The sequence below is a fragment of the Mirounga leonina genome, unplaced genomic scaffold, assembly GCF_011800145.1.
Source record: "Mirounga leonina isolate KUSES-001 unplaced genomic scaffold, KU_Mleo_1.0 Mir_173, whole genome shotgun sequence".
Taxonomy (NCBI): domain Eukaryota; kingdom Metazoa; phylum Chordata; class Mammalia; order Carnivora; family Phocidae; genus Mirounga; species Mirounga leonina.
In genome coordinates, this window is record NW_023270447.1 from 63,038,726 (window position 1) to 63,182,904 (window position 144,179).

Consider the following 144,179-nt stretch of genomic DNA (forward strand, 5'->3'; position numbering starts at 1 on the left):
TCCACACAAAAACTTGCACACAAATATTTTCATTTCTCTTGGACATACCTAGGAGTGGAATTGCTGGGTCTTTTAGTAACTCCATTTAACTTTTTGAAGAACTGCTAAACTCTGGCTTAAAGTGGTTGCACCATTTGACTTTTCACCACTAATGTATGAGAGTTCCAACCACTATCACTTGTTAGTCTTTTTATTGCCCAGGCAGTGGATGTAAAGTGGTACCTCACTGTGGTTTTGCTGTGATCCATTTTAATTTTTGTGTATAAAGTGTAGATCAAGGTTCATATTTTTGCACACAGATGTCCAGTTCTAGTACCTTGTGTTGAAGACTGTCCTTTCTCTACTGAATTACTATTGTACCTTTGTCAAAAATCAGTTGATCATATTTGTGTGTCTATTTCTGGATTTTCTATTCTGTTCCATTATTCTACATTATTCTTTTGCCCATATTACACTGTCTCAACTACTGTAGATTTATATGTCTTAAAATCATATACAAGTCCTTCAACTTTGTTCTTTTTCAAAAATCATCTTGCCTAATCTAGTCCCCTTCACCTTCCTATACAGGTTTTTGTTTGGGATTGCATTAAATCTATAGATTAGTTTGGGAAGAACTGACATCTTAATTATATCAAGTCTTCCCATCTGTGAACATGATAGGTCTCATTTTTTTTTTTTTTTACCTCTTTCATTAGCACTCTGTATTTTTTTAGCATGTAGAGCCTATACATATTTTGTTGCATAAGTATTTCTCTTTCTCTTTGGGAGCTTTTACAAATTGTAGTTTAAAACTTTTCAGTTTCTACTTGTTCATTGGTAATGTATAGAAAGACCATGGATTTTGTATATTAATCTTGTATCCTGCAACCTTGTTAAATTGATCAGTTCCAGGAGTTTTTAGGTTCCTTGGACTTTTCTACAGAGACCATCACATCAGCTGTGAATAGTTTTACTTCTTCCTTTTCAACCAGAATGGATTTTATTTTTTGCTCACCTTATTGCATTTGCTAAGGCTTCCAGAGCAATATTCAATAGTAGCAATAGTAGATATTTTTGCCTTAGTTTCCAATCTTAGGAGGAAAGCATTCCATCTTTCACTATTAAGTATGTTAGCTGTAGTATTTTGCAGATGATCTTTACCAGACTGAAGAAGTTCCCTTCTATTCTGCATCTGCTGAATTTTCATTATGAATGTTAAATTTTGTCAAATGCTTTTTCTGCACCTATTGATATAATCATGTTGGGGGTTTTTTTGTTGTTGTTCAGTCTGTTAATGTGGAGAATTACATTGATTTTCAAGTGTGGAACCAGTCTTGTATTCCTGGGATAAATAACATTTGTTTTGTGTTATCTTTTTATATATCAAATTTGATTTGCTAATATTGAGGAATTTTTGCATTTATTTTAATGGGGGATATTGGTCTGCAGTTCTCTTGTATTCTTTGTCTAGTTTTGATATGAAGGTACTCTTAGCTTTATAAAATGAGTAAGAAAGTATTGCCTCTTTATCTTCTGGAAGAGATTTTGAAGAATTGTTAATTATTCCTTGTACATTTGATAGAATTCACTAGTGAAATCATCTGCACCTGGAGTTTTCTTTTTTGGAATCCATGAATTAGATTTAATAGGTATAGTTCACTTTATTTCTCTTGAATGAGTTTTGGTAATTTGTGTCTTTCAAGAAACTGGTCCATTTCATTTAAGTTGCATGTATGTGTAGAGTTGTTCACAGAGTAGTTCCTTATTTTAATGTTTGTAGGGAGAATAGTCTTTGTCAATAATTTGTCTTTTTCTTGGTCAGGCTAGACACTTACCAACTTTTTAAAAAAGAATCAACTTTTGGTTTATTTTCTTTTTTAATTTAAATTCTATTAGCCATCATTAGTTTCAGATGTAAAGTTCACTAATTCATCAATTGCATATATTTTCTTTTTGTTTTCAATTTCATTGATCTCTGCCCTTTATTTCCTTCTGCTTGCTTTTGAGTATATTTTGCTTTTGTTTTTCTCAGTTACTTAAATGAATTACCCCACTTTTAAGACTATAAAACCATAATAACAAATCCTGATTAAAATAAAACAAAAACTCAAACCCATAAAAGCAAAAATTCTGCATTAAAATATTTATTAAAAATAACAAATAGGGAAGCCAATATAATATCAATAAATGCTAAAAGCTGTTGGCTCTCATTGAGCATTTTTAAAAATAGCATGTTCAAATAAAAACTATATTTAGAAAAAACAGAAAACCCTCACTCTGAGCCCTGCCCTCCCAGACAACCATTTCGTTAGTCCCTTGTTTATCCTTCCAGTGTGACATTATGCAAATATAAGCAAATATGGATATATATTTTCATTCTTAATAAAATGTATTATATTTTATACAATATATTTTTATATATTTATATATACACAGGCATATAAACACATTGTTCTCTACCTTGTTTTTGGCTTTTTTTTTTTTAAGGTTTTTATTTATTTGACAGAGAGAAAGACAGCCAGAGAGGGAACACAAGCAGGGGGAGTGGGCAGAGGGAGAAGCAGGCTTCCCACAGGGCAGGGAGCCCAATGCGGGGCTCCATCACAGGACCCTGGCATCATGACTTGAGCAGAAGGCAGACGCTTAATGACTAGGCCACCCAGGTGCCCCTCTCTACCTTGTATTTAATAATACATCTTGGAGATATTTCCATTTCAATAAGAAAATTTTTCTCATTACAGCTGCACACCATTCCACTGTAGATGTACAGTCTATTAAATCAGTCCCCTATTGATGGACATTTGTGTTGTTTTCCATTTTTTCACTACTGGAAACAATGCCAAATATTTAAGGCACAAATGCACATATATCTGTGGGACAGATTCTCAGAAATGGGATATTTGGGTCAAAAAGCAAATGTATCTATAGTTTTGGTAGATACTGTCAAATTCTTCTCCATAGTTTTATTTTGTAATCCCCACAGCAACTTATGAGAATGCCTGCTTCTCAATACCTTATTAAGAATGAATTTTTTAACTTTTCAGTTTTTTGCTGATCTGTTAAGTGAGAAATGGTATCTCAGTAGGGCTTTGATTTGCATTTCTCATATGAGAAAATTTGATACCTCTCCATACATTTAAGGGCCATTTATATTATCTCTGAACAGTCTCTTCACATTTTTGTGTGTGTGTGCTTTGCTTGATTTCTAAGAGCTCTTCATGAATAGGGAGGTGAATCTCTTTATGGGTTGCAAATATTTTTACCAGTTTGTAATCTTTTACCCAGTTTGTACTCTTACTCAGGGAACTGGTGAGGGAGAAAGTCTTCTCTTTCTTAAAGCTCTCCCTCCCTCAGGGGCTCTCTTTCCCACTCAATATTCATTAATTCATTCGATCAATCAAATAGGGGAATTCAACAGAATATGGATGAAGGAAGTGACTAGAAAAAAATAACACCATTTCATGATCTTATATACCTATACCCCACTGAGTTGACACTCCACAATAAACCAGTTACACTTACTTTTGCTTCATAATATTGTGATATTTTACAACAGACATATCATTTTGTAATTAGAAGAACCAATACTTCCTTGGCAGGGACTAGGAAGCACAAAGTAGAAAATAAATAGCATCCATTTACACTATTAATACATTAGTGTATTTTTCCAAGTTTTTCCCTCTATTTGTCTTTACATCTACTATATTGTATACATTTTTTAAGTCATTAAAAATGACCCCAAACATTTTCTTGCTGAAGAATACTGGATTATATAAATATATTATGATTTAGAAAAAAAATCTCTGTAAAGTAATCCTTTCCTTTTTAAAAATAGTAGAAATAGCATGGTAATGTATATCGTTTATATATAATTCAACTGATTATGTCCTTAATATAGATTATTAAATGTGACATTTGAGCCACATGATATGAACATTTTAAAGGACTTTGATATAGATTGCCAAACTGTGTTCTGGAAAGGATGCTGCCAAAGTATTCACAGGAAATTTAATTCACTGAAATATAGAAAATATTAGAAAATAAGAAAAGGCTAAAAATAAGTTCTAAACATGTAACTCAAGAAGCTAGAAAAATGACAAATCTAACAGAAGTACACAAAGAATAAAGAATTAATAGAAAATAGTATGTAGAAGCATAATATGTCCTGATTAGAAAAAAGCCTAAGTAAACCCACACCTAGACACATTTCAGAAAATAGCACCTACTTTTCAGGATTTTGCTAAACCTTTTTTTTTTTTTTTTAAGATTTTATTTATTTATTTGAGACAGAGCGAATGAGAGAGACAGAGAGCACATGAGAGGGGGAGAGGGTCAGAGGGAGAAGCAGACTCCCTGCTGAGCAGGGAGCCCTATGCGGGACTCGATCCTGGGACTCCAGGATCATGACCTGAGCCGAAGGCAGTCGCTTAACCAACTGAGCCCCCCCAGGCGCCCCTTGCTAAACCTTTTTAAAGATAAAGAGGTCTCAAAGGGAGCAATAAATTGGCTAATTACAGACTTTAAAAAGTAGCACCAGAGGCTCAGGACTGCTGAGTAAAAATAAATGTCAATTGAGAATTCTATACCTAGCTAAGCCATAATTCAAGAGTAAGGGAGAAATAAAGAACTTACTACTCACAGACACTCTTGCTGAAAAATTAGAAAAATCTGAGAGATTAATTTATTTATATAAGGAACTCTTTTATAAGGCTTGCTACAAGCCAGGCACTATTTTAACCATTCTACAAATATTAATTCATCCGATCCCTATAACAACCCCATGAAGTAGATACTATTATCATCCCTACTTTACAGATAGAGAAATTGAGGCACAAAGAAATTCAGTAATCTGCTCAAGGTCACAGAGCTAAAGATCAACAACAGAGCCACATATCAAACCCAGGCCATCTGGCTGCAGAGTTGGTGTTTTTGACCACTGCACAAGTTGCCTCTGCTCTGGGAGGCTGAGAAATGGAATTCACAAGGAAGGAGGAAATATAAGAACCAGTGGTAAGAAACTGGCAAATGTGCAGGTTAATCCAAACTTGCATTGTCTACTTACAACAAAATAATAATGACAAATCTGGGGACGTGTTAAAAACATGATGAAATTAAAACTATACACAACCATAACATAACCTGGGAGAAGGAGAAGCACAGTTAGTGTTCTACTCTCTTAAGGACAGGCATGATGCAGACTTTATTAAGTAATGAATGTTAACAAATGTTAAAACAAAAAGATAAAATTTAACTACTGATCTTGTAGAGGAAAATAGAGAATAAAGAAAACCTAATCCAATGGAAGGAATGAAAGAAAAAGAAACAAAACCCCAAAAATCATGATCCAAAAAATTTTTCACAGACTTTGACAAGTTGATTCTACAAGGTCTTTAAATAGGACAATTTCTATAAAAGCTTGAAAATGTGTTATGGGCACAGAGGTATACAAATAATCTTTTGAAAAGATTATCTGATAGAAGATGACAAGCTGAAATTCATTAATTCTAAAACATCAGCATAAAAATATAAAAAATGTAATGTTTGGGGCATAAAGCAAATTGCAAATTATATTATCTATGTAAAAATTTAAGATACCATGGACATACAGGTAATAAAACTCAAAACATACATAGAAATAATACACAGTGACTTAAGCATAATTGATACCTCTGAACAAAGTGACATAGCATGAAGCTTTACTTAAATCTGTTTTTTCCTTGCTAGAAAAAAAAAAAATCTGATGCTAATATGGCAAAAATTTTAACATACTATTATAGTCATTATATTTTCTGAACTTTTCTGTATGCCTGATATATTTTATACTTAAAATATTTTTTAAATCTAAAAAAAAAGGAAAGGAAAAACAAAGAGGAAGAAGGAAAAGAAACTAATATAAAATGTGAGTTTAGAATTTTATTAATACCTTCATTCAATGATATTTGAGTGCCTCTCCTACGCCAATTGCCATTAAAGCCCTCCAGCATATCAACCCTTTCTCCTAACGTGAACCGATGGTCTCTGGACTGCTCAGCTGACAGTCCTCCTAGAGCCCCAAAGCCTTTCTAATTGTAGATATCCTTCCCCTTGAAATGGCTGCTTAGGGGGCACATAGAACATACTGCTCCTAGGTGAAGGATTCAGACAAAGCATCTCTCTTCCTTACCCACATTTAGTGATGAAACTGGGTCCTTGACCTCTTCCTAACCTCCACTGGTCCAGGTCTTCCCTCTTCATTGCCAGGCTCTGTCTCTGATTAATTTATGCCTCCTGAAAAGAATCAGCCTTATTGCTGCCTTCCTATATGATCCTTCCTCCCATTGAGGGATAATGGTCCTGCCATGCCTGACTTGGGCCACCTGGGGAAACTGGGGCATGGAGTTGCCTTCCAAGGCCCCTCACAGCAGCTCTTCCACCTCTGGTCCCAACTGGCCCTAATGCTGATGGGGTCAAGATCTACCCACTACAGACCACTCTTTGCTCAGCTCAGACTTCCAGGGACAGCCCTGTATTTGGGGTCACCATGCTTGCTAGAGACTTTGGAGAAGCCTCTGGGCTTTCCTCCCCCACTATTCCACAACCTCCTTTCTAGGCACTGTTCTCTTCCTTTTCCCTCTAATTATTCCCTTTCAGACTTGTTTTCCTCTCCTCTAACTCCCTTCCATAAACCCTGCTGCAGCCCTTTTCTTTAGCTGTCCCTTCTAGAGACATATACCCTGAAGATGCCTTACCTGGAGATTTCTACAATCCATGCTGCAGGCATCCAGCAGCCTGGAGACATGCTGGACGGGGAGATGCTCAATTAGGGCCAGGAGGCTTTCAGCCTAGAAGGGCCTTTGCCAGGTAAGGGGTGTCTTTCCCAGGAGGAAGACCTTATCTGTCATTGGTGCTGGGTAACTCATTGGTTATATCTAACAGAAGCTTCTTTGAGATGGAATGAACCTTCTGTGGAGACAGTGCAGAGCCTGACACAAAATGTCATTTCACAGGATTTTTTTCCTGAATAATACAACAGATACTTTTGTCAAAACTCCTATGTTAAAACATGTATTTTTACAATTGCGAGGTTAGGGATGAGAATTCTTATGTTGAAGGTATATATTTTTAAATTTACTACACTGATTTAACTTGAATATTTATCTCAAGTCCATTAGTATATTCATCAGGTTAACAGGACTTCTCTCTTACAGGGATTAACTAACGATGAAAACCACGATCTGACCGAAATGTTTACCATGCAGCATTTTTTTTTTCTTAAAGATTTTATTTATTTGAGAGAGAGAGAGCGCACATGAGAGGGGGGAGGGTCAGAGGGAGAAGCAGACTCCCTGCTGAGCAGGGACCCCGATGCAGGACTCGATCCTGGGACTCCAGGATCATGACCTGAGCCGAAGGCAGTCGCTTAACCAACTGAGCCACCCAGGCACCCTACCATGCAGCATTTTTAAAAAAGGTTTCAGTGTGTGGACTTTGAAGTCTTCACCACACATCACACTTACAGGGCTTCTCTCCCATGTGGATTTGCATTCAACAAATACTTCGTGAATGGCTACTTGTACCAGGCAGTGTGCCAGGAGCTGGGGACAAAATGGAGAGCAAAGCATGCATAGCTGGACTCTCATGGAACTCAGAGTTGTCAGAGAAAAAGACTCTGGTAAAAGGAGGAGAGATGCACTCTAGCAGAAGTTGTGACCACATGTGTAGGGTATTTCTCCCACAAGGGATCTGATGAATGTGAAGACTTGAGCTCACTTCTCATGTACACAAGGTTTCTACCCCTGTGAGACCCTGTGGTCTCTCATGAACATGAAGGTTCATGTTGTAACTGAAACCCTTACCACATCTATCATATTTAATGGTTTCTCTGTGTGAATTTTTTGGTAAACTTGGAGATCTATGCTCTGACTGAAGAAGCACTTACCACACACACTTGTAGCATTTATTTCCTGTGTGGACTTTCAGACAAGCATTAAGTCTATGTTTTCAGAGTTTCACATTTAAACAGTTTCTCTTGTGTGGAGTCTCCAATGCACTTGGAGATCTCTGTTCTGACTGAAGCCCTTACCACACTTACCACATTTGTAGAGTTTCTCTCCGGTGTGGACTTTCTTATGGATGCAAAGATTGGAGCTCTAATGGAAGCCCTTGCCACACTCCTCACACTTAAAAGGTTTCTCTCCTGTGTGGACTCTCTGATGAACACGAAGATTTGTGTTATAACTAAAGGCTTTGCCACATGTATCACATATGAAAGGTTTCTCTCCGGTGTGGACTTTCTTATGGATGCGAAAATTGGAGCTCTAATGGAAGCCCTTGCCACACTCCTCACACTTAAAAGGTTTCTCTCCTGTGTGGACTCTCTGATGAACATGAAGGTTTGTGTTATAACTAAAGGCTTTGCCACATGTATCACATATGAAAGGTTTCTCTCCAGTGTGAATTCTCTGATGATAGCGACGATCTGTGCTCCGACTGAAGCTCTTCCCACATGCAGCACAGTTGTAAAGTTTCTTGCCTGTGGGGAAAATGGGATTCTTTGAGAACAAGAAAATGTTTACAACAATGAAAAATATTATCAAATTAAAACTCTCAATCAAGGCTGCAAACAATAGGATATCAGACTAGAGAATGTGGAAAAGTATAGTCAATTATGGGGCACCTGGGTGGCTCAGTCATTAAGCATCTGCCTTCGGCTCAGGTCATGATCCCAGGGTCCTGGGATCGAGCCCCGCATTGGGCTCCCTGCTCCGCGGGAAGCCTGCTTCTCCCTCTCCCACTCCCCCTGCTTGTGTTCCCTCTCTCACTGTGTCTCTCTCTGTCAAATAAATAAATCTTAAAAAACAAAACCTATAGTCAATTAAAAGACCAACTTGAAGAATTCTACCAGGACTTGGAAAGGATTAAAAAAGTGAAATTATGAGAAAAATATTAAGTTGTGAAGGATCTAGAAGATCTTATGTATGTATAAGAAATCCAGAAGGAGCAAACAGAAGAATTAAAGAAAATGTACTTAATCTGAAAGAGAATATGATTCTTTAGATTGAAAGTATCCCCCCAGTACCATGTAGGATTATTGAAGAAAGAAAAAAAAAAAAAGACTAACATACACATATCTGGATGAAATTTCCGAATTTCAAGGATCAAGAAAACAAAAGCATATAAAACATTAAACAAAATAAAACAAGTTACTCCCTTGAAAAGAGAATAAGATTGGCAGAAGATAATGGTACAATGTCTCCAGTGTCCTGAGGGGAAAAGACTATAGTCAAGAATTCTAAACCTCAACTGATGATTCCCTTACATATGCAAAAGGAAGATACTCTCAAAAAAGCAAAGATGACCAAAATCAATCAAAATAAAAACTCATGAAACGGGAAAACATGAAATATAAAAAGTAGAAATGAATAATGAAAACATAAAAGCTTTTCCTCCTTTTCACTCAACAAAATCCATGAAATAATAAAGGAAAACTCTGAGCTGAAGAATTCAGAGATGAACAGGCTCAATGACTGGCAAACCTAATTTCTGGGGGGGAAAAAAAAGCTGCATACCTAGACATATTCTGGTAAAACTTCAAAATTCCAAGGAGAAATGGAAAAAAAAAATTCTAAATGTTTTCGGTGGGGGGGTGCAGAGAAAAAACAGGTTAAATAAGAATAAGAGAAAATTGGGTGCCTGGGTGGCTCAGTTGGTTAAGCGACTGCCTTCGGCTCAGGTCATGATCCTGAAGTCCTGGGATCGAGTCCCACATCGGGCTCCCTGCTCAGCGGGGAGTCTGCTTCTCCCTCTGACCCTCCCCACTCTCATGCTCTATCTCATTCTATCTCTCAAATAAATAAAATCTTAAAAAAAAGAGAAAATTACTAAATGAATCTATCAGATTGGAAGAACCAAAATCAGGAGCTCAAAAACAAAGATACAATGGCTAAAACATTCTCAGGGAAAATGATTTTGAATCTAGAGGTCTCTACTCAGCCACATTAATATTCAAGACTGGGGTGAATATAAATACCTTTACAAACATGCAGAGATTCAAAAAGCTTGTTTGCAAGTGAAAAACAGATTGAAGCAAAAAAAAAAAAAAGACGTGGGATTTAAGAAATTATGGAAAGAAAGGGCTGCCAAAAAATTAAGGTCACTTTAATCTCTGGGAAAATGAAGGTAAAATGTAAAAAATTAACACAATTATATATGGTTTCAACAAAACACAGGACATGGGGAGAGGGTGTGTGAAAGCTAAGTGAAAGTTTGCTAATGGCCTTGTATTCTGGAGAGTGGAAGTTATAAATAACTGTTTAATACTTGCCACCGATAGAAAAATATAACTTTTAAAACGTTACAATCTGGAGGGTAATTAATTGAAGGATAAAAATAATGGAGGGAAAAAGGAAAGAAATAAGAATTCATTTAGAACTCCCAAATAAGGGAAGGCAGTAAAGAATTAGAATGCATAAAATGTCAGGAATCAGACCTAATGTATTATTACAGTAAATGTAAACAGGCTAAATTCCCCTTAGAGTCTTAGAAACTCCAAGATTGGGTTAAAAAAAAAATCCAGCCATATTCAGCTTGCAAGAGAAAAATATATACCAGGCAAATGCTAACTGTAAGAGAACAGATGAACAACATTAATATCTGAAAAAGCAGGATTCAAGGCAAAACACACCAACTAAGGGACTTCCAAGGAAGATGGTGAAATAGGAGGACCTTGAGTTCACCTCATCCATGGACACAACTACATAACACTCGCATCACTGTAAGTAACCCAGAAAACAAGAATGGCAGAACAAACTCCACAATTAAACTTCCAATACCATCAAAAAGGGAAGAATGGAGATACAGTGGGGAGCTAAAAATAACTTGTGGGCCATCAGTGGGAGGGAGGGAGCCACAGGTGCAGAGAGGGGAGAGAAAAAGATTATCACACCAAGGAGCCTACACAGGGTGGATGAATCCCCATAGCATTTGGCTTTGAAAACCAGATAGGTCAAATTTCATAAATTCAGTATTTAAAGCCTGGAACTTCAAAAATCAGCAGGCTTGGCTCTGGGAGAGCCCAGAGGGCAATAGGAAACAGAGTCACTGCAGGAAGCGAGAGCATAGCAAACAGCCCATAGAGATATAGTACAGAAGTAGCAGTTTGAAAAATGCCTAGAGCATATGGGAGGGAGAGCTATTTATTAATCACAGAGTGTGTCCTAGAGGGACACATTTCACTGGGAGATTCCTGCAAGAGCAAAGGAGATGGCAAGCACCATTTCCCTCCCCTGCTCCCCACATAAATATATGGTCACCTGCAGAAACCAGTGTGGTGCAGGCATTCACTACCTAATTTGTTTACACTGTGCCCCACCCCCTCCATCTGAGCCTGCCTCAGTCCCAGCACTGTGGGTCCCCACCCCCAGAAGACCAGTACAAATTTTGCCAAGCCAGTGTCTCCCAACGGTGCTCTTTGTGGGGCTTCAGTCCAGGCAGCTGCAGTAGCTGGTTACCACCTGTGGAGGATGCACATACCTTGTTGAAACTACCTGCCCTTCCCCTGCTTTGTGCAGCAGCCCTAGCTGCCCTGGTCTCAGTGGTGGCTGCATGTCCCCTGCGGAACAGGAACAGCACCACCTTGTTAAAAGTGCATATCCCACCCACCACTTTCAAGAGCAGGAGACAATAGTGGGCTTTCCTAACATGCAGCTTTCTGTCTCTTCAGACACAGAGTTAGACAAAATGAGACAGGAATATGTCACAAGTGAACAGGACAAAACCACAGCAAGAGACTTAAGTGAAATGGATATAAGTAATATGTCTGATAGAGAATTTAAAGTAATGATCATAAAGATACACACTGGACTTGAGAAAAGAGTGGAGGACATCAGTGAGACCCTTAAAAAGAGGTAGAAAACAAAAAGGAATGAAAGACAACACAATAAAATTTAAAAATTTACCAGATGGAATAAATAGCAGGCTACAAGAAGCAGAACAAATTAGTAACTGGAGGGGCACCTGAGTAGCTCAGTCGTTAAGCGTCTGCCTTCAGCTCAGGTCATGATCCCAGGGTCCTGGGATCGAGCCCCACATCAGGCTCTCTGCTCAGCAGGAAGCCTGCTTCTCCCTCTCACACTCTCCCTGCTTGTGTTCCATTTCTTGCCATCTCTCTCTGGCAAATAAAATCTTTAAAAAAAAAAATTAGCAACTGGAGGACAGAGTAATGGAAAGTAATCAAGCTGAGCAGGTGAAAGAAAAAAATTCTGTGAAATGAGAATAGACTTAGGGAACTCAGTGACTCCATCAAGTGCAATAACATTTGCATTATAGGGATCCCAGAAGAGGAAGAGAAAGAAAAGTGGGAATAAAATTTATTTGAAGAATTAGCTGAAAACTTCCCTAATCTGGAGAAAGAAGGATACCCAGGAGGCACAGAGATCCCCAAACAAAATCAGCCCAAGGAGGTCCACACCAAAACACATAGTAATTAAAATGGCAAAAAGTAGTAATAGAGAATTTTAAAAGCAAGAGAAAAGATGATAGTTACATACAAGGGAAACCCCATAAGTCTATCAGTGGATTTTTCAGCAGAAACTTTGCAGGCCAGGAGGAGGAGCAAGATGCTGGAGGAGTAGGAGACCTAAATTTCATCTGGTCCCAGGAATTCAGCTAGATAGGGATCAAACCATTCTGAACACCTACGAACTCAACAGGAGATCAAAGAAAAGAATAGCAGCAACTCTCTGAACAGAAAAGCGACCACTTTCTGGAAGGTAGGATGTGTGGGGAAGTGAATCTGAGGCAATATTCGGGAAGATAGACGGCGGGGGAGGGAGCCTCCGTCAGCCACTACTGGCAGTTAGAATGGCAAATATGGACAGGGCAAGAAACAACAAATGTTGGAGAGGTTGTGGAGAAAGGGGAGCCCTCTTACACTGTTGGTGGGAATGCAAGTTGGTACAGCCACTTTGGAAAACAGTGTGGAGGTGCCTCAAAAAATTAAAAATAGAGCTACCCTGTGACCCAGCAATTGCACTCCTGGGTATTTACCCCAAAGACACCGATGTAGTGAAAAGAAGGACCATATGCACCCCAATGTTCATAGCAGCAATGTGGAAAGAGCCGAGATGCCCTTCAACAGATGAATGGATAAAGAAGATGTGGTCCATATATACAATGGAATATTACTCAGCCATCAGAAAGGATGAATACCCAACTTTTACATCAACATGGATGGGACTGGAGGAGATTATGCTAAGTGAAATAAGTCAAGCAGAGAAAGTCAATTATCATATGGTTTCACTTATTTGTGGAACATAAGGAATAGCATGGAGGACGTTAGGAGAAGGAAGGGAAAAATGAAGGGAGGGAAATCGGAGGGAGAGATGAACCATGAGAGACTATGGACTCTGAGAAACAGGGTTTTAGAGGGGAGGGGGGTGGGGGTATGGGTTAGCCCAGTGATGGGTATTAAGGAGGGCACGTATTGCATGGAACACTGGGTGTTATACGAAAACAATGGATCATGGATCACTACATCAAAAACTAATGATGTATTGTATGGTGACTAACGTAACATAATAAAATTAAAAAAAAAAAGACTGAAGTGGGTCTAAATATTTTGACATGCAAAGATATCTAGCATATATTATTAACTGAAAGGAAGTTGCAGAATTTGTTCTTCAAAACAGATAAATACACAAAATAAATACGTATTAGCTTATATATATGTGCTGCTTATATGTGAATATAAATAGTAAATAGCCTGGAGGTGCCTGGTTGGCTCAGTTGGTTAAGTGTCTGACTCTTGATCTCAGCTCAGGTCTTGATCTCAGGGTCATGAGTTCAAGCCCCATATAGGGCTCCACACTGGGCATGGAGCCTACTTAAGAAAAAAGAAAAGAAGAGAAAAGAAAATAGCCTGAAAGATACTTTTTACTTTATGTGCAATATACTGTTAATATTTTCCTAATTAAAAAGTAATTATAGGAAGGAGGGATAAGGAGTGATGCTTAATGGGTATGAGGTTCTCTTTTAGAGAGATTCAAATATTTTATTTATTTTGGGGTGTTCCCTTTTGCATTGACGCTGAGTTTTTTTTTTTAATTTAAATTCAATTAGCCAACATATAGTACATCATTAGCAAATATTTTAGAACTTGATTGAGGAGGTGGTTAAAAAACACTGATGTACTAAATGCCAATGAACTGTACACTTTAAAAGGTTTAATTATATGTTCTATGAAATTTACCTCAAACTGAAAAATAACAAATATAAATGGGGGAGGGGAAACTCATGTTTTTACTTAGGTAGCAACATTTTTCTTTCTTCAATAGTGATTTGAGAGGAAGGGTCCAAGATGGTAATGTAGAAAGACTCTGAACTCCCCTCCATAGACACAGTGAATGTATGCCTACATACAGAACAATTCCCCCTGAAGGACAACTGAGGATGGACTGAACAGCTTCTGAACAACAAAGGACAGAGGGACCACACAGAGAATGGTAGAGACAGAGACATGGTAACTTCAGGAACCCTACCCCAGATACTGCAAACCACAGTGAAAGTAGGAGGGACAGTACTGAGGGACCAGGAGGAGATTGCTCTCTGGGGCACAGAAAAAAAGCCACAGTTTAAAAGGGCAACTAGAATTTAAAGGAACCAGCCCTTGAGTGTCTGCAGAACACTGGGGAATGTGCAGAACACTCTCTGAGGTCAGAGGGGCAGGTGAGCACCATTGTTTACATTCTTCCTACACCTTGATAGCAGAGAAAGGAGAGGGTCCGGGAACCATAGCCAGCATGACCACACTAGCCTTAGCTACCCTGGGGCATAGGGAAAAAAGTCATGGTTTAAAAGAAAAACTGGAATATAAAGGAAGTGGCCCTAGAGGAGCTTTGGTAACACTCTATAGGGTTGGAGGGGCTGGCAAACACCATTGTTTATGCTTCCCCTCCACCTTGATAGCACAGATAGGAATAGGGTGTTGGGGCCCTGGCCAGCTGGCTGCCTTAGTGAGTCCCAGCTATACCACCAAGGCATCTCCCCTACCCCTGCCAGACTCCAGCTGTCCCACCAAGGCAACCTCAGTGTGGTGCACACTGGGACAACCCTGGACAGCACCCACTATGGCTCCAACCATCTTGCTAAGGCAACATGGGCACAAAGCACTCTAGGACACACAAGGCCCATACCTCCTTCAACTCCAGATGACGCATCAGGGCACCACCTGCATGGAACACAATGGGACTTCCCAGCCCACATGGACTTTAGCCCCAGCTGTCCTGCCGGGCCCCCTCTGCATGGAGCACCTAGAGACCAGAGACCTCTTGACCTGTGCATGCCTCAACTCCAGCCATCTCAGTAGGCAGCCCTGATACATAGTGCTCTGGGAACCCCAATCCATGCCTGCTACATACAGCTCTAGGCAGCCAGGCACATGTAATCTACACAGGGAATGTTCCTACAGAAGGTCATTCCTTCAAGACCAGGAGAGACAGCTGTTCCATCTAATTTGCAGAAACGAACACAGAAAGTCAAACAAAATGAGGACAGGTGGGAACATTCTCCAAATGAAAGTGAAAGACAAACTTAAGAAAAAGAACTAAACAAAATGGAGATAAGCAATCTACCTGATAAAGAGTTCAAAATAATGGTCATAAAGTTGCTTACTGGACTTGGAGAAGCATATGAACTCAGAACTTTAACAAAGAAATAGAAAATATAAAAAAGAACCAATGAGAGTTGAAGAGTACAATAACTAAGTGAAAAATACACTAGAGGGAATCAACAGCAGATTAGAGTTGCAGAAGAATAGATTGGTGATCTGGAAGACGGTACTGGAGAGTACCCATGCTGAACAGCAAAAAAAAAATTTTTTTTATATGAGAAGGCACCTCTGGGTCAACATCAAGCATACTATATATAAAACATGAAGGGGGAAGTAAAAATTTAATGCTTTTAGAATGCTGTTCGAACTTAAGTGACCATTGACTTAATATAGATTGCTATTTACATAGAATGTTATATATGAACCCAATGGTAACCATAAATCAGAAACCTAAAATACATACACTAAAAATAAAGAGAAAAGAATCCAATCATAACACTAAAGAAAGCCATTAAGCCACCAAGGATGAGAGCAAGAGAAGAGGAAAGAAACAGAGAATAACTATAATAACCAGAAAAAAAATTAACAAAATGGAAATAAGTGCATGCTTATCTATAATTACTTTAAATATAAATGGACTAAATGCTCTAATCAAAAGACAGGATGGCTAAATGGATAAAAAACAAGGGCCATGTATATGCTGCCTACAAGAGACTCACTTCAGACCTAAAGACTCACACAGAATGAAAGTGAAAGAATGGAAAATTATATCCTTGCAATAAGAAGGGGGAAAAAGCTGGGGTAACAATACTGATATCAGACAAAATAGACTTTAAATAAATAAAATTTTTAAATAGCTATTTATTTATTTATTAGAGAGAGAGAGTGGAAGGGGAGAAGCAGAGGATGAAGGACAAGCAGACTTCACACTGAGCACAGAGCCCAACATGGAGTTTAATCCCACGACACTGAGCCCATGACTTGAGCAAAAATCAAGAGTTGGATGCTCAACCGACTGAGCCACCCAGATGCCCTAGACAAAACAAACTTTAAAACAAAGGCTAAAGCAAGAGACAAATAGGGCATTACATAATGATAGAGGAAACAATCCAACAAGAGGGTGTAGCAATTGTAAATTGTAAATATCTATGTACCCAACATAGGAGCACCTAAATACATAAAACAAATATTAAGAGACATAAAGGAAGAAACTGATAATAATAGTAGGGGACTTTAACACCCCACTTACATCAATGGATAGATGATCCAGACAGAAAATCAAAAGGAAACAGTGGCTTGAAAGACACATTAGATCAGCTAGACCTAACAGATAGATACAGAATGTTCTATCTAAAAACAACAGCATATACATTCTTTTCAAGTGCACATGGAACATTCTTCAGGATAGATTACATGTTAGGCCACAAAATAAGTCTCACTAAATTTAAAGAAGATTGAAATCATATCAAGCATCTTTTCCAACCAAAACAATATGAAACTAGAAAACTATGAGGAAAAAAACTGGAAAAAACACAAACACATGGAGTAGTAGACAACACACTACTAAACAACCAAGGGGTTAATGAAGAAATCAAAGAGGAAATTTAAAAAAATATCTGGAAACAAATGAAAATGAAAACACAATGGTCCAAAATCTCTGAAACACAGCAAAGGCAGTTCTAAGAGGGAAGATTATAGCAATGCAGGCCTACTGAAAGAAATAAGAAAAACCTCAAGTGAACAATTTAACCTTACACACACCTAAAGGAATTAGAAAAAGAACAAAGCCTAGGGTGCCTGGGTAGCTCAGTCAGTTTAGTATTTGACTCTTGCTTTTAGCTCAGGTCATGATCTCAGGGTCGTGAGATCGAGCCCTGCAACGGGCTCCCCACTCAGCAAGGAGTCTGTTTGGGATTCTCTCTCTCCCTTTGCCCCTTCCCTGCTCGTGTGCTCTCTAAATAAATAAATAAATAAAATCTTTAAAAAGAAAAAGAACAAAGCCAAAAGTTAGTCGAAAGAAGGAAATAATAAAGAGTAGAGATAAATGATACAGATAAAAAAAATAATAGAAAAGGGCGCCTGGGTGGCTCAGTCGGTTAAGCGACTGCCTTCGGCTCAGGTCATGATCCTGGAGTCCCAGGATCGCGTCCTGCATCAGGCTCCCTGCTCAGCAGGGAGTCTGCTTCTCCCTCTGACCCTCCCCCCTTCTCATGTGCTCTCTCTCTCAAATAAATAAATAAAGTCTTAAAAAAAAATAATAGAAAAGATTAATGAAATCAAGAACTGGTTCTTTGAAAAGATAAAATTGAGAAACCTTTAGCCACACTCATTGGGAATAAAAGAGAACTCAAATAAATAAAATCAGAAACAAAAGAGGAAAGGTAACAACTGATATCACAGAAATATGAAGAATTATAAGACATTACTATGAAAAATTATACTCAAACAAATTGCACATCCTAGAAGAAATGGATAAATTCCTAGAAACACAATCATCCAAAACTAAATCTGGAAGAAATAGAAAATCTGAACAGACTGATTACTACCGATTCAATTAACAAAATTGAGCTGGTAAATACCCAACAAACAAAAGTCCAGGACCACATAGCTTCACAGGTGAATTTTCCCAAACATTTAAAGAACATACCTGTTCTTAAACTATTCCGAAAAATAGAAGAGGAAAGAAAGCCTTCAAATTCATTCTATGAGGCCAGCACTACCCTGATACAAAAGCAAACAAGACACTATAAAAAAAACTACAGCCAACATCCCTGATGAAGACAGGTGCAAAAATCCTCAACAAAATATTAGCAAATCAAATTCAACAATACATTAAAAAAATCATTCACCATGATCAAGTGGGATTTATTCCAAGGATGCAGAAGTGGTTCAATATTCTCAAATCAGTCAATGTGATGCATCACATTAAAAACAGGAAGCATTAAAACCACATGATTAGGGGCACCTGGGTGGCTCAGTCATTAAGCATCTGCCTTCAGCTCAGGTCATGATCCCAGGGTCCTGGGATCGAGCCCCGCATCGGGCTTCCTGCTCGGCAGAAGCCTGCTTCTCCCTCTCCCACTCCCCCTGCTTGTGTTCCCTCTCTCGCTGTGTCTCTCTCTGTCAAATAAATAAATAAAATCTTTAAAAAAAACAAAAACCAAAAAACCACATGATTATTTCAATAGATGCAGAAAAGGCATTTGACAAAGTACAACATCCATTCATGATAAAAACTCTAAACAAAGTGGGTTTAAAGGGAAGATACCTCAACATAATAAAGGCCATAAATGACAAACCCACAGTTAACATCATACTCAATGGTGAAAAACTCAAAGCATTTCTTCTAAGATCAGGAATAAGCCAAGGATGTCCACTCCTCCCACTTTTATTCAACATAATAGTGGAAGTGCTACCTGCAGCAATCAGACTAAGAAAAGAAAAGGTATCCAAATTGATGAGGAAGAAGTAAAACTGTCACTATTTACAGATGACATGGTACTATATGTTTAAAATCCAAAACTCCACCAAAACAAAAAACAAAAAACTACTAGAGCTGATAAATGAATTCGGTACAGTTGAAGGTTACAAAATTAATATACAGATATTTGTTGCATTTCCTTTTTTATCTGTTATATTTCTATACACTAATAATGAAGTAGCAGAAAGAAAATTAAGAAAACAATCCCATTTACAGTAGCACTAAAAAGAATACCTAGGAATAAACTTAACCAAAGAGGTGAAAGATCTATACTTTGAAAACTATAGGACATTGATGAAAGAAGTCGAAGATAACACAAACAAATGGAAAGACAGCATGTTCATGGATTGGAAGAATTAATACTGTTAAAATGTCCATCGTACCCAAAGCAACTTACCAATTCAATGAAATCCTTATCAAAATACCAATATTATTTTTCAGAGCAGAACAAATAATTCTAAAATTCATATGGAACCACAAAAGACCCTGAACAGCCAAAGCAATCTTGGGAACAAAGCTAGATTTATCACAATCCCAGGTTTCAAGATATACTACAAAACTATAGTAATCAAAATGGTATGGTACTGGCACAAAAACAGACATGCAGATCAACAGAACAGGATAGAGAGCCCAGAAACAAACCCACGCCTATATGGTCAGTCTATCACAAAGGAGGCAAGAGTATACAATGGGGAAAGGACAATCTTTTCAATAAATGATGCTGGGAAAACTGGACAGCTACATGCAAAAGAATGAAACTGGACCATTTTCTTTTACCATACACAAAGAGAAACTGAAAATGGATTAAAGACCTAAATATGAGACCTGAAACCATAAAAGTCCTAAAAGAAAACACAGGCAGTAATTTCTTGAACCTTGGCCTTAGCAACGTACTTATGGATATGTCTCCTGAGGCAAGGGAAACAAAAGCAAAAATAAACTATTGGGACTATACCAAAATAAAAAGCTTTTACACAGCAAGGAAAACCATCAACAAAACAAAAAGGCAACCTACTGAATGGGAGAAGGTATTTGCAAATGACATATCTGATAAGGGGCTAATATCCAAAATATATAAAGAATTTATAGAACTCAACACCAAAAAAAACAAAAAATCTGATTAAAAAATGGACAGAGGACCTAATTAGACATTGTTCCAAAGAAGACATACAGATGGCCAACAGACACTGAAAAGATGCTCAACATCACTCATCAGGGAAATGCAATTCAAAACCAAAATGAGCTATCACCTCACACCTGTCAGAATGGCTAGTATCAGAGAAGAAATAACAAGTGTTGGCAAGAATGGGGGGGAGGGGCACCTGGGTGGCTCAGTCATTAAGCAGCTGCCTTCGGCTCAGGTCATGGTCCCCAGGTCCTGGGATCAAGCCCCACCTTGGGCTCCCTGCTCCATGGGAAGCCTGCTTCTCCCTCTCCCACTCCCCCTGCTTGTGTTCTCTCTCTCACTATGTCTCTCTCTGTCAAATAAATAAATAAAATCTTAAAAAAAAAAAAAGAATGTGGGGGAAAGGGAACCCTTATGCCCTGTTGGTAGGAATGCAAACTGGTTGCAACCACTGTGGAAAACAGTACAGAGATTCCTCAAAAATTTAAAAACAAAAATATGATCCAGTAATTCCACTACTGGGTATTTAAAAATAAACAAAAATATTATTCAAAAAGATATACACAGCCCTATGTTCATTGCAGCATTATTTACAATAGCCAAGATAATGGAAGCAATCCAAATGTCCACTGATAGACGAATGGATAAGGAAGATGAAGTACACACACACACACACACACACACACACACACACTGGAATATTACTCAGCCATAAAAAATAAGATCTGAAAATCTGCAGTAGCATGGATGGACTTAGAGTATTATACTAAGTGAAATAAGTCAGACAAAGAAAGACAAATACTATATGATTTCACTTACATGTGGAATCTAAAAAAAAAAAAAAATTAAGCAGCAACAACAATAACAGAAAACACTTTCATAAACACAGAACAAACTGGTAGTTGCCAGAGGGAAGGGGGGAGGGGCAAAGTAGGCGAAGGGGATTAAGAGGTCCAAACTTCCTGTTATAAAAAACATAAATCATGGAGATGAATACTAAAGAATAGGGATAGCCAATGATATTGTAATAACATTGCATGGCAACAGATGGTAAGTACATTTATCACGGTGAGTGTTGTGTAATGTATAGAACTGTCAAATCACCATGTTGTACACCTGAAACTAATATAACATTTTATGTCAACTATACTTCAATAATCAAATTTTTAAAAACAGTGATTTGGACACTCTGATATTTGAATCTCAAGCCCTTGCTTAGTTAAATACTTTAAGAGCCCACAGGTTTTAACAACCATGAAACAAAAATCCTCCAAAGAGTAGTTGTCCTTACCCACTAAGACCAGGTTGCCATAGATCTCCAGCATCACCTCTTTGTACAGGGCCCTTTGTACAGGTCTAGTTGCCCCCACTCCTCCTCGGTGAAGTCCATGGCCACATCCTTGAATGTAACAGGTTCCTAAAAGACCAATGAACAGTAGTTCCTCTTAATCATCTACACCAATGTTTGTGGTACAAAGGGTAAACTTGGAAACACTGAAAAAGGTAGAATAGAGGAGACTTCAGAGTTCTGCCCTAAGCTGTAAGAGTAATTAAAGAATTAAAATATTTTAAAAGATACATATTATGCAGAGGTTCACTAACCCTAATAATACAAAGAGCTCTTAAAAGCATATGCAACTAATGAATTGTTGAACACTACATCAAAAGCTAATGATGTATTAGATATTGGCTAATTGAACATAATAAAAAATAAATTAAAAAAAAGCAATTAGAAGATAAAATGCCCCAGTTAAAAGTGGACAAGTGAGGGGTGCCTGGGTGGCTCAGTCGGTTGGGTATCGGAGTCTTGATTTTTGCTCAGGTCATGATCTCAGGGTTGTGGGATCAAGCCCCCTGTCGGGCTCTGCACTCAGTGCTGAGTCTGCTTGAGATTCTCTCTCTCCCTCTGTCCCTTCACCCACTCTCTAAATAAATAAGTAAATAAATAAACAAAATCTTTTAAAAATGGACAAGTGAGGGTGCCTGGGTGGCTCAGTTGTTAAGCGTCTGCCTTTGGCTCAGGTCATGATCCCAGGGTCCTGGGATCGAGTCCCACATCGGGCTCCCTGCTCAGCGGGGAGTCTGCTTCTCCTTCTCCCACTGCCCCTGCTTGTGTTCCCTCTGTCACTGTGTCTATCTTTGTCAAATAAATAAAAAATCTTAAAAAAAAAAATGGACAAGTGAAAAATGATCTAAGTAATTCCTAGAAGAAAAATAAATGCCTCACAAATTATCAAAGAAATGGACATTCAGGTAATAAGATACTATTTTCTTCTATCCATCGTATAAAGATTAAGACTTATAATACCCATTATTAATGAGAGTGTGAGGAAACAGGACCCGCCTATACTGATGGAAAGAGTATAAATTAGTAAAAACTTCTTTGGAGAACAATTTGGCAGTATTTATCAAACATCCTTTGATCTAACACTCCCAATTCTAGAAATTCATCCTCATTAAGATAACTAATGACTTCCTTGCTCATAAATCCAATGGAAAGTTTTCAATCATTTTTATGCTTCACTTCTTGGTATTATTTGGCCCCAATAACCACATGGTTTTCCTCAAAACTCTACTCCTAGAGTCTGGCTATCATAGTAATCCAGTTTTTTCCCTACCTCTCTGATCACTCTCAAGCTCTTTCTCTACCCATCAATGTTGGAGTTCCCTGGGTTGGATCCCAGGCCCTCTTCTCACTCTCTCTATATGATCCCATCTATGCTGACAGCCTCAAATGCCATCCAAATGCTGGAAGCTCTTTTTTTTTTTTTTTTTTAAAGATTTTATTTATTTATTTGTTAGAGAAAGAGACAGTGCACAAGCAGGGGGAGTGGCAGGCAGAGGGAGAAGCAGGCTCCCCGCTGAGCAAGGAGCCTGATGTGGGACTCAATCCCAGGACCCTGGGATTATGACCTGAGCTGAAGGCAGACACTTAACTGACTGAGCCACCCAGGCATCCCCAAATGCTGGCAACTCTTAAAAGCACTTTGGCAGCCAAGACCTCTAGCCAGGCCTAGAGTTCTAGACCCCACTATCTACTTGATGAACATTCAGTATGAAGTAGGTAATTGATAAATATTTACCAAATGAAATAAAAATCTACTTGGATATTTCAAAGCCATCTAAATCAACCTCCTCAATTCTGACTTTATCTCCCTTTCCAAACCTTCTTCTCCCAACGTTCCCTAACTCAAGAAACTACACCTCCAACCTCTTGGATGTTCAAGTCAGCAAAATAGGTATCATCGTTTACTTCCTCTGTGTCATCTCTCACACCCGCTCCATCACTAAATCTTCCTAAAGATCTCTTCTCTCTCTGCTGCCACCACTATTCTGAGCCACCATCCCACCTCTGCCTCCTCATTGGTCTATACCATCTTGCCTTCCTGCAACATAACCTCTACTCTGGCCCCTCTTTTTGTGACCATTCCTTAAATATCTGTGTTCCTCAAGGGTTTTCTCTAGTTACCTTCTTTTTCTTCTCTTGTCACATATCGGCTGGATGATCTCAACCAAGCCCTTGACTTTAATGACCATATACATGGTGACAACTCACCATGTATCTTTAACCTGGATCTGTCTCAGACCTTGATATCTAACTTCCTTCTAGACTTCTTTAATTGGATGTCCCACAGGAACTTCAAAATGTCTTCTAACTCCCCCTCCACAAACACACACGTATACATCTCCATCTCCTGTTACTTATCTCAGTGAAGAGTATCATTATCATCCAGCTGCCCCAAACTTGTGTTTCAGCCTTAACTACTCCCCATTCCTCACTCCCCACAACCGTACACAGACCCATAGTATTATATGTGTTTTAGATACATACTTGGAGATGTCCATTTTCTTTATGTACTTATTTATCTACACAGCCACGTTCCATTTCATTTTAAAGTTATAATTCAGCATTAAGTTCACTGAACTCTGCCTAATTAGGCAGGCTAACAGGTATCTTTATTATTAAACAAATCTAAAGGTTCCTTGATCTGTCATTCTTTTTGGCAACACAGCAACTTTAAACACCCTATGTCTAGGAAATTCTTCACTTTATGCACCTGTGTGTCTTCAAGATAGAAGCCAGAAACTCACTTGCCAGTGTCCCTTGGTTAGCCAACCAGATGCACATGCACAAGTCTTTAATTCAGAAGCTAATGGCTGGAAATGGTAAGGATGACAGCAGAGGCATCCAGTTCCAGAGGCAGTAGAGCAAATGTTCTAGGGGTGGTGTCTGCAGCCCTGCGTCAGCAGTGCAAACGGGGTGTCTGCTCTGCAGCAGTGGTCTCTCCACTGGGATGGTCCAGTTGTGTGATTTGGGCATTGTTCCAAATTGTGTGGCTTCCAGGTTGTCTTTCTGGCCTCTGAGGAGATTCTGTGAGCTACCAAATATCCTTCAATAAGTTTCTTTTAGGTAAAGAGGATTTTGGTTCTTTGAACAACTGTCATTAGAAAATCTATTACTTCTGTAATCATAACAAGTGAAAGACGAAAACCTATATGATCATCTCACAGGATGGCAAAACAACATTTAATAAAATAAACTTCTGTGTCAACTATACTTCAGTTAAAAGAAATAAACAAGAAATGTCTAAATTTAAAACCCATTTAAAGAACAGTGGTCTAGGTACTTGGGATACATCTGAAATAAACAGAGAAAATATAAACCAAAATGAGAATAACAGATGTCAATATGCAATGATTATTTTTAAAAACAATAACTATTTCCTTAGGAGTTCAGAACCCTTCTGATCATATTAACAACCTTCTGACCCCCATGTTCACAAAATGTAAAGTTTTCATTTGATTAGGAAGATATCATTTCTATTTTTAAGCACACTTGTAGATTCTTGAACTATCTTACAGACTAACTACCAAGAGCAAATACAGCTGCATTCATACCCAAATAGAGTGGCTAGGTCTTTTTTTTTCTTTCTTTCTTTTTATTTATTTTATTTTTTATTTTTTAAAGTAGGCTCCTTGCTTAGCATGGAGCCCAACACAGGGTTTGAACTCAGGACTCTGAGATCAAGACCTGAGCTGAGATCGAGAGTTGGACGCTTAACTGACTGAGCCAACCATGTGCCCCAAGAGTGACTAGGTCTTTTTTTTTTTTTTTTAAGATTTTATTTATTTATTTGAGAGAGAGCAAGAGAGCATACGAGAGAGAGAGAGAGAGCATGAGTTGGTGGGGAGGGCATTGGGAGAGGCAGAAGCAGGCTCCCCACTGAGCAGGGAGCCAAATGAGGGACTCCATCTCAGGACCCCAGGATCATGAGCTCAGCCAAAGGCAGATGCTTAACCAACTGAGCCACCCAGGTGCCTCATAAGTGACCAGGTCTTAAAATGCTCTTGGGAAGAACTGGCAGTTTGGGCAATAGGCAAGCACATGTCCTACAAAATGAAAATCATTTTATGGGATTACTGAAAAGCTAGTGCTTTTCTTCTCAATTATTGCACTATAAAACAACTACTATGAATAAAGATGTGATAGATCTTTTAGTGTGGTTATTGGATGCATTATGGTTCTAAGAAGAAAGAATAAGTTGTACTGTGGGGAGACTCTAAGAATGAAATTCGGTGCCTTTTGTAAAGCCTTATAATAATTCACTAATGATATTTCAGTCTTGAAATCAACATCATCAATATTTAGCGTATAATAATTGTAACTCTTATTTTCTAGGACTATATATTATATGTGACTTAAAGACTGAAAATTAATAAAAGGAAACCTCGTTCGGCAGGGAGAGCTCTCACACCCTACCACTGGGTCAACTGCAGACCCAACAAGAAAAGCACCTGTTGTACCTTCCAAGTGGACACTACTTTAGCTACTACTTTATTATCCCAGCAGGAGGAAGAAAGGTTTTCTCCTGCCCTGACAATAGCCCAGCCAATGAGAGACTGTCACAACTCAGCCAATGAATAGGCACTATACTCTGAACTCCCAATTTACTCTGATGGACTTTTTGTTTGTAACAGCCCTCCCAATTTCCCCCACTCCTTTCCTCTATAAGAGAGCATTCCTCTCCTGTGTTCTCCAGACTTGTCTATGGCTTTGCCTTAGTTTGTTGTCCCTACTTGCAGTTCTCTGCTTTTCCTGAATAAACCCATTTTTGATAGTAAAATAAATGGCAGTTTAAATGTTAACACGCTTAAGACATATGTTCTGGATACCTAGCCCCTGTCTTATTCTGTTTCAGAATCCTCACAAACTTATTTCCTATATAAAGCATTTGTTATAATGAAGTGAATTAATGCAAAATTCTAAATCCAGAGATACAAGAACTTCAGAGACAAAGCTGATCAAAATAAATGCCCAATAATTAGACATGTTCATACTGTAGCACTTGTTTTCGTTCTTAATTATGAGAAGCTTTTGGGAACTGGCTGTAAAAATGAAAATATTCAAGTTGGTCTTGAATATAGAAATATTGCTAATATTTTGACCTGGTCTTGAATATTGGGAGATTGACAATATTTGTTAGAGAGTTTGTTTTACAAATTTACAAAAATAAAATTGGATTTGTTCTTAGTCAATAATGAATGATCACATCAGTTACACTTTGTTATTTTCTAAAATTTATTCCTAAATATAATAGAGATGTTATTATAAATGCCTAAAACCACAGTTTTTAATACCCAACCCTATGTTTTATTTCAGCTATTAAAGAAAAAGCAACATCAAGTCTATATATGGCTGTACCACTACAGATCGTGTGGAAAAATCACTGGCAGTGTTAAGATGTCTCATATTTATAATGATCTTACACACAGTGAGTAGTATAGGCCCACATAAATTAGCTGCTGATATAACTATATACTCTAAGCCTCTGATCTATTTGGTCTTATATAAAGAAAGCACAACCTCTGGTTCTTCTTCTTCCTCTTCCTCCTCTTCTTTTTTAAGTAGTCTCCATGCCCAGCATGGAGCGTAATGTGGGGCTTGAACTCATGACACTGAGATCAAGACCTGGCCTGAGATCAATAGTCAGACGCTTAACTGACTGAGCCACCCAGGTGTCCCATGGTTCTTCTTCATATTCCTTGCTTCTAGAATGCCTGTGCAATACAATTGTAGTACCACTTGGCTGGGATTATTTTTCAATGCTATATATTCTTTTTATATATATAAAAAAGCACTGATCTACACAACTAATGAATTATTGAATATTATATCAAAAACTAATGATGTATTATACTTTGGCTAATTGAACTTAAATTTAAAAATTTGAAAAAAAAACCCCACTGATCTAGCCCACTAGTTTGATGGAATGCTAGCCTATATTTCTAGGCTAGACCTTTAAATCATGACCTTCCCCCTGCCCAGAGTATGTGCTAATTAATTACTATTCATCTATGGAAAGAAAACTTGATAATAAAACAACAAACATCTCTAATAACTCCCTCCCACATTTCATTTGCTACTTTTTTCTGATAACAAAAGTGCTATAGAAAATAAGAGAAAACTACAGAAAAAAATACATAATATATAATCACATTGCCCCCCAAATAACTGCTATTTATATTTTGGCATATATATGTAGATTTCTTAAATTGGGAATATTCTTTACAACTTAAAAAATATTTTTCAATTACAGTATCATGAACTTTTCCCTTTATTAGTAAATATTCGTCTACACCTTGTTAATAGCCACAGAATGGTTACCTTATGGTTACATAATTTATTTAACAGTCTCCCTATATTGAACACTTCAATTGCTTCCCAGTTTTTATCACTATACTGACTATTACTATTACTCAATGCAAGTTATATCATTGTATTTAAATTGTATGCACTTATCAACTTTTTTCTTTGGGTAAATTCCTAGAAGTAGAATTACTAGGTCAAAGATATAGGCACTTTAAAGACTTTTTTTAAAAAGACTGTATTTATTTATTTATTTGACAGAGAGAGAGAAAGAGCACACCCATCCATATGCTGCCAACAAGAGACTCATTTTGAACCTAAAGATACATCCAGACTGAAAGTGAAGGGATGGAGATCCATCTTCCATGCCAACGGACCTCAAAAGAAAGCTGGGGTAGGAATTCTTATATCAGACAAATTAGATTTTAAGCTAAAGACTGTAGTTAGAGACACAGAAGGACACTATATCACTCTTAAAGGGTCTATCCAACAAGAAGATCTAACAATTGTAAATATCTATGCCCCCAACATGGGAGCAGCCATCTACATAAGCCAACTGTTAACCAAAATAAAGAGTCATATTGATAACAATACATTAATTGTAGGAGACCTCAATACTCCACTCTCAGCAATAGACAGATCATCTAAGCAGAAAATCAACAAAGAAACAAGAGCTTTGAATAACACACTGGACCAGATGGACCTCATCGATATATACAGAACATTCCACCTTAAAACAACAGAATACTCATTCTTCTCAAGCGCACACGGAACTTTCACCAGAATAGACCACATACTGGGTCACAAATCAGGTCTCAACCGATACCAAAAGATTGAGATTATTCCCTGCATATTTTCAGACCATAATGTTTTAAAACTGGAACTCAATCACAAGAAAAAATTTGGAAGAAATTCCAACACTTGGAAGCTAAAGACCACTCTACTCAAGAATGTGTGTGTCAACCAGGAAATCAAAGAAGAACTTAAACAATTTATGGACACCAATGAGAACAAAAACACATTGGTCCAAAACCTATGGGATACTGCAAAGGCGGTCCTAAGGGGGAAATACATAGCCATCCAAGTCTCGCTCAAAAAAACAGAAAAATCTCGAATTCACCAACTAACTCTACACCTAAAAGAACTAGAGAAAAAGCAACAAACGATGCCTAAGCCATGCATTAGAAGAGAAATAATTAAGATTAGGGCAGAGATCAATGAATTAGAAACCAGAAACACAGTAGATCAGATCAATGAAACTAGAAGCTGGTTCTTTGAAAGAATTAATAAGATCGATAAACCACTGGCCAGACTTATCCAAAAGAAAAGAGAAAGGACCCAAATTAATAAAATTATTAATGAAAGGGGAGAGATCACGACTAATACCAAGGAAATAGAAACAATTATTAGAAATTATTATCAACAACTATATGCCAATAAACTGAGCAATCTGGATGAAGTGGATGCCTTCCTGGAAACCTATAAACTGCCAAGACTGAAGGAAGAAATTGACAACCTGAATAGGCCAATAACCAGTAGCAAGATTGAAGCAGTGATCAAAAACTTCCCAAAAAACAAGAGCCAGGGGCCTGATGGATTCCCTGAGAAATTCTGCCAAACATTCAAAGAAGAAATAATACCTATTCTCCTGAAGCTGTTTCAAAAAACAGAAACAGAAGGAAAGCTTCCAGACTCATTCTATGAGGCAAGCATTACCTTAACCCCCAAACCAGGCAAAGACCCATCAAAAAGGAGAATTTCAGACTTATATCCCTGATGAATATGGACTCCAAAATCCTCAACAGAATCCTAGCTAATAGGATCCAACAATACATTAAAAGGATCATCCACCACGACCAAATGGGATTTATCCCCGGGATGCAAGAGTGCTTCAACACTCGCAAATCAAGCAATGTGATAGGAACACATTAATAAGAGAGAGAAGAACCATATGGTCCTCTCAGTTGATGCAGAAAAAGCATTTGACAAAATACAGCATCCTTTCCTGATTAAAACTCTTCAGAGTATAGGGATAGAGGGAACATTCCTCAAGTTCATAAAATCCATCTATGAAAAACCCACAGCAAATATCATCCTCAATGGGGAAAAGCTGAGAGCCTTTCCCTTAAGATCAGGAACACGTCAAGGATGCCTGCTCTCGCCACTATTGTTCAACATAGTACTAGAAGTCCTAGCAACAGCAATTGCACAACAAAGAGAAATAAAAGGTATTCAAATTGGCAATGAAGAAGTCAAACTCTCTCTCTTCGCAGATGGCATGATACTTTATGTGGAAAATCCAAAAGACTCCACCCCCAAATTACTAGAACTCATACAGCAATTCAGTAATGTGGCAGGATACAAAATCAATGCACAGAAGTCAGTTGCTTTCTTATACACTAACAATGCAACTGTAGAAAGAGAAATTAGAGAAATGATTCCATTTACAATAGCACCAAAAACCATAAGATACCTTGGAATAAACCTAACCAAAGAGGTAAAGGATCTATACTCTAGGAACTACAGAACGCTGAAGAAGAAACTGAAGAAGACACAAAAAGATGGAAAAACATTCCATGCTCATGGATCCCAAGAATAAACATTGTTAAAACGTCTATGCTACCCAGAGCAATCTATACCTTCAATGCCACCCCGATCAAAATTCCAATGACATTTTTCAAAGTGCTGGAACAAACAATCCTAAAATTTGTATGGAATCAGAAAAGACCCCGAATCGCCAAGGAAATGCTGAAAAAGAAAAACAAAGCTGGGGCATCACGTTCCTGATTTCAAGCTATATTACAAAGCAGTGATCACCAAGACAGCATGGTACTGGCACAAAAACAGACATATAGACCAATGGAACAGAATAGAGAGCCCAGATATGGACCCTCAACTCTATGGTCAAGTAATCTTCAACAAAGCAGGAAAAAACATGCAATGGAAAAAAGACAGTCTCTTCAATAAACGGTGCTGGGAAATTGGACAGCCACATGCAAAAGAATGAAACTTGACCATTCTCTAACACCATAAACAAAGATAAACTCAAAATGGATGAAAGACCTCAATGTGAGACAGGAATCCATCAAAATCCTAGAGGAGAACAAAGGCAGTAACCTCTTCAACATCGGCTACAGCAACTTCTTTCAAGATATATCTCCAACGGCTAGTGAAACAAAAGCAAAAATGAACTTTTGGGACTTCATCCAGATAAAAAGCTTCTGCACAGCAAAGGAAACAGTCAACAAAACAAAGAGGCCACCCACAGAATAGGAGAAGATATTTGCAAATGACACTACAGACCAAGCACTGATTTCCAAGATCTATAAAGAACTTCTCAAACTCAACACCCAAAAAACAAATAATCAAGTCAAAAAATGGGCAGAAGACATGAACAGGCACTTCTCAAAAGAAGACATACAAATGGCTAACAGACACATGAAAAATGTTCATCATCATTAGCCATCAGAGAAATTCAAATCAAAACCACATTGAGATACCACCTTACATCAGTTAGAATAGCAAAAATTGACAGGGCAAGAAACAACAAATGTTGGAGAGATTGTGGAGAAAAGGGAACCCTCCTACACTATTGGTGGGAATACAAGTTGGTATAGCCACTTTGGAAAACAGTGTGGAGGTGCCTCAAAAAATTAAAAATAGAGCTACCCTGTGACCCAGCAATTGCACTCCTGGGTATTTACCCCAAAGACACAGATGTAGTGAAAAGAAGGGCCGTATGCACCCCAATGTTCATAGCAGCAATGTCCGCAATAGCCAAACTGTAGAAAGAGCCGAGATGCCCTTCAACAGATGAATGGATAAAGAAGATGTAGTCCATATATACAGTGGAGTATTACTCAGCCATCAGAAAGGATGAATACCCAACTTTTACATCACATGGTTGGGACTGGAGGAGATTATGCTAAGTGAAATGAGTCAAACAGAGAAAGTCAATTATCATATGGTTTCACTTATTTGTGGAACATAAGGAATAGCATGGAGGACATTAGGAGAAGGAAGGGAAAAATGAAGGGGTGGAAATGGGAGGGGGAGAGGAACCATGAAAGACTATGGACTCTGAGAAACAAACTGAGGGTTTTAGAGGGGAGGGGGTTGGGAGGATGGGTTAACCTGGTGATGGGTATTAAGGAGGGCACGTACTGCATGGAGCACTGGGTGTTATACTAAAACAATGAATTGTGGATCACTACATCAAAAACTAATGATGTATTGTATGGTGACTAAGATAACATAATAAAATGAAAATAAATTTTAAAAAACATGCACTTGAGGAAAATGAAAAGTGATCCCAAAAGTCTGAGAAGGAATGGCACGTAAATAAGTGATAAATATGTATGTAAATCCAAACGTTGTCTGTATAAAATAATTCTAATAATATCTAATTTATTAAGTTAAAAGAACAGAATTAAAATGCAGAAAATAATCGCTTATAAGTCAAGTGAAGATGTGATCAGTAGTAAAGAGTTTTAAAGTCTTTGCAATATTCTTTGAGTTGTTTAAACTTGGATTTGCAAATATATCATAAAATTTCAAGGATAATCACCCAAAGAATAGATATAGGTTTTAAATTTAAAACAAATAGAGAGGGGTAAAAAAAAAAAACAAAAAAAAACCCTAGCCACTTAAAAAACAATATACAAAAACCAAAAGGTAAGAAAGGAGGGAAAAAACAGAAAAATGGACAAATAAAATTAAAATGTAAGTATAGGGGCACCTGGGTGGCTCAGTCAGTTAAGTGTCCGACTCTTGATATCAGCTTGGGTCTTGATCTCAAGGTTGTGAGTTCAAGCCCCACATTGGACTCCACACTGGGTGTGGAGCCTACTTAAAAAAAAAAAGGTAAGATAGTATAAACACAGCAAATATACCAATAACTACACTAAAAGCAAATAGACTAAATCTGCCAGTTAAAAGGCACAGATGAGGGGGGAGGAGGGAGAATTCAGCTTTAAATTGTTTTGTTTTGTTTTTTTTCAGCTTTAAATTGTTAACAAGAGATATACCTAAAGCATAAGGCCATGAAAAGGTTGAAATAAAAGTATGGAAAAAGATAATAACCAAAAGAAAGCTGGAATAGCTATAGTAATATCAAACAAAGTAAATTTCTAGATGAAAAGCATCACTAGTGAAATAAAAGGTCAGTGCATAGAGATAAAAAATTCAATTCTCCATGAAGATACAACAACTCTAAACTTGTATATACCTCTTAAAACATCCACGAATTACATCTTTTTAAACAATGAAAGTACTGTAGAGAGAAACTGACATATCTACTACTCAAAGAAATTTCACACATTTTTTTTCCTCAATTATTGATGGGTCAAACAAACAAAAATAAATGGGCACCTATAGATGTTGGCACCTACCATTAGAGAATACATATTGTACTCAAGCACACATGAAACATTGTAAAAATTGATCACCTATTAGGCCATAAAACAATTATCAACAATAAAAAAAGTAAAGACTTGAAAGAGGTATGGAAGTTCATATACTCAAATCTTCTCTTTAAGAAACAAAAGCTCACCTACTTTAGGAAGTCTTCCTCAATCACCCTTCTCTAGCACTGATACCACTGACTTCAATCCTCAGATTGATACTTAAATATGGCTTCTTTCATTTTAATTAATGGATACATGAGTAATCACTATTTTACACATGTATATATTAATCTCCCCCAAAGAAATCACATATTTCGAAGAAGTGTATCTAAGTCAATTTGTCTTACTCTTACAAATAAAAAGAGCTTCACAACTAGTGGATAAATGAAGGAGCAACATGTCAGGTAGAGAACAAACTTAAAGGAGGGCATCAGGCCTGAAGGTAGCATTCTCTTTGGAGTCCCTCATTTCACAGATTAGACCCAGCCCTTTGGATGTGGACAATTTATGCCCAGTCCATGGATAAGAAGACTTGTCCATTGACAACGTGTACAGCAGAGACAAGGGACCTAGAGATGAATCCTGACTTCCCCATTTAATAGCTTGGTGAACTTGACAAGTCTCTAAACCTCACTGAGGCAGTTGCTACATCTGTAAAACGGGAATAATATCCACTTCTCACACCTATTGTGAGAACTAAAAGTCAATGTTGAGTGTATCTAGCATGCAGTAAGTGCTCCATGAATATTTCCTTCTCCTTTCCTAAGGAAGAAAGAGGAACTTATGTTTTTCCTCAAGAGTCTGGACTGAAAAAGGAAAATTGCATCTTACCTGGGAAGTGGTCATCTCTTCTTCCTCCTAGGCAAGGTCAGGGAGTTAAGGAGGCAGAGCTGGAGGAGGAAGGAGCCATGCATGAGACACCAAGCCTTCCTTGCAGCTCCCAGAGAGTGTGGCCATTGTTCTGCCTTGTCTGAACCATTCCCTCAACCCCCCTGCCCTATGTTGCCTTCTTTTCTTCATGCTACAGATTGTTCACCATCTCAGTTAAGTTGTCCTTCCTCTGTTCTGAGTCAAACCTCAACAGTGTCTCCCTGTTCGCTGAAAGTGGTCACGTGACCCAAGCCTTGCTAAGTAACCTCTGCAGCCCCAGCAGCTCCACAATCCCGTCCTCCTCCACACCCCAGCCTTGGCTCAGTTTTGGCAGGCCTCAGGTCACAGGTGTGTCCCCTCAAGGGTGGGTTCCAGCTGCCTGTGTTGCTGCAGCCTTCATTCATTAGAGCATGGCTTGTTCCCACTGGCTCAGGAACAGCATGTCCTTGGCTGGCAACTTTCTCCAGGGCTCCAAATCTCTATCCGGCCCCCTCCCCCCAACAAGTCTTCGAAAACCCAGCCGGGCTCAAAGCTCCGCTAAGCACCTCTCAGGATACATATCTGGAGGAACTCGGGCTAGGGACCTCTGGACAGAAGAACGGCAACGCAGGCGACCAAACACTTGAGGGAGAAACCTGAGGCACCAAAGGTTGGATGCCCCCGGGGTCACACTGCTCTGAGAGGGGAGACACAGGATCGCGGCCCCGACCTGGGAGGCGCTCAGAGCCGGAGCAGCCGGTCACAGGGCTGCGGAGCCAAGCCTGGAGTCGGAAGGAGAAAGGGATCCACGAGCCACTTGGAGGCAGATGCCACTAACCCCCGTCGGAGATGAGCAGAGCACCGTGAGGTGAGTGCTTTAGAGAACCCGAAAGGTTCCCACCCTCTACAGTCAAATCTCGGCATCACACTCTTTTCGAGACCATCGCCCCCGGGGCCCCAGATTTGGGGGTTCAAGTCCCTCCATCGCACCCGCACTCCGGCGTTCTGATCTCCATCGTTCCGCTGACCCCTACTGCCCCTGTAAGCCCCAGTCTCTCCGCGAGTGACTGCTGGCGCTGCGAAGAGCTCGGTGGCCGGGACTAAGCCCGCCGCCCGGCAGCACTGCGCCTGCGCGCGGGGAGCCCGCGGCACCTCCCACAAGACCCCGCGGCGCGCCGCCTCAGTGCCCCCCGGCTGCCGGGTGAGCAACCTGGCCCCGCGACGTGCAGAGATTCCTCTGCCAGCCCTGCCGGTAGGTAGGAAAGTCACTTTTTAATTTCAGTTCCTGGGATCCTCAGTGGGAGGACGTTCTCCCTCCTTCCGATGTGGAAGCTTGCGCCGCACGGCAGAGCTCCGAGCCCGAGCCTCGCACTTGGGAGTCTGGCTTCTTAGGGGTTGGGGCTAAGAGACGGGCAGGGACTGGGTCCTCTTATTTGGCCGGTGGTCCTTTCTGGAATGTCATCGCACTGGCTCCTCTGGGCCGGCAGGCGTTCTCAGATAGGGTCGCCCGGGGCCTGGGTGTGCGGCCCTCCCTCTCGCACAGTTCTCTGATGCGTAGCCCCAGCCCAAGGTGACCCCGCCAAACCCCGGGCCTCTCCCCCGTCCCCAGGCAGGACACTTAATGTGATATCGACTTGGCCGCCCTTCCTCCCTCCTGTTTCTATACAGGTTTCCTACCTCCTCCTTGTAAGCAGCCTCAATCTGCACGAGGGCATCTCTTAGAATCCTCACTTGATTTTTGGAGCAAACCCCGGGGGGCATTCTCCCCCAAGGCTTGATTCATGGCTGCTGGTTTCCATCCCCACCCGCCAACTAATCTTGAAGTTATTTCAGGTGGTGGGGGTTGTCAGAACAGGTCTGGGGAAATGGTGGAGGATGGAGAAGCCTGTTTGGTCACCTTTTAGTAAGTCCTGGAAATGGAGAGGTTGTCTGGCCCCCAGTTATTTATGGCTCTCTTTACATTGTGGGGTGCTTAATGCCTCACCTCTTAATCCTAGTTTCCATCCTGAACTAAAGGACAAATCCCAGTTAACGTCATGTTCTGCACCTGTGACTCTGGTAGTCGGCCCTGTTCACAAATGTTCTGGGTTCCCTCCTCTTTCCAGTACATGGTAGGACTGCAATTTCCCATCCCTTGGAAGTTAGTGATGACAGTGCAAACTGTTTGGCCACAAAATATGAGCAGAAGTACTGTATGCCACTTCCAAAGGGATCTTTTAGGAGCCAATGCACAATTTGTCATGTTTCTTTTCCCTCTGCCCCAGAAATTGTAATGTTCAGTGTGTAGGCAGCCTCTAAAATGGCCCCCAATTATCCCCTGCACACTTCAGGTCTCTGTCACATTTTGGTAATTCTCGAAATTTCAAACTTTCTCATTTTTATATTTGTTATTGTGATCTATGATCAGTGATTACCACTTGCTGAAAGCTCAGATGATGCTTAGCATTTTTTAGCCAGAAAGTATTTTTTCAATTAAGGTATGTACATAGTGTTTTTAAACATAATGGTATTGCACACTTATACAGACCACAGTATATACAGTATATACACACATATACATGTAATATAACACATATACATACAGTATATATAGTATATATATACATATACAGGCTTAAAACATTTTTTTAAGATTTTATTTGTGATCTTTCAGCCTCCATTCTTTTTTATTTGTCAGAGAGAGAGCACAAGCAGGGGGAGTGGCAGGCAGAGGGAGAAGCAGGCTCCCCGCTGAGCAAGGAGCCCAATGCAGGACTCGATCCCAGGACCCTGAGATCATGACCTGAGCCAAAGTCAGACACTTAACCAACTGAGCCACCCAGGCACCCCTGGGCTTATAACTTTTAAATGCACTGGAAAACCAAAAAAATTTGACTTGCTTTATTGCAGCAGTCTGGAACTGAACCTGCAATATCTCCAGGGTACGTGTGTACTTCAGTGACAACCCCTGTGTTAGTTATAGGGGATTAAACAGCTGTAACAAATAGAGTTCCCAATGCATTGGCTCAAGCAAAATAGGAGTTCCCTCCTCTTCCCTATTTCACAGTACAGGGTAGGTGGTCCATGTTGGTGTGCAGCTCTCTCCCATGTGGTCATTCAATGACTTAGTCCGTTAAGGCTGCTATAACAAAATGCCATAGACTGGGTAGCCAACAAAGAACAGAAATTTCTCATAGTTCTGAAGGCTGAAAAGTCTGAGATCAGGGTGCAGCATGGTCAGGAGAGGGACCTCTTCAGGCTGGCAGACTTCTTGTACCATCACATGGCAGAAGGGGCTAGTGAGCTCTGTGGGACCTCTTTTGCAAGGGTACTAATCCCAATCATGAAGTCTGCCCTGATGACCTAATCATCTCCCAAAGGCCTCACCTCCTAATACCATCACCTTGGGCATGAAGTTTTCAACATATGAATTTGAGGAGAACACAAAAGTTCAGACCATAGCAATGATCCAGACTATAGTGGCTCTGCCCTCTTCAACACATTACTTCCAAGGCTGCTCTGGCTGACACAGTCTAGCCACGAGAAGAGCATCTCCACTCCCAACACCCTAGTCCAAAGCACCATCATCTGTTGTCTGGACTCTGGAACAACTGCCTCTTAACTGGTCTCCCTATTTGCCATCCTGCCATCCCTACTATCTATCCCCCACACACAGCCAGGGAGAACTTTTCAAAAGAAAATCAGACTATACAAGTCTTCTGCTCAAAATCTTCACAACCTTCCCATCACATTTAGAATGCAATGTCACATACTCTGGAAACCTATCTAATGCACAAAACTCATCTCCACATCTCTCCTCCAGCCACACTGGAATTCTTGCTGGTTCTCAACAGGCCAGACTCACTCTTGCCTCAGGATCCTTGCAGGATCTTCCCAATGCTCCTTCCTTCACTGCATTCAGGTCTCGGCTTAAAGGTCTCTTCTCAGAGGACTTCCTTTGCTACTCCATCTTAGTTTCCTATCACATTCAATGTCCTCACAGGTTTTAAAGAGTGTTTTACTGGTCAATACCTAAGATGATCATTTATTTGTTTCTTGTTGAGTAAAGTGCTGGTATCTTACATTTTTTGGTCACTGCTGTGTTATCAGTATACAGTTAGAACAGGGGTAGGCAATCTACACCCGAGGAACAAATCTGTTTTTCTGCCTGTTTTTGTATATAGTTTTATTAGAATACAACCACACTCATCTGTTTGTGTGTCTTTGGCTGCTTTCATGCTACAGCAACAGAATAGTTGTAACAGATTGTATTGCCCACAAAGCAAGGTAACTGATATCTGGCCTTTTACAGGGAAAGTTTACCACCCTTGATCTATGGCAATTAATATTGATACATCAGCTTCCTATTATTTGATTAGTGGATCTTGTACCACTCCTTTATTTTCTATCCTTTCTGGATGATTTGGCTTCAATCTTGCATGCAGCTTATATTTGGATTTTAAAAAACAATCTGCTAGCCTCTGCTTTGGAAAAGTATGGATTTTTAGGCCTCTTTTTTGTTAAGACAAAAGGAGGAGGAATAAAAAGTATCTCCTTCTCCCTCTTGATTAAAATGCAGTGAAGACAGAGAACCCAGAAACAGTCACTCTGACTTTAAAGATATTTGTACCACTGCTGTGTGATGGAGAGCCTTGCTCAAAACAGACTAAATTAATCCTTTCTCTGCCCAACGTAAAGTGATAACTCTTACACTGATTAAGCACGCTTACTGCTTTACTAGTTATAATTAATTTCTAGACTTGAAAAAATTATTTGAACTTTGTTTTTTTTTTTAGAGAGAGTGTGTGCACTAGGTGGGGAGGGGCAGAGGAAGAGAAAATCTTATGCAGGCTCCGTGCCCAATGGGGAACCCCACACGTGGCTTGATTTCAAGACCCTGAGATCACGACCTGAGCTGAAACCAAGAGTTGGACGCTTAACCAACTGAGTCACCCAGGCGCCTGGAAAACACTTTTTTTTTAAATAAGAGATAGCGTTAGTTCATGAAATAAATTAGTCATATCACCAATTTACCTTCTTTCTTCCTTCTTTTCTCAAAAAAGTATCAGCCTTTGTTTTTGGAGAGCACCTGATTATCTCCCTTTTGCAATGTAAGTTATAAAGTGCTTTTGACATGTTAAAAAAGTATCCCTAAATATAATGCAGGCATTATTATTCCTCAGGATAGTGATTTAATCCATTTGCCTTTATGGTGATTAGTGATATACTTGGACACATTCCTGAGTTTTATTCTTCCTTTGTATTTACCATGCTTTTTCCTTGTTACTTTAGTTTTCCTTTCCTGTGTTCTACTGGATTTATAGTTTTTATTCCCTTTTTTTCTCTCCAGTGACTTGTGACAGTCTGTTTCTTTTAGTGGGTAGCCTTCAGTTTTTATCATGCATATTCAACAAGGTATAAAGTTAATATCTATCCTCTCCCAGAACACAAATTTATAACACTGTAACCCTGATTCCTACCATTTATTCTAATGTTATCTAGAATATTCATTTCACCTTATTTCTAGCCTTCTCCCAAATTAATCCTTAAATTACTTACACCCAACATAAATTCAGATTTATGAACATGTTTACAATTCATTTGTTCATCAATGTCTCTTGCATTCTATTTCCCCCAGTGGCTGATGTTAATGCTGGTTTTCTCAGAAAAATGAGATTTCAGGTAATATTTTCATTAAAATTTTTTGTATGTTATATGTGGTTTTTTTTTTTAAAGATTTTATTTACTTATTTGAGAGAATGAGAGAGAGCACAAGAGAGGGGAGTTTCAGAGGGAGAAGGAGGCTTCCCGCTGAGCAAGGAGCCCAATGCGGGGCTTGATCCCAGGACCCTGAGATCATGACCTGACCGAAGGCAGACACTTAACTGACTGAGCCACCAGGCCCCCGTTTTTTGTTTTTGTTTGTTTTTTTTAAAGAAGTAGTACTATATAAAAAATAACCTATCTTCATACTGGAAAAAATCAACCTAATGTCTGAGTATAACACTAAACAAAGAGAGTTTGAGTGTTCCTGTTAAAAGGGGGGAAAATGAGGGGCGCCTGGGTGGCTCAGTTGGTTAAGCGATTGCCTTCAGCTCAGGTCATGATCCTGGAGTCCCGGGATCGAGTCCTGCATGGGGCTCCCTGCTCGGCAGGGAGTCTGCTTCTCCCTCTGACCCTCCTCCCTCTCATGCTCTCTGTATCTCATTCTCTCTGTCTCAAATAAATAAATAAAATCTAAAAAAAAAAAGGGGGGGGGAATGAAAAGTAAAAATATATCCAAATGTGGGCGCCTGGGTGGCTCAGATGGTTGAGCGTCTGCCTTCGGCTCAGGTCATGATCTCAGGGTCCTGGGATCGAGTCCCGCATCGGGTTCCCTGCTCAGTGCATAGCCTGCTTCTCCCTCTCCCTCTGCCACTCCCTCTGCTTGTGCTCTTCTGTCTATCTCTCTATCAAATAAATAAATCTTAAAAAAAAAAAATATATATATATATATCCAAATGTAACATTCTAGAGGGAAGGTGAGTGTAAAAAAAGATATTCTGCTTACATTATATATGACTATTTCAGACACTTTTGACAACTAGACAAATATGTGTAGACTTCAAATTTTAAAAAATAGAATCTGGGGATTCTAAGATCAAGTTTGAGCTGACTGTAAATAGTATTTTGGTTTTCTAATTGCCAAAATCATGTTCTGGGGTTGAGGTTATCTAGGAAAAGAATGAGGTCAATGGTAGAAAGTTCCCCAGGTAGCAATATGTATGTATCCAGTACTAGAATACTAGGTGTCAAAGAAGTCTGGAAATGTGGGAAAATAATTTTTTTCAGGTTAATGGTCATACTTATTGCTTTATTTTTTTTTTAAAGATTTTATTTATTTGAGAGAGAGCGAATGAGAGACAGCATGAGAGGGAGGAGAGTCAGAGGGAGAAGAAGACTCCCCGCTGAGCAGGAAGCCTGATGTGGAACTCGATCCCAGGATTCCAGGATCATGACCTGAGCCGAAGGCAGTCACTTAACCAACTGAGCCACCCAGGCGCCCCCTTATAGCTTTAAATATAGAAGTACTTTGCCCACAAATATGTCAGGTTGAAAACATATTAAACATATCACTTGAAAATATAACTAGTTGGGGCGCCTAGGTGGCTTAGTTGTTAAGCGTCTGCCTTCAGCTCAGGTCATGATTCCAGGTCCTGGGATCAAGCCCCACATTGGGCTCCCTGCTCCGCGGAAAGCCTGCTTCTCCCTCTCCCACTCCCCCTGCTGTGTTCCCTCTCTCACCGTGTCTCTCTGTCAAATAAATAAATAAAATCTTTAAAAAAAAAAAAAAAAGAAAATGTAACTAGTTACTGTGTGAAACTTTTCTTGCAGCATTATTATAATAGCCAAGATATGGAAGCAGCCTAAGTGTCCATCGATGGATAAGTACATGAAGATGTCATGCACACACACACGTATACACATACAGTGTAATTGTTATTCAGGAAGAAGGAAATCTTGCCATTTGCGACATGGATGGAACTTGAGGGCATTATGCTGAGTAAAATAAATCAGACAGAGAAAGACAAATACCATATGAAATCACTTATATACATAATCTAAAAAAGACCCTGAACTCATACAGAAAACAGATTGGTGTTTGTCAGAGGTAGAGGTCAGGGCGTGGAGAAAATGGGTAAAGGGGATCAAAAGGTACAAAGTCCCAGCTCTAAAATAATTAAGTCCTAGGCATGTAGTGTACAGCATGGTGAATACTATGTTGTATGTTTGAAAGTTGCTGGGAGAGCAAATCTTAAAAGTTCCCATCACAAGAAAAAAATTTGTAACTGTGTGGTGATGGATATTCACTTGACTTATTGTGAACATTTCACAATGTATATAAATATCAAATTACGTTGTACACCTGGAACTAATATAATGTTATATGTCAGCTATATATCTCAATTTTTAAAATTTAGCAATATATATTTGTAAAAATATATTCAAGAAACTAAAACACTACAATAACTTGGGATCAGAGAAATCATTAACAACACAGGTCTTGGCTTAGATAAGAGTCTTCCAATTACCTCTTTTACTTCACCAGTTTTTAAATTTATGAAAGATGAGGAAGATAATGTCAGTAGAGGTGGTAAAAACCTTTATGTGTAGTTAGTATAAGGCAATAAAGGAAATCTTCATTATTATAAGAGTGCAAAAAAAACCCAGCTGAATTTTTCTTACTTTTGGAAAATTTGAAGAGTATCAAAAGTCTCAAGCTTCTATATTTTAACAGTGACTACTCTAAGGATTATGTTTGAGGCGCCTGAAATAATATATAAAAAATCAGTTAGCAATAAAGAACACCTAAACTAGAATGCTTACTAACCATTCTTAGTATTACAAAATTCTAGTCTTTCAATAAACTATAATTTGCTCAATAAAAAAAAAGAGTCTTCCAATTAAGTATAAATACCTAGTGCTCCTTGTAACCCTATTTTACTCAATAATATAGTTTATTTATTTGAGAAAGAGTGAGGGTGCCTTGGTGGCTCAGTAAGTGTCTGCCTTCGGCTCAGGTCATGATCCCAGGGTCCTGGGATCAAGTCCCGTGTCAGGCTCTCTGCTCAGCGGGAAGCCTGCTTCTCCCTCTGTCTCTCCCTCTCCCTCTGCTTGTGTTCCCTCTCTCACTGTGTCTGTCAAATAAATAAAATCTAAAAAAAAAAAAAAAGAGTGAGCCTAAGTTTGAGTAGGGGGAGAGGCAAAGGGGGAGAGAATCTCAAGCAGACTCCCCACTGAGCACAGAGCCTGATGCAGGGCTCGATCTCATGACCCTGAGATCATGACCTGAGCCAAAATCAAGAGTTGGACACCTAAGCAACTAAGCCACTCAGGCACCCCTAAACATGATGTTTTAAAAAAAAAACTTTAAATCCAATTTTACTTAAACAGTCTGCATACTTGATTAGTTGACATAATGTTCTGCACACCTCACACTTAATCTCAAAATGTTGCTAATTTATGCATTTGCATAATATGTACACAGCATAGACCAGTTCCCTCTTCTCAAACATGAGCTCTAGCCCCATGAAATGCATTAGAATTAGTGGGATTCATGACTTTGTTTGAGTGCCTGACAATGACTTAGTTTTAATAGGAAAAAATTTTGTTTCAACTTTTCAAACATTTAATTTTGGTTCATACTTAGCTAATTCTTTTACTCTATTAATTACAGCATTTAAGAAAGGGAGCAAACATTTTAGTTCATAGAGCTCAGACTATAACATCAGATAACACTCCCAGCCTCCTCATTCTCAGTCTGCCCCCCGATGCACAAGACCTCTCTTAAGAGTCTCGCATAATTCTCACAGCAATGAGACATTCTACACCCCTAAGGGCGTCTTCTTGCTGTCTTAAAGTTTGTACTTGCTCAGATGCTATTACTGCTAAGGACAGGAACTGAGAAAGAACTAGGAGGGGAGAGTAATGTTAAATAAAGCAAAACGACAGCTTTAAAAGGAAATGAGAGATAAGGCAGTTGAACTTGAGAAAAGCTCCCTGAGTTTATAATTTGTTTACATATACACTTTTGTGGTTTGCCAAACGATTTGGTGTGACTACCTGTTTAATTAGCATGTAGTCTTAGTTATTGAAAACTTTGTGAGACAGGCTTAACTTAGATCTGATGGATATTCTGAAAATCATTCTCATGCGTAAGTCTTCACCCATCACCACCTACAAAAATGCTCAAGAAAGAAAAATAATTCCAAGTTCATACGTTTAATCCAAAAACTTAGGCTTGCAAGAGAAAACCTGATTTGGTGAATTTAGGTTCAAGCTCAATGCTGTATAAGCCTTACAACCACCAAAGAAAGGGTTTAAAGACTTTTTTACATTATCAATGAACATTTAAAGTGAAATATAAAATTTCCACTTAAACCATTGTTGGTTCATGTGTTTTAAAAGAGAAAACACAGAATTTACATAATGTCAAATTATAAAATAGCTGCCAAGCAGCTCATGAAAGCAGAAAAGCTTTTCAAATAGCTTGATGCAACACCTAGGCTAGTCACCCAGAAACTTCCAAACAAGCCTGAGATATCGCTAAATCAATTTCCAAAACAAGAAAGTAATAATTTTCTTCCAGAAGTCTCTGCAAAGTATCATGCCGCCTAATTTTTCTAAACAAAGTACCCCAGTTATAAGCTACTTGAGCTAGGTTCACTCCTACTTATGTACCTGTGCCAGGGAAATAGGATGGCTTTTATTTACATGACTATTTACCTGAAGAAATGCCTCTCTTCCTGTACTAAGTGCTTAGAGTATGAAACACAGCTGCTTTCTTTCTTCAGTGACTAGTTAATCAGGATTAAACACACACACACACACACACACACTTTGGTGTTCTGCATAGACAAGAAAACATATTATCCAATGTCCTCAGCTGAGCAGAGGCAGTACAAGACTTCATCACTGTCCCTAACTTCTATTATTTAAAAGGAGGCTCCAGAAGGCTCGGGCACAGGTGCCACAGCTTTACACAGGTGCCACGAAATGGTCTATAAAATAAGCCGTACGATTTCACTTATAATTGGCCAGCCTGCATATGGTGATTTTAGGTTTGAAGAGACAATGATGCTGTTTACCAGACATAATCCTGGTTGAGAGTTTTATTTATACATTTTTTATTACAATAAAATATACACTCCATAAAATTTACTATTTTAACCATTTTAAGTGTACAATTCGTTGGCATTAAGTACAATCACAAAGTTGTGTAACCATCACCATAACAGATAAAATTTTGTGTAAGTGCCTAGCATGTATTTCAAACCTATGGTTATACAAAATTAAGCAATGCATTAATTGTATGTATATAATTTGTATGACAATCGTAAACCAGGGCAGTACATATATGTAATTATAGTCAGCTTGATGCCTTGATTTTTAAATTTTTTACAACTTCCTCGTTTTATGCTATACAGTAAAATTGTCAATTTATAACTCAAAATTTTCTATAATCTTCTCAATAAAATTAGTAGTATTACAGAATATGAATTTCAGAACATGCTTTTCCATATCTATCCAATTGATAGAGTTTTTCTCATGATGAATTCTTTGCCGCTTTATTAAAAGGCTAACTAATTGTAAGTTTTCCCACATTCACACAGCTTCCCTGTTTTTATGACTCCTTTGATGGAGAATGAGAGTCTTCTGGTTAAAAGATTTCCCACAAGCACTACGTTTGTTTTGTTGCTCTGCTGTATGAGTTAAGTAATGTTTAAGGAGATGTGACTTCTTGATGAAGGCTTTGCCACATTTAGTACACCCATGGGGTTTCTCGCCTGTATGAATCCTCTGATGCATGACTAGCACTGAGAAGTCTGCAAAGGCTTTGCCACATTCTCTACATCGGTACGGTTTCTCTCCTGTATGAATTCGAGAATGTTTATAAAGGGATGAGCTGTACCTGAAGGTTTTCCCACATTCTTTACATTCAAATGAGTTCTCAAATGTATGCGATTTCACATGTTGGGTAAAGGAGGAGTGCCAAGTGAATGACTTCCCGCACTGATGGCATTCGTAAGTTTCTCTCCCACGTGGAGTCTCTGGTGGACCACCAGTTGTGCTTTATGCATAAACGCTTTCCCACAATCATTGCATACATAGGGCCTCTCTCCACTATGAATTTTTTGATGAGCTATAAGGTGTCCCTTACTGTTAAAGGCTTTCCCACAGTCATTGCATTCAAAGGTTTTTTTTTTCCCCCTTGTATGTTTCTTTTCATGTCTAATGAGGCAAGACTTCTTTTGGAAGGCTTTCCCACATTCAGGGCATCCAAAGGTTTTTTTTTTTCTTGTAGGCTTTTTTTCATGCTTAATGAGACAAAACTTGTTTCTGAAGGCTTTTCCACATTCCTTGTATTCATAAGAGTTTTCTCGGATATAACTTTTATTATAACTGAGCAAGTGTGAATTAGGTTGCAGACTCTTTCCATTTGACTCACATTTACGTTGTGTTTGTCTTTTTTTTTTTTTTTAAGGTTTTATTTATTTATTTGACAGAGAGAGACACAGCGAGAGAGGGAACACAAGTAGGGGGAGTGGGAGAGGGAGAAGCAGGCTTCCCGCGGAGCAGGGAGCCCGATGCGGGGCTCGATCCCAGGACCCTGGGATCATGACCTGAGCTGAAGGCAGACGCTTAACTGACTGAGCCACCCAGGCACCCCACGTTGTGTTTGTCTTAAAGAAATATATTTTATACTCAGATTATAATTTTGGACTCTCTCCTTGGTCAGTGTTTTCTCGAAGGTGAGCATATCTTGGTTCAAAAAATTGTCTTTGCTTCCCTCCTCTCTCTCTAGTGCATCACTGAGTAAGCAGATAACTTCTAAAAAGGTGTAAAATGAAATATTCCCAGTTACTCTTTCCAATCTCATGTTATAAAAAGAAAAAAATTTGAAGTATATAATGCCGGCAAGGATGCCTATTCTGACCATTTCTATTCAACATAGTCCTGAAGTCCTGGCAAGACCAATTAGGTAAGAAAGAAGTAAAGGTATCCAAACTAGAAAAGAAGACATAAAAATATCTCTGTTCACAGATGATATGATCTCATATGTAGAAAACCCTAAAGATTCCACAAAAAAACACTATTAGAGCTAATACTCAAATTTGGCAAAGTTGCAGGATGCAAAGTCAGCATACAAAAATCTGTGTGTTTCCATACACTAAAACAATCCAAAAAGGAAATTAAGAAAACAATCCTATTTACAATAGCATCAGAAAGAATCAATTAGGAATAAACTTAACCAAGGAGGTGGAAGACTTGTATACTGACAACTACAAAATACTGCTGAAAGAAATTAAAGACAAGTAAATGGAAAGACATCTTGTGTTCATGGACTAGAAGACTTAATATCGTTAAAATGTCCATACTAACCAAAGTGATCTATAGATTCAATGCAATTCCAATGGCATTTTTTGCAGAAATAGAAAAAACAATTCTAAAATTCATATGGAACCACAAAGGATTCAAACAGCTAAAACATTCTTGAGAAAGAAGAAGCAGGAGACCTCACACTTCCTGACTTGAAACCATGTTACCAAATTACAGTAATCAAATCAGTATGGTACTGGCATAAAGACAGACATATAGATCAGTGGAACAGAAGAGAGAGCCCAGCAATAAACCCATGCTTATATGGTCTTCAACAAGTGAGTCAAGACTACACAATGGGGAAAGGATATCTCCAACTAATGGCTGATATCTGGGAAAACTAGACATCCACATGTAAAAGAATGAAAATGGACCCTAATCTTACACCATATACAAAAATGTATTAGAGACTTAAAATGTAAGACCTGAAACTATAGGGCGCCTGGGTGGCTCAGTTGGTTAAGCGACTGCCTTCGGCTCAGGTCATGATCCTGGAGTCCCTGGATCGAGTCCCGCATCGGGCTCCCTGCTCGGCAGGGAGTCTGCTTCTCCCTCTGACCCTCCCAACCCTCCCCCTTCTCATGTGCTCTGTCTCTCAGTCTCTCTCTCTCAAATAAATAAATAAAATCTTTAAAAAAAAAAAAAAAAAAGACCTGAAACTATAAAACTCCTAGAAGAAAACATAGGGGAAAAGCTTCATGTGATTGGTTTTGGCAAAGACTTCTTGCAGGACTCCAAAAGCACTGGCAGCAAAAGCAAACATAGACAAGTGGGACCACATCAAATTCAAAAGCTTCTGTGCAGCAAAGGAAACAATCGGCAGAGTGAAAAGGCAACCTACAGAAGGGAGAAAATATTCTAAAAACATTTATCAGATAAGAGGTTAATATCCCAAATCCATAAGGAACCCCCACAAGTCAACAGCAAAAAAAATGGGCAAAGGACTTGAATAGACCTATCTCCAAAGGAGACATAAATGGTCAACAGGTATGAAAAGATGTTCAATATCATTAATCAGGGAAATGCAAATCAAAACCACAGTAAGATCACACCTTGCATCTGTTAGATGTCTATTACAAAACAACAACAACAACAGAAAATAACCAGTACCGGCAAAGCCTGGTGCACTGTTGCTGGTAATGTAAGATGATGGAGCCACTGTGGAAAACAGTATGGAATTTCCTCAAAATATAAAAAATAGAACCACTATACGATCCAGGAATCCCACTTCTGGGCATTTATCAGAAAACTGAAAACGGGATTTCCTAGAGATGTTTACACTCTCATGTTAATTGCAGCATTATTCACAATAGCCAAGAATTGGAAATAATCTAATGTTAATCAACAGATAAAGGTATGAAGAAAATATAGCATATACATACGTACTTTTATTTATTTTTTATTTTTTAAAGATTTTATTTATTTGACAGAGAGAGACACAGCGAGAGAGGGAACACAAGCAGGGGGAGTGGGAGAGGGAGAAGCAGGCTTCCTGCGGAGCAGGGAGCCCGATGCGGGGCTCGATCCCAGGACCCTGGGACCATGACCTGAGCCGAAGGCAGACGCTTAATGACTGAGCCACCCAGGTGACATACGTACTTTTAAAAAGAAGGAAATCCATCATAAGCTATATGAATGAACCCTGAGGACATTAGGCTAAGTGAATAAGCCAGTCACAGAAGGATAAATACTGCAAGATTCCACTCAGATGAGGTATTTAAAATAGTCAAACATATATGAGGCACCTGGGTGGCTCAGTCGGTTAAGCATCTGACTCGATTTAGGCTCAGGTCATGATCTCAGGGTCCTTGGATTGAGCCCTCCATCGGGCTCCACACTCGGGGGGGGAGGGGCAGGTAGTCTGCTTAGGAATTCTCTCTCCCTCTCCTTCTGTCCCTCCCCCCACTCGCGCTTTCTCTCTCACTCTCAAATAAATCTTTTTAAAAAAAATGACCAGACATAAATTCCTTTTGCATCTATCATCAGTTATTTCCACCACTTGATACAACTTTGTCCTGAAAATGGCTTTTTAGTTATAACCTCTTTCAATCTCCCAGATATAAGTCTCCAGAACCCTGCTTTGCCCATGATACCACACGCTTCAACTCAAATTTCCCATTTTGGTTTCCACACTTAATGACTTCTATTAACTCTGGGGACATGAAACAGAAGACTTCTAGTTTTTAGCAACCTTTGCCTTTATATAGTTTACGATCAAGTAGGTCAATTCTGATTGTTACCATGATGCCACACCTTGCCCAGTGTAACATCATCACTGCTGAGCTCAAATCCTTACAACGCTAAGTCCACTGATACAATAATGTTAGCGAAAATGGGAAGAAGATGGTTCTTCATTATTTCTGAAATTTGATTCCCTTCCATTAAGAGGGAATATTAGTGCAACACTCTAGATTCTTAGCTCATTCCTTATTTCTCAAATCTATATGATCTGATTACCTTATAAGAACCAGATGTATGGAAAAGATCTGTGCTCATGTTGAGGAAAAAAAGAAGAACAAAGATTTTAGGAATTAAGAGAACAAAGCAAGGACCTCCATGGAACAGGCAGTGCAAGGAGCCGGGGCAGAGAGGAGAGGGCCCTCCCTCCACACAAAAGCTGAGCAAAGAGAAAGAGTAGCTATGTGAGCAGAGTGAGTGAAGGTGTCATCTGGGGATCTGACGATGTTATGTCAAGTGGACCCAGTCACTTCCAAAGCTGTGTGGCTTTTAAGAAGGGCTTCCTGAAAGAGCTGCTTCAGAGGGACCTGTCCCTCACTGACCGACTGGAATCTCAATTCCAAAGACTCCCATCTGCCTGGTTTTCTTTCACTCACCTGGATGGCGCCAACGTGGGTTCTCCCCCTCCCCCATCCATGGCTCTTGTCCTTGCTCTGCCTTGAAGATCGCTTTTGTTTGGGTAACTGGGCCCCCTGTTCATGGGAAACAACACAGAACTGGAGACCAAGTGCTAGAGACAAACGACTACCTCACAATTCAGGTCTGTCTCCTTGAGTCTCAGGGCCTGGAAAGGATGACAAACAGGCTTTAGAACAGAAAAGACCCTTCTCCTCCATTTGGGAGGCAGGAGCATAAACCCTCTATCTGTTTATGCGTCATCTCAAAGGGGATTAAGAATCTGTGACCACTAACATTCAGGGCCAAACTCAGGAATGCTTCAGAATGTCCACAGCCTCCAACAAGTCCTAAAGGCAGGGCGCTAGGAGTATATTCTTAGTTCCCCTGAAGAGTTACCACCCACTGTCCTTACCCACTGAGATGAGGTTTCTAAAGTTCTCCAACATCACATCCCAATACAAGGTTCTCTGCTCACAGTCAAGCAGCTGCCACTCCTCTGGGGTGAAGTCCACAGCCACATCCGGGAATGTCACTGATCCCTGTAACAGCACATTCATCTTCAACCTGTAGTGAGTACCGCTGGGGAATGTGGAGGGGACTCAGAGCAATTCCTCTGATTATGTTCATTGTTCTGAATTTGCAGTAAGTTATACAGAGTAACTAAAAACTACTATATACTTGACTCAGAATTAAAATTTGTGAGAAAAAAATCATATACAAACTATATACCTATAAACACACATGTATATATACACAGATATATATACATCCATATATATGGGGAGGGAGAGAGGAAGAGAAGGAAAGAGAGAAAATATTAAGTTCACTGAGCATTGCTTTAGTCTCATGTATTCTGTTTATACAAAAGGACACTAAACAATGGTCATATGAAAACTGCTACTGCATTTACACAAATCCCCTACATAATAAATACCCCAATTTTTCTTTCACAGTCCATGCCAGGCAAACTTTTATCTGTGGAATTGTTATACCTTATTCTCTAGGACAAGGCCAAGAATTCACTGATTGGGTATCCTTTTTCTATGACTGCCAAGATTAAGCACACATTTGCATCTCAACATTACAAACAGTGTGCAGACCCAATGGTCTTCACATAGGCTAAGTTTGTATTCAATTTAAATGTCTATCTATATTTGTCCGGTTTCTTATATAGTAATACTTTTCCATGTCAGTATATGGATTCTTATAAGTCCCTGCAAATCCACCAGAAAACAAAGTGAAATTTGAATGAATAATTGGATGGACAGATGGATGGATGGATGAATGTCCTGCCTGGAAACTGGTCATTTTCTGATGCTCATGGAAAAGGACACAGATCTATGAAAACAAGACTTCGGGGATTTCTCTGCCTTTCCAGCCTAGAAATAAGTACTCATATGCCAGCTACAGAAAAGGCTACTTGCAAGTCAGGGAAGTCCACATTCTGGAAGCAATAACTTGTCCACTTTTAATTCTGATATGATAGTAGGAAACTTGGACAAGGATGTTCTCTTTTGGGTAGATGTACATATTTCTTCCCTATTGATCTATTATAATTTACTGTTCATTTCTTATCTGGTGATTTCTTTTCTCCCAGAAATTAATCCTAAAGAAATAAAAAGGGATGGATGCAAAGATTAAAGCCTGGGCTGGGGAGCCAGGCAGCCTGGGTTCAAATTCAGCTACCCTACCTCTTGGCAGTGTGACCCTGACAGAGTTACCTTAACCACTCTGTAGCTCACTTTTCCTATCTGCAAAATTCTGGTAATAATAGTACATATGTCATAGGATTTTATGAAGATTAACTAAGTTAATACATGTAAAGCATTCAGAACAATATATGGCACATGGTAAGCACTTAGTAAAACTATAATTATTTTTAAAAACAAAGGAGAGATAAAAAGTAATGTTTTCACATCATTGCTTATACTATGAAAGCACTGACAACAGCCTAAATATCCATTAATATGGTGTTGATTTTTAAAAAAATGCTATAGGAAGATATTACTAGAAGAGGTTCCATTTATATTTGTAGGTAAAAAAAGTACATTAAAATACATAATATGATCCTTCCCTGTGCTTTTAAAAAAATATACACACAGGGACACCTAGGTGGTTCAGTAGGTTAAGTGTCTACCTTCGGCTCAGGTCATGATCCTGGGGTCCTGGGATCGAGTCCCACATCGGGTTACTTGCTCGGTAGGGAGCCTGCTTCTCCCTCTGCCTGCCGCTGCCCCTGCTTATGCTCTCTCTCTGACAAATAAATAAATAAAACCTTTTAAAAAAGTATTTGGTGAGATATATCATATTTAAAAAAATATGCACACAGACACAGACACAATCTTGGCAGTCATATATCAAAATGTAAATAACTATTATTTAGGGTTGTAAAGAGATAGCAGGGTCATATGTAACTTTTATACTTGTACTTTCAAAATTTTTTATAATGCATTACTTTTTCAAAGATATATGTACCTATATACATACACACATAAAAAAAAAACAGCTGTACATATACAATCTACAAAGATACAAAGGCTGTGAGTCCCTACACCATCTTGGTTCCACCTCTTCTAATCTCATCTACTTCAATCTTTCAATCACTCTCTTACAGCTCACCCTGATCAGATCTTCAGCTTTCTTGCTGTTCCTCCCAAATACTGAGGTTGATTACTCAGGATCTCTGTACATTCCTTCTGCTGGGACAGTTCTTCCAGGAAAAACCCAGATACTGCACAGCTCACTCTACATTCCCCATGTCATTTAGCAGTGAGGCTTTTCTTGGCCACTTCATATAAAATAGCTTCCCTCACTGTCACCATTACTCTGGACACCCTTACTCCTTTTCCTCAGAGCACAGATTATGTACCTGTTCATTTGGGTTTCATTTATTTCCTTCCATGAAAAAAAAAAAAAAGCTCTGTTTTGTTGACTGTGGTATACCAAACACTAGAACAGTGTTCAGTCCACAACAGATACTTAGCAAATGTTTGCTGAGTGTATTGATGGATAAACCTCTCTTAGTATTGGTTTTCTCCTTGCTATGCATTTTCTAAAGAAACTTATTAAGCACCTTGGGCCCCAAGGAACTGTGAGGCAGGAAAAAGAACAACATTCTGGGAATTAAAGACTGGATTTGGGCCTGACTTAGCCATTAACAAGCTGTGAGGTTGCAGGCACTCAATGGCCATCTCTGGGCTAGTTTCATTCCTTCTTAAAATGAAGAAGCTAGAAGATTCTTAAAAGACCTTCTAGGACTACCAGTCATTGATTACTCTGTAAAGTATTTCTGCATTTAGGTAAGGGGAGAGAGGGAATCAGTGTCCCCAAAAGGCAAATGTAACAACAAATGGTATGGAGCCAGCCTAATTCTGGAAGATCCAATGGACTAATAGGAAATGAAGGGAACACATCTGTGGTAATGTGTGTTTGTGAGAGCCCAGAGAGGGAGGGAGAGGGAAGGAGACAAGGACAAAGGGAGGGGCGGCAGATGCAGAGAGGAGGAGAGAATGTGTTTAGCAAAGAAACAGTTTCTTTTGGTAGTAGTTCTTGATTCTTCCTTTCCTTGATCATATCCTCCTCCTCCTCCAAGCGAGTTTCCTTTTCTTGTGGGGCCTGACCACATACACCCAACTCTCTGTTTTTCTGTAATTCTCACCTCTCTCCTCAAATACTTAGGATACCTCTACTGACAAAGTCCTTGAAGGCACTCACATGGAATGCCTTGAGTCAAGCCCTACTCTCACTAGATAAGCAGGACAAACGTTGATTCCTGTCTCTCCTAAAATGGGATAAAAAGTCACAGTTCAAGAGAGTCTCCTCCCCCTTTCCTTCTTCTAGAAAAGATGGACTGGTTGACAGACAAGCAACCCTCCAACTGGAACCTTCACGTTGGGCCCCAAGTCTGTAAACTCACCATCACCTGCGGCCCCAAGTTGGCCTTGTGTGGATTTTAACCAAGGCTGCTGGAAACTGAAACAGGCAGGAATAGGCAAGAGGAGCCCACAGTTCAATTACACCGTCTTCGTGCAGGGACACCAAGAGTTCTCTCAAAAAGCAGTGATCACAAGTTGAAATTCACTTAGCACTCACTCCTCAGAAACAATGCAAACTAACTTTTTTGTTTTAGGCAGGGTACTACGTTACAAAAAGAACTTTCAGGTAAAAGTGCTCCACGTTTGAATACTATCGCTTCCACTTACTGGCTGTGTGATCTTAAGCAGGTAACTCCGCATCTCTCTCCAAAACGATGAGGACACTTACATCGCAGAGCAACCATGATAAATAAATGCCATACTCTTTGAAAAGTGCTTAACAGTGCCTGGCACGGGGTATACTGGTTCTCGTCCCCGCCGCCTTGAGGGGGTTTACTACCGTTTGCGAGTCAAAAGGCTCCTGGAACGAGATTAGATTCAATTCAATGCCCAGGCGTGGGCTCCCTACGCAGTGCACAGCACCTACAACAGAGCGACGCACTGACCCGCCACACCCCAGCCAGACCTGGGCTCCACCCAGGGCAGTGGGAGCCCGGCCCTTCCTCGGCTTTCTCTGAGCCAAATGGTCCCGTGCAGAGGGTTTACCTATAGTTTTACTTCTTTTGAATGAACCAACAAGCCGGCCTTTGCTCTTCAACGGTCCCTCCAGCCCTTCACGGTCACCGGCAACTCGACACCCGAGCAAGCCGGAGAACTCGGACACTTCCTGATAGCCCGCTGCGCGTGCGCGGAAGTAGCGACCCGCCCAGTTTCCCAGGGTCTTCCGGGGGAATCCGCTTGAGACAACGTTTCCCACGTGGCTCGTGGAGCTTTTGTCCGGAAAGCCTCACTACCTGGTGGAGATTTCTGATTTGGTGGCCTTTGAGCTTCATGGAAGAGCCCTGGTTATACTGAAGGGAAATGTGTACGTAATTTTTATGTATTAATGTAGACATGACATATAGAAAATATATGCCATATCCGCACGGCAAATAGAAAAGAGTAATTTATGAAAACAGACTATGGCCAAGTGTGAGTTCTTCTTTCATTTTCTTTTTAAAAACAAACTTCTTTGAGTAACCCAGGAATAACGTAAATACGTTTTATTTTAAATAATTTAAAAATATAATCTGTTTAATGTATTAGGGCCCTGTTAAAAAGGTTTTTTTTGTTTGTTTCAGGCAGCCTAATTATGAGTATGTTTTCAAAGTTTTGTTTTGTTTTTAGATTATTTATTTTAGAGAGAGAGAGAGAGAGCAAGCAGGGGGGAAAGGCAGAGGGAGAGAGAGAATCCTGAAGCAGACTCCTTGCTGAGCGTGGAGCCAGAGACAGGGCTCAATCCCAGGACCCTGAGATCATGACCGGAGCGGAAATCAAGAATCCGGTGCTTAAACGTCTGAGCCACCCAGGCCCCCTCAAAGTTTGTTGTGTGTTGTGTGTGTGTGTTTTGTTTTTTGTTGTTTTTTTTTATAGTCTTGCTATAAAGGAACGTTGGCAAGAGGCGAATTTCAAGTTTCACTTAGGGAAAAGACTTTATAAGTGGAAAAGAGATGGATTACATAATCATTTTTGGCTAGCTACAAAAAGAGTATATCTGAGAGGCATCAAGGTGGGGAAACGACTGGTTTCTACAAGTCTTAATTCCATTAAAGTCATGTTAAAATTTCTTATTAGGAATGATCATTCTTCTGAGAATTATCCCAGAATGATCATTTTCCCCATGAATTATGCAAAACAAAAACAAGCCCTTTTCCCAGACCAGGTTTGAGATAATTTCTCTTTTGCAGGATTTTTTAGACCTTTTCCCCTCAACCCTCTGCCCCCACCCTTTAAGATAAAATGTGTGTATGCCGTCAGGCCTTATTGTAAGCATATATCCAGTATTCTTTCAACAAAAACATGTTGATCGAGCTCCTATTATGTACCAGGCATTGGTTTAGATGTGTACTAGTGAACAAAACAGATAAAAATACTTGCCCTCATAGAGCTAATGTTCTATTTTATTAGACACTAATACATTTTTGATGAGAAACAGGATATTTCCCATGCAAATTAATTACAAAGGAAAAAATGGTAATTTTACAAGGGAGAAACCTGGTAGATGCCACCTTAACCAAGTGATCAAAGTTCAAATCACCAATGATGAGACAAGTCAACATTGTGCCTCTTGTCATGAAATGCTGAGAATATAGCTTATGTGATATACTTGCCCCAAAATGCATAGCTTAAATCTAATTATGAGGAAACATCAGACCAACCAAAAATGAGGGACATTCAACAAAATAACTGGCCTGTACTCTTTTTTTTTTTTAAAGATTTTATTTATTTATTTATTAGAGAGCGAGCGAGAGAGAAACAGCATGAGAGAGGAGAGGGTCAGAGGGAGAAGCAGACTCCCCGCCGAGCCGGGAGCCCGATGCGGGACTCGATCCCAGGACCCCGGGATCATGACCTGAGCCGAAGGCAGTCGCTCAACCAACTGAGCCACCCAGGAACCCAACTGGCCTGTACTCTTAAAAAATATCAGTGTCATGAAAGATGTTGAAAGGCTGAGGAATTGTTGCAGATTAAAGGAATCTAAAGAAATATGATGACTAAATGGAGTGGGTAATCCTGGTTTGGATCCTGGACTGGAAAAAAAAAAAACCCCAGTTAAAAAGAACATTGTTTGTTTAAATGCAGTGTAATATCTTGGATTGAATCCTCGAATAGAAAAAGGACATTTGTGGAAAAAGTAGTGAAATATGAATGAAGTCTGGAATTTAGTTAATAGTGATGTAACAGTGCTAGTTTCTTTGTTGTACTCCGATAATATGAGACGTTAACACTAGGGGAAATAGGTGAGGGGCATATGGGAACTCTCTACTAGTTTTGAAGCTTTACTGTAAATCTAAAATTATTCCCAAATTAAAAATTTATTTTAAAAAGAACATTATTGAAGAGCGCCTGGGTGGCTCAGTCAGTTAAGCATCTGACTCTTGACTTTGGCTCAGGTCGTGTTCTCAGAATTGTGGGATTGAGCTCTGTGTCAGACTCCATGCTGGGTATGGAGCCTGCTTGAGATTCTCTCTCACCCTCTCCCTTTGCCCCTCCTCCCTAAAAAAAATTTTTTTAAAGCACATTTTTGAGATAGTTGGGTAGTTTTATGGATGACAGATTAGATAATAGTATTGTATCAGTGGTAAATTTTTTGATGTTGATAATTGAACTGTGGTTATGGAACAGAATGTCCATGTTCAAATGAATGAAATATTAGTGGAAATCTGCTCAGCCCCACTTCCTCCTTCTTTTTTCTTTGGAGGGACTGCACTGTTCCTATTACATGGGATCTTAGTGGTAATATAAATAAAGTTTTCCTACTCTCCTGCGAAGGGGTGAACATGTTATCCAATTTAAACTGATCACACACACCTATGAATTTAAATACTTAACAGAGTGACTATATAGTTGGCTAGGTCTTCCATGACACAATACCACAGACTGGAAGGCTTAAATAATAGAAATTTATTTTCTCACAGTTCTGGAGGCTGTAAGTCTAATGCCTCAGTAGGTATGGCTTCTTCTGAGCTCTCTCTCCTTGGCTTGCAGATGGTCTCCTTGCTGTGTCCTCCCATGATCTTTCTCTGTATGCATCTCTGTGTCCAAATTTCCTCTTCTTATAAGGACATTAGTCAGATTGAGTTAGGGCCTACCCTAAAGACCTTATTTAATTATCTATTTAAAGATCTTATCGGGCGCCTGGGTGGCTCAGTTGGTTGGGCGACTGCCTTCGGCTCAGGTCATGATCCTGGAGTCCTGGGATCGAGTCCCGCATCGGGCTCCCTGCTCAGCGGGGGGTCTGCTTCTCCCTCTGACCCTCTTCCCTCTCATGCTCTGTCTCTCATTCTCTCTCTCAAATAAATAAATAAAATCTTAAAAAAATAAATAAATAAAGATCTTATCTCCAAACATGGTTATATTCTGACGCACTGGGGTTAGGCCTTGATCATATGAGTGGGAGTACAGAGGGGGGATCACAATTCTGCCCGTAACAGTGACAAAATGATGTTAGGTGATTGGAGCTGAGTTATTCCACAGGTAACACTGTTATAGAAAATCAGAATTTTTAAAAGTAAATCTGTTAAAGACTTTTTTATTCTTGAGAAATTACATTTGCAAGAAGGAATGTTTTTAGATACATTCCTGATATTAAGAGGGTTTTCAGTCTTTAGAATGTATTATGTTTATTAAATTTGATTGAATTCATTAGAATTGATTGAGTGGAGTCAGGGTCAACAGTTTAATTATCACAACGCCCAAATCTCACTGGTTTAAGATTAAGATTTAATATTAGGGTCTCAAAGGTTTATTTTTTGTGCTTGCTACACATCCATTACAAAACAGCCTGGGGGGGGCGCCTGGGTGGCTCAGTTGGTTAAGCGACTGCCTTCGGCTCAGGTCATAATCCTGGAGTCCCTGGATCGAGTCCTGCATCGGGCTCCCTGCTCGGCGGGGAGCCTGCTTCTCCCTCTGACCCTATCCCCTCTCATGCTGTTTTTCTCTCTCTCTCTCTCTCAAATAAATAAATAAACAAAATCTTTAAAAAAACAAAAACAAAACAGCCTGGGGTTCCTTATTGTCACCCAAGACCCAGCCGGAAGAGTAGTTACCATCTTGGCATGCCAGGGGGTAAATCCAGTTTTGAGGGGTCTTGTATCAGCAATTAAGTGCTATGACTGGAAATAACACTTCAGTTTTGCTTATAATTCATGGGCCAGAACTAATCGCTTTGCATCATCCAAACATGAAAAAAATGGAGGGGCACCTGGGTGGCTCAGTCGTTAAGCGTCTGCCTTCGGCTCAGGTCATGATCCTAGGATCCTGGGATCGAGCCCCACATCGGGCTCCCCGCTCCGTGGGAAGCCTGCTTCTCCCTCTCCCACTCCCCCTGCTTGTGTTCCCTCTCTCTCTGTGTCTCTCTCTGTCAAATAAATAAATAAAATCTTTTTTAAAAAATGGAAATTCAATCCTACTCAGTGCCTACGAGAGTTAGAAATCTTTGGTGAATGTATTAACAACCACTGGTCACCAAATATTCAACTCATGCTCCCCTCTGAAGGCAAAATACAGTCATCTTCTTCCCAATGGAGAAAACCAAAAAGTCCCATCCTGTCAAATATTAAACTCCTAAGCTCAGGATTTCTGGGTAGTGCACAATAGTGTATAAATAAGAGGTGATGAGTGGTAGTCTTTTTATGAAGTCCAGATGTGGCCGCTTGATCTGATATCTGTGACCCAAATGGACAAGTTTTCTGTACATCACACAACTTGATTTGGCAGAGGGTAGAACAGAGACTGATGAGCATATACACTCCCATTGTGAAAGATGACAAGTCTTTTGTCATTTTCATTCTGAAGACAACACTCCCTTTAGGGTGAGAAATGATCCTTCTGTAGGTCTTGGTTCTCCTTCCTGGAAGTAGCTTTTGTTCATTGTTGTTCTTTGTTATTGTCCATTATTCTCCATAGACCTTGGCTCCCTCTCCGGGAAGTTCTTCCTTTTCCATTATCCTCGCCCCCATCTAAAAAGGGCTTTGGGGAGTATGCCCTCCTTGTGCAGCTTTCTTACCGCTTGCTATCTGTGCACAGCTGGGGCTTCCTATTTTAAATCTTGAGTAGTTGCTGTCTCTTGTAGTTCAGGTAGTACAATGGTCTCAAAGCCTTCTTACCTGTGTGATTCCAGTCAGCCTCACGTGGCGATAGCCACACCCCCAGTTCTTTTCCAGACATACTTATATTTACTACGTGTATCTTCTTTCTCAGCCCCAGCACTCCTATCCCGTCTCAATTCAAGTCCTCTGAGCCTGTAAGGCTTCAAGGAGAGAAGCACATCTTTAGTCTCCCTAGCTCCACCTATTTTGCTCATTGAAGATATTTGTGAGCATAAGGACATTAATTGGGTATTTTCTCGAAGAGACTTTCAACTGTTGAGAGGTTTTTAGGATGTGTGTGTCAGCCATAACCTTGATTTGATCCTTGCTGCAAGACCAAGTTTAATTCAGACTTTTTTTTCCCTCCAAGGCTCTCTCAATTTATCTTGGTAGGGAATGGAAAGTGGTACATGAGGCCAGCAGCTTCCCCCAGCGCCCCCTTGGCTGGTCTTGTAGAGAGTGCCTCCGGCTCCTGCAGCATTTGCCCCTCCTGCTGTGCCTGGTGGCCAGAAGCGCCCAGGGGCCAACAGCTCTCCCGGCCTCCCACAGCAGTTACTAAGCATGTTGCTCCCAGTGAGACGCCTACCAGTGAAGAGCTTTGCCCAGTATCCCAGGGGTGGGTTTCCAGCAGCTTCTGCAGGTGCAGTGGCACACTTCTCTGCCATCCTGCGGCTGAGGCCTCACCACCAAGATTGGGATCTCAGCACTGGCTGGGGGGTGCTCTTCCTTTGGACACTATCTGAGCCCTAGAGATGGTGACTGCTCCTTCTATCTATTATTTCTGTATTTTTTAGGGTTCTCTTTACATCTTACCAGCCAATCCCTTGTTATCTGTTTTTTTTTTTTTTTTTTTTTTAAGATTTTATTTATTTATTTGACAGAGAGAGAGACAGCGAGAGCAGGAACACAAGCAGGGGGAGTGGGAGAGGGAGAAGCAGGCTTCCTGCAGAGTAGGGAGCCCAATGCGGGGGCTCAATCCCAGGATCCCGGGATCATGACCCGAGCCGAAGGCAGACACTCAACCGACTGAGCCACCCAGGCGCCCCCAATCCCTTGTTATTTGAATCCTGTTACAGGTAAAAATTCTTCTATTAATAGGGGTGCCTGCCTGGCTGAGTTGGAAGAACATGTGACTCTTGATCTCGGGGTCATGAGTTCGAGCCCTATGGTGGGTGCAGAGATTACTAAAAGAAAATAAACTTAAAAAAAATTCTTATATGAATAACTTTCCCCGTGTGGTTTCTGTCTCCTGGTTGGACCTTGATTGATACATATCTTAAGTGAAACAAAACCAAGCAAGATGCAAAACATTATATATAGTAGTATGCTGTTTAAGATAAAAGAAGAAAGAATATGTAACAATAACATATAACATATATGTATACATGTGTGTGTGTGTGTGTAAGAACCTGGAATAAACAAGAAATTAATGAAAATGATTATATGGTAGGTGGCAATGGAATGGAGGAGATACAGTTTGACATTTAAACCTTGGAAATATTTGTTTAAAAACAAATTAGAAAAAATATATGAGGAATTCAAATACTGATTCAATGTTTATATTGGATTACTTTAATAAGTGTTGTTAGTAGGGATAATCCTATTGTGGTCATGTTTTTAAAAAGAATCCTTAACTTTTAGATATAGATATTGAAGTATTATGAATGTAATGATCTGGTTTCTGTGATTTACTTAAAAAATAATTGAAGAGTGAATGGATACTGGGAATGAATATAAAGAAACAAGATTGGCCTTGAATTGCTGATTGTTGAAGTAGGAAGCAGGTACATGGTTGGGAATTCATTATAGTATTCCCTCTATTTATGTGTATGTTTGAAAATTTCCATTACTTAAAGTAAAAAGTAAATTAAATAAAAAAGAAAAAAACAAAACCCTAAAATTAAATGCCAACAGAAGAAAATGAACCAAACTGCATATTAAATCAATAATAAACATGTAAAGAAATGAAGCAATTGAAATAATTTTGAACATGGTACAGAAAGTATACAATACTGGTGCTGAAACTCCTCTCCCAGCTCCTGTCCCCCATCAAAGAAACTCCGAAGTGTACTTAAGACAACAAGAAGTGAGGGACACCTGGATGGCTCGGTCAGCTGAGCGTCTGCCTTAGGCTCGGGTCATGATCCCAGGGCCCTGGGATCGAGTCTCACATCGGGCTCCTTTCTCAGCGGGGAGCCTGCTTCTCCTTCTGTCTGCCTCTCCCTCTGCTTGTGCTGTCTCTCTGTCTCTTTCTCTCTCTGTGTGACAAATAAATAATTTTTAAAAAGACAACAAGAAGTGGGTAGAGGGCTGTTGCAAGTGAAGGGCAACTGAGTGGGTCAAGGTGGCAAGAAGTGTCCAGTGGTCTGCTCTAGCTCACTGGAAATTAGTTATTTTTAGTTTGCAAAGGAGATTATCAAAAGAATGGGGCACCTGGATGGCTCAGTCGGGTAAGCATTCAACTCTTGATTCCCTCTCAAGTCATGATCTCAGGGTTGTGAGATCAGCCCTGCATCAGGCTCTGCACTGGGCATGGAGCCTGCTTAAGATTCTTCCTCTCCCTCTGCCCCTCCCCTCCAAATAAAAAAATAAAAACAAAAGATTAAAGTGCTTCTGGAAAAATCATAATGGAAATTATTCTTCACAGGTGAGTTTAACCCATTTGCAGTTAATGTTATTATTGATAGCCTATTATTTATTTATGCCTTTTTTGTTTTTTTTTTAAGATTTTATTATTTATTTGACAGAGATAGAGAGAGCACAAGCAGGCAGAGAGGCAGGCAGAGGGAGAGGGAGAAGCAGACTCCCCGCTGAGCAGGGAGCCTGATGTGGGACTTGATCCCAGAACGCTGGGATCATGACCTGAGCTGAAGGCAGCCGCTTAACCAACTGAGCCACCCAGGCGCCCTTGTTTACTTTCTATTTACCTTTTTTCTGCACCTTTCATCTTTCCTGATCACTGTTGGATTTATTAAGTTTTCATTATTCCTCTCTTTAGATACATTCTGTTTCTGTGCTTTCTAGTTTCCCTTAAAGCTTTTCACATCTTAGAAGGCCTAAATGTTCTGTTTCTAGAACATGAGGACTCCTAAACTCAGACTTCCCTTTTCCACTTTTTTTCTTCTTTTCATTACATTTTTTGTATTTAATTCTTAAAAATTAGCATATATGATATAATCAGAAAAATGAAGTTTCACTGGGGGAAAAATATCAATCCACCATCCATGTATAAATAAAAGAGAAAGAAGGCATTTTTGAATGATCTTTTTATAGAGTGAAAAAAGAAAATATCAAGGTATGACAAACTCTTAGAGGTGGGAAAAATCAAGGGATTTCTCACCAAAATGCTCTGTTTCAGCCACAGAGCACAATAGACTAGGGAGTTCTGGGAATCCAAGATGTTTGGATGGATCCAAACATAGTTTTGTTTTTCTTCTTGCCAAAATCTTGTACAGCCCAAGACAATGAGGTCAGCGACAAAAGCTCTCTAGGAGGGAGTTTATATTTGCCCAGTACTGGAGATAATTTTATCTTCTATTTGTATTCCTACTTCCACTTAAAGGAGGGAGCAAAATAATTCATGAAATCCAGATTACATGCTCCCTGATCTATTACAATCAAAACACCCCTGCTCTTTCAAGGGGTCTCGCTCATGCTGGCAACAGTAGGGCCCCCCACTCCCTCTCTTCCTGTAGACTTAAGTAGTTTGGCATTTCTCAGATGAGAGGCACGGGTTTGGGAAAGGGAGATAGGATGGGATGGCAGAACTAAGTAGGATGAAGTGGGGATTTCATGTAGGAAATGAGAAAACAGTTGAGCTGAGAAAAAGGCAAGTCCTGTGACTATAAATACCTAAAGAATTTCCTGCATGGCTGTCAAACTGATTCTGAGGACAATTCCAAAAGAAAGAGGTTCCGGAAATTTGGGGAACTCCAAGAGTGAAACCAGCATGTAGCCTCCTGAAATACTTGGGTATTGTTGAAGAAAGAAGCTATTCAAGGACACTTATTAAAGATGGCAAGGCTGATTTTATTCAGATAGGTATAAGGACCACTGTAATGGGATTTTAGTCAGGTAGAGAGATTGGGCTCAACTGTGAATACAGCATGGGTAAGTGGGAATTTATAGCAAAGGAGGGGGAGGAGAGGGGTGGTGGTCAATGGATGGAAAATTACTAAGAGAAAACATCAGAGGTAAGGAGGGTTCTGGCTAAATTGGCCTAAAAGGAGTCCTTTCCTTTTTTTAAGTTTGTTTGTTTGAGAGAGAACATGCACATGGGAGGGAGGGAGGGAGAGAGAGAAAGAGAGAGCACGCGAGCATGAGCAGGGAGCGGGGCATAGGGAGAGGGAGAAGCAGACGCCCCGCTGAGCAGGGAGCCCCCACACAGGGCTCAATCCCAGGACCCTGAGATCATGGCCTGAGCCGAAGGCAGCCCCTTGACCTAACAGGAATCTTGCTGAAGAAAGGCCAGGGTGATCAGACCTCACCTGATGGACTGTAGAGGGTGAGGACCCAGATCACATATCAAGAGTAGGGAGTTCTGGGCACCTGGGTGGCTCAGATGGTTAAGCGTCTGCCTTCGGCTCAGGTCATGATCTCAGGGTCCTGGGATCGAGTCCCGCATCGGGCTCCCTGCTCCTTGGGAGCCTGCTTCTCCCTCTGCCTCTCTCTCTCTCTCTCATGAATAAATAAATAAAAATCTTTAAAAAAAAAAAAAAAAGAGTAGGGAGTTCTGGTTAAACTGATTTAGTGAGATTCTTGCTAAAACTAGATTTTACAAGGAAGTGCACAGAAGGCCTAGGAGAAGGTTTGGGAGCCTGACTAAAGTTTGGTCAAGCAAAGAATTTTTGTCAGTAGACAAGATTTAATTTAGTTCCTTAAGTTCTAGCATGCTTGTTCAAAAAGGTACTATCATTCATTTACAGTCATTACACAACATTACTCTTCAAAAAATGACTAATGGAAGAAAAACAATGCAACAGAGTTGTAACTCAGCTTAAACTTGAAAAGGCTTGATATCCAAATTTAGGTTCAGGTTGTTTTGTCATCACTCAAGAAGGCATAAAGGTTTTTGACATTAGCAAGGAACACTGTGGACAGCAATAAAAACTCTAGCCTAAATAATGGGTGGTTTGTCCTTTTAAGGGAACAGGTGTAACTGATATAATATCACATTCCAGATTCAAGTTGCTAAGCAGAAAAACTTGCTCTTTTCAACTTGATTAATGCTGCCTATGCTATCACAAGGACAGTTCTAGGCACCCCTAGGTGCTAAACCTGTATTGATTTCTTAAAACAAATACCCAAAAACTCACTCCCCAAAAGTTGCCAAGTATGACACCCTACTTATTAAAATCAAATACAGATGGTACCTGTGATAGACACTACTTGAGCTACACTCACATCTTATGTAGATACATCAATGAAAAAACAGGAGTATTTGAAGTGCAAATGTTTTATTTACAAGCTTATTTAAATACTTATTCTCCTCAACTGAATACTTACTGTAATACGGAATACAACGGCTCTTCCCTCTCAAATGGTGCCTTAAATTGGTTGTTTTGCTGTTTACATACATAGGAAAACATCTTTATAACAAGTTTTATAACTCAAGAGGAGACAGATCAGTAACACTGCCTTGCCCATTAAAAGTGCCAGCAAATAGGTAAAAATATTACTGAAATTCATATTTCATATTAGACCACATTTTTTCCCACTTGTATGTTAGGATTCGAAGAAAAAATGATATGTACTTCACTTTAATTGATATAATTTAATGTAATACATAAACATTTTATACTCACACTTGTATAATTCTACATTATAAAAACAAAAATCAGAGATAATAAGTGTTTTCACTGATTCCTTGATTAATTTATGCTCACTTTCTAAGCTCTATGCTCTATTACTTATAAATCAATGTTTTCTGTGAACTTTTTCTGTAAAAACTTTATTATCACTTCCAGAACATGATTGGCATTGATTCTTTTTTATGGGAATCTACTCTTGCAAATTCATTTAAATTTCTCATTTAGATTTCTCACCATGAATTCTGTTTTAATAAGATTTATCTAGTATTTAAGGCTTTGTCATATTCAACATGAATATTATGTATGAATTTTCTGATGTACGATAAGATTTGACTTCTGGGAAAATGCTTTCCCACATCTATTACATTCATAGGGCTTCTCTCCTGTATGAGTTATCTGATGTCTAAGCAGATGTGACTTCTTGATGAAGGCTTTGCCACATTCGATACACCCATACGGTTTCTCTCCTGTATGAATTCTTTGATGTGTAACAAGCACAGACGTGTTACCAAAGGCTTTGCCACATACAATACATCGGTACGGTTTCTCTCCTGTATGAAATCTAGAATGTTTATAAAGGGATGAGCTGTACCTGAAGGTTTTCCCACATTCCTTACATTCAAACGAGTTCTCAAGTGTATGCGATTTCACATGTTGGGTAAAGGAGGAGTTCCAAGTGAATGACTTCCCGCACTGATGGCATTCATATGGTTTCTCTCCCGTGTGGAGTCTCTGGTGGACCACTAGTTGTGCTTTATGCATAAACGCTTTCCCACAATCATTGCACACAAAGGGTCTCTCTCCATTATGGATTTTCTGATGAGTTGCAAGGTGAGCCTTCCTGCTATAGGCTTTCCCACAGTCATTGCATTCAAAGGGTTTTTTTCTTGTATGATTTTTTTCATGTCTAATGAAATGAAACTTCTTTTTGAAGGCTTTCCCACATTCAGTGCATTCATATGAGTTTTCTTCCATATAACATCTATTATAATTAAGTAAATCTAAAGTAGGTTGCAAGCTCTTCCCATATGATTTACATTTATATGATTTTTTTCTTGTAGGATTAAGACTTGTGCTCATGTTATAACCATGGAGTCTCTCCACAGTCAGCATTTTATTGAACGTGAACAAAACTGAATTCAAAAAATTGTCTTTGCTTTCCTGGTACTTCTCTGATTCATCAACAAGTAGGCAATCAGCTTCTAAAAAGGAGTACAATAAAACATGGCTCTGTTAATTTTTTCCATACCAGTTATAGAAAGAAACATTATTTCAAATCTAGTATCTAATTCTGAAACAAATCCTGTATTTGCTTCCCTCCTGAGCTTTAAGAATACAACTGCTGAAGAGGAAATGGGAGCAGATGCATGACAATAATGAGAATAGATGGTTTAACTTGTGACCTATGGGAAGATTGTGAAATAGGCACAAGTTACAGTGAATAGGGTACAAACATCGAGGCCTGGTTATCTCACATGAAGAGAGCCCACTGAGGAGATCTGACCAATGGATGAGGTGACCCAAAGAACAAGATAGTAGGAGCTAAGGGAAGATACCAGAGGAAAAACTAGATCTGGAGGTGGCAGATCTAGAATCCTCACTACTCCAGTCCTAGATTACCCTGATGGGAGGGCTCCCCATTTCCCTCATTCACATCTCTTTTTCCTCTTAATCACCTGGCACAATGGCAGTTACCTTCAGGAACATTCTTATATTTCCAGTCCTCTAACTCCATCCGTATCACAAGTGAGACAGGCCTACAGACAGGGCTCTAACTCTGCAACAGCTGGGATTCATTCTCCCACGTACTTGTAAGTCCAGGCACAGATTCTGCCTGCTTGCTATTGCTTTTATTCTGGCTGCGTTTCTTTCTTTTTTGGAGCGGGGGGGTTCTATATATGACCATTTGTCATATTTGTATTTGACAAGTACTGTTTTTACATTTTCTTTCAAACTACCTAACAAACTAGTCCCCAGAAAGCTGCTGAAGTCACTTTTCTTTGTCCTGAAGTCACATTTTTTTCATTCCTAACCTCAAAACCCTAAAAATCTCCAATCCATTTCTCCATTAAAAAGGGGGGACACCTAGCTGGCTCAGTGAGAGGAGCATGAGGCTCTTGATCTCAAGGTCATTAGTTCAAGCCCCACACTGGGTGCAGAGATTGCTTAAATAAATAAACTTAAAAAAAAAAACAAAACAAAAACTAGGGAGAAGGGGTTATATTCCCCACTCCTGAGTTTCCCTCCTTGTGGAATGTTAGTACCACACCCCAACTTCTTGCTTCATGCCTCATTCTTCTCTGTGCAGCTGCCCCGAGTAGCGGGCTATAGCCATTAGTGCACATTTCTTTATGGGGAGTGGGGTTCCTGTCTTCTTTCCTCTCTACTTCAACTAATGGGAAGCAGCATCCTGTGTTACCTCAACTAGCAGTAACCAACTGAAAAATCCAAGGCACTCAGCCTGGTGAACAAAACTATACATTATAATGAATTCACTCATGGTATCTAAGTACACATTCTTCTCGTCCTGAACAAATACTTTCTGTTCCAAGAATTCTAGACTCTAAATAACTACAATATTTTGCTCATGTCTCTTCCCCACCTTAACATGCCCTACCTCACTCCCTCTCATCCTATCTGGTCCTTAGATATTCTTTAGGGAGGAGCCATTGTTCCATGATCTCAAAAAAAGACTCCTCTAATCTTTGTATACTTTAAACTTTAAGCTCCATTTTCTCTGAATTCCCAAGACAGTCACCACTGCTCCCCAAAACCATTCATTCTGACAATTAACTAGAACAAAAATGGCAATGTTATTGTGCACTGAACAAATATTCCACAATCCTAAAACTTTAAAATATTTTATATGGCTGTTTTTCCTTTCAACTACAACTTACACACCTGGAAAATGGTAATGGGCTGTTTTTTGTTTTGGGATTGTGGTGGTTGTTGTTTTTTGTTTTTTGGGTTTTTTTTTTGCTTTCTTTGAATCCTTCTCAGGAAACATAAAAAAGCCTCATTGAAAGAATAAGAAACACCCCACAATGCCTGACTTCACAATAGTGAATTAATGAAATGTTCATTAAATATCTGTTGTGTGCTCAGAAATAGTGTAAAAACAAACAATGGTACAGGGCTTTCTCTTCAGGGCATTATCACAAGAAAACATGCCTTATAAGCCACAGGATTAAAAAAAAAATCTAAGAGAATATATGTCAAGTTTTCATGATAGAGTCATAGGAGGGCTAGGATGGAGGTTCCAAGAAGGTAGAGATTAATCTAGGCTGGAGTTACCATGAAAGAGGAGAAGACTGAATTCAGACTTACTAGCATGCTGGGCTTCGTTAGGTAGAGCACATCAGCATCAAAAGAGCCGATGCACAGAAGAAAATCATGTACAAAGTTCGCTAAAGAGCCCAACTGCCATGGCATAAGGAAAAGATGGACCATTCCGGGCAAACAAAATGGGATCACATTAAAGAGGGCCTTAAAAGCCTTTTAAATATCACAAGTTATGAAGAAATAATTTGTGTTTGTCAGCAGAGTGACAAGGAATATGTAATGATTTGGATACATCTTGCAGGAACATCTAAGATAAACCAGAAAATAGGATGAAATTGGCAATATAGACTCATGAACAGCCTAGACACCCTATCGGGAGTTAAAATTCACTTGGTTTAGGTCATTAGAAGTTGGGGTCCCAGGGGATCTAAAATACACTTAATTTGTGTCTTAATCATTTGAAACATATGTCTTTTATAGGCTCTGTGGAAAAAGAAAATTTTATTTTAAATCAGTCTTGGATAAACTAATAGTTAAATCATAGGTAATAAGTCATAAAAGTATTTAAGGAGACACTCTTGAGAGAAAAAAGCTAAATTGCTTACCATAGTGATCTGGAGACTGCAAAGTAGCAGGCCAGCCATTATCTTTTATTATAATGTAAACAGAAAGGTGAAGGTTGAAGAATATTAAATAATGGTTACTATGAAAAAACTGAGATGAAGGCCAGGTCCCCAGCTGGAGAATGGGAATGGGAAGTTGGAGATGCACAGATGCCACAGAGAGCACAAAGAAAATCCCATTAGTTCTTCAGAGGGATGCAGTTTCTGAGGGAGTTACTGTGAGAGGAGTTCTGAAGGTGGACACAAAGGCATGAAGCAACGGTGGGGAAGCCGTAAGTGAAGGTGAGGGCAGATTCGTGAGGAACCAACTCACATGATGTTGGGAATTTCCAAATAATATCAGTATTACCAAGTGAAGCAGAGAGATGCACTATAAGGTAGATACCCCAAGTCAGCAGTGAGACTAAAGAGGAGCAAGATGGGGTACACAGGTGGGGTATATGCTACAAGAAAAGGAAGAGGTTTTTTTTGAAAAGGGGAAATAATTAGAAAGCATAATGTTACTAAAAGTTTTGAAATAAAAACAACCAACATACTGACACGTACTATATGGCAACTATTTGAAGGGTTTTACATGTATTAACTCATGTGATCTTTCAAAGAAACCTGAAGTAAGGATTAATATTATCCCTCTTTTATAAATAAAGTTGTGCTACAAAATAATTAGGTTAGACAGTGATTGGTGGAGTAAGACTCCAAATCCACACAATCTGACTACCTTACGAGAACCAGATGTATGGAAAAGATCTGTGCTCATGTTGAGGAAAAAAAGAAGAATGAAGATTTTAGGAATTAAGAGAACAAAGCAAGGACCTCCATGGAACAGGCAGTGCAGGGAGCCAAGGCAGAGAGGAGAAGGCCCTCCCTCCACACAAAAGCTGAGCAAAGAGAAAGAGTAGCTATGCGAGCAGAGTGAGTGAAGGTGTCATCTGGGGATCTGACGATGTTATGTCAAGTGGACCCAGTCACTTCCAAAGCTGTGTGGCTTTTAAGAAGGGCTTCCTGAAAGAGCTGCTTCAGAGGGACCTGTCCCTCACTGACCGACTGGAATCTCAATTCCAAAGACTCCCATCTGCCTGGTTTTCTTTCACTCACCTGGATGGCGCCAACGTGGGTTCTCCCCCTCCCCCATCCATGGCTCTTGTCCTTGCTCTGCCTTGAAGATCGCTTTTGTTTGGGTAACTGGGCCCCCTGTTCATGGGAAACAACACAGAACTGGAGACCAAGTGCTAGAGACAAACGACTACCTCACAATTCAGGTCTGTCTCCTTGAGTCTCAGGGCCTGGAAAGGATGACAAACAGGCTTTAGAACAGAAAAGACCCTTCTCCTCCATTTGGGAGGCAGAAGCATAAACCCTCTATCTGTTTATGCGTCATCTCAAAGGGGATTAAGAATCTGTGACCACTAACATTCAGGGCCAAACTCAGGAATGCTTCAGAATGTCCACAGCTTCCAACAAGTCCTAAAGGCAGGGTGCTAGGAGTATATTCTTAGTTCCCCTGAAGAGTTACCACCCACTGTCCTTACCCACTGAGATGAGGTTTCTAAAGTTCTCCAACATCACATCCCAATACAAGGTTCTCTGCTCACAGTCAAGCAGCTGCCACTCCTCTGGGGTGAAGTCCACAGCCACATCCGGGAATGTCACTGATCCCTGTAACAGCACATTCATCTTCAAACTAAAGTGTGCATCATTTGGGGACTTGCAAGAGAATCATGGCAGCCTCTTATGATTGTATCATATTCATTGTTGAGTTTTCAGAAAGTTATATATTATAACTACTATATGCTTGACTCAGAAATATATTTTGTGATCGGGCGCCTGGGTGGCTCAGTTGGTTAAGCGACTGCCTTCGGCTTAGGTCATGATCCTGGAGTCCTGGGATCGAGTCCCGCATCGGGCTCCCTGCTCGGCGGGGAGTCTGCTTCTCCCTCAGACCCTCCCTCCTCTCATGTGCTCTCTTTCTCATTCTCTCTCTCTCAAATAAAAAAAAAAAATCTTTAAAAAAAAGAAATATATTTTGTGATAGAAATAAAAATCACATTAAAAATATTCACTAGTGTCAGGACAGTTCAATCGGGTAAAGCATAGTCTTTTAACAAATGGTGTTGGGATAGCTAAATATCCACATGCAAAAGAATGAAGCTGGACCCCCTTCACACACATAAACACCTCATATCATATGCGAAAATGAACTAAAAAGGGATCAGAGACCTAAATGCAAGAGCTAAAACTATAAAATTCTTAGAATACATACATAGGAGTAAATCTTTCTGACCTTGGATTGGGCAATGGTTTCTTAGATACGACAGGAAGTGTAAGTGACCAAAGAAAAAAATAGATAAAACGGAAATTATCAAAATTTAAACTTTGTGCTTCAAAGGACAACATCAAGAAAGTGAAAAGACAACCCACAGAATAGGATAAAATATGTGCAAATCATATACCTTGATAAGAGACTTGTACCTAGAATATGAAAAGAACTCTTACAACACAACAATAAAAAGATAACCCAACTTAAAAATGGGCAAAGGATTTGAACAGATTTTCTCCAAAGACACACATGGTCCATAAGCACATGAAAAGATGCTCAACATCATTAGTAAACACAAATCAAAAGCAAATGAGATACCACTGCAGACTCATTAGGATGGTTAAAATCAAAGACAGACAATGACAAGCAGTGACAAGGATGTGGAAAAACTGGAACTCTCATATATTACTAGAGGGGTTGTAAAATGGTGCAACAACTATGGAAAACAGTTTTACAGTTCCTTGAAATGTAAAACATTGAGTTACCATATGACCCAGCAATTCCTCCTAAGTATGCCCACATAAAAACTATACACAAATGTTCACTGAGAAGTATTCATCCAAAAGTAAAAACAATATGAGTATCCATCAGCTGATGAATAGATGGATAAACAAAATGAGGTATATCCATATAATGCAATATTATTTGGCATACATGTAACATTAATGACCCTTGAAAATACTGTGCTAGGTGAAAGAAGCTAGTCAAAAAAAAATCACATACTGTATTGTCCTAGTTACATTAAATGTTCAGAAAAGGCAAATCCATAGAAACAGAAAACAAATTAGGGCTGGGAGATGGGAGGAACAGGGAATGACTGCTAATATAGGGTTTCTTTTGAGGTAATGAAGATATTCTAAAGTTAGATAATGGAGATGGTTTTAGTGAATAGACTAAAAACCACTGAATTGTATATACTTTAAATGGGTCAATCTGTAATATTTGAATTATGTCTCAATAAAATTATTTAAAATATTGCTTATATGTCCTTCATTCATTCACTCAAAGAATGTTTAATAAGGACCTACCAGACACTGTACTAGTGATACAAAAAAGAATAAAGGTATTACTGGTCTCAGAGATCTTACAATCTATTAGACACAACAAAGTAAATATATAAATTAGAAGGGCTATAAGGTTAACATGTCAGACTCACATGACCATAATAAAATAGAAAATAAGGACTCTTTTTTACATGATAAAATATATCCTCTCAACCATAAGGCCAAAATCATGTTTAACTTATGCTGAAATTAAAAAGGCATGTAGCTACATGTCTATCACAAAGAGATAGTTAAGACCATAAAGAACAGGGCTCAGCAAACTACAACCTATACACTGGCCTGCTGTTTTTGTAAATAAAATGTTACTGGAACATTTACACCCATTCATTTACTTCAGCTGCAAAGTCAGAGGTGAGTAGTTGCCACAGAGGCCATGTGGACTTCAAACCTAAAATATTTACTATATGGCCCTTTAAAAAGTTAGGAGACTAGCTAGGGTTTGTCCCATGAATGCATAGATAGTTCAGTATTAAGAAATGTATTAGAAATTATCTAAATTGCTGTATTAAAGGAGACAAAATATATTATTTTATCAACAGGTATTTTAAAAAACATATAAGGAAAAAAGTTTCCAATTTATGAAAACAATCTTAAGCTAAAAATCTTTAACTTAATTAAAAACAACAAAAAACAAAAAACCCCAAATATCTACCAAAATACAAAAGGAAACAATGAAACACTGGAACCATTCCCATTAAAACTGGAACAAAAAAGATACTGGCTAGTAATTACATTGAAAATTATAGTTTCCAGAAGTCCTGTCCATTGCAATAAGACAAGAAAAAAAATGAAGACATACATATTGAGCAGTAAGGAACAAACTCCATTTGAAGAGTATATGACTGTCTACCTAGAAAATCTAAGAACCAACTAAAAAATTCTTGGACTTAATAAGAGTCCTGTAAGTTGACATAAAGTCAAATAGATAAACACATATTTTCCTATACACCAAAATAGCTGATTAGAAAATATAATGAAAAAAGATCCATTCATTCTCAACAGCAACCTAAACCATAAGTAAGAATAAACATTACAAGAAATGTACAAGAATTATAATAATAAACCTATAAAAATATAAATAAGGACCTATAAGAAAAATTGAATGGAGAATACATTATCAAAAAGTTATGAATTCTCTACAAATCAACGTAAAAGTATACTGAAATCACAATAAAACACCTAATATATTCCTTTATAGAGCCTGACATACTGATTTTAAAATTCACATGGAAGAGAAAATGCTCAAGAATACCAGAAGACTCTGGAAAAAGGTACAAGGTTTACTTATGGTTCCAGAAGAATATTAGAAAGGCTATGTAACTGAACTTACAAATTGAGTTCATATAGTGCTGCTTATTGGCACTATGTTCTCTGCTTACTCTGGGAAACACTCTAAGAAAGTCACAGGAAATGTGATGTTATATTTATCACTGGTTTGTTGCTGTGAATGTTATTTCTAACATTATCTCTATAAAAACCCATTATAAGATTTTTTTTTCAGAGAACTGAATCAGGAATATCTTTACTTATCTGAGGAATTATTTAGCTTCAATCCTTACAGATAATACCAATACTTTAACTGGTTGGCTATCCAGTTTCTATGATTGAATAAAGACTGGGTATACACATGCAGCTCAAATTTATTCCAACTATGTGCAGACCCTGTGACCTGGATATCAACTTACCAATTTTCTAGATTTTCTTTTGGACTTGATCTATTCAATCCATGTTTTCCCTGTTTATACATTTCCTTTTTATATGGATTTTTGAGAGATTTAAATGACTGAATAAATGGATACCTTACCTGCAAGTTGATCATTTTCTGCAGCTCTTACACAGAGACCTATGAATATAAAAATGGGAAAAAAGAATAGAAAGGCATGAAAAACTAGAAAGCAATGTAGAAAAGAAAAGAAGCACTATCAGAAAAGAAGGACCCGGGCGCCTGGGTGGCTCAGATGGTTAAGCGTCTGCCGTCGGCTCAGGTCATGATCCCAGGGTCCTGGGATTGAGTCCCACATCGGGCTCCCCGCTCCGCGGGGAGCCTGCTTCTCCCTCTGACTCTCTCTCATGAATAAATAAATAAAATCTTAAAAAAAAAAAAAAAGAAAAGAAGGACCCATACTGCAGCTTCAGTAAATGTCACCTAGTGGGAGAATTATGATTCTAGGAGATGTCAGAAAAGTCCATATTTTATAAGCACCAAACTCTACTGGTGGTTTTGTTATGAATATATGAAGGTTAGATAAGTATGTTGTACATTTCTGTCCTGCTGATCTATCAGCAAGTTGTTAATCTTTGAACCAGTGACATTTTTTCCTCCCAAAATTTATCCTAAGAAAATAATAATAAATGAATCAAAAGACTAACTAAAAGCCTGGTTTCTGAAACTCAGTATCTCTGGAAGTCTCTGCTCTGAAGCTGGGATAAAAGAGCTCAAATTAGGTTGGGTTTTCTTGAGAAGGCTGGACCCAGGAATTTTTTTTTTTTTTTTTTTTTAAGCTGAAGCACCTTCAGTTTAAACTCTAAATCAAACTCCCTCTCTCTTTCTCTGGAAATTCACCATCTCCTATGAGCCTAGTATCAGTTTTTAAAAATTCCAACCAGCAAAGCTGGGGCCATAAAAAGGCTAAAATACGCAAAAGGGACTCACAGCTTTATTTACACAGCCTTCCCTGGAAAATCTGCAGATTCAACAGAGACGCTTTAAAAAAAAGAAGACTACAAATCGAAACTTACTTAGAATTCATTGCTCAAATATTTCAAAAGGAGAATAAATCCAACTTTTGTTTTCTTTGCAGGATGCTATCTTGCAAAAAAAGAATAAACTTTGGAGCACAGCATAAGGAATATAGTCAATGATACTGTAATAGTCATTTAAGGGGTAGAGACGGTAACTACACTTGTGGTGAACATAGCGTAATGTGTAAACTTGTCAAATCACTAAGTTGTACATCTGAAACTAATATAACATTGTGTGTCAACTATAACCAAAAGAAGAAAAGGAGGAGGAAGAGGAGAAAGAGAAGGAAGATAATTTGTAGAAAACTCATCTGGGTTTCAATCTCAGCTCTTCCACTTTCTAAGCTGTCAGTCTAAAGCAAATAACCTCTCTCAGCTTCAGTTCATATGCAAAATGGAGAGAACACTTACTTCAGATTATTGTGAAAATACACTAAGAAGAGAACACAGTAGTTTCTCTAGAAATGCTTTCTTCCTAGATCCCTTTGAATGGTTTAATATTACCTTTTGCAGGCTCTGGTAGGGCCAATGATGTTCTTGTAACCAGGAAAGGTGCAGCTTGATGCACATACTCCTACACAGTGATCTCTACCTACAAGAGCAGGAATATGCAAACTGAGCCTGCCCCAGCCCCACCCGGAGTCTGGGAACCCACTGAGTGGTAGTCAGCCCCTGCTCTTGCTCTCTCTGAACTACTCCAGAATTGGACAGGTCTCACACACCCAAACACGAAATCACCGCACGTGGGGGTTGTGAAGTTTTATCTTCGGTAAGCCAATAAACTGGTCCCTGTCTTTCTCCTCGCCCGTCCCTTACGTCCCCAGGCTCCGCAGAGTCATACCTGCCTTTCACCGCCACGCTCCCAGCGATGCCTCTAAAACATCAGGTTACAGAGCTCTCCTAGAGACTCGGGGCGAAACCCGCGTTCCCACTTCGCTCTGCACAGGTTGGAAGATTACGGAATACCGGTTGCCGCCCCATTGCGCGTGTGCGGAAGTAACTGACGTCCAGGTTCCCAGGTCCCTCCGCGGTGCAGCCTATTCATAGGGGACTACATTTCCCATAAGGCCTGTGGAGTTCGTTTCCGGAAGGCGTCAGAAGCGTCGGCCTCTTTGGGGCAGGTTTCTGGGTAGTATCTCTGGGGCTTCCCTGAGAGCTGCGCTCCTTTGTAAAAAGGAGGAGTATATATCATTTTCGTTAAAAAAATATAAAGACATCAGAATTTTTAAGAACTGGAAAATCTAAATCAGCGGTGTAAAATAATAATCTACCCTTAGTTCAGTTTCTTCTGGCAATGCCCCAGCTTAGGTCCCAACGAAGGAGGTGAAGAGGACTCAAGAAAAAAGACTAAGAGATAATTTGTGAGACAGACTTAAAAGTAGGAGAGTTTGGATCTACAAAATCGAAGGAAAATGTTTCAAGACGCGGAGACCGATCCACTGTGTTAAATGCTAGTGATAAGTAGGATGGTAACTAAGAATTGACCATTGGATTTAGCATGGTGGAAGCTGTTAAAACATGCCGTTTTGGTGTAGTGGTAGAAGTTTGATTAAATCTGATAAGAACTTGATAAGAGTGGGATCAAAGAATGGGAAGAGAGGAAGTGTAGAAAGCAAGTATAGACAGTACTTTATTTTTTATTTTTTTTATTTTTTAATTCTTATGTTAATCCCCATACATTACATCATTAGTTTTAGATGAAGTGTTCCATGATTCATTGTTTGTGCATAACACCCAGTGCTCCATGCAGAATGGGCCCTCCTCAATACCCACCACCAGGCCAACCCATCCCCCAACCCCCCTCCCCTCTAGAACCCTCAGTTTGTTTTTCAGAGTCCATCGTCTCTCATGGTTCGTCTACCCCTCTGATTTCCCCCGCTTCATTCTTCCCCTCCCGCTACCTTCTTCTTCTTCTTTTTTTTTTTCTTAACATATATTGCATTATTTGTTTCAGAGGTACAGATCTGAGATACAACAGTCTTGCACAATTCACAGCGCTTACCAGAGCACATACCCTCCCCAGTGTCTATCACCCAGTCCCCCCATCCCTCCCACCCTACCCCTCACTCCAGCAACCCTCAGTTTGTTTCCTGCAATTAAGAATTCCTCATATCAGTGAGATCATATGATACATGTATAGACAGTACTTTTAAGAAGTTTGTTTGGGGGGAGCACCTTGGTGGCTCAGTCGTTAAGCGTCTGCCTTCCGCTCAGGTCCTGATCCCAGGGTGCTGGGATCGAGTCCCATATCGGGCTCCCTGCTCCTCTGGAAGCCTGCCTCTCCCTCTCTTGCTGTCTCTCTCTCTGTAATAATAATAATAAAAATATTATATAATATAATAATAATATTATAATAAATATAAAAATAAAAAATTATATAATTTTTATAATAAAATATAAAAATAAAAAATAAATATAATAATAAAAATATTATAATATTTTTATAAATAAAAATATTTTTTTAAATAAAAATATATTTTTTTAAAGTTTGACTTTTTTAAAGGTGAGTAGAAAAAGAAAGCTGTCATTGCATATGGATTTGGGGTCCAGAATTTTTTTTTAAGTTGGAAGAAATCATAGTATGTATGCTAATTAAAATGATACAGTAGAGGGGGAAATTGACAATATAGGAGACATGGGACAGTTGCAGAAAGAAAGTCCTTGAGAAAAGGGATGGAATCCAGTACACATCAGAAGGATCAGTTGTGAGTATGGAACATTCATCTATTGAAATAAAAAGGGAGGCAGAATTTATAGGTACAGATGCAGATAGGCACACAGATTTGGTGGTGGGACAATGAGTATGTCCTTTTCTGAGTGCTTCTGTTTTCTCAGTGAAATAGGAAGCTGAAAATGAAGATAGGGAGAAGGTATTGGAGGTCTGAGGAGAGAAAAGAAATACTATATTACATTGATTCTAATACACTTTTCATAAACTGGTAATGTAGAGAATAAAGTGTTTCTCCAAGTTCTGTGAGCTGCCTAGAAAATTGGTCAAACCCAAGGAGGGACTGTTGGAACCTCCAATCTACAGCCAGTAGGTCAAAAGCACAGGTGACAGCATGGACATGTGACTGGCATCTGAAGTTGGGGGAGAGGGCCAGCCTTGTAGGACTGAGCTCTTAACCTGTGGGATCTGACACTATCACCAGGTGGTGTCAGAGAATTGTTTGGTTGTGGGGAAAAACCCATACATTGGAATTGATATTGGTAGAATTTTCGTTTTGTTCATGACTATATCTCCAGAACCTGGCACATAATAGGTGCTAAATAAATACTGGCAATACTGAATAAATGTGTAATTGTCTATAGTTTTATCTCCATAAATGCATCATGGAATTTGTGTTTCCCAGATATGGGAAAATATGAGTCTGTTTCTGTTCTGCTTTATTTGTTCATTTGTTTTGTTTTTCAGATCCCACATGTAAGTGAAATCATATGGTATTTGTCTTTCTCTGACTGATTTCACTTAGCATAATACTGTCTAGGTCCATTCATGTTGTCAAAAATGGCAAGATTTCATTCTTTTTTATGACTAATATTTCATATTCCGTTTTGTGTGTGTATGTTTGTATGTGTGCGCACACACACACATTTTCTTTATCCATTCATCTGTTGGGAACTTAGGTTGCTTCCATATCTTGACTATTGTAAATAATGCTGCATTGAATATAGGGGTGCATATGTTTCTTCAAATTGGTGTTTGTGTTTTGGTTTTCGGTTTTCATTTTGTATAAATACCCAGATGTGGTATTGCTGGATCACATGGTAGTTCTATTCTTAATTTTTGAGGAATCTCCATTCTGTTTTCCATTGTGGCTGCACCACTTTACATTCCCACCAACGGTGTTTAAAAGTTCCCTTTTCTCATGGAACAAATAATCCTAAAATTTGTATGGAACCAGAAAAGACCCTGAATAGCCAGAGGAATGTTGAAAAAGAAAAACAAAGCTGGTGGCATCACAATTCTGGACTTCAAGCTCTATTACAAAGCTGTAATCATCAAGACAGTATGGTACTGGCACAAAAACAGACACATAGATCAATGGAACAGAATAGAGAACTCAGAAATGGACTCCCAACTCTATGGTCAACTAATCTTCGACAAAGCAGGAAAGAATATCCAATGGAAAAAAGACAGTCTCTTCAACAAATGGTGTTGGGAAAATTGGACAGCCACATGCAGAAGAATGAAAACTGGACCATTTCCTTACACAACACAAAAAAATAGACTCAAAATGGATGAAAGACCTAAATGTGAGACAAGAATCTAGCAACCTCTTCGACCTCAGCCGCAGCAACTTCTACCTAGACACATTGCCAAAGGCAAGGGAAGCAAGGGCAAAAATGAACTATTGGGACTTCATCAAGATAAAAAGCTTTTGCACAGCAAAGGAAACAATCAACAAAACCAAAAGACAACTGACAGAATGGGAGAAGATATTTGCAAATGACATATCAGATAAAGGGCTGGTATCCAAAATCTATAAAGAACTTATCAAACTCAACACACAAAGAACAAATGATCCAATCAAGAAATGGGCAGAAGACATGAACAGACTTTTCTGCAAAGAAGACATCCAAATGGCCAACAGACATATGAAAAAGTGCTCAACATCACTTGGCATCAGGGAAATCCAAATCAAAACCTCAATGAGATACCACCTCACACCAGTCAGAATGGCTAAAATTAACAAGTCAGGAAATGACAGATGTTGGTGAGGATGTGGAGAAAGGGGGTCCCTCCTACACTGTTGGTGGGAATGCAAGCTGGTGCAGCCACTCTGGAAAACAATATGGAGGTTCCTCAAAAAGTTGAAAATAGAGCTACCCTATGACCCAGCAATTGCACTCCTGGGTACTTATCCCAAAGATACAAATGTAGTAATCTGAAGGGGCACCTGCACCCCAATGTTGATAGCAGCAATGTCCACAATAGCCAAACTATGGAAAGAGCCCAGATGTCTATCGACAGATGAATGGATAAAGAAGAGGTGGCATATATATACAATGGAATATTATGCAGCCATCAAAAAATGAAATCTTGCCATTTCCAATGACGTGGATGGAACTAGAGGGTATTATGCTAAGTGAAACAAATCAGAGAAAGACAATTATCATATGATCTCACTGATATGTGGAATTTGAGAAATACGGCAGAGGATCATAGGGGAAGAGAGGAAAAAAATGAAAGAAGATGAAACCAGAGAGGGAGACGAACCATCAGAGACTCTTAATTTCAGGAAACAAACTGAGGATTGCTGGAGTGGTGGGGGGTGGGAGGGATGGGGTGGCTGGGTGATGGACATTGGGGAGGGCATGTGCTATGGTGAGCGCTGTGAATTGTGTAAGACTGATGAATCACAGACCTGTACCCTGAAACAAATAATACATTATATGTTAAGAAAAAAAAAAAAAAAAAAGAAGATAGTAGGAAGGGAAAAATGAAGGGGGGGAAATTGGAGGGGGAGCTGAACCATGAGAGACTATGGACTCTGAGAAACAAACTGAGGGTTTTTGGGGGGGTGATGGGTATTATGGAGGGCACGTATTGCATGGAGCACTGGGTGTTATATGCAAACAATGAATCATGGAACATTACATCAAAAACTAATAATGTAATGTGTGGTGACTAACATAACATAACATAATAAAATTAAAAAAAAATAAAGCTTCTAGTATAACTAAGATGATGCCAACAGAACTCTGAGCAAGTTGTTTTCTTGAAGACTGTTAATACTGTTTATCCTATAAAGTCCAGTTTACGTACTATGCCCCCAGTTTGATTCCAAACTTCCTAGGGCCTAGAATAAGATGCAGTGTAGGAGGCTTAACAACAGCAAGAAATATCTTAGAGCATAATGGTGAAGAGCATAAGCACTGCAGGAGGCTGGAGTCTCACACTTTCAAACTGTAGGATCTCAGGCAAGTTATAGAAGGCTTCTAAGCCTCAATTCCCTCATCAGGGATAATAATGGATATACAGATTTAATCATAAAAGTTCTTAGCACAATGCCTGGCACATAACACTCATTCAGTAAATGAGAAAGAGTTATTATCACAAGATTCCCATTGTCCATAAGAAAAGTTTATGTGTAGCTCAGAACACCTCCAGAGGTAATTTACCATAACTCCAAAAATGTCCAGGTTTTACCAGTTCATGTAGAACATAGAGTCACATTAACAATATTCACCATGTTCTGCTGGTTCTTGGCCTTCTAGTTCATATGGAAACCCCACCCCTGCCAACTCTTCTCTCCCCTCCATCTACTTATGCAAATTCTCCAGTAGTGTCTGCATAAACAAGCCTTTTCCTTCCAGGTGATATCCGTATCATTCTTTCCTCTGGCCTCTTTGGTGATGTTTACAGTTAAGGGCTCCACCGCCTCCTAAAATGCACTGAGATTCCTCTCCACTATCTTCACGTTTTCCTTAAAATGTTTTTAATTTTGGGCGCCTGGGTGGCTCAGTCAGTTAAGCGACTGCCTTCGGCTCAGGTCATGATCCCGGCGTCCTGGGATCGAGCCCCACAAGGGGCTCCCTGCTCAGCGGGGAGTCTGCTTCTCCCTCTGACTCTACCCCCTCTTGTGCTCGCTCTCAAATAAATAAAATCTTTAAAAAAAAGTTTTTAATTTTGTTGGTTCTCCCTTTAGAAAAAGGGCACTGTACCGTATGTAACCTTTGGGGACTTATCCTTTCATTTAATATTGTGCTAAGATTCACCCATGTTGCACGTCATTGTGGCTCATTTATTTTGGCTGCTATACATTACCCACACTCTCCTGATGATGGGCACCTGGATACTTTCTAGGTTTAGGTTTTGCTGTTGTGAAAGTACTACAAAGTATACTCTTCTTCATATGTGTAAGAGCTTCCCTTGGCCTACCCCTAGGAGTGGTATTGTAAGGTGTAAATGTTACATGTTACTTCATGTATTATATTTTTTATATCTAATGTTTTCATTTTTTATGATCTCCTACTCCTGCTTCATTTTCCCTTATTTCTTTGAGCATATTTATTATGCTTATTTTAAATTCTTGGTGTGCTCATTCCACTAATTCTGCTTCAGAAATATGTTTATGTTATGTACTTAAAGGCTTGGAACACCATACAACTATTTATAGTGGTCATCTTTGAAGGATTGAGATTATGGGGGGGGAAAAAATCAGTTCAACTGACCTGGACAGCATTTCATTTTATTTTATTATGTAAAATGTAGAAAGCCTTGACTAATAAAAAATAGGGAAGAGACTTAATAGAAACTTCAGAATCTTCTTAGGAAAGCAATGATTGCTGAAGGATACCTTTTGCTCAAGCCATGATGAGCAACTGTCTTCTTGGCAATTCACAGCAAAGTTCCAGAGACCATATAATCCCAGATTCCTCCCACTCACCCTTGAACCTTGGTCATAATTTAACTGGTTAGAATTTGAGGAAATATGAAAAGAACCAAAATAAGAACACTCTCCACGAAAGCCAAGCTCAACGACTGGTCCTCTTTTATTCTGCTGATGTAAGCTGAAGTTCCTGAAGAAGGCATACACTTCTACTCATTTCATTTTTTTGGCTTGGGGCTCTAGAATGGAGCTGGGCATCCCACCACCCTTCCTCCACTCACAGATATCTGCATAGTTGCATGTCCGGCACTTCCAAGCCTCCTCCACATCAACCCCTTGAGGCTCTCGGTGGCCCATCCAGTAGGCCATATAGTGCTGCACTTTGCCTTTCACCTCACTCTCTTCGAAGGCCACAATCTCTGTACCCAGCACAGTGGCAGTCTCTTGGTGGATGTACTCAATCTTCAGGATATCAATAACTGGGAGGTCAGACAGTGTTAGAGACAAGAAGACTAGCTCCATGAGGTCACCCAAGGACTTCACAGAGAAGCCACCCTGCCGGGCATGCCTCAGCACTGAAGGTCCTAGCGGCTTGTCTGGACATAATTTTGTGTGGTGGATTAGGCTGGCACTGGTCACTTTCCCTTGAACCATGGCATCAAAGATGTATTTGTACAGGTTGACTTGAAAACAGTCTTTTTTTTTCTGGGCTTCCAGAGGGAGCATAGGGCGCCTGCGTGTCTTAAGTTCAGCCAGTTCCAGTTCCCCCTTGGCTGTATAGTGCAGCTCATCAATTACTCCAACGAGCAGCACACCCTCCACTTCTCCAAACACTGGAAACTCTCTGATGCGTCCTTCTGACTGCAAGATAGGAATCATTGATAATATATTCAGAAACTTAACTGCCCAAGCATCTTCTTTAGTACTGATGGGGATAGTCACAAGATCATGAACTTCTAGTTCTCTAGCTAGGTGGATGCTGGCACCAGAGTCCAAAACAGCTGCCTTCTCAGGAGCCAAGAAACCAGGAAGCTCCTTCTCATATACCATTTGCTGTTCACACCAATCCTGAGTACACAGGTCAGTGACATACAAATATTTAAGGTGGAATCGCTCAATAGGTGATGAGACATCCAATCGTCTTTTCCACTTTGGTAAGCTGAGCTTGCCATCCTTCCCAGGGAGTTCAGAAGAAGGGCCAGGCTTGCTAAGTGAAGCACTTGACTCTTGAGTATCTTCCAGGTCCAGATACTCTAGAAACTCTGAGTCACTCAAGTCTGAGAACCCTGAGGCCTCTGCTGACACCTCTTCCCCAGTCTCTGCCATGGCACAAAGCCCTGCATATCCTGTTAAAGAAATGTATTATCCAAATAAAAAATTTCTCCAAAGCACTGTCAAATTCTAATAAGGTTAAAAGAATCATGACTATTTACATTCTTTAAAGTAGCCTAGGGCGCCTGGGTGGCTCAGTTGGTTAAGCGACTGCCTTCGGCTCAGATCATGATCCTGGAGTCCCAGGATCGAGTCCCGCATCGGGCTCCCTGCTCGGCAGGGAGCCTGCTTCTCCCTCTGACCCTTCCCCCTCTCATGTGCTCTCTGTCTCTCACATTCTCTCTGTCTCAAATAAATAAATAAAATCTTAAAAAAAAAAAAAAGTAGCCTATTTTTTTAATTTAAATTCAATTAGCCAACATACAGTACATCATTAGTTCCAGATGTAGTGTTAAATAATAGAAGCCTATCTATTTATGACCAATTAGTAATGTAACAGATTTGCCTTGGCCTCAATCTCTTCATTTAAAAGGAGATTGAGGTCAGGGGCGCCTGGGTGGCTCAGTCAGTTAAGCATCTGCCTTCGGCTCAGGTCATGATCCCAGGGTCCTAGGATTGAGCCCCACATCAGGCTCCCTGCTCAGCAGGAAGCCTGTTGCTCCCTCTCCCACTCTCCCTGCTTGTGTTCCCTCTCTTGCTCTCTCTCTGTCAAATAAATAAATAAAATCTTTAAAAAATAATAATAAAATAAAAGGAGATTGAGGTTTGCCTTTTCTGCTTCAAAATTCTCCTGACTTGGGGGCACCTGGGTGGCTCAGTTGGTTAAGCGACTGCCTTCGGCTCGGGTCATGATCCTGGAGTCCTGGGATTGAGTCCCACATTGGGCTCCTTGCTCAGCGAGGAGTCTGCTTCTCCCTCTGACCCTCCCCCCCTCATGCTCTCTCTCTCTCTCTCTCATTCTCTCTCTCAAATAAATAAATAAAATCTTAAAAAAAAAAAGTTCTCCTGACTTGGGACATTATTTCATTATTTTAAGTGAGTACAGATCTTTGTAAATGTTGGGGCAATGTTGGTAAAACCATGTCCACTTCTACAATTCCTTCGATACAAAGTCCTTGACTAGGAAAATAAAATTACAAACTGTTCCTTGAGAAAAATCAGCTTCATAATGACTGTTTTTAAATGTAGCTCTCAGGAACACAGTATGGCAAAATTCAAAGACTAACTATAAATAAATACAAATAGATCTGCTCACACACAAATTATTGGCATGAAGTAATGAGAGAGGATGTTCACAGCAACATGTGGAAATCAGTTGCTTTTTATATTTGAGATATATCAAGGAAATGGCAAAGAGGAAAAGCTCTTGGTGGGTTCTATTTTACCCATACGGGACTTTACAAATTACCCTCCTAACATTACAGAAATTGGTGTTTCCCACTAAGTTTATTTTTTCCTTCCAGAAGAAATTAGCTTATGATGGAAAATCTCTGTCAATAAGCGTTATAAAATACCACTGTATTTGCTATAATAGTGAATATTTTATTGTGCAGTTATTGAGTGTCAGACACTGAGCCAAGTGCTTCACATCCAATACCTCACTACTCTACTGTGGACAGGTACTCTTTTTAAAACTTTTACTGCAAGAAATTTCACATATACAGAGAAATAGAACAATGAACACCTATATACATACAATGTAGATAAACAACTGTTGATATGTTGTTGTATTTGCATCTTTCATGTGTGCATTTTTTTTGGATTAGTTTGGCTATTTTAAAGTAAATTATAGATATCATAACATTTCAGGTATAAATGCTTCAGCATACATTTCTAGATAAGGACATTCTCCTACATTAACTACAATATTGTTACCACATCTAACAAAATTAATAATTCCCCAATACTACCATCCGTACTCAAATTTCCCAACTGCCCTAAAATGTTTTGGATAGCTTTCTTTAAACCAGGAAACAAAGACCACACATTATGTTTGATTTGCTTTGTCTCTCAAACATTTTTAATCCTAAGAAACTAGGCAAATTATCCTGTAAAGATACTCTTCTTAAGCCTTCTTCCTAACCTCACATATCTAATCTAGCATAGAGACAAGACAAAACAAAACAAGGTTATGACCACTCCACCAGTATTTGACTTTGGGTGCCAGGAAAATAATCTGACACAGAATTTAAACTGATTGAGGTAACTTTGAGCCAAGTTTTCTCTTTGCTAATCTAATAAGCAATGAATAAATTGACTGCACCAACTCCCATATTAAAAGCTTAAGAATTGATACCTTGAAAATGGTATTAATATTAGTTATGGTTGTACCTAACTCATTTTTAAATACTCTAAGTGTCCCTAATGAAAGCAAACATAGATATAGCTGGAATAAAAGTTATTTGCAATGTAATACAATGTGAAGACTTCTGCTTATATCCTATAAAGTATAGGATAGTGGGAGTGGCACTAAATCCAAATCAATGGACCTTGAAAAAAAATTTTTTTTCCAAATATTTAGACCTGGGCTGTCCAATATGTAGCCATCAGCCACATGTGGCTATTTAAATTAACTAAAATCAAATAAAATTTAAAACTCAATTTCTCTGTTGCATTAGGCACATTTCAAGTGCTCAATAGCTACATGTGGCTAGTGGGTAGTACATCATAAGGCAAAGATACAGAACATTTCCCTGACCACAGAAAGTTCTATTGGACAGTACTGTTTTAGATTAATTCATGTGTGAGTATTAACTCCCAAAGAGAGAGTAAGTTCTTGAGGTATGGACTTTGTACTTGTTTTACATACTGAGAATAGGGTAGCCCTGAACAGGTTAAGTGAAATGTTTTGCAGAGAAGACACAAAAAGGGGGCATTCTCTGTGGAATTATTCATCTAAAAGAAGAAAACAATACACTGATGATGGACAATTTAGACTCAGATGTATTGCCTGGACTTTCCTATGCAGAAAAAATTCAGGCAAGAGCATGATGCAGTACATTGTGTCCCTAATGCAAGTTTGTATCTTTCTAACATGAGATGATTTTACGTGGCACAAAGGTCAACATTTTTAGATGTATCTCAGAATATAAAGCTATTAGAGTTTCCATCAAATGCATAATTTCATAGAGAGTGTTTCTTAGGACAAGTTTGGTTTTTAAATAAATGAAAGTAAAAAATTTAAAATATGACAATAACAATACAGGTAGTACATAGGAATGGCAACAATTATTAGGTGGTAAGTGAATGAAATAAAATATTCGGGAAATACCAGCAATACCAGTGTCAAGAGTCTGGGGTCCTATGGATCTAGATTCTAAACCTTATCCTGACTAGGTCAGTAGTATTTAGTAGGATGCTACTTGCCTCATGAGTATTCTTGGACAAGTTTTTCCTTTTCCTGAAGCTACTGACACTTTAGAGTACTCCTTCCAACCCTACTCAGCTACCCAAAATAATGATAAAACATTATATACATTCTAACATTCAACAAATGTGGATCTCCTTCCCCTTCCCAAGGAAGGGATGATAGTCTATCTATTCCCTCTGACAAATGAGATTAAACTTTAGGAGAGAGGAAACTTCTACTCCCCTGGGACTTGGCTGATCTTTCTCCTCACCAGGTAGTGCAGAATGCTAAAATGACACACGGCTAGGGGAGGAGAAAGGAGCTCTGAAAAACCAGGTCTGCACTGAGGAATCCAGATTAGCAACTCTGCGCCGTGCTGTGGCAAAACGGGGACTTTTGGTCCTTTCTCACCTGACCAGTCCCTCACATTGCAGCATATCATCCTCTCCGATCCCCTCGGCACAGGCTGTTGCCCATCCCAGATACTAGGTAACGCTTGCCCCTCTCCTGGATCAAATTCTCCATGACCTCTTCGTTTTCCCACAACCCGGATGTAGTTACTTAATCCAATCTTTGCTCCCTGCAAGCAAAAGAGTCAAAAATAACCCAGAAGTCCCCCAGGAGTCCAAGATCAGTTCCCTCTTCCAGCCCCAAACCTCAGCCCAGGTGCTCAGCAGAGACTCGGGTGAGAGGCTTTTCTTTGATGGGATCCTGCTGCCTGTGGGGCTGCCACGACCTTCACCCTCAACATCCTGACTTGTTCGGAGCAGCCCGGACTTCTGGGCTCCGAGAGCGCTCGCCTTCAGCAGGGACCTTTCCAAGAGCCCCAAACAACTGTCGGCCCAGGAATTCCACGTCTGCCCTAAAGTTTACTGAGCACACCCCACCACGTCTTGGAGGAGCCGGAAATGACAGCAAGGGGTCGCCGGCCTCGGGAAGGGGTCCCAGTGGACCTCCGCAAAAAGTCCAGAAGCCACAGGAGCCTGGCCTGCGAGGGCAGACACGACGAGCCGCTGCCCGGGGACCGCTCCCATTCGGGGGCCGCGGGGACAGCGGGGACAGACCCCTGCGCTCCACACCACAGCCCCTCAGCTCCCCACACCCATTCGCGGCCTTGCCCTAACCTTGGCTACTCCTTCGAGCCGCGGGCTCTTCCCGGCTCCGCCGCGGCCTCGGAAGCGCTGGCGGACGCTGCCCACGACCAGCAGGCGGAGCTTGGGCAGAGAGCAGCGGGGTTGGCACAGCCCCGGGTGGAAAGCACACCCAGAATGCTCAGCGGCCGCCCCAGACCCGCCCCCTCCCAGAGGCCTCAGCGGCGCCGCCTGGTCCTCGCGAGTCCCGGGCAGGAGCGGACTCCCTTTCGCGGCGGGGCGAGGCGGCTGCTAAGGTGAGGGGTAGTGTTTGGGCAGGCCGTCCCCGCGCGCGCGGGCTGTGCGTGTGGCTTCATTCTGGACGGAACGGCGCTGTCGCCTGACCCGGAAGCTCTCACTGCGGCGGGGCTCCCGGCTAGCTGCAAGCCGGGGTCCGAGAGAGGTGTGGGCGCCGCCCTCTGCCGGCGGTGCACCGGCCCCTGTCCGTTCAGTGCTGCCGTCTTGGCTTTGTCTTTCTTGGATCCCGCACCACCTTGCTTCTCGCGCCGGCGTTCCCAGCTGAGAACAACCACGAACTCCCTTTGCAAAGATGCTGGCGCCCGTCTGTTAACCTTTATAAACACAGCTATATTCTGAAATAGGAAATAAAGGTAAATATTAAGTGTTGAAAAGATATGTCATCGTTAGATCAAAAACAGAAAAGCGAAAGTTCCTTTCCAAATACACTCCCATGCCCCCTTCTGGAGGAAACACACTAGCCTGACTTTTAGGACAGTCCCTTCCTTGCTTTTCTTTACAGTTTTATCACATATGGGAAATTTATTTTATTTTATTTATTTATTTTTTAAAGATTTTATTTATTTGACAGAGAGAGACGCAGCGAAAGAGGGAACACAAGCAGGGGGAGCGGGAGAGGGAGAAGCAGGCTTCCCATGGAGCAGGGAGCCCGATGTGGGACTCGATCCCAGGACCCTGGGATCATGACCTGAGCCGAAGGCAGACGCTTAACAAATGAGCCACCCAGGCGCCCCGGGAAATTTATTTTACAATAAAGGGGGCATCACATAGCAACGGAGAAAAGATGGTCTTTTCGATGAAGGTTCTGTGACGATAGGGTATCCTTATGAAAAAAATATATGAAATGAGACCTCTTACCTTACTTCCTCACAAAAATCAATTCCAGGAGTATTAAAGTCCTAAATGTGAAAAGCTAAACTAGAAAGCTTTTAGAATATAATACAGTAAACTTTTGTTTGGACTTCAAAATAGGCAAAGATTTCTTAAAATACAGAATACTAGAAAGGACAGTTGGGGAAATTAAATGTGACTTGTATATTAGATAATAGTATCTATCAATTGTAAGTACCCTGGATGTGATAATGATTTTGTGGTTGTGTAGGAAAACGTCCTTGATCTTAGAAATATGAAAGTTGAGGACAATCTTTTTAATCAAGTGAAATGAGTAGGCATTGCTGGGTTGAGGCTGGAGAAGGTTTCTTCCTCCTCCCCAGTATAATCTTCTGTAGCCAAAATGTAACTTCCAAAGCCAGGAAAGCCTCTCCTCAACCCTTTCACACATGGACCTGTCTTCAAATGAAGTTTGCAGTGTAGGGTATGCTGCTGGGGGGAGTGAAGCAGGAGAGATTCCCAAGACAGTAGGATCATGTTCCCCAAGGCTTTCATTCTCAACACTGTGGGACTCAAATTTTAGGAAGTGATGCCCTTTCCCCAAAAGGCTGTATCCTAAGAAGTGTGGGCATGTAAGGCCCATTCCTATACAAAACTCACTGATACAGTTCATCCATCTCCAGGGATATCTGTAACCATGGAAATACTGTTAGACTCAAATGATCTGCTTGCCTCTCTTTCCATCTTTCCTTCCTCTTTCAGAGCACGGGATTTGTACCTCTAACATCGCACTGATTATAGTCTATCATATAAGAGTCTATATGATAAAAGTGTTTCTCTGTATGATTACTCTCTAGAGCTGCACTGTCCAATAAAGTAACCACTAGCCACATGTGGTGCTCTTGAGCACTGGAAATGTGGCTAGTCCAAAAAGATCTACTCTAACTACAAAATACTAGATTTTGAAGACTTAGTACCAAAAAAAGAAGAATGAAAATAACACATAATTTTTATATTGATTACATGTTGAAATTATAATATTTTGGATATATTGGGTCAAATGAATATATTTTAAAGTTAATTTTACTTATTTTTATTATATTAATGTAGCTGCCAGAAAATTTTAAATTACCTATGTGGTCACATTTGTGTTGTGGCTCACTTGTATTTCTCTTGGACAGTGCTGCTCTAGGGCATCAGAGCCTAAGGGCAGGGAATTTATTTTGCTCATTTGTGTTCCTCACAGGTGCTAGAACAATTATTAACATAATTTTTATATGCTCAAGGGAAGCCCATTGGCAATATTCTGCATTTGAAAATCTTTTCTTCCACATATTAAGATCAGCCTCTCTTTAGCCAAACACCTATTTCTGGTAATTGAAAAGGGCATTGCTTGCTTGGAGAGAGCCAGAGAAAATGGCCCTGAGGGAGGGGGAAGTGAGCTAAGGATGTCAGACTGTGCTAAGGATGTAAGACTGAGGCATGGCTCTTCTAAAAACAGTCAGCTTCAGATGTAGGACATTTGAAGCTTTGAATCAATTAGGGTTTATTCATTTATAAGAGATTGGAAACCCAGGTTTCTACAGCTTCAGGTGAGGCTTGATCCAGGGATCAAATAGTGTGACCAGAATTGAGTTTTCTATCTCCATTTCTTGGATCTTCTGTGTTTGCTCCATTTCTAAGCAGCCTCCCCCCTTTTCCACTGCCAGTAGCTTCCAGGAATATAGCCTTCCAGATTTGTGTCTAGTGGCAAAAAAAAGGAAGTCTATTTCCCTGATACCTCAAAGACAAATCCAAAAATTGTCCCCTTAACCCTGATTAATCAAACTGGGGTTATAAGTTTGCCTTAGCCAGAGTCTTACAGAAAACAGAGCTTAGAGCAAAGATTAGATTTTTTTTTTTCTTTTTCTTTTTGGAAATGCAAACCTATAGTAGCAAGGATAAGAAAAGGAAGTAAAGCAAGCAACAACTTGAAGCAAATTGAAATCGTGCACTGTTGTATGACTATTGCTTCATGTTAACCCCATGGTCTTACACACTGATTCCAGAGTGATATTATAAAATTAAAACCCCATGTTGTCAGTCTTTGATTTTAAAAATCTTGTACAATAAGGCCTATCTCGTTATTTAGTAAATTCAGCCAAAAATTCAAGTGTTCATCTGAGAAGGCATAAATTGTGTGTAGTATTCCCTGATGATGTGACACAAATTTAATCTGGGAGGATAAGTAGGAGCTAACTGAACAAAAAAATTAGGCAGAACAAAGAAAAATAGCACAGTTGAGGACCAGAAACCATGCAATATATTGAATGGAATATTTACAGGACTATAAGATCTTTATGACTGGAGCAAAGTCTGCTTGAGGGGAAATTTGGGAGCCACTGCCGGAAAAATAGGTAATGCTCTATGCCAAGTGTTCTGTATTAAGAAGAATACAGAAGATGAAGTTTATCTTCAAGTTATGAGAACCCATTGAGGGGTTTTAAGCAATGTGATTCAATTAGATTAATTTTGATTAGATATGTGTTTTGGAATGATCACTCTAGCAGCAGTGGGGAGGATAGAAAAATGAGTCCAAGTCTGGAGGGGAGGCAGAACTCTGAGCAGGTGATACATTATGGCTGACATGCAAAATCTGGTAGAAAGACTGGACAGGGCAGTGGGCCGCCTGGAGGCAGTATCCCATGCCTCTGACATGCACTGTGGGTCTGGAGACAGTGCTCCGAGAGCAGGAGCTGCTCCATATGTGCAAGTATTTGACTCGCTACTTGCCGGTCCTGTGGCAGAGTACCTGAAGATCAGTAAAGAGATTGGGGGAGATGTGCAGAAACATGCGGAGATGGTCCACACAGGTCTGAAGTTGGAGCAACCTCTCTTGGTTACAGCTTCTCACTGCCAGGAACCAACAGGCTTAATAAGCTTTCTGATTTGTTGGCACCCATCTCAGAGCAGATCCAAGAAGTGGTAACCTTCAGGGAGAACCGAGGCAGCAAGTTGTTCAATCACCTGTCAGCTGTCAGCAAAAGTATCCAGGCCCTGGGTTGAGTGGCTGTGGCTCCCAAGAGCCTGGTCCCTATGTGAAAGGAATGAATGATGCTGCCATGTTTTATACAAACCTAGTCCTCTAGGCGTACAAAGATGTTGATGAGAAGCATGCAGACTGCAACAAAGCTTATTTGAGTATATGGACAGAGCTACAGGCTTACATTAAGTTCTGTCCCACTGGACTGGCCTGGACCAAAACAGGGCCTGTGGCAGAACTAAGTGGATTGCCATCTGGCCCTTCTGCTGAATCAGGTCCCCCACCACCTCAACAGACCCTCCCCATAAAAGTCCGCACCATTTAGGCTCAGATGAGTCTGCTTCCCACTCAGCACTGTTTGCACAGATTAATTGGGGGGAGAGCATCACACATGCCCTTAAACATGTATCTGATGACATGAAAACTCACAAGAACCCTGCCCTGAAGGCTCAGAGTGGTCCAGTATGAAGTGGCCCCAAACCATTCTCTGCACCTAAACCAGGAGTCAGTCCATCCCCCAAACCAACCACAGAGAAGGAGCCAGCTGTATTTGAACTGGGAGGGCAAGAAGTGGAGAGTGGAATATCAGGAGAATGTTTCCAGCCTGGTGATTGATGACACAGAGCTGAAACTGGTGGCTTACATACACAAGTGTGTCAACACGACATTGCAAATCAAGGGCAAAATTAACTCCATTACAGTAGATAACTAAGAAACTTGGTCTGGTGTTTGATGACATGGTAGGCATTATGGAGATAATCAATAGTAGGGATGTCAAAGTTCAGGTAATGGGTAAAGTGCCAACCATTTTCATCGACAAAACAGATGGCTGCCACATTCCAAGCAAGAATTCCCTGGATTGCAAAATAGCTACTGCCAAACTTTCTTTTTTAAAAGATTTTATTTACTTATTTGAGAAAAAGAGAGAATGAGCAGTGGATTGGGGTAGTGGGGGAGGGAGAAGCAGACTCCCCGCTCAGCAGGGAACCTGACTCTGGGCTCAATCCCTGGACCCCTAGGATCATGACCTGAGCTAAAGGCAGATGCTTAACTGACTGAGCCACCCAGTGCCAAATCTTCTGAGATGAATTTCCTCATTCCTGCAGAAGGCAGTGACTTTAGTAAATTCCCAGTCCCTGAGCAGTTCAAGACCCTATGGAATGGGCAGAAGTTGGTCACCACTGTGACGAAACTGCTGGATAAGCGAAGTGCCACTGGGTCCTTTGCCCTCTCCCTCACACCATGGGATAAATCTGTATCAAGACGGTTCTTTTCTAGATTTCCTCTACCTGTCTGCTCTTAAACTGCTTCTCTGCCCTGAGAAGCACAGCTACCTGCCTTCACTGAAATATACCTCAGGCTGAGATTTGGGGCGGGAGAGCAGGTCAGTTGATCTTCTGCAGGAAGGTGCGGCTTTTCCCTATCGGCTCAACCACACCGCCAGTCCATTCTTAAGGAACCGCACACCAGGACTGGTGTGTTTTTAGCTTTCAGCCTTTGTGAGCTATTTGACCAACAAACAACCTTTTGGGAAGAATAAAGCAGTCCCCAAGGATTAACAGATCAGAATGTTCACACAAGTTCATCTTTTTCTAACAATGAGCATGAAGTTAGCAGAGGCTGGTGTGATTCTAGCTGATTCTTCTAACCAAACTAATTTTTCACTGTTGACAAGTGAGGCAGGGGTTGCACCGGACCAAAGGCTGAAACTTGGCCAGCTAGCATTCCAAGCAAAATTGTTTCCCATAAGCATTCCTTTCATTCTGCGTTCCGTCCTGGGTCTGCCTGAACCTGCGAGAGTAGGTTCTCCTGTGTGAGCGGCTGCGGCAGTGCCCCGCACCCAGGCCAGTTTAAGGAGTCTTGGCCCCTTCCTTTCACTGGGATCCCTGCCCAGCACCTTCCTATAGAGACGACTTAAAACAAGAAAAAAAAAAGAAAAGAAAAAAAAGAAAACACACCATTCCAAGGAATCTGGAATTCCTTCCTCCTTCCGTGCTAGGTGCCTGTCCTCCACCTTCACTGCCTCCTCTGCCCCGTCATGCTCAACTGCTTTTGGTTTCTGTCTGGGCACCTGAACAAAGGATGAAAATCTCCACTGCAGCCTGGTTTTAGGTCTTATGTAAGAATCTTGCACAGCACTGCTAATGTAAATTACACGTTTTCTCTCTAGGACACCTACCAAAATATGCTACTTTTTTGGTGGGAAGAGATTGTCCTGTGTCTTTGACCCACTTCCCGAGGCCTGTAGAAATAAAACTTTATGTACTTAAAGTTATACAGAAAATAGAACCAATTAATAACTTAAAAGTCCAGATTATAGAAAAACCAGTTGGAACCCTATTTAAGCAGTTAGGACGTGCTAACAGCCTAATTAAAGAACTGACAATGGGAATGGAAAGGAAGATAGTGAAGAGATCCCAAATAGAATATATAGGACTTAGTGACTGAGGGAGGTGATGGATGAGAAGAGGAGGAAGTTTAAACTGGAGAATTGGATAGAGGGTGGCACCACTCCCTGGATTGAGGGTACAGATTTCATTGAAAAGATTATGAGTTGAGTTTTGGACATACTTTGAGGTGACTATGGGATATCCAAATGGAGATATTCAGTAGGATGTTGACGATAATGTTCTGGAGTTCAGGAGAGATTCCTAAGATAGAGATGTAGATTTAAAAAGTGTTGAGATGTTAACAAAATCAGACAAAATGTGTAGCTTGAGAAAAGGCCATGCCTAAGGACATAGCCCCAGGGAAGAGCATTTATGTGATCAGCAGAGGGAGAAGTGCCTGTAAGATAACCAGAAAGAAGGAACAGGCGGAAATAGGCAAAACCAATGGATAGGCTCTAAAGTTATTAAGACCTCCTGAAGCAGTAGCAGATCTAAGAAATAAAACTTAGAATGGCAAAGAACAGCTTTGTGTAGCCATTAAGGGCAGGTGTTTGGAAAGCTAAGCTAAACCTGGAGAAAAAAATGCTCAAAAATACAACTCAAGCAAAGGACATGAATAATTAAGGGGGACTCTGTTTCTTCATCTATAAAGTGAGTTTTTTGGTTTTTTTTTTAAGATTTTATTTGTCAGAGAGAGCACAAGCAAGGGGAGTAGCAGGCAGAGGGAGAAGCAGGCTCCCCGATGAGCAAGGAGCCTAATGCAGCACTCAATCCAAGGACCCGGGGATCATGACCTGAGCCGAAGGCAGACACTTAACTGACTGAGCCACCCAGGTGTCCCTAAAGTGAGGAGTTCTTTTTTTTTTTTTAAAGATTTTATTTATTCATTTGAGACAGAGAGAATGAGAGAGAGCATGAGAGGGAGGAGGGTCAGAGGGAGAAGCAGACTCCCTGCCGAGCCAGGAGCCCGATGTGGGGCTTGATCCCAGGACCCTGGAATCATGACCTGAGCCGAAGGCAGATGCTTAACCATCTGAGCCACCCAGGCGCCTCAAGGAATTCTAAATAAGTGAATTCCTAGACCCTGTCCAGTTCTAAAATTCTGATCCTATGAGCTGTTGTCAAAAAGTGAGTTAGGATCTGGAATTCTATGAACAGTAACGCTTTCTGCTCTCTTGCCCCTCCAGACACCCCCCACCCAATTCACACCATCCACATGGTTCCCAAGAAGTTCTCTGCCTACCTAGAGGTGGGCACCTGACCTGGCTGGGCCAATAAGAGAACTTTCCTAGGATTTTAAGATAGGAAGTAAGAAAGAGAAGACAGTATCTTTTTTCTGGGTGATGGAAGCAATATATATAAAATCTGGAGCTGATGGTAACTGCAATTTGCTACAAGGTGTTAAAAAAAAAAAAAAACATAAAAAGCACAGGTGAGAGATGGAGAGAAAGCTGCCTGGGTTTCCTCAAGTGCTTCAGGTCCTAGTTCCAGTCTGCTGTTAGAATGTGTTGCAGCCTATGAATTACAGGATACCCCAATATCCCTCTAATAACACCCCCACTTTGAGACTTAAATTGCCCCCAAATGATTTGTGTTATTTGACCAGAGTCTCAACTAATCTACTGAGCTCAGTCAGAGCCCACATGGGAAGGAGGAAAATGGGAGATGGAACTCTAAAGTAGCACCAACTACAATGGAGGATCTAGGTGCCAGGCTTTGGTTTATAACTGGAGTAGTGGCTGTGGGATGGAAATCAGGGGAAATCCATTACCATTTTACAGAATCACTAAAACTGTAATAAACGTTTACCAGATTGAAAAATGAACATGTACAAAACCATGTGGTCCTAGTCTTGGTGCTCAGCTTTCACAACATAAGCAATGTTAATTAATGCTCTCACTCATTCATTAATGCTTATTAGAAAGTCACATCCTACCTCTTTTCTGTCTTCCTTCCATGTGTTAACTGTAACTTGCTAACATAACCATCCTGTAAAAGGCTGTGTGGTTGATCATTCATGGGACACCCTGCCATCTAAGTAACCTGACTCAATTGTCAGTGTTCCTCCATTCCATCAGACGGGCTGCAGACAAAATTTTACTTGCTAAGTGTATTGGTCTCCTTAAAGGGACTCTCATTGATCAGGCAGCTCCAGCCTCAGAAGTCAGGGACTGGAGCAGTTGGTGGAGAAAGAGTTTCTCCTTCTCCAGCTGAGACTTTGGTGGGCGTGGCTGCTGTTCAGGAAGATGCAGATTCCTCTCTGGCTCCAGGAATGGCAAGCACCCCTCTTCCTGGGGATGCATTGAGTTACTGTTAAGTTACTGAGACAAACAGTGATGATTGAAAGGGCAGCTGGTCCAGGACATGCTTCAGCATCAGGCAGCTCCTACAGTTCTCTATCTTGCTGATAGGAAAATAAGTTGGTCTAACCTCTCTATGAAGGCCAGTTTGGCAATATCCATCATAAAAATGTACATACCCTCTAGTAAGAGATTCCAGTTCTCGGAATTTACCCTACATATATACTTACATGTGAGAGAAATTAAAAAAATGTTTCAGACTATTCATTGCAACAAAAGACTGGAAATCCAAAAGTCCATCCATAGTGAACTAGCTAAATAAAGTACAAACCACAGGATATTATGCAGTTGTAAAAAACAATGAGTAGGCACTTTACTAATATGGAATGATCTTCATGATATATGGTTAAGTAATAAAAGTAATGTGCAGATGTGTTTACAAAGGAGGCTGCCATTATTCTTAAAAAGAAAAACTCTGCGTTTGTATTCTCTTGGATACAAACAGAAAAATCTCTGGAAGGGTGCATAAAGTGGTTGCCTCTATAAAAAATTTGGTGGGGGGGGGATGTAGGAAAAGGATTTTTCACTTATACAGCTATGCCTTTTGAGCCTTACACCATTTTTAAGTTTCCCCATTAAAAAAAATAAAAGTTAAAAAAAAAAAGTTTACTTAAAAAATAGGGGTGGTGATATTTTTGACTGTTCTTCCCAATTGTTAGTCTATAAATGAGTGAATGCCCACGGAGAATAACTAATCCACATGAAATCAGAAAGATAACAATTATGTGTGCACTTTCCATTATGCTGAATTTAATTTAAAGGACCATCCTTTATTCTTGATTGAGTACTTTGTACAGAGGTGTTAGTAGATAGTCGTTATCAATGCACTGTTTATTTACATATTGGGCAAGATTAAAAGCTGGCATCATGATATCAATTCCTCAAATTTAAAATCCTGGAATTTAAAAACAGAATCACTGATCTAGAGCTTTTGTTCTCATGTTGAATAATCTATTTTCACATGTTATTTCGAAAGGCATTCCTCTTGTGTATCTCATGGTGTCGACTAAGTGACGAATTATAGCTGAAGGCTTTTCCGCATTCATTACATTCATAAGGTTTTTCTCCAGTGTGGTGTCTCTGATGTTTCTTAAAGGATGAATCATGCCGGTAGGCTTTTCCACAGCGGTTGCATTCATATGCTTTCACTCCTGTATGAACAGTTTTATGGTTGCTAAGGTGTATCCTCTGCCTAAAGGCTTTCCCACATTCCTTACATTTGTAGGGTCTCTCCCCAGTATGGATCCTCTGGTGATGTGTTAGGTATGCTCTATGACTAAAGGTTTTACAACACGCAGTGCATGCATAGGGCTTCTCCCCAGTGTGAATTCTTATATGTTCACTAAGGTGTCTAATTTGTCGGAAGGTTTTCCCACATTCATTGCACGTAAAGGGTTTCTCTCCAGAATGAGTTCTCAGATGCTGGATCAAGCTAATGTTCTGGCTGAAAGCTTTCTGACATTTATCGCATACGTAGGGTTTCTCTCCAGTGTGAGTTCTGTGATGCTGATTAAGAGATGAGCGATGTCTGAAGGCTTTGCCACATTCTTCACATTCAAAGGGTTTCTCACCGGTATGGATCCTCTGGTGTGTAGTCAGTGATGCGCTTTGACTAAAGGCCCTTCCACATTCCTTACACCTGAAAGGCTTTTCACCAGTATGAATTCTCATGTGTTCAGTAAGATGAATGGGTTGTTTGAAGTTTTTTTCACATATATTACATTCATAGGTTTTTGTTCTTATGTAACTCGGATGATTAATCAAGTCTAATTTGTATTTGTTCCTCTTTCTAGGTGTTTCACATTTATGGTGCCTCTGCTCTATAATAACATTTGAACTGACAATATTTTCCCCAAATTTGTTAGTTTCTTGGCCACTCTTCTTGTGGGTCAGGATGGCTTGTCTTACATCTCTCCCATGGGTTTCCTGGTGCCTTTCTAAGTCACCATCATACTTAGAGACTTTTCTCAGTGTGGAATAAATGACATCATCTCTCAGGAACCCTTCCATCATAATGCCATGATATAACTGTTCCTGTAAGATGTCATTCTTTGCAGTTGATGCATTGGTTTCTGTTTTATTCTTCAAGTCTGAAAGAAATGGAAACATGCAAATAACTCACATCCATTATGCTTTAAAAAATCAATTATTGTAATGAGTAAGACAGAAATTTAGATAACTATAAAGTATGAGATTTTGATTACAGTTGACCCTTGAACAACATGGGGGTTGGGATACCAACCCCAATACAGTAAAAAATCCATGTATAACTTTTGACTCCCCCCAAAACTTAACTACTAATAGCCTACTGTTGCCTAGAAGCCTTACTGATAAGTCAATTAACACATTTTTTATGTTATATGTATCATATACTACAGGCTTACAATAAAGAGAAAATGTTAAATTATAAGGAAGAAAAAATACATTTATAGTGCTGTAAAAAATCCACATATAAGTGGACCCATGCAGTGCAAACCAGTGTTGTTCAAGGGTCAACTGCACAATTAAATATGGTTATGCAACCACGGGGGAGGTAATGGGAAGTTAAGAAACAGATAAATAAGGAAAATGTGTGATTTTATATAGAGAGTAAAATTTGAGTACTTTAGACCTGTTCTTTCTAATACTAAATAATCAAATTTCAGAGCTATGTCTTATGAATATCTTTTAATTGACAACCACTTTTGGAAAACAATATCAAAAAGATAAAAAGATGTCCCTCTCCCCACACCAGCAGCAGGAGGAAATGCTCATTCAAAAAATAAGGTATGAACTAAGAACTTTCATAAAAACATTAAGCTTTTATTGAAACTTGTATTAATAGTTACATTGTTCTATTTTCTGTGGTTATTAGTCTGTCCCTAGAAAGGAGACTTGTAAGAAACCCAGACTATGTTGCTATTACTTTTTTTTTTAAAGATTTTATTTATTTATTTGACAGAGAGAGAGTTAGCGAGAGCAGGAACACAAGCAGGGGGAGTGGGAGAGGGAGAAACAGACTCCCCACCAAGCAGGGAGCCCAATGTGGGGCTCGATCCCAGGACCCTGGGGTCATGACCTGAGCCGAAGGCAGACGCTTAATGGCTGAGCCACCCAGGCGCCCCACTATGTTGCTATTATTGCTATGTTCCATGAAAGTATCTTTTACCTTTCTTGACGGGGGAGGGGAGTGACAGAGGAATAGGGAGAGAGAGAATCTTAAGAAGGCTCCACGCCCAGTAGGGCGCGATCTTACAACCCTGAGATCATGACCTAAGCCAAAATCAAGAGTCGAACACTTAACTGACTGAACCACCCAGGTGCCCCTGAAAAAATCTTTTATCCTTTAAAATTCTGACTGGCTTTTTTACTTGATAATTTGTTGTACCCATTACCAATATTTCAACTGACAGATCTGTATCCTGAAAGGTATAACTTCTTGTAAGATTTTTTGTTCGGCACAAAAGGATCATTAGTACTAACAAATTTTTTTTTTTTAAGTACTTACAAATTCTTAATGAGTAAAGGCAATAATAGAGTCTATGCTCTGTAGGCTTCTGATTCTAGTCCTGAATATGGGAGGGGGAAGAGAAGAGGACAGGGAAAGAGAGAAGAAGCCACCATCTATGTCCCCTTTCCCAATTCAGTATCCAGGCCTGAAGAAGAACCAAACTATTGAAAAAAAGATTTAACTTTGAATGAAGTTGGGAGTTTTTGTTATTGCCCTAAACTAAACATTTTACTAAAATCTGATTGTTCTTATTATTTAAAGGGACTGGACCATCTAGATGAAAATCATGGTAGCTTTTATTATTTTCATTATTTTAAGTTGAAAAAGAGAAAACCCAAGAGAACATATAAACAAATTGTTGGAATTAATAATGGAGTGAAACAAGGTGGCTAGCTATAAGATCAATATATAAAACCAAATGTGCTATTACACACCAACAACAAACAGAAAACATAATTTAAAAATATATACTATTGGGGCGTCTGGGTGGCTCAGTCGGTGCCTTCGGCTCAGGTCATGATCCCAGGGTTCTGGGATCAAAACCCACATCGGGCTCCCTGCTCAGCGGAGAGCCTGCTTCTACCTCTCCCTCTGCCTGCCACTCTGCCTACTTGTGCTCTCTCTATCTGTCAAATAAATAAAATCTTTAAAAAATACACACACACACACACAATCTACAATAGCAAAATATAAGGTCTTCAAGATGAACCTAAAAGGGGATGTAATATGAAGAAGACCTTATAGGGAAAATTCTGAAACTTTATTTTTAAAAAAGTTAGGAAATACCAATAAATGGAGCAATTTACCATGTTTCTGGAATAATAAAACTCAGTATCATAATATTAATTCCCCCCAAAGTTGATCTATAAATCCAATTCTATTCCAATCAAAATACCACCGGAGTATTTGCACACATGCACATGTGTGTATGTGTGTGGGTGTGAAATTTGATGCACTCATTTGTATGGAAAAAGCAGGAGGCTAAGAATAACCAGGACAATTTTGAAGAACACAGTGGGAGAACCTCTACCAGATATGCACCTCACTATGAAACACAGTAATTAACTTGCCATTAGAGTAGGGCTAGAAATTCCAGGTGAATTAACTCTAAATATGAAAAGCCAAATCTTAAAAATATAAGAATATATACTACATCAATTTTTCTATAAATCAAGAAAAAAGATAATAATAGAGCAATTGGCAAAGGATATAAACAATTTATGTAAGAGAACTCTGGATGGTCAATAAACATGAAAAGTATGCTCCTCTTGCTAGTAATCAGGAAAATGAAAGAAACAACAAGATACCAAATTCACCCACAAATTTACAACAATTTTATTTTTTTATTTTCAATTTATTTATTTTTAAAGATTTTATTTATTTATTTGAGGGGTAGGGACAGAGGGAGAGAAAGAATCTGGAGCAGACTCCACACTGAGCATGGAGCCTGAGATGGGGCTTGATCCCACAACCCTGAGATCCTGACCTGAGCTGAAATAAAGAGTCGGGATTCTCAACTGACTGAGCCACCCAGGCACCCCTACGATAATTTTAAAGTTTGACAAGGCCAAGTGCTGACAAAGATGCTGAGCTCTGGGAACTCTTATGGCTTGCTGATGGGAGGACAAACTGGTGCAACTGCTTTGTCGAGCAAATTGGTAATCTCCAGCAAAATGAAGGTGCATATACACCATGACCAAAAATTTTGCTTCCACCAAACATCTCGAAATACTTGCATATGTACATAGGAAGACATTGCATCTTGGTAACCCCCAACCTTAGAAACAATATAAATGTATATTAATAAGAAAATGGATAAATTGTGGTTTATTAGTTCAGTGGAAATAAAAGAACTAGAACAACATAGATTTCAACCATGTTGAATGAGAAAAGCAAGTAGAAGTATATACACCATTTATTTAAAGAATAAGAACATGCAAAACAATACTATATATTGTTTCGGGATATACACATATAATGAAAGTATGAAGACATGTGAAAATGACAATATTTAAACTCTGAAAAGTGGGTTATTTCAAAAAGTAGGAGTGTAACAGCAGGGCTTCAACTCTTTTTTTTCTTAATCTAGTTGGAAGCTACATAGAAGTTTGTTTTAATGTTCTCTATGCCTTACTGAGCACCTAAAATATTCCATAATAAAGCAAAATTTAAGGAGATGATTAAAGACCACTGAATTTGTGGTAATTTCTCTTGCAAGAATTTTCATATAGTTGTTACAAAAAATACAAAAGATACACGAGTTTAAAAGAGACTGAGAATCAAAGCTGAAATTGTAAAACGGAAGTTAGCAAAAAGTGGAAATAGAATGGAAGAGAGAAAATTAAAGATCTGTCAGATGCAGTGAGAGTCCTGAAAAGAGGTGTGTTTTCTGTGAGGAGAGACCATGTACATCTGACTGCTTAGAGAAAGGAGCTTTCAATTCAGAGTTCAGGATACTGAAGAAAAGAGGGAAAGTCAAGTTTAACCTTAATGAAGACAAAATTTCTTCCCTCCAACTGCAGAGAGACTTTTGCAAGGTCAGGTGAAGTAAAGGGGTGACGGAGGGAGGGGTGAAGTCAGGTTTAGCGCATGCCCTGTCCAGGTGCTGGAGGAACACTTCGGGAACTCTGGCCTACATATTAAAATGTACTACCTGTCCTGGTCTCACCTGAACTGGGATCTCCTGGGCCTTCTTTCTCTGTCATCCATGGTTCTTGTCCTTTCTCCAACTGGGATATCACACTAGGTTTGGAAAGTTGGTATCCTGCTTATAAAGTAAAAAAAAAAAAAGCATGAATGGTTATGCTGAGTTCTAAGAACTATCCCCAGAATTTCGTTCTAGTCCTCTGATATTCAGGGTCTCTGAAGATGGAAAGGGGCACCACAGAATGTCTTTCTATTCTAGCTCTACCAAGTAAAGCTGTTCCCCCAAGGAATGTGACATCTCTAATACAGAACCCAAGGTCAAGCTCCAGACAACATTTAATAATTTAGAAATAAGGACTCTCCTATAATGGGCAGGTTTCCTGGATGAATGTTTGCCATCCTTACCCACTGAGACCAGGTTCCCATAGTTCTCCAGCATCACCTCCCGGTATAGATTTCGGTGAGCAGGGGCCAGTTGCCCCCACTCCTCCTGGGTGAAGTCCACAGATATGTCCTTGAAGGTCAACAGTCCCTAGAATATTGAATATATTCCTTTTCAGAGACCACCTCCATCAAGTTCCAAGGAGTTCTGACAGAATTCTAAGTTCTGAGAGATTCTAAACTAGTTTTACTGGGAACCTCCTTTGGATGTGTTTAAAAATCCTTTAGAGATTATCATAAATAAATATTTGGAAAAACAGGTAGTCATATGTGCCTTAGAAAAAAATTAAGCAGGATAAGGGAGGAACATGGAGAACACAGTGAGGGGAGAGAAGGATCTTTTATGCAGGGTGGTAGGGGAAGGCCTTTCTAAAAAGGTGGTATTTGATCAGAGACATGAACTCAGTGAGGGAGAGCTATGTGGAAATCTGAGGGGAGAGCATTCCAGGCAGGTACAAAGGACCTAAAGTGAGAGCATCCTTGGCTTGTCTGAGGAACAGGAGAGTGAACAGCATCACTGGTGAAGGGTGGCGAAGGAAGGAGTAGGAGATGAGATTACAGAGGCTGGGGGCGGCGGGGTGGGGGGGGGGAGGCTTTCAGCACTTATGATCAAGCAACCAATGCATTCCTGCTGAGCTTAAATTCTGGGGCCCCACTGGAGTTTAATGCAAAGATGAACAAAACTGTCTGGAACTGTGGTCTAACCCCAGCCTAGCTCAAATACTTGAAGAGCTAAAAAAGATCAGTTCCTCCCCCCCCCCCCCCCCCGCCCCAGCTATGGTGGCATGAGCTTTTGTAGTTGGGTTAATCAGAAGTGAACTGAATCAAATAAAAGCTGTATCTCAGCCAGAGCTCAGCCACGGCTCTAGGGGGAATATGAATAATCAGTCCCTCATCTTAACCACCAAACAGAGGAAAGGGCTTAGTCTCCTGAAAATAAACAGAGCTAAACAAACAAACTATATTTCATCCCCCACTGTTCTTTAATACCCAGTATCTGAACTACTATATAAAACTGTTACACATGTAAAAGAGAAGGAAATCCGATCTATAAAGAAGAAAATAAAAATCAATAGAAGCAAACCCATAGGTGGCCAAGGCATTGGAATTAGCAGACAAGAAGTTTAAAGCAAGTATTAAAATATATGTTAAAAAATTTACAATAAAGTATGGATAGAGGGACACCTGGGTGGCTCAGTCGGTTAAGCATCCGACTCTTGATTTCATCTCAGGTCATGAGATCGAGCCCCATGTCAGGCTCTGTGCTGGGTGTGGAGCCTGCTTGAGAGTCTCTCTCTCCCCCTTTCCCTCTGCCTCTTCCTGCCCCCCACTCACTCTCTCACTCAAAAAAAAAAAAAAAAAAAGGACAGACTAGGTGAAAACAAGGGGTAATTGAGGAAGAGAAAGAATGCTAAAGAACTAAAAGAAAATTCTACAAATGAGAAATACAATACCTGAAAAGTCCACTGAATGGACTTTGGCAGATTGAACCCTGACAAAGATGAGATCCGTGTAACTTAAGACAGGTCAATAGATATTGTTCAAACGGAAGCACCAGGAGCAAAAAAAAAAATAACCCGGGATAATACCAAGTGGTTTAATATACATGTATATTTAGAATTTAGAATCTCAGAAGGAGATAAAAGAATGGGCAGAAAAAAATGGTAAGAAATAAAGGCTGAAAATTTTCCAAATTTGGAAAAAAAAAAAAAATCAAGCCACAGATCCAAGAAGCTCAGCAAATCCCAAAAAGAATAAATTTAAAGAAAATCATCCCTGGGAACACTGTAGTAAAACTGCTGAAAAGCAAAGACAAAAGGGAAGACCATGACAGTAGCCGGAAGAAGGCAGGAAAGGAGGAACAGAAACACAAGAAAAGTTGGTATAAACAAACAGAAAGATATGTCACCTAGAGGGAGAGAATAGTAACAGCTGACTTCTCATTCGAAACAGTACAAGCTAAAGCATCATGGAACACTTTTAAGTGCTTAAAAGAAAAAAGTCACCCTAGAGTTCTATATCCAGCAAAAGATTCTCAAGTAGGAAGACAACAAAAGACATCTTAAGATCAGCAAAAGCTGTGAGAATCCATCAGAACAGCCACACTACAAGAAATGCTAAACAACATTCTTCTGGGTGAAGGGAAATGATGTTAGTTAGAAATTTGGAACTAAAAGAAGGAATGAAGAGGGCCTGTATTGGTAATTATGTAGATGGATATGAAAAGACCTCGGGTTTTTTTTCCTTTTCTTAATTTTTTTTAATAAAGATTTTATCTATTTATTTGAGAGAGAGAGCACGTGTGTGTGGGCATGAGTTGGGGGGAGGGGCAGAGGGAAACGGAGAAGCAGATTCCCTGCAGAGCAAGGAACCCAATGTGGGGCTCAATCCCAGGATCCTAAGTCCATGACCTGAGCTGACAGCAAACGCTTAACCAACTGAGCCACCTAGGCGCCCCTCCTTTATTTCTTAAAAACAATTTACTATTAAAAATAAAAATAGGGACGCCTGGGTGGCTCAGTCGTTAAGCATCTGCCTTCAGCTCAGGTCATGATCCCAGGGTCCTGGGATCGAGCCCCACATCAGGTTCCCTGTCTGGCGGGAAGCCTGCTTCTCCCTCACCCCACTCCCCCTGCTTGTGTTCCCTCTCTCGCTGTCTCTCTGTCAAATAAATAAATAAAATCTAAAAAAAAAAAAAAAAATTAAATAAATAAATAAATAAATAAAAATAAGGGGAGTATGCTTTCAATGGGGAGCCTACTTGAGATTCTCTCTCCCTCTGCCCCTCCCCCCGCTCGCTCACACGTGCACAGTCTCTCTCTCTAAAATAAATACATCTTTTTTAAAAATAAAAAAATAAAAATAAGAACAATGTACTGTGGGGCTTATAACATGTAAAGTGAAATGTATGATAACAATATACAAAGAATGGGAAAAAATAAATGGAAATATGAGGCTTTCATACCATATGTGAAACAGTATAATATTAATTCAACTGTGATATGTTCAAAACCTGTATTGTAATGGCCAGAACAACCACTAAAAGCAAATCAAACAAGTATAGCTAAAAGGCCATCAGAGGACATAAAGTGGAATACTAAAAAACTATGCAATCCAAGAGGAAGCAGAAGAGGATCAAAGAAACAAAGATGGGTGAACAGCAAACAAAAAACAAGAATACACACTTAAATCCCACTGTATCAACGAGTATGGTAACTGTAAATGCACGAAACAAGCAAGACACGGCTATATGTAAGGTCACACTTTAAATATAAAGACACAGATAAGGTTAAAAGCAAAAGAACTGAAAAAGCTATGCCACACAAACTATAACTAAAAGGACACTGGAGGAACTATAGTAAATCAGACAGAGCGGCCTTAGGAGAAGGAATATTACTAGCCATAAAGAAGAGACATCTCATAAACTGTCAGTTCATCAAGAAGGCAACAATCCTACTCATTAATGCATCTGATAACAGAACTTAAAGCAGAGTTGACAGAACTAAAGGGAGATACAGACGAAACCACAATATAGATTGTAACACTCCTTTCTCAGTAATTGATACAAGTAGACAAAAATGTATCAAGGGTTCAGATTTGAACAACCTATCAGCCAACGGAAACTAACAGACATTTATAGTATGAAACACTATACCTACCAACCGCAGAATATAAATTCTTTTTAAAACTTTTTATTTTGAGATAATTATAGATTCCCATACAGTTGTAAGAAATAACACAGAGATCCCATGTACTCTCTACTGGGAACAAAGCAGTTTTGATTGGAAAGAGGCATGAGGGAACTTTCTGAGATGGTAGAAATGGTCTATATTTGGTTACAGGGTGTACATATATGCCAAAATACAACTATACACTTTCTTAAGTGTATTTTCCTATATTTAAATTGTATCTCAATTTTTAAAAAATTTAATCTTTTCCTAGCACTAAGAATCCCATCAGTTTTTGATAAATGTCAAGAGGCGAGGAATTCCAGATAGTGGAATGTAGAGATAACTCTTTAAATAATTAGACTATTATAACTTCTTCCCTATTGCTGTAAGTAACGTTGAAATGCATTTCAATCCTAGAAGGAATCAGCATCTGAATCAGCTAAGGAAAGTGGGATTGTAAAAAAAAAACTGCCCCATCACCAAGCAAATAAAGACAAGAGATAAACTCAAATCCTGTCCCATCTAACTTCAGAACCCCAGTTCTTTTCGCTTAAAACTCTCTGTCATCGAATAACAGCTCATCTTTAATAGTCTTCCTTTCTCACTCATTCTACAATTTTCCTCCTGTTTCTCCTATGCTTCTAGGCAGTAGTGAGGACAGCCTGTGAGAACTGCCCATCCTGTCTAACGTGTGTGCCGTGTGGCCAGACCATTTCTTCCCCATTCACTTCTCCTTCAGTTGCAGTTTGACCTCTGCTCCCAATACTATACTAAGGGTCACTGCAGGAAGTTCACCAGTGATATGTGTTCAGCACTTAAGAATGTCAGGACCTTCTTCTCCCTTAACAAAGCTTGTTTCTGAGTATAAAATACTAAAAAAAAAACACAACAAACTGATGTACATCTTAGACTCCAAGTGGTTATGTGTTTGTTTTTAGGGGCTAGAATTCTATCATTCATTTTGTTTTCTCTACGGAAATCAGCACAGCGTTAAATCTAGATGTTGGTCACAAACAAGAGTTAATAATAGGAGGGAAGCCACCATGAGTAGGGGAATGGCCACCACTGCAGCCCAGGTTTCTGTATAAGAGCAGCTTGCACTGAGCTCCCTATGTTGAACCTGTTAGCCCCAACACCACCCCACACTAAAAGGAAAAAAAAAAAGGCAAGTTAAAGCCTTAAAAACCAAACAGCATGTCAAGAAAATGAAAGGAAACCAACCCACCTGGGATTCTGCTGCTGGGGACCCAGACGTGACTTCATCCTTCAAACTTTCTTCCTGGGTCTCATCAACATCCTGAGAGAGCAGCGCTAAAGAAGGGAAAGAGTTATGAGGTTTGCATCTCCCCAAATCTCCCAAATAGAAAAACTGCCTGAAGATCTACTGAACATGGCTTTTCTCTCAAAACATTCACAGAGAGGGACACTTAGAGCAACTCAGAGCAGTCGGAGCCTCCTTAACGAGGAGTGCCTGCAGTGCATTGCTTTGGGCATTAACACTTCCCAATGGTCAACGCTGGTCCAAAAGCACAGATCTAGGCCACTCCTCTGTTCAAAGGTTTCTGACAAGAAAGAAAAATCCAAACGCTTCCCATGGACTTCAAGGTGCTCTACAACTTGCCTGAAGCATCCTTTCCCAGCATTTGTTTCTGCTATCCACCATCCTTTATCCATCCTACACATACACTAACCACACTCTTAGCCTTCAGTTAGACCAAGATATTCCCCATATTCTCCATTTCTGAACCACTCTTCAAGGCACTCTTTTCTGTACCCTTTCCCCAAATCTTCTACAAAAAACTTAGACATCTTTCAAGGCCCAATTCAATGCTATCTGCTTTGTGAAAATTTCTCCAATAAATACAATCAGAAGAATGTTTCCCATCTCTTGTCTTCAAAAAGAAGTTTACCATAGTATTTTCTTAAGCTACCTTCTATTATTTTAATCTGGATATGTGTCTTATCTCCATCAATTAACAATAAGCATTGGAGATCATCATTCATTTTTCAATCGGTCAAGATGCTTAGCAAGGTCCCTGCCTGACACAGCTAGAATAGATATCAGCTGGACTTGAAGTGTTAAAGGTATGAACTAAGAGACCGTGTGAGACACACAAATTCCTCTGTCCATCTGTCCTGACCAGACCACCAGATAATGTGTAATCTTGGACATGTTTCCCACTGACCACCTGTAAATTGAGAGTCATCAAGCATGTCATTCCTTCCTCTCTGAAAGAATGGTTCCTTTTGAAAAACACTGGCTTTCGGCCAAAATGACCAAAACTTATAAAGGAAGACCTTGGAAGGGCTTTAGGGAGTGGAAAACCTTGACCTCACTGTCTGCGAATCCCATATACTTGGGAGCCACTGGTGGGGAACACTGTTGTGTGCTGTACCTGAGGACTGGAGATGGGAACGCATGGGCACATGGCACAAGGAGCCCATGCTCAGAGCCTAACATTTCCTCTCATCACTAACCCGTTCCCAAAAGCCATAAGCCCGAACCCCAAAGACCTGCTTTCCCCCAATTTTCTCCCCAAGAGACCACCTCAGTGAAGTGTGTACCTATCTTTTCACACACAATTGAGAATTCTTCTTTCCCCATTCCCCTCCATCAGCCTATTCTCACCTTCTCCTTCAAACATCTTAGTCACGTCCTCCCACAAGGGCGCCCCCTCCTTGGCCTTCTTTGGATGGCGCAACTTCACCCAGGTGCTGGCCTCCGTGGGCAGGGTGATCAGGAGCTGCTGCAGCATGACGATGCCCACCCAACTGGGCTTGTCCACTTCTGGTGAGGTAAACTGCCAGAACCTCTACTGAGAGCCTTCACAGGTGTGTCGTCTCCTCTGAGCACAATCTCCTGCCCTCAGGACTTTGGTGTGTCCCTGTGGTACCAGAAGCTGGGGGCTCCTAGAGGCTGATCTGACTTTAACTCTGAAAAACTGACTTCTCTCTTAAGTACTGCCCCTTTGGGAGGCAGCCAGTTGAGTAGGTTTGAGTGCATGCCTCTATATTCTTCTAGAGGAGCAAAAGGCAGAAGAGGGATCCAGAAGCATTCACCACACAGCCAGAACTCCAGAACTTGCAGAAATATATTTTAAACTGCTAAAGATCCAAAAACAAAGATTTGGCATCAATGTGGGAATAAGTATAATCAATGTTCTTGGATGTGGTTGTCTCCCAGTTCCATACGCACAAACACAAACAGCCAAAGATATACAAACAAGCATGGGCGCTGCCTTGACGTCCCCCCTTGTAAGCTGCAAGCATCTTTTGCCTGGACACAGGCTTTGGAGTTAAGAGGGCAAGTTTTGAAATCAGACAACTTGGGTTGGAATCCTGACACTTGTACTTAAAAGCTCTAAGGCACTTCAACTCTCTGATCTTCAGTTTCTTCATCTATAAAATGGGGATAAAATTATACTTTATAGGGCTGTAATATTAATTGAAACAATGTCAGGCATACAGAAAACCCTTAATAAATATTACTATAAAGTTTTGTTATAATGCTGCATCACAGCATTATCTTTTAAGCTACTTTTTAAAAATAAGTAGAGATCTAAATTTAAAGTTCAAGTATCATACGTGATGGAATAATCACACAGCTGCATTTTCACATGACCAAACAGCGCCAGACACATCCCCACCCACGCACATGCCCAGCAGCTGGCAAGTCCTTTTAACCTGTTAAGATGCCTCCTGGTTTCAGAAATGTTAAAATTGGGGGAGAGGTATGTGTTCAGACGGAGGAAATAACAGTACTCTTGAGTATCATGAGGACTACTGCAGAACTGTTTGTAGCAGGAAAATCTGTAAACAACTCAAATCTATCATCTTAACTAACCGCCCCCCACCCCCGACATCTGAGCAGGTGCCTCCGCAGCGACCAGGTCCAGCAGATCTGGGGCCCCACGCACAGTCCGAGTTCCGTGCAAAGGGAGCTGGCTCAACTTTCTGAAGTTTGTGAGGAAGGGTACGTAGCTTACGGGCTCCGCCCCCACCCCCACCCCCCCAACCCGGCCACAAGCTGCGCCCGATGCCCAAAAAGGAGCTGCATCCTGCGGGCTGGAGCATGTGGAAATAACCTGCCCCGAATACATAAAAGTAAACGTCTAGTTACCAAAGTGGGGAAACTTCCGAGCATCATTTGGAAGCTGGCCCTCCCCACTGCTCCCGGCCGTGCCTCCCCGGGACAGAGGCTGCAGACCCGCGAAGCCTCACCAGCTCGGCCCTGGACGCTGCTGGGATCAGGGACGCGCCGCAAGAGCGCTCGCTCCCGAGGCTTTCGGCGCCACAGGGTGTCTCTTCAGAGGACCGGGAGGTAGCAGATTTTGTTCTTCCCCAGCTTTCGTAGACCACATGCCCCCGCTCACCGACGATTCTCCAAAACACGCCCCACGTTCCCGCAGGCTTCCTTCGGGAGCCCCGCGGGACCTCGGCCTCCGCCTCGGACGCGGGGCTTCTCTCGGCTCCCCGCGGAGCCGGCCTAAGGCCCGCCGCCGCACCGCATCACGCCGCCGCCCTCCCTGGCGGCCTTCCGCGGCCGCGCGCCGGGGAGGGGGTCTCCGCGGGCCGCAGTGGGAGGGCTGCCCCGACCCCGCTTCCCGCAGACGCGGACGAGGATACACCTCGCGGGCTGTCGCTGTGACGCCGGGCCGGCGCCGGCGGCCGGCTCCACCCGCCGCCCCGCCTCGTGGGCCGCAGCCCCGGGTCGCCCGACGCCTCAGTCCTCCCGCCGCGCCCCGCCGTCGCCCGCGGCGCCGTGGCCCCCGCGCCGCCGTCCCGCCCCGCCCCCGGTCCGGCCACCCCACGCGGCCGCGCAGCCAGCCGCCCGGCGCGCGCGTCTTCCGGCGGCTCCGCACACCCCGCTGCGGGCTCCGCCCACGAGGGGCCGCCCCGAGCCCGCCCACTCCCGGGAAGCCGGCGCACCCGAAAACCCGGCGCCAGAGCGACGGAGCGCGCCGGGGGCGCCCAGACCCAGGGGCAGCGGCCAGCCCGCCCACCGTGGGCGGGGCTAGGCGGCAGCCGGAGGGACCACGTGGCCCACCAGCTCTTCCGGTGGGGGAATCCCTTCTTTGTCATCCTGTCATTCATTCGTTCAGCGACTAGCTTGAGTGCCGACCATCGGTCCCGCATTGTTACAGGCTCTGAGCGTTATAGCAGTTATCAAAATGGTCCCCGCTCTCTTGGTTCTTAATTCGTGAGGAATTAAATAGATAATGTTAAACAAATTCAACCCAGTACAGTTGAAGATCTAATTGGCTTTATTGATTCATGAATGGGGTAGCATCCCATCTAGCAAGTAGAGGGGAGCACTAGGGAGTTGTATCAAATAGAAGGTTTTTATAGGAGGGAGGGTGGGACGAGGAAGTTGCTAGCAAAGGAAAAGAAAGGATTGTTCCAGGTAAGGTCACCTTCTCTTAAGGGTTAGAGCTGGGGGTCTGATTAGGTGGATTACCTCATTTACCTTTGGGGGATGGAGAGCGCCCATGTGACATATTAGCTTAGTGGTGCCAGATCACAAAATTCCTGGTTGACTTGTTAAAGACTGTATTTCTGGGGGTGGTTGGAATTCTAATTAGCTTAGCTATTAAGCCCCAGTTTAATGACTTGGCCTAGGTGGCCCCATTTTGAGCCTGTGGTTTTCTTTTTAATGATAAAAAATAGAGAAATTAGTAACACCCCAGATGATGGTAAGGGTTATGAGGGAACAATGTGTGGAAATGGGATAATGAAGACTTTCTCTTTCTGATAATAGTGGGGCTAGGATATTTCTATCAACTCACCTCAGAAAACAATAAAATTAAAAACTGAAGTCTGGGGTTGCCTGGGTGGCTCAGTCGATTAAGCATCTAACTCTTGGTTTTGACTCAGGTCATGATCTCAGGGTTGGGAGATCGAGCCCCGCATCAGGCATGGAATCTGCTTGAGACTCTCTCTCTCATTGTCTCTCTCTCCCCCTCTCAGAAAAAAAAAGGGGGAAAAAAGTCTGGAATATATCTTTTTAATGTTCTTAAAGGAGTGCATTAGTTTGCTAGGACTGCCACAACAAAATACCACAGACCGGGTGGTTTTAAACAACAGACATTTATTTTCTCACAGTTCTGAAGCCTAGAAGTCCAGGATCCAGGTGTCAGCAGAGATAGGGAAACTGAAGGGACTCCGTTTTAGAAAGTCTCCATCTCTGCTGTTTCCTTGCTAGGCCCCATTTACTCGTGTTCTATCTTTCACCTTGCATCTGAGTAAACCAAGGAAGCTCTATGTTCCCACTCCAAAGGGGAAGCAAGAAAGTTAATAATTCCCTGAGTTTCATCCTCAGCCCCCACATACCTGATAACATCTAAGAAGAACTGGATCCTGAGCTCCAGGACATTAGCTTTGAACAAACCTCCGCCAACACTGGCATCCATACCCTCTATCTTCAGTGATTTATAGAATAACAGCTATTGTTCACTGACACCTTTAATCAGACCTGGATTCCTAAAGGAACACATATCCTGGACCTCTTTCCAATATAAACACCTAACACCAAGCAACATAGAGATTCGCTTCTCCTTTTATGAGTCTCCCAGACACTCTGTCTAATATACTCTATCACTTATACTATTCAATATACTCTGCTCTCATTTCCTCCTGGCTTGAGCTTGATTTCTATCCTGTGCAAAGCAGAGGACCCTCTTGGCTGGTCCTGCGGGACCCCCTGTGGGTCCTCAGACCAGGCTTGCCTACGTCAGCAGAGTTGGTTTCTCCTGAGGCCTTACTGCTTGGCTGCAAATGGCTGCCTCATTCTATGCCCTCACATGGTCTTTCCTCTGTGTGCTTGCAGGCCCCTGGTGTCTCTCTGTGTGTCCAAATTTCCTCTTCTTATAAGGACACCGGTCAGGTCGGATTAGAGCATACCCTAATGACTCGTTTTCTCTTAATCACTTCTTTAAAGTGATTAATAAATTTAATCAGTCACATTCTAAGGTACTAGAGGTTAGGGTTTCAGCATATGAATTTGGCAAGGACAGGGGAGGACACAATTCTGCCCATAACAAAGTGTCTAAGAGAGGGCAAAAAAGAGAAAGTCAGGATCCAGGAGGTAATCCAATTTGTAAAATGCTTTTTTGCCCTGAGGAAAGGTGTTAACTACATATGTATATGGAGTGGAGGACGTTTGCAGCTGCATAACTAAAAGCTGGGTAGGGAGAGAAGGGCGGACATGACTGGTAACGGTCAGTGAAGAAGTGATGTGTCATTGGTACAAGTGGGTTGGAAGAATTTTTCAAACTGGGTACTAGAGTGTGTCCACTGGAAAGAAATTACATCCAAAAATTTTGTCTGTGTGTGTGTGGTAAAACACATAACATAAAATTTACCACCTTAACCACTTTTAAGTGTACAGTTCCATAGCATTAACTATATTCACATGGTGAAACAGACCTCCAGAACTTTTTCAGATTTTTGAAAATCTGAAACTCTATACCCATTAAACAAGAACTCCGCCTGTCACCCTCCCTCTAGTCCCTGGGAATGGCCATTCTACTGTTTCTATGAATTTGACTACTTTTGATACTTTATATAAATGGAATCATATGATGTTGTCTTTTTAAAAGATTTTTTATTTTAGAGAAAGAGAGAGTGTGGTGAGTGGAGGGGGGAGGAGCAGAGGGGAAGGGAGAGGGAGAAAAAAATCACAGGCAGACTCCCTGCTGAGCATGGAGCCCAATGCAGGGCTCAATCCCACGACCCCGAGATCATGACCTGAGCGAAAAACAAGAGTCAGATGCTTAACCATCTGAGCCACCCAGGCGCCCCACAATGTCTTTTTTTTTTTTTAAGATTTTATTTATTTATTTGACAGAGAGAGACACAGAGAGAGAGGGAACACAAGCAGGGAGAGTGGGAGAGGGAGAAGCAGGCTCCCCGCAGAGCAGGGAGCCCGATGTGGGACTCGATCCCAGGACCCTGGGATCATGACCTGAGCCGAAGGCAGTAGCTCAACCGACTGAGCCACCCAGGCGCCCCCACAATGTCTTTTTAAATCAACATTTTAACATTGGTATATCTGGGTTCTGTCATGTTTGTATTCTTTATACATCTCTGTGATTTCATAAATGAGCATTTACTTTTTTTATCACAAGCAAAAAAGCCATAAAATGCAATATTAATAGTTTCTGGGTTTGAGTGGTTATGTGTACCTGGCATAATAAACCTGTTGTGTAGCGTCTATTAAAAGTGCCTCTTGACAGATGAAAAAGTAAGATTAAGTTTGACTAAGATCACAAAGCTAGGGGTGGTAGAGTTGGAATTTGAATACATATTTTTATGATTCCTGAATGCAAACTCTTTATCACTCTGCTATGAAGGCTTAGGATCTGAGCACAACCTAATATTCAGTGAAAAAAAAATTGCAGTTCCAAAAGCAGCTAAGCCATGATCCTAATTATGTAAAAGCACACACAAAGAAGACTCAAAATAACAAAAATAATCCTCTATGTTATCCCTGTAATGAAGGAGGGTGAAACATTATTTTAGCTCTAAGGTAATACTGCTGTACTGAATTGTCCAGGTTGGTGCTCCCCCTACAACCTCCAAACACCACCCACAAGTATTACATTTTCAATATTCTGAGAAAATTAGTGAAACCTGTAACCAAAGCGTTAATGGGACTAGTTGTAGCTGCAGACTAATAAGTGCAACTGCAAATTTTTACCCTTTTTGTTTGCCTTTAAATTTCCCAGACTCTCCTGGGAGAGGCAGATTTAAGATCTGCCCTCCCATCTCCTCATTTTGCTGCCTCTAGAATAACCCCTTTCCTTGCTGCATACTCAATGCCTGATTGTCTTTGCTATCCATTAGGTGGATGAACTTGGGTTGGGTTACAAATTTGGGGAGGAGCTCTTTGTGCATGGTTCGTTGGCCTCAGCCTGTAACAGGAGTCCGGTGGTGAGTCCTAGCCACTGCCTAGGCTCTTTGTCGTGGGGACCATCCCCAGCCCCTCCCCCCCATTGGGTGCCTCCCACTTAATTTAACTCTTGTGGCAAGGAAACAGTTTTGGGTTTGGTTTGGACAGAGATCTCTGGATGAGTTTCATATGGAGAGCATGTGAGCTTCTTTCTTTCTCCTGTTTGATTTAGATCTTAGATTTCTTCCCATTCAGATGCCTCCAAATAGGGGGTTTTGGTTCTCTTAGCTTCCTTTTCTAAAAAGTTGAGGAGGAAGTTGTTTGGCTGAGTTGGGGAAGCCCAGGCTTTGGGGAGGAATCAATGCTCACAGAGGTTGGGCTTCATTTGGTTTGTTTGTTGCTGCATCTTCTGGTATCTTTGGATAAAACTGGCTATGTTCTCATTGGAAAATGGGAAATGACAATTTGATCCCCCCATGCAGCCCTTTGGGCTGTATTTTCCAAAACTGGGCAATCATTTTTTGTAATGCTGCTTGGCCACAACACAGAGAAAAATGACCAATGAATGGATCCATACATTATAATACCATCTTGCCATTAGATTTGTTTTGTAAAAAGGAGACATTTGGAAGTTGGGCCTTTAAGATTTTGCTCGCATCTTGTTTGTGTACTTTTGTGTCCATGAATATTATAAATGTGAGATATTTTCTCTACCCCAGGGTGGTATTGCTTAAATTAATTTATAAAAGAGCTCTATTTAGTTGTTTTAAAGTAAGTGCTTGTAGGAGTTGGGTATTCTAAAACTCAAAGATAGAAACTAACCCAAATGTTTTATAAGTTCACATGATCTTGGAAAATATTCAGTATTAAAGCTAATTTAAGGTTGTTGGCTTAATCAAATGGACATGTCTTTAGAATTATCAGCATTATATATAAAACTTTCACTCTGCTTATGTCTACTGGAATTCAAATAAGTTCATGTTATCTCCATTGCAAAATTTGTCAGGAAAGGGGAAAAAAAACCTTAGAACTTTGATGCCTCATGAAGTTTTATGGGTGACCTAAGAACAAACAAGCAGATGTGATGCAAGGAAAGTGAGACTGGTTAAAGAGAGAAAACTTAGGACAAAATCTGAATGTAAAAAGTAAAGTTGTATGTTTGTGAGAAGGGAATCTGGAAAGGAATTTTGCAGGGGGTCAGGACTAAGATTGTGGTGATTAATATGTAAAAAAAAGTTTATTAGGGAGTGATCAACACGTGGAGAAGAGAAGGGAGAGTAGGAGAGCAAGATGAGGCAAAAGTTGAGCAGTCATACAATACCAACAGAAGCCTTCATTGACTCTGAGGAGTTCTAAAAGTTGGATTACCCTTCAGAACCATCCTAAATTGGGGCAAAAGGGCTGGACTTTTATAATAGTCATTGGATGTAACAACCTGGGCAGAGGGTATGCCCTTTGACAAGGCAGCTGTCTTCAGTTAAGGCAGCCTCTGATGGTGTGTGAGTTGAGGACTATTGGCTACATTCCCTGCAGCACAGAGTCCTTCATTCCTAATGGGGATTCTGGTCAGCACGTCACAGCACCCACCACGAAAACTCAGATCCATGCAGCACCCTGCACGTCCTTGTCTCAGTAAGTATATATCAACATGGGAGACGACAGGGAGGAAAAAGGAAGGTCTGCATGATTTTTTAAAAAGTTCATCTTGCTGGGGCACCTGGGTGGCTCAGCCGATTAAGCATCTGCCTTCAGCTCAGGTCATGGTCTCAGGGTCCTGGGATGGGGCACCGGGTGAGGCTCCCTGCTCAGTGGGAGCCTGCTTCTCCCTCTCCTTCTGCCCCTCCACTCCTGCTCCCTTTCTCAAATAAATAAATAAAAATCTTTAAAAAAAATTCATCTTGTTGGAATAAATGAGTTTTTTTTTTTTTAAGATTTTATTTATTTGACAGAGAGATACACAGCGAGAGAGGGAACACAAGCAGGGGGAGTGGGAGAGGGAGAAGCAGGCTTCCTGCGGAGCAGGGAGCCTGATGCGGGGCTCAATCCCAGGACCCTAGGATCATGACCTGAGCCGAAGGCAGACACTTAACGACTGAGCCACCCAGGCGCCCCGAAATAAATGAATTTTAATATTGGAGGTACACCAGTATAAGCTTGGAATTTGGTTCTTCTGTTAAAATGGTAGTTTTCTTAGGTTATTAGTTTAAGTTGTAAACAAAGATTATATCTTTAATCAGCCTAGAAAAACAAAGTTTCTAAGTTTTGTCTTTAAAATGGAATCTTCTCAACATTAAGCTAAATTTTATTAACAATGATGTAATCCTCTGCAGTTGCCTTTAGAATCTTATTGCCACCTTGGCTAATAGATAATTATTTTTAATTTTTTTAAAGATTTGAGAGAGAGAGAGAGAGAGAGAAGGGGCAGGCAGAGGGAGAGGGAGAGAGAACCTCACGTAGACTCCCTACTGAGCATGGAGCCTGACACAGGGCTCCATCTCATGACCCTGAGGTCATGACCTCACCTGAAACCAAAAGTCGACGCTCAACCAACTGAGCCACTCAAGCGCCTACTAAGTTTTTAAATGATCTATAATCTTACTTAGGCATGTACTTTAAAATCTTCTGATATTTCAGATAAACTTCCCAAAATTCAACTTCTAAATGAAGTCTTTTTGACTAATTAGGCTTATTTGGTATGTCAAGTCACATGGGAAACATTGTCAAATAAGTGATGATAAACCTCCTCAGGTTATATTTTATAGTTGAATGCTAGAACTCTTCCAGAAATTATATAAAATTTCTAAGGTTTTATTTTATTTATTTTATTTTTTTTTTTAAGACTTTATTTATTTTTTAGAGAGCGAGCGAGAGATAAACAGCATGAGAGGGGAGAGGGTCAGAGGGAGAAGCAGGCTCCCTGCTGAGCCGGGAGCCCGATGCGGCACTCGATCCCAGGACCCTGGGATCATGACCTGAGCCAAAGGCAGATGCTTAACCATCTGAGCCACCCAGGCGCCCAAATTTCTAAGGTTTTAATATGACATTATAGCAGGACACATCAAAAGTTCCAGCAAAGCAGGCGCGCCTGCATGGCTCAGTCATTAAGCGTCTGCCTTTGGCTCTGGTCACGATCCCAGGCTCCTGGGATTGAGCCCCACATAGGGCTCCCTGCTCCGCGGGAAGCCTGCTTCTCCCTCTCCCACTCCTCCTGCTTGTGTTCCCTCTCTTGCTGTGTCTCTCTCTGTCAAATAAATAAATAAAATCTTTTAAAAAAAAGTTCCAGCAAAGCAGATTAAAAAAAAAAAAACAACCCTATATGACCAATTACTATTCTTGCTGTGCTTGCTCGGGGGCAAGAGGGGGACAGTTATTTATGTACTGTACAGCAGGAATGGTAAACTGCAGCTCTCAGGCTAAATGCAACCAAACACCAATTTTTTGCATGAAGTTTATTGTTTATTGGAACAGAGCTACACCCATTCATTTAGGTCAGTGGTTTTCAAGTACTTCATGAGTACAGTCTTGACCCCCAGGGCACATCTAGCGACATCTGGAGACATTTTTGGTTGTTACGGGGCGGGAAGGGAACTATTGGCATCTGTTACTGGCAACTTGTGGCCAGAGATACTGCTAAACCCACTGTTGTGCACAGGACAGCTGCCTAAAACAGCTGGCCCAAAATATCAGCAGTGCCAAGGCTGAGATACCCTGGTTTATAGGTTTCTCTGGATGTTTTTGCACTAACATTGTAGAGTTGAGTGGTCTGACAGAGCTCATATGACCCACAATACCTAACATGCTTACCATCTGGCCCTTTATGAAAAGTTTGCCAATTCTCTACAAGAAACCATAAAATATACTTAAGTTATTTCATGTGTAGTAGGTTATCTATCAATTCCAGAAAGCTTCAACGTTATTTCTTCTAGAAATGAGCCAACCAATATTTTGGGTCTATAGTAAAAAATTATACTTTATATTTTATTCTGATTTTTTAAAATTTTTTAAAATTTTTTAATTTACTTTTAATTTTTAAATTTTTAAATTTTTTTATTTTAATTTTTTAATTTTTTTATTTTTAAAAAATTTTTTTATTTTATTCTGATTTAAGGGATATTTAAAACAGTGATTCTCAAAAGCCAATCCAAGTATCAGTAACTTTCCACGATGAACTTTTCACTGGCCCATAATGAAATGAGAAAAATAAAGACAAATTTTGGAGATTTTCATAAAGCTAACTTAATTCAATGTTAAGTGTTATTCCTAATGATTACTTCCTTCCTATATTTAAAAATATTAAAATGCCCTTTCTTTTCTGAATCAATGTTGGTAAAAGGTAGTTTCTTTAATATGGCAAAACTGATAGTTGTAACATTGGATCAAGTCGTTAAAAAAATTCATTGCTTCTTGAAATCCAAAAGTCAGAAGACCTCTGATTTAGAGGCTTTTGTTCCATCATGAGGATTCTTTGATGTTGAATATATGTCACATATCATTGCTGAAGGTATTTCTTAAGTGTGTTTTGCAATGTCTAATAAGTGATGAACTACAGCTGAAGGCTTTTCCACATTCATTACAATCGTAAGGTTTTTCTCCAGTATGAATTCTCTGATGTTTAGCAAAGGATGAATCATGCCTAAAGGCTTTCCCACAATGACTGCATTCATAAGGTTTCACTCCCGTGTGGACTCTCTGATGAATAGAAAGATGAATTCTCTGGCTAAAGGCTTTCCCACATTCCTTACATTTATATGGTCTTTCCCCAGTATGAGTTCTCTGGTGTTGAGTTAGGTACGTGCTATGGCTGAAGGTTTTACTGCATACATTACAAATGTAGGGTTTCACACCCGTATGAATAATCTCATGTTGCCTAAGGTGTCTAATCTGGAAAAATGCTTTGCCACAGTCTTTGCAGGTGAAAGGTTTATCTCTAACATGAGTTCTCAGATGCTGGATCAGCCCAATGCTCTGGCTGAATGCTTTCTCACATATGCCACATTCATAGGGCTTCTCCCCAGTATGGATTCTAACATGTTGAGTAAGAGATGATGGATGTCTGAAGGTTTTCCCACATTCCTTACATTCATAGGGTTTCTCACCAGTATGGATTCTCTGATGTGGAATAAGGGATGAACTTTGGCTAAAGGCTTTTCCACATTCTTTACATCGGAAAGGTTTCTCTCCAGTATGAATTCTCATGTGTTCTGTAAGATGAATGAGCTGTTTGAAGATTTTTTCACAAATATTACATTCAAAAGTTTTCATTCTTGTATAACTCCTTGAATGATTGATCAAATCTAAATTGTATCTACTTCTCTTTCTAGATATATCATATTTATGGTCTTTTTTTCTTGGAGGACCTTCTGGTCCAGGAATAACTTTTGAGCTCACATTAATACTTTTCTCAAATCTGTTAGATTCTTGGCCTCTCTCCTGGGTGAGTGTTTTCTTATGGGTCAAGGGGATTTGCCCTTCACCCATTCCTTGGTTTTCCTGGTGGCTTTCTAACTTATCACATTTGGAGACTCTTCCCAACGTGGAATATACAGTGTTTCCTCTCGTGGACTGTTCCTTCATTAGGCCATGGTGTAATTCTTCCCCTGAAATATCATTCTTTAAGGTTGACTCCCTGGTTTCTGTTTTATTCTCCAAGTCTGAAAGAAATCCCAAAATACAAATGACCCACATTCAATGCACTTTATTTTTTTAAAAGATTTTATTTATTTATTTGACAGAGAGAGAGATAGTGAGAGCAGGAACACAAGTGTGGGGGTGGGAGAGGGAGAAGCAGACTCCCCACTGAGCAGGGAGCCTGATGCGGGGCTCGATCCCAGGACCCTGGGATCATGACCCGAGCTGAAGGCAGATGCTTAACGACTGAGCCACCCAGACGCCCCTTCAGTGCACTTTAAAAAATAAATGGCCATAGAGGGGGAAAATGAACATGTACTAAGCATAGCAACCTTGGACTATCTTCAAATGTAGTTCTGCCCCCTTTAAAGCTAATATAAAAGGAAATGAAGAAATGGTCAAAAGAAAGAAGCTTTTAGAGTATGGAAGGGGACTTCCAGGAATTGGGAGGAGTTCATCCATGTGATTTCCAGAAGGAAGTGCACTAAGAAGAGAGCATTGTTGTAAGGGTAAATATCAAGAGATAAGATTAAGGAACACAGGATTATAGTGCCATATCATCTCAAGTCCATATTTCTATGACAAAATTTTCTCTATTAAAATAAGTTTTTTTCGGGGCGCCTGGGTGGCTCAGTTGGTTAAGCGACTGCCTTCGGCTCAGGTCATGATCCTGGAGTCCCGGGATCGAGTCCCACATCGGGCTCCCTGCTCAGCTGGGAGTCTGCTTCTCCCTCTGACCCTCCCCCCTCTCATGCTCTCTCTCTCATTCTCTTTCTCAAATAAATAAATAAAATCTTTAAAAAAAAAGGTTTTTTTGGGCACCTGGGTGGCTCAGTTGGTTAAGTGACTGCCTTCGGCTCAGGTCATGTTCCTGGAGTCCCGGGATCGAGTCCCGCATCGGGCTCCCTGCTCAGCAGGGAGTCTGCTCTCTCTGACCCTCCCCCCTCTCATGCTCTATCTCATTCTCTCTCTCAAATAAATAAATAAAATCTTTAAAAAAAAAAAGGTTTTTTCAAGTATTTATCTCATACTTTCTACACATTGAAATAAAACATTAAATAATATAGGAGAATAGCCTCTCTCAATCTCATCTCCATTCCCTTAGTCTCTTAGGATTTTGGAATACATCCATTTAGATATTCCCAACAGTATGTATACGTGAATGTGTACATTTATGTATGTATGGTCACAAATATACATTTGCACAAAAAAGGGATATATATAGTTCTGCTTTTGTTTTGTTTTTTATTTATTTATTTATTTTATTTTTAAAGATTTTATTTATTTGACAGACAGAGACACAGCAAGAGAGGAAACACAAGCAGGGGGAGTGGGAGAGGTAGGAGCAGGCTTCCCACTGAGCGGGGAGCCCAATGCGGGGCTCGATCCTAGGAGCCTCGGATCATGACCTGAGCTGAAGGCAGACGCTTAATGACTGAGCCACCCAGGCTCCCTCTGTTTTGTTTTTTATTCAACTATATCTTATGGGCCCCCTTCTGTCTGTACATTTAGATTTATCTCATTCTTTTTAACAAGTGCAATGCATCCCACTGCATTCCACTGGTGGGCGTATCATAATTTGACTTTACTGAAAAATATTTAGGTTGTCTCCAATTTTTCATGTTATCATTATGCAAACATTTGTTTACACTCCTGTCAATATTTCATAGGATTTACTAAAGAGGAATTACTGGGTTCTGGATATGTGTGCTCTCAGTAGATGTGGGTGCCCGTAGAGGAAGAATCTCTACAGGGAATAAGGAGTCACTTAACTTTTCAGGGTAAAAACAAGAAAAATGTCATATTTCAAGAGGTCAAATCTGACAGTAACATTCAAAATGATTCAGAAAAATAATAAAACATCAAAAATACAACTAAAAATCATAGTAACAGACATGAAATGATGGGAACTTGGCTTGGCACTGCATCAACAAAGATGAAGAGGAGAAGAAGGGGCACCTGGGTGGCTCAGTCGGTTAAGCATTTGCTTTCGGCTCAGGTCATGATCCCAGGGTCCTAGGATTAAGTCCTGCATCAGACTCCTTGCTCAGCTGGGAGCCTGCTTCTCCCTCTGCCTGCTTGTGCTCTTTCTCCCCATCTCTCTCTGACAAATAAATAAATAAATACAATCTTTAAAGACAGGGGTGCCTGGGTGGCTCAGTTGGTTAAGCGTCTGCCTTCAGCTCAGGTCATGATCCCAGGGTCCTGGGATCGAGCCCCGCATCGGGCTCCCTGCTCAGCGGGAAGCCTGCTTCTCCCTCTCCATCTGCCTGCCGCTTCCCCTACTTGTGCTCTCTCTCTTTCTCTGTGTCAAATAAATAAATAAAATCTTTTAAAAAAATAAAAAATAAAAATAATTTTAAAAAAGAAGAGGAAAAGTGGATCTACTAGCAGGTAATATCAGAGAAGCATGAGAAATGAGGAAGCACTGAGAGTAGAAAAACATGATACATTCTTGCTGATACCATGATTTTTGCTCTTTGAGACTAAAAGAATAGGAGGAGTCAGGATGAGAAATTTGCTTGGGAGAGAAGACGGTCTCTGTTTTCAGATGTATTGGGTTTGAAGTGACAACAGTGCATCTAGACAGAGATGTCCTAAATACCAGGGGTATGTGGGAATAGAGTTCATATGGATGTATGAGACAAAGATGAAAATATGGAAAATATAGGTGTCAAGGAACAAGTGAAACCATCACAATGCACTTGTGGGCATTTGTGCGGATATAAAACAGCAGCGTAAAAGACAGAGGCCCCTCAGGGATTGTGGCAGACACTGTTGGATATTCACCAAAATCTGTTCTTCCCATTTCTGGACAAGCAGCTACACTATATTTCCCAATCTTCCTTGATTTTGATTTGAGTTAAGGGACAAAGGTTTCTCCCATAAGTCACTCAGAGTAAAAGTCACATGAACCACTCCAGGCTGGCCCATTAAAGCTCCCAGATGGGATTCCTGCGTGCTCTTATCCTGCTGCTGGCTATCCTTAGATGAGGAGCAGGCCCTAGGGGATGGTGCAGCCACCGTGTGGGAGAAATCTCAATCCCAGATCCGCTAGGTGGAAAAGAACTGGCCATTGGCCTAACCAGTTCCCCCAGACCAGTGTATGAGCAAGAAATTCCTATTCCATTTGAGCCACATTTTAAAGTCTATCTGCTATAGTCGTTTAGTCTATCCTAACAGAGGTGGAAATGATGTATCTGCATTAAAAAGAATATTGATGGGGCGCCTGGGTGGCTCAGTCGTTAAGCACCTGCCTTCGGCTCAGGTCATGATCCCAGGGTCCTGGGATCGAGCCCCGCATCAGGCTCCCTGCTCTGTGGGAAGCCTGCTTCTCCCTCTCCCACTCCCCCTGCTTGTGTCCCCTCTCTTGCTGTGTCTCTCTCTGTCGAATAAATGAATAAAATCTTTAAAAAAAAAAAAAAAGGATACTGATGAGAAGCACTGAAAAGGCACTAAGAGAGATAGAGGAGATAAAAATTTTTAAACTGGCTGGTGGAGGAAAGGACAGATACCAAGAAGGTGGTGAGGTCTATGAACCTAATGCCGCTGTGTAGAATAGCGCTGTAAGAACACAAACTGTGGAGTCAGGAGGATTCGAATTCAAATACCAACTCCACCAACCAGTAGCTAAGTGATGCTGGACAAATTTCTTAACCTGTGAGTCTTCTTTTCCTCCTCTGTAAGATGCAGCTAACGTAGGCACAGGACTCACAGAGGCCACCTGGATGAACAGGTGTCATTATTACTGTTCTTAGATGAAGAAGGCTGTTAAAAGCTGTTTGATTTGGTAAGAAGGAATTCTGTGGGGATTTCTCACAGAGTCCTAAGTTATCTGAAATAAAAAGTTAAACTATACAAGTTAAAAGGAAAATCAGAATTGAAACTATGATTACAGAGTAAGATTCAGGAAAAAACTTTTAAAGGAATCGTGAGAGTGAGATCCATGATAAAATGACATGAGAATCTGGTGAAAGGTGCTGTCCTTAATGAGAGGAGACCCATGAATACCTGAATGGACAGGAGAAAGAAGCTATGATCAGGGCAAGGTTTGGAATACTGGAGAAAGCAAGACAATCACGAAAGTCAGGTCAGGAGAATTAGTCGAGAAAACTAACCCTGATGAGAAAGGCATCTCTTTCCCCAATACTCCAGAGAAACTAATGAGAAGAGGCAAATGCAGGTGGTAATCAGGTTTCTCGTGGGTCCTATCCAGATAGCATGGTCTCCCCCACAGCCTGGAGAAGGCTTCAAGTGGAGCTCTCCAGCAAACATGACAAAGGCCCCAACTGCCTTGCTCTTACCTGAACTTGGACTTCCTGAAATCTCTCTCTCGATCAGCCATGGCTCTTCTCCTTTCTCCAGCTGGGAAATCACACCAGGTTTGGAGAGCTGATATCCTGCTCATGAAGAAGAAAACACTGCATGTGCTGAGGTCAAAGAGCCATCCCAAGAATTTAAAGATAGTTCTTTGGTATTCAGGCCTGCTGAGGGGTAGAGTAGAAAGACCAGGGCAGAAAAGACCACAGCTATCCTGACTTGCTGTTTAGAGGGAACTAGAAAGCTCTATCATAACCCAAAGCCCAAGCATAGCACTTCGGTTAGAAATAAAGATTTTCTTCCAACAGGCAGGTTCTGGTTGTAAGGGGAACTCATCCTTACCCACGGAGACCAGGTTCCCATAGTTCTCCAGCATCACCTCCCGGTATAGATTCCGGTGAGCAGGGGCCAGTTGCCCCCACTCCTCCTGGGTGAAGTCCACAGATATGTCCTTGAAGGTCAATAGTCCCTAGAATATCAAATATGTTCCTTTTCAGTTCTAATACTGCCTACATGCTAAGAGATTCTAGCCAAGTCTACTTGGACACTCTCTTGAAAATTGGTTGGTTGACTCTGCAGGAGGTTACAAACAACGCAGAAAGCATATAAGTTGTCTTTTGCAACTTATCATTTGGCTGAAGGAGAAATACTCATGAAATATTAAAGAAGGTCTCAGAGCAGTATACAATAATTTGGATTAAGGACAATAAAGATCAGGAATATTTGAGGGAAGGGAGAGTTCAAGAGGCTCAGGCTGCAAGAGAAGACAGGGACCTTTGTCGGGCTGAGAGAATTGGTTAAAATGAGAACATTTCAGCATAGGTAAAATACTATTAGGTGGGTATTAGTAAGAAAAGTACATGAGAACAGCACATTCCTGGAGGGAGCATGAATTCTGCCTAGTAAGGAAGATTTGACCAAAGCAGATACCATGTTGTGAAGTACAAGAGCCTGTCATGTATGATCCACACAAATTAAATAACCATTTTATGATTATTTTTAAAAATATTACCAAATGCAAAGAGAACCCAGAAGCCAGAAGGTTAAGATAGTAACACAGTCCTTAAGTATAAAGATGACTCTAATGCTTTTTATGTATTATAAATAAGTCTGGAAGGCATTTCAGGCCTATTGGGCCGGCAATAGCATCCACATTTAACCCATTAGAAAACTGAATTTGAGGAACGTTAAAGATATGGGATTAAACCCTATACCATGTTATTTTGGGAACTAAGATCACCCCACTATAAAAGTCTTCTGTTCTCTAAGAATATCTCCTTCTATATTGATTTTCTGATTACTCTATTTTCTGAGTTTCCCTATGACTTGGGGGTTTGGTAGCACGGAGCTTTGCCTGCTGCCAATGGTTTTCTGATTAGCTCATTTATGATACACAGACACTATTAAACTGCTCTTGGAAGTTTTCCTTTCTTTTCTGGTCAGCCTATTTAGTGTGTGCCCTCCATGACCTGCCAGTAACTTCTCTACTCATTTACTTTTTCATCTACAATTCTGCTCCAAATAGGACCAGCAATCCTCTCTTAAAGGTCATTAATGAAGTGCATTACATCTCCAAGAATGTCAGAACCGCATTCTGTTAATTTTTAAATGTTGCTTAAAATGTTTTACATCTAAAACGAATGATGTGCTATATTGAATTTAAGTTAAAAAAAAAAATGTTTTACAATGTTTGTCTTTCCCCTAGATGACACTGTGAGGTTTCAGGGCAAGAACTACATTACATACTTTTACACACACACACCCCACCCAGGACAATTTTTATTTTTTATTTTTACTTTTTCAAATTTTTATTTAAATTCTAGTTAGAATATAGAATATAGTGTAATATTGGTTTCAGGAGTAGAATTTAGTGATTCATCACTTACATATAACACCCAGTGCTCATCATACCAAGTGTACCCCTTAATACCCATCACCCATTTAGCCCATCCCCCACGATTTTTAAATGTGTTGGATAAATGGCCAGAGGTTTGTCTGAAACAAGAAGGTTCCTCAGGAACCTTCTATTATGGTGAACCTCCTATTATGAGGAACCATCTACTATTGGTGGGAAAATTACCAGTGAAATGAATCAATGTGGCCTGGTTTAGAACAGGCTAAGAAAATCCAACCCAGCAAGTTAAGCCAAAGAAAATCAAAGTCCAGGGCTCTTAAAATCTGAGAAACAAGTTCAAGAAAGTGACAGGAAACCCCAACCCACCTGAGATTCCACTGTCGAGGGCCTAGAGGTGACTTCATCCTCAAGACTTTCTCCCTGGGTCTCATCAACATCCTGAGAGAGCAAAACTGAGAAAGGAGAAGAGCCATGAGGTTTACATCTCCCCAAACAGAAAAACAGCTTGCAGACCTGCTGAACACGGCTCCTCTCTCAAAGCATTCACAGAGAGGGACACTTAGAGCAACTCAGCGCAGACTGGGGCCTCCTTAATGAAAAGGAGCTACAGTGCACTGCTTTGGGCATTAATACTCCCCAATGGTCAACACTGGTCCAGAAGCACAGATCTACTGGGCCACTCCTCTGTTCAAAAATCCTCAAAGCTTCCCCACTGATAAGAAAGAAAAATCCAAATACCTGCCCATGGATTTCAAGATCCTCCACAACCAGTCCATCGTTGCTTCTCTACCCTTCTTCATCCACTGGACTTACCCACCCACACAGCCCCAGTCACCCTTCTTTGAACATACCTCCTACTTGGTGAAAAACTGAGATATCCTTCTGGACCGGTTCAGGTGAAGTTTTCCCAAACACTCTTAATGAGAAGAAAGCTTCTTCTTCCCTGTACTCTTCCAAAGCTTGTTTTTATCTCTGCTTAGATATCGATCTCAGACTGCCTCCTGTTATATTTATTTATATAATTATCTCCCTCAGTTGAATATTAGTATGAATATATGGGTAGCAACTATCTGGTTCATTTTTTTTTCTATCTGCTAAAGTGTTAAGCATAACACTCTGCCAGATTGCTAGAATTCCAATACTGGCTGAATTTAGGTATTAAAAATATGAACTAGGAATTAAGGCAAATAAACTGTTGTCCTTATATTTTTTCCCAACTTTTTAGCATGCATATTGAACACCCATATATCCACCACCCATATTCAATGATTGTTAACGTCTGCCGTATTTGCTTCATCTATCGATATATTTTTTGAACCTTTTCAAAGTTGCAGACATCATGATACTTCATCTCTAATTACTTCAAATAAGGACCTTCTTCCTAATCCTAATACCATTTATCACACCTAAGCAAGTTAACAATTCATATTCAGATTTCCTCAACTCTTCTCAAACTGTCTTTTATTCTGGATTTATTCCAACCCAGGAGCCAACCACGGTTCACACATTCAAAGTGGTTGTTATCTGTAGTCTCTCTAGAATAGTACTTCCCTCTTTTTTCTTGACGTTGGCTTCTTAAGAAACCAAAAGTCTGTGCTAGGGTTTACCTTACTTGTCAATCCCCTGTATTTTCTTTAAACCAGAAGTTCAGCCTTTAAGCTCAATTTAGGACCAGGTTAAATATTTTGGCAGGAATTCTTCATGAGTGATACTAATGTGCTTTTTATTACACTACCCAGAAGACACAAAATGTGAGGTTATCCCATCATTGACACACTTGGTTAAGAGAGTGACCACCACGGGCACCTGGGTGGCTCAGATGGTTAAGCATTTGCCTTTGGCTCAGGTCATGATCCCAGGGTCCTGGGATCGAGCCCCACTCCTCACTCCTGCTCAGTGAGGAGTCTGCTTCTTCCTCCCCCTCCTAAGTAAATAAATAAAATCTCAAAAAAAAAAAAAAAAAAAAAGACAGTGACCACCAGATATCGCCACTGGAAAAGAATGTTCTTTCCTTAGCATTTAGCAAGTAATTTATGGGAGCAATACTTTGGCACCCTGTGAATACCCTGCCCCATTAGCTTTTCAATTATTTCATTTATAGTAAAATAGTTTCTCATTCCTTCTATTCTTTTTATTGGCAGATATTTTCTGTAAAAAGCTTTCCCTCAGCAATTGCAAATGACCTAAAATGCAAGGTAAATGCATTCTTCGTTCCCATAATAATTTATTTCCAAAGTAAGAAATTAGTGTATGAATCACCACCACTGTTGGTAAATGAGTCTTTCCCCTTTCTCTATATTTTTTTTTTTAAGATTTTATTTATTTGTTTGACAGAGAGAGACACAGCGAGAGAGGGAACACAAGCAGGGGGAGTGGGAGAGGGAGAAGCAGGCTTCCCACCGAGCAGGGAGCCCGATGCAGGGCTCAATCCCAGGACCCTGGGATCATGACCTGAGCCGAAGGCAGGTGCTTAACGACTGAGCCACCCAGGCGCCCCTCCCCTTTCTTTATTTTAAGTGTCATCACGAACTTATGGAATTTTATTTATTCAAGGTGTTACAATCAATCTGGATACTTAACAGTCCTAAGTTTGTCCAAACCTGCCATCCTGCTGGTACATGTCCATTAGTCTCTGGACTCTTCCTTGCTTTCTAGCACAAGATACTCCAGGCTCACCTGGTGCTTTCCCTGCTGCCTTCTACTTCTGACCTAGCCACCAAGTGCCTGGACAGGTCTCTCATTTGATTCAGATTTCCTCACTGTAAAATAAAGAAAATCAGGCAAGTCTTCCTTGCCCCACATGGGGAAAATGAAAAGAAATAACATATACAGTCATGACACTTAGATATCGGGTTCAGGTTGAACCTACAGTATTATTCAGGAAAACTCCAGGCCAGGAGCCATAATCAAGAACTCCAGAGACGTTTTACCCAATTGCCTCCCCAAGAGATGCTTCCGCTCAGCTGTCTACCTTCCTTCTCACACTAGAGGACGCTGCTTTTCTTCCTTCCCGCCAACCAGCCTATTCTCACCTTCTCCTTCAAACATCTTAGTCACATCCTCCCACAGGGGCGCCCCCTCCTTGGCCTTCTTTGGATGGCGCAACTTCACCAAGGTGCTGGCCTCCATGGGCAGGGTGATGAGTAGCTGCCGTAGCATGATGACTTCAGCACTCCTTTATGGGGCTCTCTGTCTCAGCCCACGAAGCAGAAGGTCCTATTTGGCTTGGCCACTTTTGATAAGCAAACTGCTGGGAACTCGGGCTTCCCAGTTGCGCTGGAATCCTCCACTCTGGCGCACCTGGGAACGTACAGTACCAAAACCCGGAGTCTGGACCTTTTAAATGTCTAGGCTCGCAAGGAACATCTCGTCTTGAGCGCTGTCTCCTTAGCAAGCGGCGGGAGGCTCCAGGTTTCTAAGCAGCCACCTCTACAGCCCCCTGGTGACACTGGACAGAAAACATTAGTCAGCAAAAGGATCCAGAAAGTTCAGTCGCACAGTCAGAATTCTAGAACTTACACCAGTAGTGATTATTTTTTACAAAAGGTACATGAAGACGGTGCATATACACAGCCCACGCGGTCCAAACCACGGTACTGGTGTCATGAAACACAGAGATGAATAAAGCCCAGTTCTTTGTTAGGTAGGACTCTGTTTAAACTAGTCTTGAGATCGGAAATCCCAAAGGCGCTGGGCTTGAATCCCAGCTCATTCGCTTCGCTTGGCCGTGGCAAATCACGGAACCCCTGCAATCCCGTCTCCTCCTCCCGCAACGGAGAGAATAAACCTTTCTCCAGGCCTGGACCTCGCGGGCTTTGTCTGAGCGCGACCCCGGGCCGCCGGGCGCACCACGCGCCACGGGGGACCGCAGGCGGGGCGGAGCCGGCGCTTCCCGTCGCCCCGCCCCAGACCCGGCGCAGCCCCGCTCACCCCGCTGGCCGGCTCGCCCGGCTCGCCCTCGCTCCCTCGCCCGTCGGCCGGCAGCCCTCTACGCAGCGCCGAGATGCTCCCACGTAGCGCAGCCGTGGGCGGTGCGCCTGCGCGGCAGCGGCCTCCGCGCGTGGTTCCCAGCGTCCTCCGGGGCAGCCTCCGGCTCGCGGCGCTTCCCGGCATGCTCGCCGGGAGGCCCTGTCACTCCGTCACTCCGGGCTCGCTGCTGCTCCGGATCCCAACCAGGGGAGATGCAGCCCCACTCCTGCGGAAGGAGACGGAGCGGGTGCTCTTGTCCCCACCCAATCTACTGAATAGAGCCGTCTCCCTTCTGCCGGCAAGAGGCAAGTGAACGTTTCCATGGGGAGATTGGAAACCCTTGACAAAAGGGAAACATCTCTATCACCTTTTTGTCCAAACAACATTGCTCTAAACGAATCCATAGCACTTTTACTTCATATGTACGTGGAAAAGCCTGAAAATGGAATGGAATCCTGTGTTTTATTAAAAGACTACCATGATCACGTCGTTTTTGTGCTAGCATTCAATAAATTCTTATGTTAATTGCTTTCCTTGTATTTCTGAAATGCCAGAAAATACACAAAAGCAAGATAATTATTACCTAGAATCTCATCAAGCAGAGATAAGCATCGCTAACATTTGGTGCAGACTTACCTACACAACCACCCCCCCACACACGCCCCATGTTTTCTCCATGCATTTTTATGTATTCTCTACAAAAATGATTATACTGTAATGCACTTTTTTTTTTAAAAGATTTTATTTATTTATTTGAGACAGAGAGAATGAGAGACAGAGAGCATGAGAGGGAGGAGGGTCAGAGAGAGAAGCAGACTCCCTGCCGAGCAGGGAGCCCGATGCGGGACTCGATCCCGGGACTCCAGGATCATGACCTGAGCCGAAGGCAGTCGCTTAACCAACTGAGCCACCCAGGCGCCCTGTAATGCACTTTTATTGGTGGGTTTTGTCTCAACAGAATAGGGGTACATCATTCTTTTTTTTTTTTTTTAAGATTTTATTTATTTATTTGACAGAGAGAGACACAGCAAGAGAGGGAACATAAGCAGGGAGAGTGGGAGAGGGAGAAGCAGGCTTCCCGCTGAGCAAGGAGCCTGATGCAGGGCTCCAACCCAGGATCCTGAGATCATGACCTGAGCTGAAGGCAGACGCCCAACCAACTGAGCCACCCAGGCGTCCCCAAGTCCATCATTCTAAATACACTTCTATATCAATAGCTTACAAAAACTTTAGAAAATAGAATGAAACTATGTACTTGCTAGCTGTTGTGGACTGAATCTGTGTCTCCCCACCCACCTCTGCAATTTCATATGTTGAAGCCCTAACCCCCTATTGTAGCTGTATTTGAAGTGAGGGAGTAATTATGATGAAATAAAGCCATAAGGGTGGAGCCCTGGTCCCATAGGATTAGTGTCCTTGTAAGAAGAGACACCAGAGGTTCTCACTCACTCTCTGAAGGTGCAGGCAATGAGGAAAAATCATGTGAGGATTTAGCAAGAAGGTGCCATCTACATGCCAGGAAGAGTTCTCATGCTAAACTGACCCTGCCAGACCTTGATCTGGAACTTCTAGCCTCACAAATGTGAGAAAATAAATTTCTGTTGTTTAAGCCACCCGGTCTATGATATTTAGTTATAACAGCCCAAGGAGATTAATGCACTTGGCATACAGTATTTACACAGCATGAGGCTTTGTTCTCAGTGCATTACATATTTTAACCTGTTTAATCCTTTAATACCCTCTGAGGCAATTCCCAGTTTGCAGATAAGAAAACAGGTTTGGAAAAATTAAGTAACTTGCCCTGCAATATACAGTTTGCATGTGGTGAATCCAGGCAGTCTATGCTCCCATTCACTGCCTAACAAAAACACTGCATGAAATAGAGTAAAATGTTGGGGTAGGTAGTGATACATGGATGCACACTGTAAAATTACTTCAGCTTTTCTGTATGTTTGAATATTTTCATAATAAAATGTTAGAAAATATAGCTAAGAATAAACAAGAATTATGTGGGACATTATAAATAAAACTACAAAAGTTACTGATTTAAATAGAATAGTGACAAGCACCACATTCATGGATTGAAATAGAGCATTCTACATGTCACTTTTCCTCCACTTTAATGCTCCTCCACTAAATCTCAACTTTTCTTTTTACTCAATTAAATGACTCTAAAGTTAACTTGGAATGGTAGGTATTCTAGAATGGCCAATAAAATTGTGCAACAATAATAAAGTCAGACTTGCCCTACCAAGATGATATAAGATATTATATTATAGAGGGACAATAATCAAGATAAAGCTAGTGCCAAAATACACTCATAAATTAGTGAAATGATTTTGGAAGCCCAAAAACAGACTTGATAATTTATTTAAATTTAATATATTATAAAAGTGACATTTCAGGGACTCCTGGGTGGCTCAGTTGGTAAAGGGTCTGCCTTCAGCTCAGGTCATGATCCCAGAGTCCTGGGATGAGCCCTGTGCCAGGCTCCTTGCTTAGTGGGGAATCTGCTTTTCCCTCTCCCTCTGCCTCTCCCCCTGCTTGTGCTCTCTCTCACACACTCTCTCTCTCTAATAAATGAAAAATAAAATCTTAAAAAAAAGTGACATTTCAAATTGGTGGGGTAATGATGGATTGTTCAGTAAAAGGCATTAGGTCATTAGTTAGCCATTTGGGGGAATTGTATTAGTCTGCTTGGGCTGCTACAACAAAATACTATAGACGGATGACTTAAACAGCAGAAAAAAATTTTAAAAGATTATATTCATTTATTTGTCAGAGAGAGGGAGCACAAACAGGGGGGCAGCAGGCAGAGGGAGAAACAGGCTCCCCGCTGAGCAAAGAGCCCGACTGAGCCACCCAGGCATTCCTAAACAGCAGAAATTTGTTCTCTCACAGTTTTGGAGGTTGGGAAGTCCAAAGTCAAGGTGCTGGCAACGTAGGTTGCAATCTGAGGCCTCTTCTCTTGCTTTGTAGGTGGGTGCCTTCTCACTGTGTGTTCACATGACCTCTTTTTGTGTGTGTATGGGAAGAGAGAAGGAGCTCTTTGGTATTTCTTCTAATAAAGACACTAATCCTATCCTTATGACCTCATTTAACCTTAAATACTTCCATAAAGGCCCTATCTCCAAATACAGTCACTTTGGGGTTTCAACATGAATTTGAATTTGGCTGGGACACCAAACACTGTCTATAACAGGAACAAATCAAATGGGGTTTCTACTACACATGTTACATATCATGTGATTTCAGGAAAGTTAAGCTTTGCTTTAAAACAAAAGCAAAGCTATTGAAATATTCAAAGAAAGGTGACTCTATACATAGTTTTGTGAGTAAGCCTCTTTTATTTGCAAGTAACAAGTTCACCAGAATTGCTTTCTAAGTTAAAAGGATGATGGTTGTGGTGGTGGTGCGGTGATAATAATTGGAAGGATTCTGGAGTGTCTTTGGAAATCCAAGGAAGAAATGATTAGCCCAGTCTGTGGAAGGTTAGAGACCAGTGTATCTGGTTGGTGCCCAAGGGATGCCCTCTACACTCTACACCACCACCCTTAATATGGTTCAGTTTTTAGTAACTCCAAGTGTCTGATGCTCAATTCAAAATTCTAGATCTTGGCAATATCATTTAATTAGTGAGCTGTGACCAGGTGGGCAAGCAGCGTCCTAGTAGACCTGGTTTCTGGGCACTCACCCCCATGAGTAGGGGGCAGTTCTCAACAAAGGAGAAGTGTTCCAGACTGAGAAAAAATATGTATGTTCCTTGAATCATTTAATGACACAAGAAACTTTAATGCTAAAACATGATTTTTTAAGTACAAAAAAGGACAAATAAATAAATTTATGACTATTCAAATATTCTAAATAAAATATTAGCAAATAGAATCAACAATGCATTAAAGACATAATATATATGACCAAGCAAGGTCAAGAGCAAAACCATATGATCATGTCAATAGTCAATGAAAAAGGCATTAATAAACTTTAGCAGTCATCACTAATATACCTTTATTTGTTTAACAAGTAGTTATAGAGCACTTACTCTTTGTCAACTATTGTTCTAATTAATATACTGAAAACTCAAGGTAAAATAAGAATAGAAGGAAACTACTTGAATATAAAAAAAGACTATTTACAAAAGACCATAGCAAATAGTATTCTAAAATGATGAAACACTAAAACCATTTTGATTAAAATCAGAAAATTGCCAGCACATTATTTTTTAACATTGTCTTGGAGGATTATCAAATACAATAATATAAGGAAGCTAGCAAAAATATTGGAAAAGAACAGTTAGAGCTATAAATATCCTTTTGCTGATAATATGATACATGATAGACCATCTAGAAAAACCTAAGTCTTGAATAAAAACTACTAAAATAAATAGGAGACTTTCATGTGAGGGACTTGCCTTGTAAGAAATACACAGAAAACAAATATCTTTCTCGCTCTAGAAATGAGCATCTCGGGGTACCCAGATGGCTCTGTTGGTTAAGCAACTGACTCTTGATTTCGGCTCAGGTCATGATCTCAGGGTCCTGGGATAGAGCCCCGCATTAGGCATCGTGCTCAGGTAAAGTCTGCTTGTCCCTCCCCTTCTGCTCCTCCCTCCTGCTCATGTTCTCTCTCTCTCTCAAATAAATAAATAAAATCTTTTTTTTTTTAAAGAAAGTAATGAGCATCTAGAATGAAATGTAGATGAAAGCAGTGAAAACAAACATTATTAAAAGCCATAAGACAAGATTTAAATAAATGTAAAAAAGTATATTACACTTGAGGGACATTTGCTGTGATAACGGTCAAGTAATATAAAACTTCATTGCAATTCCTATTAGGATTCCAACAGAGTTTCACTTTGATTTCTGAATTAGATAAAAAGATCTTAAGATTCATATGCAAGAATAAGGTCCATGAAGAGACAAAAATTCTCTTTTTTGGAAAGAGAAAAGGAAAAGAACAGTGATGGAGGACTTGCCTTCCAGATATTACAACATACTGAAAAGTCGTTACAGCCATGTAATTATGATACTGATGAGAAATGACAAAGAAAACCAATGTGAAAGACTAGGGAATCCAAAAATAGGTTCTGGTTTATATAAGATTTTAGTAAATGACAAATATGGTAGTTTAATAAATGAAGCTTATAGAATTTTAGTATTTAGCATCTGAAAGTAAATAAAAATGGATCTCTATCTTAACCCATATTAAGAAATAATGCCAGTTGCATTAAACGCTTACATGTAAAAACAGAACAAAAATCTTACAAGAAAAAAAAAATCTTGCAAGAAAATCCAAGAAAGTAGATACATAATCTAACAGTGGGAGAAATGCTTTTAACCAAGTCTGGGAACCTAATTAACATGCTTGACTATATAAAAATTAAAAAGCTTTGTAAGCAAAGGATGCCTGAAACAAAGTCAATATGACACAAAATGTATTTGTAATGCAGATGGCAGACACAACAGGTATTTGACTGACTCTAAAATACCATTTATGTTAAAATACACCATTATGTATGTACCACTAATACAGAAAAATCCTGCAATTAAATTAATGCACAATGCTTTCTTTAGCTTAGAATTTTATGTTACACTTAATGAAAGAGCTCTTTAGATTACTTTTACACATCGATTTTTATCACATCTCATGCTGCTGGGTTTCTCTGCCTTTATGAACATGAGAGTTTTTTCATTGTAATGCCAAGTCACTCTGTAACTATTAGGACAGTTAAAATAGTAATTAAACTCAACACATCTAGTACCAACAGTGCACATAGCTGATGCCTGGGCAATCACAGTCAATGACAACAATATCTCAACTGCTGATTTCAGATTAGCTTCAGCCACGTAAAAGAGGTGGGAGCAGAGGGAGAAAAAATAACCCCATAGGACAGTGGGCAAAGGATATAATTAGATAAATCAGAGAAGAGAAATCCAAATAGCAAGCATATGAAAAATAGCCAAACATGGAAATTAAAAGTCATAATGAGATACCACTTTATACCCAAATTGGTCAAAAATAAGAAGTATAACAGCTATTGCAAATGGGACTGTAGAGAGAGAACATTCCCATATATTGCTAATAGAAGTGTGTACCAGGGCGCCTGAGTGGCTCAGTCGGTTAAGCGTCGGACTCTTGATTTTGGCTCAGGTCATGATCTCAGGGTCCTGGGATCAAGCCCCACATGGGAGTCTGCTTGAAGATTCTTTCCTTCTTCCTCTTCCTTTCCCTCTGCCCCTTCCCCTGCTCATGCATTCTCTCTCTCTCTCAAATAAATAAATATTTTTTTAAAAAAGTATGCACCAGCCTTTTGGAAATCAATCTGTCAATATCTCTTAAAATAAAAAATATGTACTTCTTTTGGCAAAGCATTCCTGCTCCCCAGGATCTATCCGTTGGAAACAAAAGCACTGTTACAAAGGACAACAGTAGGAGGGTGGTTACTGCAGAACTGTTTCCCAAGAGTACAGAAACTGCTGAATAAATCATGATACACCCACACACCAAGGCCCTGTAAAAGAATTAGAGCTATACATCACTTGGCAGGATTTCTGTGGGATTTTTTTTAAAGATTTATTTATTTGAGAGAGAGCACACGTGCATGTGCGACCAAGGTGGGGGGCACAGAGGAAGAGGTAGAGAGAGAATCTCAAGCAGACTCTCTACTGAGTGTGGAGCCCCCTTCAGGGCTCAATTCCAGGACCCTGAGATCATGACATAAGCCAAAATCAAGAGTTGGCCACTTTACCGACTGAGCCACCCAGGCACCCCTCCATGAGATATTTTTAAGTGAGAAAGTATTAGATAAAGCCATATGAGCTTCCTGGCATGTAATCAGTTTTAACATACAAAAAGGCAATTTCATATGATTAAGCCTAATAATTATCCCATAAATATGTAGTCGTGTGTGTGTGTGTATATGCACATATATACATATGCATACACAATAATGAGGGTTATCTGAATATAGAGTATAGAGAAAAATATATACTAAGTTGTTAACACATACAAATGAAACAAAAAGAATATAACGTGATCTAAAAGAAGGCTATTATAACACTGAGCTTGAACCGCGGATTTATGCCAAATGATGTTAGCTGTATCCTCTTGAAGCTCTCAAATCCCTTTTTTATTTCAACAAATGTATTCAACAAGAGAACGATTTGTCTACTGTAAATAGGAAAGCAGCAATGCCATAAAATATGATAAAAATATTAAATCCAAGAAATTAAACTTCTAAATATTTTTGCTCTAAGATTGTATTTATTTACTTGAGAGAGAGAGAATGAGCATGAGCGGGGGGCAGGGGCAGAGAGAGAGGGAGAAGCAGACTCCCACTGAGCAGGGAGCCAGATGTGGGGTTTGATCCCAAGACAACAGGATCACAGCCTGAGCCGAAGGCAGACACCCAACGACTGAGCCACCTAGAAGAAATTAAACTTTTAAATAAAACAATTACTAAATCCAGTCAACTTTTAAAAATATATATTTTTTTAAGATTTTATTTAATTGTCAGAGAGAGAGCAAAAACAAGCAAGGGGAGCTGCAGGCAGGGGGAGAAGCAGGCTCCCTGCTAAGCAGGGAGCCTGATGCAGGACTCAATGCCAGGACCCCGGGATCATGACCTGAGCCAAAGGCAGACACTTAACCAACTGAGCCACCCAGGTGTCCCCTAAATCCAGTCAATTTTTAAAGTACATATCTGAAAATAAATTTCTCAATGCAAGAACAGAATTGTTTATCAATGTAAAAGGGGAGAGAGATTTAGGTTGATGTCCCTTACTTGAAAAAATGAAAGAAAGAAAGAAATGGGCTTCTGTATTAATAAGAAGTTTCTGTTTTTCCATTTTGATATAAGCCAGCCCTGGAAATCCATGCATAGTGTATGAGGGCAAGATACTTAATTGTATTCTCTGATGGAGCTAGAAACTCACCAAAATAATCAGAAATTTTTGTTTAATAAACTTATTTCAATAGTACATCTAATTCAATATCTAGAATACATTCTTCAAAATATATCCAGTTATTTGCTTCTGTCTACAAAGATGTTGGGGAAAGGTCTCCTCATCTAGTCATCTCCACCATTAGATTCAGAAAACCCTTATGAAGACATTTTATCAAGTCTTTCAAATGTCTTTTCATAATCTTCAAAATATAGGCCCAGGGAGTAGTTCAGATGAGTTAATAACCGTATCATCCAAAGAAAAGGTCCCAATTCACCATTTGAAAGAGGCATGCCCCCCAACTCCAGTTACACAATATTGAATGTAATGCACTCTATCCCTCAGTTGGAAAACAGGTTTAAACCTTGCCTTGTGGAACTGAATTTAGATTGTTCACGTTGTCAACATTTTGAAAGAGAAAAATAAGTAATTCAGCCAGCAAAATCGAGTTTATTCAGAATAGCAGAGAAATTGCAATTCAGGATAAGCAAAGGGTGGCGCACCACAGGCAGGTCTCAAGAACAAAGGAGAGCATCCTTTTAAAGAGGAAAGAAGGAAGTTGGGAGGGGCTGTTTTGAACCAAAGTTCTTTGAAGGAAAATGAGAGTTCAGGTGGTGGTAGCTTCTCAGTGGCTTGCAGGAGGTGGAAGTCGTGGTGGCCTCTCACGGGCTGTTGCCAGGCACTTGCTGCCGGCTGAGTGTTGCCCTTCTTCCTGTTGGGTTATGCAAACTGTGACTAGTGATGCTCAAGTGAGAGCCCTCCCTTCGTGGCTTCCCAACTCCGATTTTGAGTTAGGTTTCCTTCACACATTATCACAGAGTGATAAATATATCTTGAGCCAGTGCCTCTTAGGCACATGCTCTCACAACGTATATGTGTTCCAGAAAGATGAAGTCATTTTATCATCTTGAAGAGACAAATGGGGGTTCTTCTGTGGGAAAACCAATGAGCTTCTGAATGAAACAGAAGCTGTTTTGAAATCATTGCCCATCTCTTCATGGAACTGAGAAAAAGGGAGAATTCAGTGACCCACTCTCATATGACTATCGTAACAGCTTCAGTAGGTACTTGTCATACATGTTCATCCCCAGGTTCTCCTTGTGCATAAACAGTATATTTTATTCAAGACACCACAACTGCTCATATTTTCATTACAGTTTTCATTCTTATCTCTTAGAAATACCTTTTTTTTTTTTTTTACCACTGATTTATGGTTGGGTCAAAAGGAAATTAATGTTATCAATAAGGAGGCCCAATTCCAATTTACAATGATATAGCCTTCTACACATTTTCTGTAATAAACGATTGTCAACTTCCAGCAGAAGAATGCTGAAGAGAATGAAGAAGAAATCCAGGCTAGCACTCAGAATCATCTGTACTATCCATGCTTTCCAAGCATTTTGGATGGAAAATGTATTTACAGTAGCTAATGCTGTGTTCTGTGCATATCCTTCAGACTTTCCAGTGTGCTCCACTGGATGCAAGCTGCCAGGGTCTGCACCTCTATGCCTGAGACTGGGCTGCCTCCAATGTCCAGGGATTAATACTGACTATCCTCCCACCACCCCAACCACCAGCCCTCAGCCAGTGACTCTTGACGTTGGCCCAGTCTGCTCACCACTAGGTGGCATAATTCTGAGGTTTGTATTTTACAGTTTCCCAGAGTTTTGGTGAGACTAAGCTCTTTTCTCCGACAGTGGTAACTAGCTGAACAGTATGTGCTTTACTGGCTGTCTTCCTTTGCCTGTCTTATTTCCCCCACTTCCTGACTGGTATTTCCTGTGTTTCCCAAATACACTACTTGCACTCCATCCTTGTCTCAGAGTTGGCTTCGGAGAGAACCCAGATCAGTCACTGAAAGCGTGAACAATGATCCTGTCAGTTACACAGTCCTTGTAAGGTGAGTTATCATGCCTCACCAGGCTGCATTACCCTCATCCCAAGCAATAACCTTGAAATTGCAATTTTCAGTACCAGTTCTAATTCTTCTAGTACACATTAAAAATGGATACATAGACAATTCATCAAGCTATACATTTATAATTTGTATACTTTCCTATATGTAGGATACACTTTAATTCAACAGTTAAAAAGATAAATATGTAACAATTAAAACTGTGTTTCAAAATCAGTCACCCCTGGCTCTGAGCTTCTGCTTCCAGTGAATTCATTCAGCTTATAAATCATCTTGCCACTCCACTTAAATAATCCAGAATTTTGCTGGAGTCCTTCTTTCTTTTCAGGGAACAACCTTCACTAACACATGAGAGTAAACAAGTTATTCTTTCTTCTCTGATCTTCTCTGGAGCAATCTCCAGAGTTGTTTTTTTTTTTAAGATTTCATTTATTTGACAGAAAGAGAGAGACAACGAGAGAGGGAACACAAGCAGGGGGAGTGGGAGAGGGAGAAGCAGGCTTCCCGCAGAGCAGGGAGCCCGATGCGGGGCTCGATCCCAGGACCCTGGTATCATGACCTGAGCCGAAGGCAGACGCTTAATGACTGAGCCACCCAGGTGCCCCAATCTCCAGAGTTATGTTTGCAGCTACTGGTTTCACTAGAGGTGGGTCCTCACAGCTAATGCCCCTTCTCCATCCTTGGAAACAATGGGACAGAACAAAGCCATCTTCATCTTGCTTTCCTTAAGCCCCCACAAAGTGAATAAACCAGACACTATAGTTTTGTGACACTTTTTATGGAAGAGTCAGGGAAATTCAGAACTCAATTTGTAATTAACTTGAACTGTCTTAAAGAGAAAGTACTTGACAACATGGGAATTCTCAAGGACTGTGGTCACAACCCCCATCCCACAGGTACCCTTTGCTTTGAGGCTCTAAGTCTGCAATTCCCTCCCCTGGGAAAACAAGATACCTTCACAAGAAAAAGGTCTCATCCCCTGGCCTTTCTGCTTTCCCAGTCTTTGTCTTGTGGTCTTACATCTAAATAACAGGAACAGATGCAATGCATGTATTTGGCTACACTCCCTCACAAGATCCCATCATAACACAGAGAAAGGGATTTGAAACCAAAGCCATAAACTCACAGGGACAAACTGAATGAAGAAGAGAAAAACAACAATAAATTTCGGAAACTAGAAAATGGATGGATGAATGATGACAGACTTATGAGTTCTGAAAAGGCTGGATCCGAGGCAAGCAGTGGAGAAGGCCAAGAAACAATCCAATTTAACAGTGTGGAATCCCAAAAAGCAAAGCAATGGGTTGCCTGGGGTAACCTCTGAACATGGGGACTGAAAGTGATGCTAAAAAAAGAATACTGATTGCAAATCTATTGCAGAAGCAGATTTCCAGCACCCCTACACTATCTAGTCAAGTGACTATCCTTTTACTTCTCTGCAGGAGCCTGAAAGAGTAGTCTCAGGAGAGGATAAAACAGAAGAGTCTCTGAACTGAAGGACACCAGGCACATTTGAGGCAATGAAAGAGGAAATGGGGCAAGGATAAATGAAAATGTACACATTGAACTTGAGACTCCCAACCTTCTTTCCAGAATGTTTCCACCCAAGTCTATATTTCCTGGGCAACAAATTAGGAAAGAAAAAAAAAAAAGTCTCCAGTGATTCCAATCGGCCTATGAGAAAACAATCTAAGTGTATTGACATTGGGGGTTCCCCAAGGATATGGCCCAGGCAGACCACCACCCAGTTCATGATGGGCAGCTCTGGTCTCATGGCACCTAGATCTCATGATCTGGGATTCAATCCGCACCAGGGCCAGGTGGGGAAATATTTACTTGCCAAAGAGGGCATAGCTTCAAAAACCATAGTTGCTTCCTTGGTGGTTCTTTAATTGGGGCTGTAAGAGTCTCCATAAAATATCCTGATCTGCTACTGATGTAAGGGATCATAAGGGCTGAGGGCAGAGCTGCCCGTAGCCTGAACTAGAAGAAACCCCTCTTATTCTTTTTTTTTTTTTTAAAGATTTTATTTATTTATTTGAGACAGAGAGAATGAGATAGAGAGAGCATGAGAGGGAGGAGGGTCAGAGGGAGAAGCAGACTCCCCGCCGAGCAGGGAGCCCGATGCGG

General features: G+C 40.4%; 4 protein-coding genes and 2 pseudogenes across 17 annotated transcripts; 1 reads left to right on the forward strand and 5 right to left on the reverse strand.

Moving 5' to 3' along the window:
- Nucleotides 1-45,033: 45,033 nt before the first annotated feature.
- On the reverse strand, nucleotides 45,034-47,136 carry LOC118019613 (annotated as a pseudogene).
- Nucleotides 47,137-64,933: 17,797 nt separating this feature from the next.
- ZNF684 (zinc finger protein 684) lies at nucleotides 64,934-76,382 on the reverse strand. 7 transcript variants are annotated; one of them, XM_035018892.1, is made up of 6 exons: nucleotides 76,174-76,382; nucleotides 75,837-75,924; nucleotides 74,395-74,433; nucleotides 70,739-70,865; nucleotides 70,305-70,400; nucleotides 64,934-66,506 (listed from the first exon to the last, which is right to left on the reverse strand). In XM_035018892.1, the coding sequence occupies exons 3-6, from the start codon at nucleotides 74,407-74,409 to the stop codon at nucleotides 65,602-65,604; spliced, it is 1,143 nt and encodes a 380-aa protein (XP_034874783.1). In that variant the 5' UTR covers nucleotides 74,410-74,433; nucleotides 75,837-75,924; nucleotides 76,174-76,382; the 3' UTR covers nucleotides 64,934-65,601. The 7 variants fall into 7 exon arrangements, with proteins under 7 accessions (XP_034874783.1, XP_034874782.1, XP_034874786.1 ...); XM_035018891.1 differs by lacking the exon at nucleotides 75,837-75,924; XM_035018895.1 differs by lacking the exon at nucleotides 70,739-70,865.
- A 6,134-nt stretch (nucleotides 76,383-82,516) lies between these two features.
- Nucleotides 82,517-88,565, reverse strand: EXO5 (exonuclease 5). Of its 3 annotated transcripts, none has more exons than XM_035018898.1 (3): nucleotides 88,415-88,555; nucleotides 87,308-87,870; nucleotides 82,517-84,015 (listed from the first exon to the last, which is right to left on the reverse strand). In XM_035018898.1, the coding sequence occupies exon 3, from the start codon at nucleotides 83,993-83,995 to the stop codon at nucleotides 82,883-82,885; it is 1,113 nt and encodes a 370-aa protein (XP_034874789.1). In that variant the 5' UTR covers nucleotides 83,996-84,015; nucleotides 87,308-87,870; nucleotides 88,415-88,555; the 3' UTR covers nucleotides 82,517-82,882. The 3 variants fall into 3 exon arrangements, with proteins under 3 accessions (XP_034874789.1, XP_034874788.1, XP_034874790.1); XM_035018897.1 differs by having other exon boundaries at nucleotides 87,702-87,870; nucleotides 88,415-88,554; XM_035018899.1 differs by lacking the exon at nucleotides 87,308-87,870 and having other exon boundaries at nucleotides 88,415-88,565.
- Nucleotides 88,566-91,493: 2,928 nt separating this feature from the next.
- LOC118019565 lies at nucleotides 91,494-94,449 on the forward strand (annotated as a pseudogene). Its single transcript, XR_004681697.1, has 2 exons — nucleotides 91,494-93,406; nucleotides 93,592-94,449. The product of XR_004681697.1 is annotated as an adenylyl cyclase-associated protein 1-like (transcript).
- A 3,560-nt stretch (nucleotides 94,450-98,009) lies between these two features.
- ZFP69 (ZFP69 zinc finger protein) lies at nucleotides 98,010-112,255 on the reverse strand. Of its 3 annotated transcripts, none has more exons than XM_035018902.1 (6): nucleotides 111,751-112,255; nucleotides 110,159-110,634; nucleotides 108,755-108,840; nucleotides 103,823-103,949; nucleotides 103,440-103,538; nucleotides 98,010-99,371 (listed from the first exon to the last, which is right to left on the reverse strand). In XM_035018902.1, the coding sequence occupies exons 2-6, from the start codon at nucleotides 110,283-110,285 to the stop codon at nucleotides 98,239-98,241; spliced, it is 1,572 nt and encodes a 523-aa protein (XP_034874793.1). In that variant the 5' UTR covers nucleotides 110,286-110,634; nucleotides 111,751-112,255; the 3' UTR covers nucleotides 98,010-98,238. The 3 variants fall into 3 exon arrangements, with proteins under 3 accessions (XP_034874793.1, XP_034874794.1, XP_034874792.1); XM_035018903.1 differs by having other exon boundaries at nucleotides 103,440-103,535; nucleotides 111,650-112,255; XM_035018901.1 differs by having other exon boundaries at nucleotides 111,650-112,255.
- An 8,287-nt stretch (nucleotides 112,256-120,542) lies between these two features.
- ZFP69B (ZFP69 zinc finger protein B) lies at nucleotides 120,543-132,570 on the reverse strand. Of its 3 annotated transcripts, XM_035018905.1 has the most exons (6): nucleotides 132,153-132,570; nucleotides 131,255-131,670; nucleotides 128,589-128,674; nucleotides 126,710-126,836; nucleotides 126,352-126,450; nucleotides 120,543-122,070 (listed from the first exon to the last, which is right to left on the reverse strand). In XM_035018905.1, the coding sequence occupies exons 2-6, from the start codon at nucleotides 131,379-131,381 to the stop codon at nucleotides 120,902-120,904; spliced, it is 1,608 nt and encodes a 535-aa protein (XP_034874796.1). In that variant the 5' UTR covers nucleotides 131,382-131,670; nucleotides 132,153-132,570; the 3' UTR covers nucleotides 120,543-120,901. The 3 variants fall into 3 exon arrangements, with proteins under 3 accessions (XP_034874796.1, XP_034874795.1, XP_034874797.1); XM_035018904.1 differs by lacking the exon at nucleotides 132,153-132,570 and having other exon boundaries at nucleotides 131,255-132,104; XM_035018906.1 differs by lacking the exon at nucleotides 132,153-132,570 and having other exon boundaries at nucleotides 126,352-126,447; nucleotides 131,255-132,099.
- Between the last annotated feature and the right edge of the window lie 11,609 nt (nucleotides 132,571-144,179).

Excerpts from the sequence above, each read along its gene's own strand:
- ZFP69 (XM_035018902.1), bottom strand. The coding sequence starts at position 110,285 with ATGCTGCAGCAGCTCCTGATCACCCTGCCCACGGAGGCCAGCACCTGG. Across the intron at positions 108,841-110,158 it reads TAAGATGTTTGAAGGAGAAG|CGCTGCTCTCTCAGGATGTT; the intron begins GTGAGAATAGGC and ends TCCCTTCTTTAG. Across the intron at positions 99,372-103,439 it reads CCCAGGAGATCCCAGTTCAG|ACTTGAAGAATAAAACAGAA; the intron begins GTGAGACCAGGA and ends CATTTCTTTCAG.
- ZNF684 (XM_035018890.1), bottom strand. The coding sequence starts at position 70,883 with ATGAATGTGCTGTTACAGGGATCAGTGACATTCCCGGATGTGGCTGTG. Across the intron at positions 70,401-70,738 it reads TAGAAACCTCATCTCAGTGG|GGGGCCCAGTTACCCAAACA; the intron begins GTAAGGACAGTG and ends TCCCATGAACAG. Across the intron at positions 66,507-70,304 it reads CCCACGTTGGCGCCATCCAG|AAGCTGATTGCCTACTTGTT; the intron begins GTGAGTGAAAGA and ends ACTCCTTTTTAG.
- ZFP69B (XM_035018905.1), bottom strand. The coding sequence starts at position 131,381 with ATGCTACGGCAGCTACTCATCACCCTGCCCATGGAGGCCAGCACCTTG. Across the intron at positions 126,837-128,588 it reads CCTCGACAGTGGAATCTCAG|GGACTATTGACCTTCAAGGA; the intron begins GTGGGTTGGGGT and ends TTGATATTCTAG. Across the intron at positions 126,451-126,709 it reads TGGGAACCTGGTCTCCGTGG|CAGGATATCAGCTCTCCAAA; the intron begins GTAAGGATGAGT and ends CTTCTTCATGAG.
- EXO5 (XM_035018897.1), bottom strand. The coding sequence starts at position 87,732 with ATGATATGCTGCAATGTGAGGGACTGGTCAG. Across the intron at positions 84,016-87,701 it reads CAATGTGAGGGACTGGTCAG|GATATGCAGGGCTTTGTGCC; the intron begins GTGAGAAAGGAC and ends TTTCTTTAACAG.